The sequence below is a fragment of the Artemia franciscana genome, chromosome 5, assembly GCF_032884065.1.
Source record: "Artemia franciscana chromosome 5, ASM3288406v1, whole genome shotgun sequence".
Lineage (NCBI taxonomy): Eukaryota > Metazoa > Arthropoda > Branchiopoda > Anostraca > Artemiidae > Artemia > Artemia franciscana.
The window spans coordinates 50,326,358-50,470,536 of NC_088867.1; the positions used below are offsets into that span (position 1 = coordinate 50,326,358).

General features: G+C 35.0%; 4 protein-coding genes across 8 annotated transcripts in view; 1 reads left to right on the plus strand and 3 right to left on the minus strand.

Moving 5' to 3' along the window:
• Window positions 1-615: 615 nt before the first annotated feature.
• On the minus strand, window positions 616-57,765 carry LOC136027551 (acyl-coenzyme A thioesterase 9, mitochondrial-like). 4 transcript variants are annotated; one of them, XM_065704915.1, is made up of 12 exons: window positions 57,666-57,745; window positions 42,738-42,782; window positions 32,600-32,709; window positions 29,743-29,867; window positions 27,933-28,053; window positions 24,226-24,338; window positions 19,484-19,709; window positions 13,677-13,879; window positions 11,033-11,118; window positions 9,478-9,565; window positions 6,944-7,094; window positions 616-2,746 (listed from the first exon to the last, which is right to left on the minus strand). In XM_065704915.1, the coding sequence occupies exons 2-12, from the start codon at window positions 42,767-42,769 to the stop codon at window positions 2,670-2,672; spliced, it is 1,332 nt and encodes a 443-aa protein (XP_065560987.1). In that variant the 5' UTR covers window positions 42,770-42,782; window positions 57,666-57,745; the 3' UTR covers window positions 616-2,669. The 4 variants fall into 4 exon arrangements, with proteins under 4 accessions (XP_065560987.1, XP_065560986.1, XP_065560985.1 ...); XM_065704914.1 differs by lacking the exon at window positions 57,666-57,745 and adding an exon at window positions 54,971-54,998 and having other exon boundaries at window positions 2,615-2,746; XM_065704913.1 differs by lacking the exon at window positions 57,666-57,745 and adding an exon at window positions 54,947-54,983 and having other exon boundaries at window positions 2,615-2,746.
• An 8,439-nt stretch (window positions 57,766-66,204) lies between these two features.
• LOC136027552 (eIF-2-alpha kinase GCN2-like) lies at window positions 66,205-105,730 on the minus strand. Of its 2 annotated transcripts, none has more exons than XM_065704918.1 (4): window positions 105,615-105,730; window positions 91,504-91,770; window positions 78,761-83,055; window positions 66,205-66,470 (listed from the first exon to the last, which is right to left on the minus strand). In XM_065704918.1, the coding sequence occupies exons 2-3, from the start codon at window positions 91,759-91,761 to the stop codon at window positions 78,805-78,807; spliced, it is 4,509 nt and encodes a 1,502-aa protein (XP_065560990.1). In that variant the 5' UTR covers window positions 91,762-91,770; window positions 105,615-105,730; the 3' UTR covers window positions 66,205-66,470; window positions 78,761-78,804. The 2 variants fall into 2 exon arrangements, with proteins under 2 accessions (XP_065560990.1, XP_065560989.1); XM_065704917.1 differs by having other exon boundaries at window positions 105,558-105,692.
• A 16,408-nt stretch (window positions 105,731-122,138) lies between these two features.
• Window positions 122,139-144,179, minus strand: part of LOC136027554 (5'-3' exoribonuclease 1-like) — a 153,157-nt gene continuing 131,116 nt past the window's right edge. Inside the window, exons 19-24 of the mRNA XM_065704922.1 lie at window positions 140,918-140,995; window positions 135,111-135,456; window positions 132,825-132,937; window positions 127,803-127,977; window positions 125,551-125,618; window positions 122,139-122,420 (exon numbers count right to left, since the gene is read on the minus strand). Coding sequence (XP_065560994.1) covers window positions 122,247-122,420; window positions 125,551-125,618; window positions 127,803-127,977; window positions 132,825-132,937; window positions 135,111-135,456; window positions 140,918-140,995 — 954 coding nt within the window. The 3' untranslated portion in view covers window positions 122,139-122,246. The remainder of the gene's footprint in view (window positions 122,421-125,550; window positions 125,619-127,802; window positions 127,978-132,824; window positions 132,938-135,110; window positions 135,457-140,917; window positions 140,996-144,179) is intronic.
• LOC136027553 (membrane-bound alkaline phosphatase-like) overlaps window positions 141,708-144,179 on the plus strand; it is a 23,488-nt gene continuing 21,016 nt past the window's right edge. Inside the window, exon 1 of the mRNA XM_065704920.1 lies at window positions 141,708-142,486. The gene's annotated coding sequence lies outside the window, so the exon portion shown is untranslated. The remainder of the gene's footprint in view (window positions 142,487-144,179) is intronic.

A 144,179-nucleotide genomic window follows, 5' to 3' on the forward strand; every position in this document is an offset into this window, starting at 1 on the left:
TGACTACATTCAACAAAAATTTACTACAACTCCGACTCCACAACCCTGTTTTGAGACTTCATTTAACTAGATTTCATTAGTTATAACCAACTCCGATTCCAGACATTTTCAATACACCGACTCCATTCAGCAAAAATTTACTAAGATTCCAACTCCACAACCCTGTTTTAAAGCTTCGTTTAACTAGATTTTATTACTTATAACCAACTCCGATTTCAGACATTTTCAATACACCGACTGTGTAGCCATTCATGTGAACACATTCTGCCGAGAGTTATCTCGAGGTTCTATATGTAGTATTTTCACTATTTGGAGTCCAGTAATATAAGGTCTTTGATCCTGGGTGATTTTTTGTTTAATTTATTTTGTTACTCTAAATTTATTTTTGAATTATGAATCTAGATACTCTTGCAGAGAGCTGCACAATCAAGCATAAAGTAATATTTTTACTGTGCTTTTTAATTTTGACCACAGCAGTCTTGTTGCATACAATCCTTGGGTTGGGGTTCAAACAAAGCATGAGTAATTGCAAATTGCCTCTTTGATCTAAGTGTTTTATCATCGAATTTCTTCTTTTGATTGGCAGCCTTTCCAACGAAAAAAGTAGACACGAGCTTTAGTAAATTATGCATTTATTCAAAACACTTCTTAGACATTACAGCGCACATCTTCACCAGTAAAATATACAAATACTTCGCAAAATGTTACAAATACAATAGTTGTTACAAGAGCAATAAATTGACAAGTAAAATATTAACGTAACAAATTAACAAAAGAAACTGTTCAATCTAGCATAAATGCTATCAAAGTAGCTTGTTCTAGTAGCTGGTTTAGTAAATTGACGCCAAGACTAGTTTTAGTTGTTAATCACAAAAAAACACCGGTAAGATTTATACAACTCGAAGCCCGATTTAAAACATTGCAGGAAAATACGGTTCTTGAGCCAAAGTTGGATCCACTCCATAAAAAAAAAAAAAAAACAAAGAAAAAAAAACAACGTTTCGTTGACAGCTTTGAAATTGTGTACCTCTACACATCCGTTTTACCTCTTCATATACGTGCGCATGCTTATTCGTACCTACACACGAAAGAAGATAAAATTGCCCTTATTACTGAAATAATGGGATTCCCATTTCTCCTTCCCCACCAGTTGAAAAATAGCATGTTCAATGCACACCCGTCTTTTTGTCTCACACTTTCTCCAGTCCGACACAAAACAATCTAATTTTTACCTAATTTCCCATCTGAATTCTATATAAGTTTCAGTTCAGCGATAACATTTAGATGCTTGATGGAATTAGTTAAACGAGTCGCCCCTTTTAACCAACGGTGTCATTTGAGGGGGGGAAGGCTTGGCTGACCCCCTTCAAAATTTGTTGCCCCTTCCCTTTAGATTTTCAAAAATTCCCCTTCTTTTAGTATTTTCGCTGCAAAATACCCTTTTTGTACTTTTACTGGAAAAACACCAAAATTGTCCGCCCCCCTAGCCTGGCTGACCTCCCCCAAAATTTTTTGCTCCTTCCCCTTTATATTAAACAAGCAGCAAAGCTTGCCAAACGACAGACATAAATAAACATACCATTATTTCTTGTTAGCTTTGGAGGAATACATCTTTCCCTCAGCACAAAATCCAAAGTACCGTTGCCTCTTCCCCTCAAAAAATTCCTGAAAGTTCCAATTCGATTCCCTAACCCTGTGACAAAACATGGTAGACTGACCAAGACTAAGCATGCAAATCGTCACCATCTTGATAAAGCCTACTGACTGCATGATGAGAAGTACTTGCTTGGCTTCAGGCTTTAGGTTCCCGTTGTATGGCATTACAAGACTTTTTCTAGGTATTTACTCTAACGAATGGTTAAGATTTACAGACATGGACAATCAGCTAGATCGATTATAGAGCTAAGGAGAATCACTCTCTCTCCCACCACAAAATCAAAAGAAAATGACCTGATCACAGTCTTGTGCGATAAAAGGCAACGGTGAAAAAGCTTATCTAGTCTTCCAGCAACTATGAAGGCACCTAAATAGGCACATAGCAAAACCCAATCAATAGATCTGAATATTATTTTACAGACGGCTTGGAACACCTAACATACACACATACATTGCAACCAGAAAAACTAACAGTATACAGAAAACTCTTTTTAAATTCTCCTTTATTTTTGTCCCTTTTCTAGAAGAAACCTTAAATCCAAATAATTTAGGCGTAAGTAATAGAGGGAAGATACAACCGTGCCAAAACAAGTTTCTATGTGAGCTGAGTAATGTTGTTTTTTCGTTTATTACCAAATTATAACTAAATACAGTCGTTTGAATACCTTACTTTTTTAGAGAACATATATAAAAAAACTTGATTCCCAAAAAATGAAGCCTTGAAATCCAAAAAGCCATTTTCTATTCCTTCTCTTGATTCCTTGAAATCCAAAAAGCCATTTTCTATATACAAAGCGCAAAATCACCCCATTCATGGTATAAGAGGGCCAATGCTACCAAAGTTACCAATGCTATTACATCCGAGTTACACTGTTTTTAGATCAGTTTTGGTCAGAATCTCATTAAGTCATGCAGTCCATTTGCCTATGTCCCCATGTCGGAGAGAAGGGACGACATGCCCAATGATTAAAGAGATATATTAACCCAAGCCTATAAGAGCTGCAATTCAACAATTACAATTTTGAAGTGATTTCGGCTGTTCCTTCTGGTTCTGCCAAATGCCTCCTTCCATCCAAGAAAATCATAGCTTCTGGAATTAAAAAAGAAATTCATTAGCCAAATTAGATATTTTCGTTCCGACCAAAAACATATCAGAAACTAAAAGAAAAAAAGGAAAAAAATCATGTAGGAATTGCCTGGTCGTGGTTGGGGAGTCATATAGAAGTAGCCAAATAAATGCTATAAGAAGTAAATAGAGAAACATAATACCAAATCTAGTTCATTATCTGACGTAACGAGTCGCACGCGCAAGGCTAGATGTGTCCAGTTAAATGCTAGGAACAAAAAATTCACAAATCACTCACTGTAGAAAATACAGTGACTCATTTGTAGGGAAAAATTATCGCATAGATGAGTCATTTTATGTGGCATAAGATAACACACCATGGATCGTACTGTAAACTAGAGACAACTCAAAATATTTCACACAATAAGCACAGAAAAGAACCTCACCGGAACGATGGCAGAATTGATGGAAAAGCAGTTTTCATCTGAAATATACTGGCTTGGATAATTTCTACTTAGTACTATAAAAGGAAAAATACAAAATAAAATACGTACAGAAGATAAAGTTGATAGAAGGAAATACATAACCATGGAAGACTCTGCAGACAAATATTAATAAAAAAACTTAAAGATTAAATTCTATTTTTGTTTTTCATTTGCGGTCATCTAATAAGTTTGCTTATAAAAAATACAACTTTCCTTACTTTTGAATGGTAGACATATTTCATTTTGCAATCTGATCTAAGAAAGGAGAGGTCCTTCGGAATAGTAATAAAGAAGAACACGCGCGTAGTCCTTTTTTTGTGTGCGCAGCTATAATTTTTGCCTAAACTAATCTGTTTAAAAAATAAACATTGCGTTGTTTCATTGGTAGTTCAAGTCAAATAAACTTACGAGTATCGGAAAAATACGAGCTGATTTGATTTTTCCTATCAGGTAAGTCTATATATATATATATATATATATATATATATATATATATATATATATATATATATATATATATATATATATATATATATAGTATATATATATATATATATATATATATATATATATATATATATATATATATATATATATATATATATATATATATATATATATATATATATATATATATATATATATATATATATATATATATATATATATATATATATATATATATATATATATATATATATATATATATATATATATATATATATATATATATATATATATATATATATATATATATATATATATATATATATATATATATATATATATATATATATATATATATATATATATATATTTTTAAGTTTGTGGGGTTTTTTGTACCTAGGGTATCTTGGACTGGGATTTACTACTACTAGCAAATCCAACTGCAGCACCAAACCACCTGAGACCAACACAGCTACGCAAGCTCTTCCTCCATTCCAATCTATCCAAAACCTCCCTCTCCTAAGAAATTTTCATTTCCCCAAAATCTTTCCTTACAAAAACTTCCTACCCCATTCGGGGACGACATGCATTACTTTTGGCCCAATATGGTTTTCCGACAAGAAGAATCTTAAGGCAATGTGTCATCCTTCAACCGCACAACGTGTCTAAGCCATTTCAGCCTCTCTCTCTCACTACAGCCGAAGAAAACGGGATTGAACCACACTTTTTTGTCCAGCTTACTGTTAGAGATACGGTCAGTCAGACGGGTATCCAAAACAGTCCGTAGGCTATTTCTCTAGAAAACATCTAGCAAAACCATTCTTGACCACCGTCAGTAGGCCTACTGTGACTTCTGATATTATAATCTTGATTAGCAGACTTATTTTCCCATCATTCCAATTTTTTTTTTATATTCTGGAATCTCAAAACCTCCAAAATTCCATTCATTAAACTAACTTTTTCCCTCAGAATTCTTGAATCATCAGCATAATCTAGGTCTAGGAGAGTTTTCGTCTCCAATTGATTTTGTGTTCTACCATTGCCTTTGATGTATTCATTACGACAAAATTCACCGAAATTATTGATATATATTGGGATAGAACGCAACCCTGCTTAGCTCCTGATTTAATATGAAGCCAGCTACTACCCCGTGTTCCTACCTTAACTGTAACCATGTTATTCTCGTATATAACACCAATCACTTTAATATATTTGTCTGGTATACCATACAAGGATAGGACCGTCGCTAAAGCTCTTCTATCAGCTGAATTTACTTATAACCTATAAAAGTGAGGACTGAGGTACTTCTCAATTATTAATCTAATAGTGGAAATTTGGTCAACAAAGCCTCTCTTCTTTCTAAAACCATACTATTCTTCTCTAAAAACTTTATTTACAGCATCTCTAAGTCTATAAAGTATTTTCAAACTAAGAAATTTGCTTCCTCAGCTTCCTTATAGATTGGTTTAATTGAAGTTTTCCTCAGATCGCTAGGTACTACTCCCATTTCAAAAATCGTATCTACAATATTCAGTAATTTATCTCTCACTTCACAACCACCACATTTAAAAAACTCATTTCTGAAGTTATCGGCACCCGTGGCTTTATTATTTTTTAATCTGTCACTAATTCTTCCTCATAAACCAAATTTTCCTTCACATCCAAAATGTTTAACTATTTTCTATGTCCTTTCTTGTAACCGTATCACTGTTCAGCCTATCCTGAAAATGTTCGGCCATCTTTCTATAACTCTTACCTTGAAAAAAATTAGCTAATCTTTTGACAAACTTTTCCACTGCAAGTTTTTAATGCTAAATAAATAATTATAAAATACGCCTGATTTTAAATTAGAAATGATCCTGAATTGTTATGTTTTGTGGCTTGACCACAATCACGTCCAATTTCAAAAACCTTTATCAAGGGACAACCGAATTTGCTATCAAGCTGGAAAGTTAAATTTTTTTCAAGAGGGAAGGGTGGTTTCGTATTTCATAAATGGTGTACTCCGACTATCTACTTGAGCAGGTAATTACTCTAGAATTTCAGGAATGGGAATTCGAAAAAAAAAACAGTCAAATTGTATAAAAAAATAAAGGATATTATGCTCTATAGTACTTGATTACACATTACTTTATTTGACGAAAAATAGAATATTCATAAATGCAAGAAATACCAGAATCTTGAGGCTTTTTAGTCTCAAACTATTGACGACGTGAAGAAAAATCGCAATTTACTCCTTCTTATATAATTATATTTACATCATAAAACATTTTTTTTGCGTCAGGTGTCAATGTTCCTAGTTTTAAATATGTGTTTCAGCTGTTTTGTTTGACAGGTAAGTTTGCAGGAATGTATCTTCAAGGGCTCACATTTGGAAAGGCTGTGGGTGTAACGAAAAAAATAACAGCAGACTAATTACATAAAAAATAATACATATCGTTGGAAATCTTAGCATTATTATAGAAGTAGGGAGAAGCTAATGGCCCCCTTTCGTACATGCTTGATCTGGTATGAGCATAAGAAGGTTTTTGAGGGGAGAGACAACATTTTAGGAGAACACGACTTCGATTGAAAATACACAACAGCCTAGACAAATTATACGAAAAACATAAGAATATAACATAAAATCTCTTGATTTTGGGGGATGGGGCGTTCAAGGGGGGAGATCCAAAGGCATTTTCCAACTTGCATGCCTGGGCCAAACCGTTTCCGCATGGACTCTTCATATCTTACTTCTCATATTAAAGTACTTTTTAGAGAAAAACCGAAAATAATCGTATCATTTTTTTCAACACAGGGAGGCAATTCCCTATCTGGATCTGGGTGAAGTTTTCATTCACATTTTCACAATCATATTATGCACAAAAAAATATCACGTACGTGCGAAGCTAAAGAAAAATAACGACAACCCCCTCCCCACCCCCAAACAACTCCGAGGGGCTCTCGACAAAATCCAACGATTAAAAGTGGGATAGAGCGGGGGAGTATGAACATGGAAATTGTGTCAAAAAGCACAATTTTTATTTTTCAACACCGGGTCTTGGGTTCAGTCTGGTTCTCTCATACCCCCCCCCACTTCCCTGTTGAGTACAGGCATATTTATTTTGTTGGAAGAGTTCTAGGTGTCAAGTCTCCTATATGTAGGAATAAGATTGATTGACTCTCTGATGTTTTAACGCAGAAATTTATAATAATATTAATAGAAACCGTTCTTTTTTCTTTAATAGGATTAAATACTGGAGACGTTGTGGAATATTTGCAAGATCAAATATTGTAAAATAACAGATACCTTCGTACGATTTCGGCATTACTTTTGGTACCTCTCGATCAACCTCCAAAATGAAATAAAAATTATTTGTCAGGTCATGCTTTCCGCTTTCTGCATTAACAACTTCGGCACTAACTCGAACAACCATTCGATTCCCATATACATAAGCAACCTATAAAATAAATTAAATTATGGAAGATTAAGTAGAAAATGTAAAAATTAGAAAAATAAAACGGAAAAGAGATGGAAAGACGGAAAAATTCTGTGAACAACCTTATTGGATTATAAAAAGGCTCTCGACGCGGCTGATTTTGATACATTGATGTTTAGGACCTTGTGATTGTGTATCAAGGATAGTATCCGATTTACATAGAAGACCAACGGGTTTTGATTAAATGATATTCAAAGTGGTACATCCTAAGTAAACAATGGAGTCCCACAAGGATCTGTCTCGGGAGTCCTTTTTTTAGTGCAAGTTGGTACGTGAGAATTTTATCTTCCTGGTGCAAGTCTTACAACATTTGCAGACGACTCAGCAATGACAATGGCAGAAGAGTCTTTAAGATTTCATAGCTCGCGTGAATGATGTCTTGCAGAATCTAAATACAATACAACTAATGTTAGTAAAACTAATTATATGATTTTTAGGCGAACTGATTTTTGATAAACTATTGGAATAATATTTGTTTTGGTGGTACCGTCATTTAATACAGTTTTTAAAACAAAGCACTCATTGTTGATTTTAAATTAAACTGGAAGAAGCACAGTTAAATTATAGCCTAAAGCTGCAACAGGACTAGGTTTACTTCGACGTCTTCGTAATTTTTCCCGGTATTTTATTAAAAACTATTTATGGTACGATTACCTAATTATATACTGTACATGAAACTGTCCTTTAAGCCAGTAAATTTTAGGCTAATGACGGAAAAATCTAGAAAGTTCAGAATGAAGCAGTTCATTTCTTGGGGAACTGTGGCACTTTGGTGAACTGGTGACATTTACTTGTTGTTGCCATTTTAAGATTTTGCATGTTGGACAGCCACGGCATTTCCATTGGTATACCATGTTACCATGTTTATATGATGCAGTGCCAGCCTATTTCGTTGATAGATTTTCTATTAGTTCTGATTATCATACTAGGAATACGGGCAAGCTAGTATATGCGAAGAGGAATACAGAGAGATCAGTCCATGAGTTTCGTCTTGTCAGTGTAACTCCTGGAATGACCTCCCAGACAGCATATCCTTCCCAAGATAAAAGCGCGAATATACACGAAAGGTCACTTTCCAAGTTATATATACAATGAATTCAGCTCAAATAGGTGAATCGAAGGGTATATACTAGAGTCCAGCAAAACAATCCCCAGCAAAGTTGTCTCAGGCAAAAATACATATCCTTCGCATTTTGTCCCGTCTGCCAAAAATAACACGCATCTGCCATAAGAGCTTTTTCCTTTTTTTTTCCTTTTTTTTTTCAAATCACATATCAAGAAGTCTTTTTCTGATTACTATGCGGGTCGAGAGCAGCTTCCTTGGGACATTACATGGGACATACTTTAGACATTTTTTTTCTTCTTCTTTTTTAGTGTCTTTATTTTAACAAAATAAAGCTACTGGCTATTTTAAGCTAATAAAGCTATTTTAATAAAACAAATAATAATATTTTAATACTACTGGTGACCCCAGTAGCAACTCCATAGCAAAATTATGTATTTTTATTTATATAAATATGTATATATATATTTTTTTTGTATTATCAATGTTTCTGATATATTTAGTTTGTGATATATATATATATATATATATATATATATATATATTTAAAAACCATTGATGTCTTTGATGTGGTTGAATTAACTATAATTAACGCAAATAACTACGCACAGGGCGTTTGACCTTCTAGAAGTGGCTATGTTAATTCAATTGATTTACATATTTTTGTGAACTGATGAAAATAAAGCAATCCATATAAAACAGTTAGTCCAGATACTTAACCATTAGTCCAAGTATTAGTGTATTTAAAGTAGTCTTTTTCTTTAGTTGGAGTTACGTGAATTCCCCACTTTGTGATGTTGTGATGTATATAATGACGTGCGTAACATTTTAACGTAAAAAATTTGAGAGCCTGCATATTTGAAGAATTCTTGTATTAAGTATTTTTAAATCTTTTTTTTTAAGGTGTATTTTAGGTTTTGTAGATGATCCACGAAACAGTCGGTCCAGCTAATGGGAAATTTTATTAAGATGACAAATTTGAATGATGTAATTTAACCTTTGCTGTATTGTACTAAAATCATTTTTATGTGTTTTATATTTGATGTGAATTGAATTTCAGTTACTCTGTTGCTCAATTGTCAAGTCAATGTCAATGTCAATTGTCATGTCAATCAATTGTCAATGCTCAATTAGTCAAGTCCTTTTGTTCTCGTAAATTACAAAGGTTACAACCTTATAATTCGTTCTATGTTATAAGGAAAGGGTTTTTGCTATTAAAACGTTTTGTCTCTACCCGGCAATTATGCCCGAATAATTAATCACAATTGATTAAATATTTACCTGTGAAGCCAAATATAGTAAAGATCCAACTTCAACCGGTTTTCTGAATAATATATCATCAATATGAAGCATCCTTGGCATGCATTTTCTGGAAATAAAAATATAGCTCACAAAAAAGCGAAAGCAAGAGAAGCACTTCAAATTTGACTAACGTTGTCACGACTTTCTTTTCAAGGTGAGAGAGCTATTTACGTGGCAATCTGTTAGCCTCTTTCAATTACTTTACTTTCTCTGCTATGTAATTGTGGAATTGTTTTGATGGTAAAACGAAAGGACGAATATATACCTCAATTTCGAGAAAACTGAAGTTTAAACTCACAGATGTTACCCTTCAGATTTGGCTCTCAGATTATTTTAATATTATAGAACAAAAGAAATATATACCGTAAATTCATATATACCTTAGGAAGAATATATACCTTAATTTTGAGAAAACTGAAGCTTAAACTCACAGATGCTACCTTTCAGATTTGGCTCTCAGATTATTTTAATATCAGAGAACAAAAGCTGAAATCTCAGACAATCCAGGACTATTTTTTCCCATTACGGAATCTATTAGCACCTTCGTGACTCTATGATCTGAATTTTGAATGAGTTTTTAAACAGCCTTCTATATTGTTCCAGTGCCCTGCTAGTAAGGGAGAAAAAGGAAAATAGAGGACACATTCATGCTAAACATGGAAAAGTGATTTTCCTTGCTGCTCAAGCCAGGGGTTGTAACTCCCCTATATGAGGTTTATTGTAATAGCGATTTCAATTTCGGATTTTTGTGACAACATTTTGAGGGCTTTCAGGCTATGTTCTAAAATTTCTACAGGTTTGTTTCGCAATATACTTTAACCATTAATATTAATCGAAATCATAGTTACCATTCCTCAGCTTTAGACGGTAATTTTTTTAACTGTACACTTTTTAATGTGTTTTTTATTTATACTTACTATTACCATATGGTTACCATTAAATCATAGTTACCATTCCTCAGCTTTAGATGGTAATTTTTTCTCAGTCGACATTTTTTAATGTGTTTTTTATTTATGGTTACTATTGGCCGTGGTTCATTCTTTACTACGTTACTCCTACTTGAGCAACCATTATAGATTCCTTAAAACTGACAAAACAAAACCATTGCAATATGCAATGTTTATATATAAATATATATATATATATATATATATATATATATATATATATATATATATATATATATATATATATATATATATATATATATATATATATATATATATACATATATATACCTTTGAAGCTTCTGGAAAACTGCTATAGAACATAATCAAATGACACACAAAAAAATGGAATAAAAGGGTAATCAAATTTAAGATTATAAGCGTTATGACTGAAATAGTAAAAAAGTTCATATAATTTAATTTTCACTGATCAGAAAAGCAAAATATTAGGAAAATAGTATGATAACTAACATTGGTTTTTCTCTATGTAACGCATAATCCCACTTTCATTACCTTGACTTCAAGAGGGTTTATCAGGATTTTCAATTAAAATCAGATCGAAAAAAAATAATTGAAACAAATCTTACGAAAAGACATAGGCATTGGCCCAGGCCAACTCACAAGCAACTCTCATTAGAAATCCACCAAAGATCTTGTTGTACATATTGCGGTTCTAAAATGAAAACAAAATCTATTTATGAACTTTCCGAGAAATGAGTAGCCTTACTACTCACTATTTAAATTTAAAAAATATCACCATATCAAAAACGAAAGACAATTTCACAAATTCTGAAAAATGAGTGAGAAGGAGAGAAATGTATCCCTATTTGGTCTTTCTCTATATTGCCCTATTTTCTCTATAGGACGTGGGGAGGATCAGTCGTAATTGAAATACAATGGTTTAAACCTATAGTTAACATTACTTAAGATTACATCTACTTAACATTATTAATGTCTACTTGACATTATTCTAAAAAATAGGCATCAAAACCTTTTTAATGACGTCTTCGCAAGCAACAGAAATTGTTTACCACAAGCCCTCTTTAATATCTCTATTAATAACTCTTTATTAAGACAAATTGTTATAACCATATTTCGTCAAACTAAATTCTATTAAGTAATTTTCTACAATTATGTTATAATTCTTCCATTACACATTATACATGAGAACTACATTAGTTACTAACCTCCTTTGCTTAAGTTCAAGATGAGTAATAAAAATTCCAAACCATGAACATCGCCATGATATTTAAAAGAAAGAAGAAGAATACTTGCATTGTACTTGCAATAGGAAAATAAACTTCAATTCAAGTATGGCAATGCTGCTCCTTAGAATATGCTGTTTGGCTCACTGCACGATTAGCCCCTTTTAGAAGCTCCTCACTTAATTTTTTTTTTATGAAACACATGTCTGCACGAGACAAACAAGGCCCAATCACCAGAAACGGACCTTATCCAATGCCAGCTAAAATTCTTATGAACACTGTATAACCAATATGAAAATGATGTCGCATGGATTGCTGACAAAGAATATAGATTATCAAAGTAGGATTATGCCAGTGGAGGATACAGGGGGCGCGGGGGAGCATGATCTCTTGGTTTGCTGAAAGAAAGAACTAGAGCTCAACATTTCTGTTCATACTAATCCCCTCTTTGTGTTTTACCAACAAAAGTTTGATACCAACTTTCCTGGAAGAGAACAAAACACATAAAATGCATGACCGACCTTCTACAGAAGAATACGGATGTTCTTATTTTTGTGTATAGAGGTGAAACTTGCCTTCTGGGGTTCTCTGACATGTTGAAGTAGATAATATAATTACCATCAAGATTTTTTTGGAGATCTGAGAAAGTCCAATTTTTTTTATCAAATATTTAAATACGAAAAAAGGTGATTGTCAGTTACATCTTATGGCGAATTGAGCAAATTTTTTCGGTCAAGGATGAATAACAGAGCCGTGGAGAGAAATTACGGGACTAGGGGGTATTTAATCAACCGATGATTTTAACGGAGAGCATCCATAAAAATCTGGATACTAAAGTCTCTAGTAACCGAAAGACAAACAAACAAAGAAATTTGTTCCAGCAAGACTAGGAACTAAATATTACTAATAACTTAGGCCAAGAATTTTTTCTTGGTTGGACAAACGAACAAAACATAGCTATAAATTATAGAAAATTAGAAAAAAAGTTAATTTTTCTAATTTAGTATGATGAGCCCCTAGTCCTGTGATTCCCAGGGTGGGCGCAGGCCCTACCGGTCCATTTTTCATGTCAGTGACGTCGCATTCAAATCCATTTAAAGAGCAAAAAAGATATATAATAGTATCACGATGACATTGTACATTGTATAAAAGTATTATTCAAACAATATTTTTCATTAGAATAAAATATGTTTAGAGGATGAAAAAAAAAAAACAAAAAAAAACAAAAAACAAGACAATAGCCTTTTAAGTTTCCTTCGGGTGAGTTCACGTACAATTTTGAATAACAAAATTTTAATATTAAGAGGGAGGCATCAAGATTTTAGAATGAATTGGTGGGACGTGGACCAAGATTGGTTGGGACCACTGTTGCAGCCCGCTCTTATCACCTCCTGCTCTCCGTGTATGTAGCTTAGTTTCATAGACATTTATATAATACAAGAACAAAGGGAAAGAAGAAAGCTACCAAAACTGAGCTCCGTAAATAAGGAAATTCCATGGTCGTTTTCAATAAAACAGAATAGTTAAGTTGATCAAACCTAGCTACATAACAATCGAGATATAGAACAGAATGCCAAAATTTAAGTGGCTATAAATGAATTCTTTGCTTTCAGCTATAATTTTGAAAGACTGGTAAACAGCTATAAGAGAAATTGCCCATATATTTTCTGTAAAAGGGGAGAAAAAAAAAGACGAAAAAACGAAAAATGATGGATTGGGTTCGCTGTTACTACCAAAACTTTATTTTGTTTGTTTATACATGTGCAAATATAAATGCTAGTGTTAGTACTTTAAAAAAGTCAAATAAAAGCCTTAGTCCTGTTCTGTGGAATCCTCCCAATAACGAGTGTTTTCCCACATCGGGTGTCATCCCCATGTGCGCCTCATAGTTCTGCCCCGCGTGGTAAAGTTCCGCCACGCTTGACACGTGCCACCTGCCGTCCATGATTGATGAAATTCGGTGACACCTTGCCAAAAAATAAATCTAATTGCAAACTAACCTCAAAAAAAGAAGAAGCTTAAATACCTGGGGGTGACAGATAAACATATTTTTCAATTTAGCGTTTTCCATCCAGACTGTGTTCGGTGGCAGTAGCCTTGATTTAAACGACACTGCAGCTGGATCAATAGTTTTCAAAAATACTTTATGGATTAGTTGCCTTTCGTCTTCACTTGGTGGTAGTTTAATCAGGGATTCTCTCTCCATCAAAAGACGTCGTTTCTTATTTTCTATATAACAAGAATAAACCGTTAAAACAGTCATAAAGTGAACATTTATGGATTTTCTTATTTTAATTCAATTAAAAAGTATTTGTAAAAAATGTCCATGAAACAGGTCTGTAAATAGACCAGTGACTCCAATTTACTAATCAAAATTCCCAAAATTGAGTGGCTAAATATAATCAATTATATTCAGTTATAACTCAGTTTTGCACTATTTTACACAGTTTAACTATTTTTACACTATTTTGTAGTGAGATGTGCGACAATTTTCTGATTTGAACTAAGAACAATAAATAAAAATAAAAAACTAATAAATTAATTAGTAATAAAATACAATAAATAATAACTAGTAAATTAATAATAAAACTAATAAATAAATAAAAAATAAAAAACTAATAAAAACTAAAAAATAAAATAAATAAAAATGACAATAAATAAAAAAAACCCTAACTGTGTATTGCGTTCATTATTGCCCTGAAATGGAAAGACAATTCTAGGATAGACAACCTGAAAAATGCATTAATTAACTATAACTTAGTAATTATTATTGCACATGTTTGTGCATCAGTTATTTAAAATGAACTGACGGGGAAGTTAGGCAGTTTAAGAAACTTTTTCAGTAAAGATATATTTTAATTTTCTTGGAATAATGAAACTGACGTCCACGTTTTTCAGGAACTAAGCAGAACATCATATTTATGTGATGAAAGTCACTTGACTTTTGCCAACGACAACCGTCTTTTTGCTGAAAATTAAATAAAAAAAAACAAGTTTTTTTAACTGAAAGTAAGGAGCGACATTAAAACTTAAAACGAACAGAAATTACTTCGTATATGAAAGAGGCTGCTTCCTCATCAACGCCCCGCTCTTTACGCTAAAGTTTGACTCTTTCTCTCAATTCTTCTTTTTAAAACAGTAAAAAAATTTAGCGTAAAGAGCGGGGCGTTGATGAGGAAGCAGCTTCTTTCATATACGAAGTAATTTCTGTTCGTTTTAAGTTTTAATATCGCTCCGTACTTTCAGTTAAAAAAACTTGTTTTTTTTAAATTTAATTTCTGAACATTTTTGAATCAATGCATGTTTTGATTTTGGCTCTCCGCAGAGGAATAATTAAAACGAAAATTGCATTTTTTATTTTTTTTGCTAAATGGCTTTCTCATAATTTTGATCGAATGATTTTGAGAAAAAAAGAGCGGGGGAGGAAGCCTAGTTGCCCTCCGATTTTTTGGTTAATTAAAAAGGCAACTAGAACTTTTAATTTTTTACGAATCTTTTTATTAGTAACAGATTTACGTAACTTATAAATTAGCTTACGTAAAGAACTTTTGTATTCTCATATTTTTATTACATATATGAGGGGGTTCGCCCCCTCGTCAGTACCTCGCTCTTTACACTAAAGCTTAAATTTTATCCCAATTCATTAAGAATGACCCCTGAATCACAAAAGCCGTAGAATAAATAGTTGAAATTACTAAAAATACTGAGCCCCTCATATGGGTAATAATTTCTGTTTGTTTTAAGTTTTAATGCTGTTCCTTACTTCCAGCTGAAAGAACTTTTTCATATTTATTTTTTCATTGTTTTTTTTTTAAATAATGCTAGTAAATCCTGCGCTCCCTTCATGGAGATTTTCTTCCCCCATGACAATTTATCGATGGAAAGTTCTCCCAGCATATCCCCCTATTCTCAACCCCTCCCCCCAAACAAAAAAATCCTCCTGAAAACGCCTGTACACTTCCCAATAACCATTACTATATGTAAGCACTGGTCAAAGTTTGTAACTTTTTGCCTCTCCCACGGGGACTGTGGGGGAGTAAGTCGTCCCCAAAGACATAGTTATAAGGTTGTTCGACTACGTTGAATAAAATGGCTATCTCAGAATTTTGATCCGTTGACTTTGGTAAAATAATTAGCGTGGGAGGGGGCCTAGGTGCCCTCCAATTTATTTGGTCACTTAAAAAGGGCACTAGAACTTTTCATTTCCGTTAAAATGAGCCCTCTTGCAACATTCTAGGACAACTGGGTCGATACGATCACCCCTGGGGAAAAAAAACAAATAACGCATCCGTGATCTGCTTTCTGGCAAAAAATACAAAATTCCACATTTTTGTAGATAGGAGCTTGAAACTTCTACAGTAGGGTTCTCTGATACGTTGAATCTGATGGTGTGATTTTCGCTAAGATTCTATGACTTCTAGGGGGCGTTTCCCCCTATTTTCTAAAATAACGCAAATTTTCTCAGGCTCGTAACTTTTGATGAGTAAGACTATGAGTAGGACCCACCGCCGAGAGAACAGACACTATCCTCCTTTAGAGCCTCCACACGGGAGCATCTTCAAGTCTTATTCCTGTCCTGCTGAAGAACTGATATACACTATAGGAGCATTTCATTCTTTGACGAAAAGGGAGACGTTTCCACCCAGTAGCCTTGAGGGGGGGGGGAAGTGGAAACCACAAGCGATGCAACATAGGATGTATTTTGGCACTCAGAGAAGACGGAAGAGCAATCTCAGCGTAGATATCAGACACAAGAGAGCTTATACTTCATTCTCTGAAAGGAAAATTTATACAGGCTTCTCGCAAGAGTAAAGAGCCATTTTGATAATAAAATGCTTAGTCCACTACACAGTATAAGATTATAAAGTATGGAAGATTTGGTTCAGAGACGAAAGTTTGGTAATATCGTATTTTCTACCTCTCCCCAAAAAATATTTGCTGATAGACAAAATGAAATTGTTAATCTTATGCTGTTTTGTCTTCTTCAATGTGATTGATATTTTGATGAATTGATTCGACGACTGATTTAAATGCTAATTCGTTCAAAGTAATTTTTTTTTCCTTTTCTCTATATCCTTGTTTTGTATTTCATTTGCTACACTCCTCCAGTATGTTTTTGTGTGCATAGTCACAAATATATTATTATTATTATTATTAATTATTTGATTTCACAAAAAGGTAAGTTTCTCAATGCTAGACCACTTGGCTTATGCCAAGAAATTATCACGCACTTAGGTCTGTTTCTGTCTGACTTAAAAATTTGTTCTTCTCTTTTTTAGTTCTTTCTCTTTATTTAGCTCTTTTTAAAACTAAATTTTTTTGTACTGCAAGATTGGTTCAGATTTAAACCAACATCAGTTCCAACTATTATAAAGGAACGCAAGACAGACTAACTTGAACTAAGATGTACAATAGGAATATTTAATTAAGCAACTTCGAATGCATAGTGAAAAAAATTAGAAGAAAATTTGATAAAAACTGGCATTTATTGAAAATGCCGATAAAAAAAAAGATCTCAGCCGATGGAAAACTCGATACCGTTGCAAGATTCAACGGTAACGTTGCAACGTCGCAGGAATCAAAACTCAATATCGTTGTAGGACTAAGCCTATTCAAAGACAAAAACTGGCACAGCAAGAGGTCACTTAATTTCAAGTTTAGCAACACCAACAGTAAGGCTTAACACTATTATCCACTTATTCTAATATACTAAACTACCTTTGTATATAACATGGAATGCCTGCAGAAGACGGAAGACACTATATTACAGCAAACAATACAACACCACCTATTTCAAAGACTAAATAAAATCATTTGTGAAGGTGAAAATAAATCTAAGAAAGAAACAGACATTTCGAAACGCTATTAGAAATACGTATATTCAGCTCACTAGGAATTTTCCAATCACATTTTAGTATTTTTTTCAATAGCTTCAAAATGATGTAACTAGACCTGCATTATACATAATTACCAACGCTGGCACTAATAGGTAAAAAAACTGTTTATGGGTTACAGTTTTTGGTGCATGTTAATACAAAACAGAGGAAAACCAAACATCAAGGGAGGGCTTAAGCTATTTCGGATATTAAACTAAAACCATTTGTGGTGATGAAAATGAGTCAGTCCATCAATTCATAGCTTGACGGCCCTACCACAAAATACCACAAAACTAAAAGATATAAGAAATACACAGACATTTCTAAGCGTTATTAGAAATAAAATATCTAGGTTCACTAAAAGAATTTGCCAGTCACTTATTAATTTTTTTTTTAACATTATGTCGTATATTGGATATATGACAGTGGTACCGTCGAGTACCCCCCAGATAGAACCATCTGGTTTCATCTAGCCAAAACGCAGGAAACCAGTATGAAGAAAGAGCCAAAAAATGGAGAAGCATAAATACAAATTTGCCATAAAAACGGTTTAAATAGATATATTGCAAAGATCAATTTCAGTTCTAAATGCCTATGAATGTAATATGAATTACTTGAAGAAGACTGGAAATTGAAACCTATTATAGCAAACAATACAACGCCACCTATTTCCATCATTAAATTAAGATGATTTTGGAATGAAATTAATCAGTACAGAGCTTAGTGACAGAAGCTAAAAATTCTAGAAGATAAAGAAATACAACGATACTTCAAAAATAAGTTTTTTGTCAATATTTCCAACAACAAGTAAAACCAAATGGTAAGATATTTAGATGACTGATGATAGAGAGGAATTTGGGAGGATTAATATCCAGCCACTGTGTAAGTGGTACTGGTCTAGGTTAGGCTAGGCTAGGTCTAGGCTAGGGATAACGATAATTAAATCTAAAACGACCAAACGATAGAACGAACAAAATTTGATCAGTAAACGTCCATTCAAAAAGTACAGCATTGCTCTTGAATTTGTTTCTTCTTACATTTTCCAAAACTTGTTTTTGACTTGCGAGAATATGAAGATAACAATCTTGTTTTACGACATTTTTTGAATTCCAACCCAAACATTGATTCAAAATAATATAAAGACACTGTTCCGTACAATTGCAAAATAAACTTTAATTCTATGGCTATAAGCGATTTTACCCAAAAAATATATATATTTTTTGACACATCTTACCCAAATGACTATTTTTGTGTAATTCTTGTGCAAATAACCTTCCTTCCTAATCCTCAACTTTACCTACAGGTAATAAAAAATTCCAGAACATTTAATTCGCAAAAAGCTAACAATTCATTTTTTTCTGGTCTCATAGCTTCTATAAAAAAAAAAAAAAAAAAAAAAAAAAAAAAAAAAAAAAAAAAAAAAAAAAAAAAAAATCATCGGAGCTCATGCAAAGGAAAAATTTACAGGAAGAGGTAATACCCAACAGTCAGTTTTCAGGCCTGAATATCCTAAATCCTCCAAGCAGGATTAGCGTCTTTCGAGACAATCTTAAGGGCCCCCTCTAACTCCCTGCTTTCCTGACAGTGTATAGTATTGGTATTGTTAGTGACCTTCTCCTGTCCACACACTCATAACGTAAAGCGCACTTTTATAAGACACAACTCTCTTGACCAGAATTATAATCCTCCTTAGATTTTTGTAAGGGTTCCAACAAGGATATAAGAGTCATCTTCCTAAGATTGGCTTTTTGAACAATTCTCCAGAAAGATCTGGCTATATTTAAAATCGTTCTGAAGCATCAGGACCTATTACTTTCTCATTAGTAAACATAATGACTCTCCCCCCACTTCTTACAAAATTTTGGCTCAGTTTACGCTTGATAAAAAACATTAAGAAAAAAGTCACCATGGTAATACGATAAAAGTAAAAACACAGCTGAAGTTCAGGGGCACATACCTTCTCCACGCAAATAACATTCTTTTTCCTTCTCTGTCTCGATTATTAGAGGGTTAATAATAGCAGAGCCTTTATTAAGCGGGTCACGTGCAACCAAGACGAAAGTTCCATTAGTGACAGTATGCCATTCTCCAGATTCTAGTTGCTGATCAACCTCGAGGCTGGCTTCAAGTGATGACGTCCCAACCCAAGTTACATGTCCACGGAGACGAATATCAAAATCTGGCTGAAAATGTGATAATTTTAAAATAAGGTGTAGGTTTACAACAATATTAAACGGCTACCATTTTCAAAATCCAACGGAAACGTCTCTATTCTAATATTTTGTAATTAATGAGTAATGAACTTATGTATGACTTTAAATAAGTTTTTTTAATACACAACATAACGGAAATATTCTTAATGTAGTAGGCCAGTACTAGCCTTGCGTTTAATAAAGTTATTGCAATTAATATTTTAATTACGACAATTAATTGCAATAACTACATTTGAACTGCTTCGGATTTTGCTGCTTCGGAAGGCTATTTGGAGATTTGTCATCTACTACTTTCAAAAGGTGCCACTGTAGATGCAAAGGCAATGTGGAGATATGTCGACTACTAGTTTCAAAAGGTGCCACTGTAGATGCCTTAGCTTCTAATATTTGTTATTCTCGGTCTATTCTAATCTTTTGTAACTGATGAGTAATGAACTTATGTATGACTTTAAATAAGTTTTTTTTAATACAAAACATAACGGAAATATTCTTATTTCTAGCCTTGCGTTTAATAAAGTTATTGCAATTAATTTTTTATTTTTGGCGTTCAATGGGCAATTATAATTATTGATTTGCGATCAAAAGTATTATTGAAACCTACTGCAATTATTTATCTTGACATATCTATCAGCTCAGTTAGCAATATTGCTAGCAATATCAGTTCAGCTAGCAATATTCAGCTAGCTGATATATCTATCAGCTAGCAATATTGTTGGCTAGCTTCAAATGTTCTATGATTTTTTATTTATTACAATAATGCAATGACTTACACTAAGTTATTGCAATTAATTGCAATAAGCTCTGTTGAACGCGGGGCCGGTTGTGTTCCAGGACAAATCTTTAATTTATGATTTCACAGCCACTTATTTATGCGCTTTTTGATTAGGATGCTGTAATCCACTTTTCTATTCACAGATTTTCAACAAAATGCACACGTTTTGATTTTATTCGGGGGGTGGGCTACTTAGCTCCTCTACTACTAGTAAAGAGGGATATAAAAATACTAACGTATTTACATACACCAGCATTCTAGATGTAATTTTGAATGAATGGTACGAATTTTTTCCTGTTTAAGATTCCTTTTGACATCGTTAATCATAGCAGAAACTCTTATAATCTGCATAACTTTGGTTTTTGCCCAATGCTTCTAGAAAGAATTCCAATTTTTCACTTTTGGATGTTCCTGGACTACTGACTACATTGTTTGAAAATTTCAGCTTGATCAGAGAAAAAGTAATATATTCTCCAAAGAGTAGACCTGAAAATTTTCAAATCCAAAATTTTTTTTTCTCTGATTAGGTTGAAATTTCAATGGAATGTAGCCTGTAAATAAGGGTATATTGAACACGTGCATAAAAATAGACGTTCCTCCGCTTTTTCTCTGATGGGTAAGATCTCCATGTTCAATAGTGGTGAACGCTAGCCCAATCACGATATTATTGACAGTCTTACTCACTGTCTTTGACTGCGTCTGAAATATTCCTATTTCCTCTAAGAGACACGCAATTTCTTTCCTGTGTTTTATATGTATGTTCATTCACAATGACAGCATAGGATCTACGAATTCTTCCAGCTTTTCTAAAAGTGTTTTCTTAAGCGGCGTTCACATGATTGTATAGCTAGAATCCCATGTTTCTGGTCAGAAATCAATGTCTAGAAATCTACCATTCACAAGTAAAATTTGGTGCTTGGCTAGACAAGTTAAAGCTAAGCATCCAGTTTTAGACTCTAGAACTCAAAGTCTGGGATTTTTGACGGCAGCCATCAGAATGTGTCAATTTCCACTATTTTCATCATCTATGTTTACATTTTTAAGTTGAAATTTAATTGTTTTCTCATTGTTTTTTTTTATTTTAGGCAAATATGCAACACCAGACATAATAGAGAAGCACACTAAGGCAATAGTCTGGCTTGTCTCATCTATTATCTTGTGATAATCAAAACAGGGATTACAATTTTAAAAGTTTTACCCACGAAAGCTCTTTTGATTGGCTACAAATGACAACTGTAATCCATTTGAAACTAAATTTGTAGTTTCAGCTAAGTACTGAAATCTTCTTGGGAACGGTAGTTTCTTAGACATTGATTTCTGGCCAGATACGTGTCTAGACATGAGATTCTACCTAGATACGCATGTTTGCAACTTTTCAAATCCCAGCAGCCCGTTTTCTTACTTTCTATTACTTTTAAGAAGATCGGTTAATACCGTAACATTTGATGCATTACCTTGTTCATTATTAATTTTGTTGGACAGATACCACTATAAGCAGATACCAATTCATATGCTCGAATCTAACTATGGATTTGTAAAACAATGTGGCATAGTCCGTTTTTTGGCAAAGCACAGCACTCAGTACCACTCCCCGCCCTTATTTCCTTAGCTGATCCACTCCTTTTCCTCGAAGTCAGGAATTGACAGGAGTCAAATTTTGCTTAACTGATTTCCTTATCTGATCCGCTCCTTTTCCTCAAAGTCAGGTATTGACAGGAGTCAGATTTTGCTTAACTAATCCACTCCTTTTCCTCGAAGTCAGGCACTGACAGGAATCGGATTTTGCTTAACTGATTTCCTTAACTGATCCACTCCTTTTCCTCGAAGTCAGGTATTGACAGGAGTGGAATTTTGCTTAACTGATTTCCTTAACTGATCCACTCCTTTCCCTCGAAGTCAGGTATTGACAGGAGTCAGATTTTGCTTAACTGATTTTCTTAACTGATCCACTCCTTTTCCTCGAAGTCAGGTATTGACAATAGTCGAATTTTGTTTTAACAGCCGAAGTTCATGTTCGCCGATGGAAAAGAAAAACAAAATCTTCATATGGGGAATAATTAGTCCACTTTTGCTCAGCACAAAGATGAAATTTCGTTTATCAGTTGTCACAGTATTCTTTGAAACAAATAAAAGTTATGTTTTAAAATACGTAATACTGGTACAATTCTAAATAGCTATTCAAAGGAATCTTATTTTTTAGATTTAAAAAAAGTTACCATCTCCTGTTAAAGGTTACCTCTAGTGTTTATTCGTCACATATGGTGCATTCCTTAAATATTGATTGTTATTTAGCCAAACGCAGCGTATTCAGAACTCTTTCTATTAGTAGAGGGATCCTTTTCAGAGGTAGCTGAATCAACATAGGTAAATGTACTCTAGACAGTCACAGTAGATTTACAAAATATGTTTGAATGATGTAAAAAAGAAATCATTGTAAAAAAGGTGTGAAAAGCTTTTTCACACTTTTTTGGTGCAAGTTAAATATTTTCGACTATTAAAACTTGGGACAAATGGGAAATAAATGATATAAAAAAACGGAGCTCATGTATTTGAACTTCAACATAAAATAGGTCTTTATTAACCTGAATTTGGGCCAATTCGGAAGAAAATGTTGTTTTTATTTAAACTGAGCAAAAGTTTTTGTTATACTATTGGACTAGTGTCACTCTTTACTCGTAATAGAGGAGCTAAGTTGCCCACCCCCCGAAAAAGTCAAATGTGCATGTCTTAAATCATATAATGACTAAAAAAAACAATTTTTTTTCTCATAGTGGAGCCTCCAAAATAAATAGACCAATCCTAAAATAGAATCCTGCTCTTCCCTATGTATCAGCACATTAGTTTATCTATAGAAAAGTATTTCCAGGATGTAAAGAGGTAAGACGTGAGTTTCTACATCCAACTTTCTCATTTTCAGAAAAGGGAAAATGCAAGGGAAAACAGTTGCTCAAACAGAAATTTTTCCTCTTAAACAGGTGTTTTCAGTACTTCTGAAAAACAAAGGAAAATTAGATGATGTCTTCTGTTTTTACCTGCTTCTTTTTTCACACAAAAAAAAAATTCAAAATTCCATGCCAAATATGCATAAAAGCTGCATCCCACTTAGAGATGATCTAATAATCACTTACTAACGTTTACTGAAGAATTTGAAATTATGTTAACGTGTATGACATACCTTAACTCTATGTTGATTCGCAGTATACTTATTAGCAAAATTATTTAGTTACTTCAATTAGGCTTCGGAGGCAATTCTTTTGTTTTTAATTGACATCACCCAATTTTTGATCAAGTGAAAGCCTTATAAATCCTATATGCTTTTCAACAATCACTACCCCAAAACCTAATATTCGGGGGGGGGGGTATTTCAATGGAAGGGGTGACCATTTTCATCATACTTATTAATCGAACTGACTTACCCTCAACTCTACACCAAGGCAAGAACTCATCAAGTTTTCATCTACCCCCAATACCGGCTTTACGTTGTACCACAAACAGCATTTGCGCTACCTATTTACTAGGAAATAAACAAGAATATGCCATATTTTAAAGGATGTTTAATTTTAGAAAATACTTTTAAAACACTGAAAAGTAGAAAGCAATAAATGGTAAATAATATATAATAATATATATATATATAACAAAATTAAGTTATAATAATAAAATCATTAATAATAAATTTAATAACGAAAAGTAAAAAAAAAAAACAGTACGTACCTTAAGATCTTTTCCAAAATTTATCTGATCTACTAATGCGGTGACGATACTGTATGGACTTGGGTCTTCAGGTCGCTGTTTTGGGTTTTTAACATGTTTGTAGCAAAGCCAAACTACGCAAAAGAATCAAGACTAATTTTAGAAAATGTAACTGACTTTGATAAAATTGTAGGGCAGAAAATATCAACGGTAAATGGCACACTAGAAACTTATTATAGACTCATACTATCACAAACTCAACACAACGTTAAGTCACTTCAAACCAACAGACTGGGAGAATTCCTCCTCGACCAACTCGCGCTGAAAGCTCTACTTTCTATCGTTCCCTGAAGATTTGGGGCATTTTTCATTATTCTAACTCATCCCTCCTTAATCCAGGGCATTTAGCGGTTTTTTATTTTTAATTAAACGTTTTTTTCATCAAAGGCTTTTTTACTGCTTGTAATGGCTATCTATGCTTTGTATAAAATATACATTGGATTGAATAAACTGAGCTGAACAAATTTAACTGAATTTAAAAAAAAATGGTTGTTACTTTTATGTCAATTCAAAAAACTTTTTCCATAAAGTAAGATTTTAAAAGGAACATAAAAATCTTCATTAAAACAAAATTGAGCAAAATAAAGTCCAATAATCTGCCAAGCCTAAAAATACAATAGATTCCCATCAATAAATAAATGAAACTCAAAACGAGCAGGAATTCACATGAGTAAAGATTATAGCCCTTATGCCTTTTCAAGACAAGAACATAATTTGTGGTTTACTAAAAAAAAGAAAAAAAAAGAAAAATGTTTGTTTTCAGTAACTACAATAGTCAAACTCAAAACGAGCAGAAATTCACGTGAGTAGAGATTATCTCTACTTATGCCTATACCCTTATGCCTCTCCAAGACCAGAACATAATTTGCGGTTTACTAAAAAAAAAAAAAAAAAAAAAAAAAAAAAAAAAAAAAAAAAAAAAAAAAAAAAAAAAAAAAAAAAAAAAAAAGGTGGATTGATATTTATCCCTTGAAGTCTGAATAATTTTTGATGTATTAAAGATAAAAATGTGAAAACACGAAATATATTTTGTTTCCAGTAAAATCCAAATTAAGTTCTGATCTTGAGAAGGCATGGGAATTGTCAGCCCTACTCGTGTAAATTTCTGCTCGTTTTCGGTTTCATTTATTTATTAATGGTGATTTGAATGCTATAATTGTTATATATTATACTAAATGTTATACTATTTTGAACACAATGGCTATCTCAAACTTTCAATAGAATTTCCTATTTCCAATCGAATGAGCCCCTTCCAAAGTTTATATGACCACCCCTTCCATTAAAATGTTATAGTTTCAGAATGGGAAACTAGTGTAACTTACAACCCTTGCCCTGAGGGCTGCGGGGCAGGAGGTTGTTATCCCCAAAGACATAATTACTCGACGTTTAAATTCTGCTGAACAAAATGGCTACCTCAAAATTCTGATTGAATGTGTTTGGGAAAATGAAAGGCGTGTGGGGGGCTGGTTGCCCTCCAATCACTTAGAATTTTCACAATCACTTGGAACTCCAAGGGCATTAGATCTTTCAATTTCGAACCGAATTAGCTCTGTTCGAAGTTTCTACGACGAAGCCTTCTATACGAAGCGCCTTAGTCAGAGCCCCCCCCCAAAAAAAAAAATAACAACAAACATTGTGCCCACATCGCTCTTTACTAAGGCAGCACCTGCCTATGATAATAATGCATAAACTTGTTCAAGAAGAAAATGTTCTAAGAGTTTCCTATGATTTTTGTTTCTTTCCTACGTCGACTGATATTTTTAAAATGCTCTCAGCTGTTCAGAAAAATCATGAGAAAATTTCTCATGAGTTCAGAAAAAAATGAGAGTTACCTACTCAAAAAATTGAAATGTCCAGGAAATTTGTTCAAAATCAGATAACTATAATTGCGAAAGTGTAGTCACAACATACAGATGCATTATACTACTGTATTAAAACTGTTCTACAGATTAAAAGTTTTGAAAATGAGGGAACTTTCAACATTTTAATCAAAGCTATAAAAAAAATCAAAGAAAATCATAAAAAAAAACGATGAACTACGCTTAAAACACTCACAGCTGAAAAGGGGCATCTCAGGGGTTACTACCATGCGGTTTAAAATTATTCAGCCACTCAAGGACTGAACTGAATATAATTTCATGTAACATCACAAGTCTTCTCAATATCAAATAGTTCTGCTAAAGTTTCAAACACTTCGTAAAGTGGCTAAAGTTCCGTAAAAAAACAAAAAAAAAACAAAAAAAAAAAAAAAACACGATGAAATAGAAATCGCATAAGTAGAACAAAAATAGCTACAGTGCAGGTTAGACTTTGAATTTATTATACATACGTTCAAGTATCTTCTACTACAGACAGATTTATAAATTGTAGATTTAGCTTTAGCTTTGGGGTCTTTTAGAGGCTTGCCTTTAATAACTATTTTTTGTGTGTGTGTGTGTATTTTTTCCCTCTTAAGTAAGAAACCGAACGTTTTTTCGGGACAAGTTCCTTTTTTACGGTCATTTTTAAATCGAGAAGGGAAGTTTAATCCAGAGGTCTATTACATTTTTCTAGTTCCACTTCCTTTCAATTTCACAATCTGATTTCCGCCCTCTCCCTTCTTTTTAGAAGAGCCTATGAATCATGATAAACAATTCCATAGATATTCTATCGAAAATCAACACAAAAATCCTCTTTCACGTCTCTGGGGGTGATTGCATCCCTAGTTGCATTCCCTGGTGAAAAAAGTGCAGCTGCCCGATACAATATTCATTATATTTTCTAGAAATTAAATTCTTTAATAAAATTTATCACCCAAGTAACACAAGTATATCAATAGGTAAAAGGTAAAGGATACAGCATTAGACTTTACAGTCCGTACCGGCGGTGCTGATCTCCGTTTCTTGGCCCTTCAGCCAGGAAGTGCAATTTCCTTTTTTTTTTCAAAGATCGGAGTAATCATTTACGAAGAATAGATTTTCGAAAAATTGTCTATAAAAGAAGGCAAATAATGATTGTTTATTTTTTAAATAAAATAAACAAATTAAATTGTTCAAACTGTATAAACAATAAATTGTTTATTTTATTTTTTGATATCAATGCATACATTCGAGAAATTTACAATGAGAGATCTAGCAAATTTTACAGTAAAGAGACTGTGACACTATCCCTCCACGGAGAGGACACTATGAAGAGGGCTAACATGCTCAAATATCACAATTTTATGGTATATACAGCACTTTTAAACCTTTTTCAGAGGGAAAGGGTAGGAATTCACTTTTTTCATATTATTTACTTTAGTCGCTTTTAGCTCGTAGGTCCATTTTATAATATTTGGGACAATATCTACCTAGTGCATTACATTTTAACCTAAGGTTATCGTGACTTGCCGCTGTTTGAGTTTGCTTTTTATTTTTCGGTATTGGACCCTGTGGTAGCATAGCGGTCTGATGCTCTGCTTGGCAATACGAGACCCAGGGATCGATCCCCACTGCAGCAAGCTAGAGCGACAGGCTCACTGCTTGTCTTATTAAAAACACCCAACAACTGGAACGTCAATTCGACGACTTATGCATCAGTAATAACTATGGCGGATCTTTATCCTTCCATCCTAATGGTAAAACATTTATTTACTTGTTTACATTCTCATTCTTTCAGAAGCTAACTACAATTATAAATCCCAAAGATACCTGCAAATACGTCAAGATCTTCTAAAAGACGGCCAACTCGGACAGTATTATGATATGTCCGATAGCGTTCACGTAGATAAATATCCGACGCAAGTGGTACAATGGCAGAGTCATAACTATCCTGTAAAATAATTACTTAAGGCCGTGATTAAGTGAACTGATGGAACTCGAAAATTCCGTGTTGAAATCGAAAATTTATATTTAAAAAGTACTCAAGTATTCATTGGCGGAAGATACCGCTTTTAATATCAGGCCGTAGCTTCTTGAAGATGCTACAAAATGTTTGCGATGATTTTGCTCTATTTCCGGTAATTGCTCAGAAATCTTAGAAAATGTCTCGCTCTTTTCACAAGTGTACTTACTCTATGAAGGATATTGCTTTTAGAACAAAATCGGTAATATCATGAGCAGAAGACAGTAATCTGTAAGATGATTGCAACCACTTTTCGATGTATTTTCTTGTTTTCAAAGAGTCCCATAGAATATTTTCAGCTACCTGAAATTTTTAAAAGTTTTTTGCCAGAAAGAATCGCTTCAGATCGCAGATAACACCCCTAGAGACCAGATTGAAAAGCTGGTATAATTAACCTGCTATTCCCACCAATGAATAAGTGCTATTTGAAGGGTTTTTGACAATCGACGGTCTCTAGAGAATTGAGAGACAGAAGGCTACCCTAACTTTGATTTTGAACCTCGATGTTTTCAAGATCACTTAATCACGGCCTTAGAAAATTGATTTTAAACCTATACTCTCATAACTAGACAAATGCACTTTAAATCTACACCAAACCGTATTTTAGATAATTATAATAGCAGTGATAGACATTAATATATTCTAAGATCACACTGGCTATAGATGGAGTATGAAAAACAAGAAAAAAATAATAAATGAATAGTGGACAGAAAAAAAAATCAAAAATGACAAAAGTAGATATTTTGGCAAGGACCTCTGCCAAAATGTCTTCAGTGCTCAAAAAAAAAGGAAGAAAAACTAACCTTTTGAAGTAAACTATAATAGAGCAGAAGAAACACTCCCAAAGTTCACACACTACAGTAAGCAACAATGTGGCGATATTTTATAGACTTTCAAAATCATTATCGTGCTCTTCTAAGTAACGTGTCTTAACTGAGTGTGATTCAAGGAGAAAAACTTGGCTTGAAGAAAATTTCTTCTTTTTCTAATTTTATGACAATTAGGAACGGCATTCTCGATAGGATTTACGAGAAACCAGACGAAGAGACTGTCATAGAAGAAGTAAAAAGCATAAAAAAATGTAGCATGCACACTTTTGTGAGCTATATAGCCTTATCCGCCCTCCACAAAAAAAATATGAAAGTCACAATCCGATCACATGGTGATTGGCTGGAAGTTACCGACACTAGTCATTACATCAAGTAAAAATGTGGCGTAAAAATGGACTGCAGACTTACAAAGATTTGCTATGTGGAAATACAATATAAGATAGAAAAATCATTGCGAAACACAAGCACGTAAACACCCACCATGCACTGACAAGAATGGTAGGATTCTCCAGGAAAACGTGACATAATAAGGAAGCCCTGGAGAGAAACCCGGAATACACTTTAGAAAACCTTAGCCAACAGCATGAGAGAAAATGTGCATGGAGAATCCCACCCAGAATGGTGGGATTCTCCAGAAGAACGTGACACAATAAGGAAGCCCTGGAGAGTAGCCCAGAACACACCTTAGAAAACCTTAGCAAATAGCATGAGAGAAAAAGTGCACAGAGTTCATGAAAACCTATGCTGTCTATCGTCAATATAAAGTAACATGTCTATGTAGAATTACCAGCATTCTCCTAGACGGCAGTTCTGACTGTTTCTTTGGCAGTATCTGTAGAAGATGTTCTCGCTCATTCTTTTCTGGCTCATATGCAACTTGCTTCTTTACAAGCTTAGAAAACTTCAAAATCACTAGAAGAAATAAAGAAAATAATGAAAAAAGACATATTATCTGCTAACTATCTATTAAAGAAAAGACTAAAATGTAAATCCATAAAATAGCTGTCTGTGCCAATGCTCCCGATGTCCCAGTAACCTCAGCTGTCAGAAGTTTTGTTTGTAAAAATGAAGACGCCCCCTGACTACTGAAAAGTTCTTTTAGAAAAGAAAAAACTAGTTTTCCTATTTAAAGGGCGATTAAAAAAGGAAATCAAATTTAGGAGTGTTTCATTATGTTTCCCTGAGAATACATGGCAAAAAGGACACATAACACGACTGATCGAATATCTACAATGTGACAAAGGGGGATTCTAGCAACAAAAATATGGAATTTCTTGACTAGGACTATCTTAATATGTATGACACTTTTCAAGCAAGAAGGAGTAGCTACCAGCCTAGGATAACAGCCTAGGATAATTACCACATTTTTCATGAGACCTAAGGCTTGTGGCCCGTTTAATAATACATGTCAGTAATAGTGTTCGTGGCTAGTTTCTAAGCCATTTGTTGGCTTGTTGTGCCTATGTGAATTATTAACAAAAAAAACAACTGGTTTTTACACAGTTAAATGTGGTCTAGCCAACTAAACGAAACTAGGAATTTGCTGGACCAGTTTTATGCAGCATTGCTCAGCACCAGTGTGAAGCAATGGCTGAAAAGATAACAGAACATGCTAAAGTTACCAAACCCATATGCGGAAGACATACAGAAAAAAAGTATTCGAAAGATAAACACCCTATTAAAATGTACTGTAACAGATAGATAATAATTGTAGGACAGCAAGCATCCTTTCATGAGGAAACCTACCTAAAAGCATTTTGTCCATTTTTGGTCAAAATCGGAAATGCCCTTGTATCCAGGAGTTTCGAGAACTTAGCCAGATAAATGAAAATATTACAAATCTTTACTAAAAATACCCTTTTTGGATCACTTCAATTAGGAACAAGTCGGAATGAAAACACGTAAGGGGGAGCATGACTGAAGGTTTGAGTAAAATTTGATGGATGAGGAGCGTCCACGCCAATATTGGCCTCAAGCACCTTAGTAGCGGGATGAGTTATTCGTAATATTGCCACTAATAATCTGCTATGTTAATTCACCCAATTAAGAACGCCCGTTTTTACTGTCCTATGACTTATTTGTTTTTTGTGATTCCACAACATGAAATATAGAACATAGCATTATCTGTAACGAGAAGTTCCAAAACTGGTGAGTATAAAATTAACGTGACTTAAGTTGAGAAACAAAGCAGCTTTTAAGACATTGGCTTCCAAAGTAAACTAACCAAGATAAAATTCGTTACCTTCGTTTATAATTGGATAAGACTTAGAGATACTTATAGGACTAAGTGGAATATTTTCCACTAGAAGTGATGAACAATAAACATAATAAAATTTGGCAACATCGGTTCAGAAAACATATGAAAGGAATATATTAGATACAGCAGGAGCCCTTCCCTAACTGCAGCAATATCTTGGCCGAAGTTTTCATCAACCTTAAGTATGCTTACTCGTAATTAAGTAAAACACCAGAAAGCGCCCATCTCTTGGTTCTGAAGGAAAATCGATAAAATAACTTAAGCTCCGTTTTCAGGCAACTCACATGCAACACGAGGTTCAACACGGGTTGTGCAGATTATCGTTTTGAGTGCTGTGTTCAACCCAGATTTAGGTCTTCTCAAAACCCGTGTTCCCGCCATGCTATTTTGGCGCATTACCATAAGAACCTACGTCTAGCATGCTTGGAACTAGTGAGATGAAAACGCTTTAAAGTGTGACTAGTTGAACACGGAGAAACTGAAAACGATTTTTATCGAACCCTCTCAAAACACGCTTCAAAACCCAGTCCCTGAAAACATAACTTTATTAGTTTTCCATTGTTTTTTGTTTACTAAATTGATTATTAAGAGATTCCACCAAAAACTTTTGATAAAATAAACCTCTTTTTTTCAAAAATATACACTTGTCAAACATAAATAAACTTAAAACTCGTCGCCAAAGTAAGCAATATTAAGTTCTTTGGTAGCGACCAAATGAATCTAAATCTAGTTCAGATATTTTTTCTTAATTGAGCACACCACATACTGATTAATAGAGAATATTTTTGCTCACTGAAATGGCAACCTGTCCCTACTTTTGCCTGATGTGTGTTTGAGAACTCTTTCATGTTGTATACAAGGGTGTAGAGCTGTTCAATTTGGGGAATTCATGTTTTGGAAGAGTGAGAGTGAGTGTTTCTTAGTTAAAGGGGTGTCTGAAAGGAATGCGCCACTAAACAGTTGTGTAAGTTTGTTTGTATATGGGCTAAACAAAGGAAATTATGTGATAGGGGACAGATTTTTAAAATGTGTAGGCATCAATATGGTTTTCGTTGTTTGTTCAAAATATTCACCTTGTTGTGTCAATTTGTTGTTTTTCTGTGCGTTTTTTTGTGTTGTGTTTTTTTTTGTATTATTTTAAGTTGTATTTTGTTGGTCTTTTGTGTATCACTTTAGCCCATAGGCTTTTGCATAAAATCTTAACTATAGTTCATTAGCAACAATTACTTAAGGTATACTATACATGTACAAAACAGACAAAGAACTTCAGCTCTGTTTGGGTAGTAATTCCTGTAAAATCTAAAAAAAGGACTTTACTCCATTGCAGATCTGCCCGTATATCATAGAACAAGGAATACAAAAAATTTGGAATGTCCAATTATCTTACCATCATTAATTGTCTGTGTTTCCCCATTATTTTCGGCAGGAATAAGTAAAGTTCTAGCTTGGAACCAATGGCGTTGGGTCATCTGATTAGCCAACTGACATAAAAGTCCCCTGAAAGAAAGAAAATTTTTAATATTTAATTTCTGACCACTAAACAGGGCAATGCATGGTACAATCCAGATATGAAATATTATTCCTCGTTCCTGACCAAGGGTTTCTACTTTCAAAGGGTTGCTGTTTATATGCCAAACATTCCTGCAACGGACAGAACAGCTTTACTGTTAGTTTTTTTTATATTATTGTCACTATATGGCCAAAACACCATTGATCAAACTAAATGGAACAGAAATTTTGTCCTATCATCTATTGCAAACAGCAGAAAACAAGTACCGTTAACAGGGGAAATTTTTCTTTTCTTTTTTTATCTTATGTATTTTACTGTTAAATAGAGTAAGCTAGTTAGTGTTTGAATAAAATTTGCATTTCTTTTTTTTTCCTTGTGCATTTTGAGTTTTTGCTGATTTACTTATGCAAAAGTGAACAATGACCTTGATTTTCTTTTTTGATTATTTTTACACAACGTTTTCATCCTTAAAATATTTTCACATCTTGAACTTTTGAAAAGAAATACATTAAAATCTCAAAAACAGAAAACAAACCTAGATTTATAAGAAAAATGTATTCCAGATTGTGACAATGAGTTTAATTTAGTTAAATCATCTTCCAAATATAAGGACCACGTTACTCCAAGTTATTTTACATTAGAAATATCCAAATGAATGGTAGTCTTAGTACTGAAAATTGAAAAAAAAAATCTTTTTAGATCACCCGTTCCATGTTTATTTAAACTTGAGCTTTAAAGCATAGTCCCTGAAAAACCTTCTATTCCTGCTTCATAATATATAACTAAAGAATTTTCAAATCACAACAATATATACAGGATATCTTAGCAAGCTTCCATGCATATGAAAGTATTTGCAAGCAAGCAGGGAGGGGGAGGGGATTTCTCTTTCAGACTAGCCTAAAAAATGCCCCTACAATCTAAACAGTGGCCAAAAAATGCAGCCTTTTGTGTTTCTGAGCTCTAACTACTAGGTCAAATAATCATTGCAAGGATTTAATTTCTGCCTTTTCAAACCTAAATTCGATTACGCTTTACTCGCCTGGTAAATATTTAATCATGATTCCTCTGTGAGCTTAAATTCACACATATATATATATATATATATATATATATATATATATATATATATATATATATATATATATATATATATATATATATATATATATATATATATATATATATATATATATTATATATATATATATATATATATATATATATATATATATATATATATATATATATATATATATATATATATATATATTATATATATATATACATATATATATATATATATATATATATATATATATATATATATATATATATATATATAAATATATATATATAAATATAAGTCCAGAAATTATGTCTTTGAGGATGACAGCCTACCCACAGCCCTCAGGGCAAGGGTTGTAAGTTATACCTTGGGGGCGTTTAAGGTTTTCACAGAAAGGCTGGTCGCAGAAACTTCGGAAGAAGCTCATTGGATGAGTAATCAGGAGTTCTAGTGCCCTTTTTAAGAGTCAAAGTGATTGGAGGGCATAATTCCCCCCACGCGTCTTATTTTCCTGAAATACATCTGAGATTAATTTTGAGATAGCAATTTGTCCAAAAAATAGTTCAAAGATTACATAACAAGATCTTTGGGGTTGACAAAACCCCCCAGAATCCGGGGGCGAGGGGTTGCTAGTTATACACCCAGGGAAAATTGGTCGTGTGAACTTCAGACGAGGCTCATTCGATTTGAAATGTAGTTCTAGACCCCTGTAGAGGGTCAAAAGTGATGAAAGGAAACTAGCCCCCCCCTTCCCTCCCTGACATCCTCTTTTCCCCAAATGCATCCAACCGAAATTGTGAGATAGCCATTTTGTTCACTATAGTCCAAATAAAATATAACAATGTCTTCAGGGTGGACACGACTCCTCAGAGCCCAGGGTTTTAAGTTATACCCTGGGCATATAATGGATGGAGCTTATTTGATTAAAAGTTGGAAGTTCTAGTGAACTTAAGACTCAAAAGTGAATGAAGGGCAAGAAATACTTTGTCACAGTAAAGTTTTTGGCCAGTTTAAAGTCAGAAAACAATTCTTACTTCATAATATGCTGAATAATTGTACCTAAAACATTTTGCATGCAGACCCGCTAAACACTAAACACCCACCCCCCCCCCCCAAATATGCAAATATATAGTCCAAATTTGTTTCTAAAGTAACGAAGAAACCGGTTTGCTCTCGAGTTTTACACATCGCAAACTTGAGCAAGTGGCATTACACAAGTAATTACTTGCGTATTAGATAGTACTAGTGGAAGAAAAATTACTTGTGTGTTATATGCCACTCGCTGAAGTTTGCGATGCGTAAAACTTTTCGTTACTTTAGAAAAAATTTGGGCTATATATTTGCATATTAGGGGGGGGTTAAAGTAAACGGGTCTGCATGCAAAATGTGTTAGATACAATTACTCTGCATATTCTGAACTAAGAATTGTTTCAGACTTGAGGCTGTCCAAATTCCCTCCCCCTTATGTGCAAACACATAACCCAAATTATACATTGCCCATCTATTCTGTCACTTGTCTTTGTCTTGTCTCAGACTAACCTGAAAGAAACTAATGAAAAAAATCGTTTGCTTTCGAGTTTTAAACAGTGTCAACTTGAGTGAGTGGTGTAAAATACACAATTACCAACATTCCTTCCCTCTGTGGAAAATCTAAAGACTAAACTCAAATAAAATTCTGAAATTTGGAAAGCCTCATTTTCCACGGGGAGGGTATATACCGGGGTTATTTTCCATGTAGGGAGAGGGTATTTTCCAAATGGGGGGGTATTTCTACAGAGGGAGGGATTTTTTCGGGGAGTATTTTCCTCAGGGGGGGGGGCATTTCAGGGGGTTAATGTTGGCTACCTGTTGAAAGATCCAGTATTTATGCCTTTGAAGATGTCAACCCCCCAAACGGCCCTCAGGGCAATTTGTTCGTTTCCAAAAACACAGAGGGCATTCAGGTGAGCCTTTCAGAGAATGTTGAGTATGGTGTTGAACTATATCAAAGCATATTATATACACACGGACTATTAAAAGAGCATGACTCAGGAATGGCTGAATATATTAATTTGGAACTTCCAAGAAATGATAAAGGAGATGACGAAAAAGACAATATTTGCATGATACTGCTACTACTACAACTACCACCACCACTACTGTTACCACTACTACTACCACACTATTCAATTTAAAATATCGAGGGAAATCTAGAATAAATCAGATGATGCTATGTGCTTGTACATTGTCAAAAGAGTGTATCTAAAGAATTGATTTGGGTATTAAGTAGGAGCTTTAAGAGAATGCTTAAAGGGGAAAATCATCTGACCAAAAGGCAATGTGCACATGCTATACTAATACTACAATCACTGCTACATTTACTACTACTACTACCACTACTACTTCCATCACGACTACTTGTAAGGCTATGAGCGTTGAGATGAAAATTTCAAGATATGTGAACATACAGATTATCAAAGGGACATACCATCAATGTCATAGCAATGACTAAGTCTATTAAGCAAAAACTTTCAGGACTTGATGAAAGCAATGTTCAACAGACCAAAAGGCAATGCGTTAATACTGCTGCTGCTACTATGGCTAGAGCTATTACTATTAATACTACTAGTAATACCAATACTACCACTGTGACTACTATTACTTCTATAGATAATGGTAGGAAGGTGAAATTTTCAAGGAATGTTGAGGGGGAAGGGGAACTGAATCCCAATACTCCATCTGTATGCAGGTTGTCAAAAGGATGTAATAGCAATATCTTAGAATCAGTTTGGTGTGTGAAGTTGAAACTAACAGTGTTTGTTGTGAGGATGTGGAACTAACCAAAAGGAAATATTTGCATCCTACTGCTACTGCTTCTACTCACACAAATACTACTGCTACTATTAATACTACTTCTACTGCTACTACTATTACCACTGCAGCTAAGGCTGCTATTATTAATTCTACTGCCAATACTACTATTGTTGCTGTTAAAACTAAGGGCATTAAGGCGAAAAATTTTGTTATGCATTGAAACTGTATTAAACTAAATTGAAACACTCTATACCCACAGAGGCTGTCAAGAGGACATACCAGAAATGCTTTAGGAGTGGTTGATGGTATTAAGCTGAAAATTTCAGCATGTGTTGAAGGGGATGTTGAAGAGACCAAAGGTGCTATGTACATACTGTTACTATTGCTACTATGCAAGCTAAGAGCATTAAGGTGAAGCTTTTAAGGAATATTTAAGCAGATGTTGAAGTAAATTAAGACAAACTTAAGTATGTAGATTTTCAAAAAGGTGACAAAGCCCTATCTCAAGAATAGCTTATATTATTAAGTTACAACTTTAAGGGCAAGCTGTGGCAAATCTTGAATTAGCCAGAAGGCACTATGTGTATACTATTAATACTACCACTACAGTTATTGTAACTTATGACACTAAGGGTATTAAGGTTAAATTTTTAGGGAATGTTAAGGGAGAGTTTCAATTAAAAAAAAAACTATATGAGTGCAGGCCTGGATTTACCAATGAGCCTTGGCCTAGGGGCGCACAGTGCCAGGGGACAGCAAATTATCACAGTGATGTTTTTTTCTTAACAAAAACTGGACCAGTGATCAAACCAAAGGAGCTATGTGCATACTGTTACTATTGTTGCTACAGCTATTGCTACTATGCAAGCTAAGAGGATTAGGGTGAAGCTTTTAAGGAATATTTAGGCAGATGTTGAGCTAAATTTAAACAAACTATAGGCATGTGTATTTTCAAAAAGGTGACAAAGCAATATTTCAAGAATAGCTTATATTATTAAGTTACACCTTTAAGGGCAAGTTGTGGCGGATTTTGAGGTAGCCAGAAGGCACTATGTGTATTCTAATAATACTACCACTACAGTTACTGTAACTTATGACACTAAGGGTATTAAGGTGAAACTTTTAGGGAATGTTAAGGGAGAGTTTCAATTTAAAAAAAAACTATATGACTGTAGCTCTGAATTTACCAATAAGCCCTGGCCTAGGGATACACAATGCCAGGGGCTACAATAAAATATCACAGTGATTTTATTCGTATCAAAACTGGACTATTGTTATTTATTGTCAAACTGCCATTTGCATTCAACTGCCATACAACCCATTAACAGAAAAGTAACTTTAAAACAACACAAGAATTCTGTGGCATATGGAATACCAGAATCTTGTGAAGAAGCGGCTGGTATTCAAATGTTTGTTAAGGACCGTCTTTCCCAATCATATAATCTGCTACCTGTCAATGTTCTGGAGCCACAGCAACTTGGAAACTATTCTCCAAAACCAGGTGACCGCCCTAGGCCTGCTCTTTTCCTCACAGACAGTTACAAGGTTAAAAAGGAGATTGTGGCTAGATCAAGAGAACTGAAGGGGAATGTACAGTTTCACTTTGATCAAACAAAGGCAGAAAGAGAAAAGCAAAAACAGAATCAGACGTCAAAAAAAGGGGCTACAATGGAGCACTGGCTCCACTGCCCACTGAAACAAGCCCAACTATAAATAGTTCGTTTTCTAGTAGTTTTAGTGTTGATGCTGATAATAGTGATGCTTTCCATTCGTGCTCGAGCTCTAACTCGACGAACAAAAGTTGCATAAGCTTACCAAAAGTTATGAATAATAACTACCCAGTCAGCAGAAAGAAAGTGTTGGAACTTTTTTACATGAACATTGATACAGTGACAAACAAGCTTCCAGAACTGAAACTGGAGGCCACCACTGAAGATTTTGATATACTATGCACCTGTGAGTTGACCCTTAAGAACCCCAGTAGCCCACTGGCAGAAAACCAGATCAGGATAACTGGATATCACCTGTTCTCAAATCTGTCTATTAACCCCGAGAGAGGCACCGCCATCTACACAAAGGAGGGAATAAATGTTAGAGATTTATCTTTTAATCACAATTATTCCCTATGGATTGAAAGTGTTTTTGTCTGGATTATTAATGAGGGTATAAACCATTGCTGATAGGTTTTCATATATAGAAGCCCCAGTTGCCCTGATGCCCTTGCGTCTAACCAAGCTCTAATTCAGTTGACTGAAGAAGCATCCAATCATAATAATCAGGACTTAATTCTTCTTGGAGATTTGAATCTACCAGATGTCAAATGGGTTGAGGGCTTGGGTTATCAATAAAGATCAATTGTCAGTAACCCATTTGCTGAGTATTTGGGTAGCAATAGCTTAAATCAAATAATAGACCAACCGATCTGGTATAAAAATAACCAGACGCCATCCCTACTAGATTTGACAATCACTAACAACCCAGAATTGTTAGTGAACACCGAGTACCTCCCTCCCATTGGTGCCAGCGACCACGTCTACATCTGCCATGACTTGCTGCTTAGTCAACAAACAAACAACTGTACTAAATGAATTTACACCAACAACAGAAAAGTTAAGGAGATAATTGAAGTAGAATGGGACCAAGTGATTGTCAAAGGAGACATAGAGCTAGCCTGACAAAATCTTAAGAACAGCTTGCTCCAAGCTGAGAGGACATGTACTTCAAGTTCATTCATGAAGGCAGCAAAAACACTGCCACACCTGAACTGACCTATTAAAAGGGCTATAAAGCATAAAAAGAAGGCCTTTTTCAAAATATATCAAACTAGGCACTTCATAGCTGATTATGAAGGTAACTTAGCGTCAAATATCCAAGACAACCCAAAAAGGTTCTGGAGATACATATCTACTAAAGATAAGAGTAGACAAACTATTCCATTCCTGCTCAACCCTGAAGGAAAAAAGCTGGAAGATCCAGAGCCAATAGCAAATTTACTTAACAACACATTTGCATCCAACTTCTTAGTGGACCCCTCAATGCCGAAAATTTACATCACAATGGACGAGATTAAGAAAAGACTGAGTAAACTAGACCCCAACAAAGCTAAAGGCTCAGACGATATACATCCCTGGCTCCTTAAAGAACTTGCAGATATAGTAGCTGAGCCGCTTTGTTTGCTCTTCAAGCTGTCTTTTCAGACTAGTAGCCTACCTGCAGATTGGCGGACAGCCATAATTAATCGTTATTCAAGAAAGGATCTAGAACCCAGCATGAGAACTATCAACCCGTTAGCCTGACCTCGGTTGTGGCCAAACTTATCAAAGGGCTGGTTAATGACGCAATCATAGCACATATAACCAAAAATGGCCTTCTTTTTGGTGGTCAGCATGGCTTTGGGAAAGGCATGTCTATTGAAACAAATATAATACTAGCTTATGAATCTATAACTGATATGCTGGAGCAGGATGTTCCAGTTGATGTGTTCCTACTGGATCAAGCTAAGGCCTTTTATAAAATGTCTTACTGCTACCTTATGATCAAGCTGTCAGTATATCAGATAGAAAATGATGTTGCCCAGTGAATCCACAGCTTCCTATCTGACAGAACTCACATTGTCACTGTATATGATGAAAGAGGTGACCACATCTACCCCACACCAGTTCACATTAAGAGTGGTATCCCCTAAGGAACCAAGCTAGGTCCAATTCTGTTTAACCTCTATGTAAATGATGCTCCTGAGGTGGTTAAGAATGGCTTTGAACTAAATGCAGATAATTCCAAACTCTTTGGTCCAGCAGCCTCAACAGAAAATTGCTCTTCTGTACAAGAAGATCTCAACAACCTTTGTCTGTTGGCAACAACCTGGATGCTGAAGCTCAACACATGCAAAGTCCTTCATCTTGGTCCAAACAACCCCTACCATAGTTATTACATGGTTCACTCTGCAGTGCTGATATACCCATTCAGAGTACTGCAGAAGAGCATGATCTTGGGGTAATCATTGACAATAAACTTAAATTTCATAGTCATGCTGAAACCAAGCAGCTAAGGCAAACAAGGTCCTTGGTTTGGTCAAGCCTTCAGTGACAAGTCGCAAACCAAGAGTAATCAAGAAGCAATACACAGCCCTTGTTCGTCCCCATCTTGATTTTGGCATGTCGGTTGCCAACCCGCACTTTAAGTATGACATGGGGGTACTTGAGAAGGTGCAGCACAGGGCAACAAAACTCCCTTTTTCCGAAAAGCAAATCTCATACAAGCACCAACTAAAAAAGCTTGACCTTCTTACCTTAATGTACCATAGAATAGAGGAGATGTTATCCAAGCATTTAAGATGATGACCAGTTATTCTATTAAGCCCATTTTCAATCACAGTGAATGCACCAAAACACGAGGGAACCCAAAAAACTGCATCAAAAAGCTTCAAGATTCCAAGCTTCAAGATTCGTGTTGACCAAGATTGGACCAGGAAGTCATGGAAGACGCAGTGGGATGAACCAGTATCATCCAGCAGGATATAATAGCCCTTAAATGCATCAGGTGAGGAATACATCCAGTAATACCCAACAATTAAACCAAATTGCCCTGTATATATGCAAATAGATATGATTATGAACTGTTACATGAATATTGATTCTATGTTACCTGGCGACATCTACGGTTCTTCAACCTTTGACACTAGAAGATGCAATTTAAGGTAATCAACTAAAAATTCCAATGTCCCTTTTAAGAGTAAAAAGAGACAGAAGGACATGCAGTCTTTCTCCCTAGTCTATTCATTTTCCAAACGCATCCAGTCAAAATGTTGAGACAGCCATTTTGTTAGCATAGTAGAATGTCTCTTGGGATATTGGGTATGCTCCCCACAATCCCCAGAATTATGCAACTTACCCATTATCCTTTAAAACTAGATGTTGCATTAAAACTAAATCATATGGCACTGTGTATATGGTTGCCAATAAGAAACCTCAGCAATATCTCTAGAAAAACTGGGAGTGTTAAGTGGAAACTTTTGGGGCTACTACTATTACTACTTCTGCTCTTGAAATTTAAATAAATCAAAAGAGTGTAAGTGTATCCTTGTTGTCAAAGATCATAGATAGAATGTTTGGGGAATGGTATTAATTTTTAATTTTTATGGTCAACTTGAGGAGGTATAAAATTAAATTGAACAATACTTTGTGTTCAGACTAAAAATTGTCAAAAAATCTATAGATCAAAATTATGGATTCTTATAGAAAAAAAATCGAAAAGATATAAAACCTTATTTTCAATACAAAATGGACCGAAAGTAATTTTAAAATATTTTCCACGAAACAAATTTTCCAAAGAAAAATAAAAAGCTCTAGTAAGCCAAAAACAAGCAGAAATAAATTCAAATAGATTTTCCAAGCTGAAAATTACCGCAAATTACCACCAATAAATAAATGAAACCCTAAATAGACAGAAATTACAACAAATAGCCATGTCAAACTCAAAATGAGCAGAAAACATGGGTAGTACTGACAATCCCCAAGCCTTCTCAAGACCAGAAAATAATTTGCACTTTATTGAAGACAAAATATATTTAAATGTTTTCACTTTTTGGCTTTAATAAATGATAAATCATCAACTTATAGATTTTTTCTAGTTGTTTTTTTATCAGCAAAGAGCAAACTATGTTCTGGTCTTGAGAAGGCAAAGGGGTTGTCAACCCTACTCATGTTGGTTTTTACTCATTTTGGGTTTGACTTGGTTATCAATGTAATATCTGTTTGTTTTGGGTTTCATTCATTTGTTGATGGTGATTTGTGGTAGGTTTACTCTTGGAAGATTGTTTGAATTTATTTCTACTCATTATCGGTCTAATGGAGCTCTTTACTTTTTACAAAAAAACTTGTTTCGTAGAAAAACCTTATTGAATTAATATACAAAAGAGCTGATTTATGACAGATAAAATTTCAAAAAAAAACACGGGAAACATGCAAATTACAAAAAAAATATAGGAAATTACTTAAAATATAATTTTAAATATGATATTTAGGGAGGGGCCTTGGCCTCGACCTTGCTCTCCTCCCCCAGCTCAATTTCAGGCTGTGCAAAAACAGAGGTGCTATAATGGGTTATAAGAAATTAGTAGGAGAATTTAAGCATAAAATTCAGCACAATGCTACTCACTTGGACAGTAAATTGATCCTTAGATGAACCATTGAGAAAAATGACCTTAAAAGAAGATTTCAACAGTTATTATCCTACAGGGCAAGACTCGAATGATGCAATCTAGCCCTAGTTCTTATTGCTAAGATACTTTAACTTTTAGCATCAAAGATAGAAAGAGCAACATTTTTTTCTTTAACCTTTGCTATTAGCATAGGCCTAGGACAAACAATTTAAAAATTGACACAAACATAGACTTAGTTTTCTTTCACCAGTAAACATTTGCTTATTAACAAAGTTGGATTTTCATCCATTAGTTTCAACTACATCAAATGTTGAGGAGCTTGTCAGTCATACCAAAATTATTACTAGTTAGGCATTTTTAAGGTATTTTACACATACAATCAGATCAGACGATTTTTGAGGTTATATTTCTTTCAGAAAGGAGCTTCATGATATTCCCCTTACCTCATAAGGTACAGGACACTGTACCAGGACTTACCCCCAAGGGGTAAGTACAGGACTTACCCCTTACCTGGTACAGGACACTGTACCAGTTCTTGCATGAAACAAATCTATTTTTATTCTATATTTTCAGGCAAAAATCTTTGCGTGCAGAAGAGAGAAGGGGGGTTATAGGTGTATTCATAATAAGGTTAATTTTAAGACAACTAGTCCCTAAAATACAGAATTAGTGTAGACAAAGAAATGACATTAATAAGCAATAAAATTACCAAGATGGATCCCTTCACCTACCGTGGATAGCAATTCAAGAAAATGTGAGGGGAAGGTATTTTTCAAAACTAAACATATGTTGTTGTTTTCTACAAATCTACAGGGAGGCTATGAGAACTAAGGGACAACTGTACCTTCACCTGCCTATTCCCAACTTAAACAGGCTAGCATTTTTAGCAAGGATGGTGGATGCAATGATGATATAAAGTATGGAACAATCATTGTTCATGGAGCTTTATCATGGTTGAAAGAAAAAGATTTTGAAAGAACTAGAAGATGTATTTTGAAACTAAGATTCTAAGATCTAGAAGCTGTAGAAATGAGATTTGTTAATTATACCTCTTAAACATGAGTGCTTCAAAAAGTTCAAGAAGCTATGACAGATGTTTTCCAAGGTTTAAGAATAGCATTCGGTATGGATTTTAGTCACTACATTAGAGTTCACATCAAAAGGTCTTTTTAGCACTGAGAACAGCTGAGCAGAGGTCCTTACTGAAACATCTGCTTTTGTCTTTTTGCCCCATTTTATTGTTGTTTTTTTTATATTTCCTTGTTTTTATGGCATTTGGTATTTACCAGGTGACATATTGTGATTGCAATTTCTGTTGGTCTGTCTGTCCGGTTTTGCTAGTTTGAGCACTTGGAGATAAGCTTGGACAATGAACTTTCGTAGGCGTATCAGGGACCAGGCCAGATTAAATTAGAAATAGTCGTTTTCCTAATTTGACCAACTGGGGGGGGGGTGTGGGTATGGTTAATTTGGAAAAATTAGAAAAAAATGAGGTATTTTTATCTTACGAATGGGTGATTGGATCCTAATGAAATTTGATGTTTGGAAGGATATTGTGTCTCAGAGCTTTTATTTTGAACCACGACCAGATCTGATGACATTGGGGGGGAGTTGGAGGGGGTAACCTGAAATCTTGGAAAACGCTTAGAGTGGAGAGATTGGGATGCTGAAACTTGGTGGGAAAAATAAGCACAAGTCCTAAATACATTATTGATATAAACAGAACAGATCCACTCTCTTTTGGGGAGAATCAAAAAATAAGGTACTTTTAACTTACAAATGAGTGATTGGATCTGAATGATATTTGATATTTAGAAGGACCTCATAACTCAGACCTTTTACTTTAAATCCCGACCAGATCCAGTGTCATTGGGGAGAGTTGGGAGGAGGGGCGGAACCTGAAATCTTGGAAAACACTTAGAGTGAAGAGATCAGGATGAAACTTGGTGGGAAGAATAAGCACAAGAACTAGATACAGGATTGACATAACCGGACTGGATCTACTCTCTTTGGGAGAGTTGGGGGGGGGGCTAATTTGGAAAAATTAGAAAAAAATGAGGTATTTTTAACTTACGAACGGATGATTGGATCTTAATGAAATTAAATTAAAAAAAACTAACTGAAAGTAAGGAGCGACATTAAAACTTAAAACGAACAGAAATTATTCTGTATATAAGAGGGGTTGTCCCCTCTGCAATACCTCGCTCTTTACGCTAAAGTATGACTCTTTTTCACAACTCTACTTTTTAAAATAATAAAAAAATTTAGCGTAAAGAACGAGGCGTTGCGGAGGGGAAGACCCCTCTAATATACAGAATAATTTCTGTTTGTTTTAAGCTTTAATGTCGCTCCTTACTTGCAGTTAAAAAAACTTGTTTTTTTATTTAATTTCTGAACGTTTTTGAATTAATGCATGTTATGATTTTGGCTCACTGCACATGAATAATTAAAAAAAAATTTGTATATTATTTTTTTTCTAAATGGCTTTCTCATAGTTTTGATCGGATGATTTTGATAAAAAAAAGGGTGGAGGAGGAGGCCTAGTTGCCCTCCAATTTTTGGTTACTTAAAAATGCAACTAGATTTTTTTTTATTTTCTGTACAAACGTTTTTGTTTGTAATAAACATACATACCTTACAAATTAACTTATGTAATGAACTTCTATATTTGTTTATTTTTATTATGTATATGAGGGGGTTTGCCCCCCAATACCTCGCTCTTTACACTAAAGCTGAATTTTATCCTAAATCTTTAACAATGACCCCTGAATCACAAAGGCCATAGAATAAATAGTTGAAATTACTAAAAATACTTTAGCGTAAAGAGCAAGGTATTGTGGAGGAGAAAACCTTCTTTTATATCTAATATTTTATGTTCGTTTTAAGTTTAAATGCTACTCATTACTTCCAGGTGGAATTTTTTTTTATTTACTTTCTCATTGTTTCTTTTTAAATAATGCTAGAAAATACTGCACTCCCTTCATGGAAATTTTCTTCCCTCATGATAAATTCCTCCATGGAAAGATTACTACACGTAACCCCATCCCCCAACCCACTCCCACCCCAACGCGAACAAGTCCCTCTGAAAACGTCTGTACACTTCATAATAACCATTACTATATGGAAGCAATGGTCAAAGTTTGTAACTTGGAGCCCCTCCCCCAGGGACTTTGGGGGATTGAGGCGTCCCCAAAGATATAGTTATTAGGTTTCCGACTTAAATGAACGGAATGGCTATCTCAAAATTTTCATCCGGTTACTTTGGGGAAAATATGTGCGTGGGAGGGGGCCTAGGTGCCCTCCATTTTTTTGGTCACTTCAAAAAAGCACTAGAACTTTTAATTTCTTGAGAATGAGCCCTCTCGCAACATTTTAGGACCACTGGGTCAATACGATCATCCTGGGAAAAAAAATAAACACACATCTGTGATCTGTCTTCTGGCAAAAGGTGCAAAATTCCACATTTTGTATATAGTAGCTTGAAACTTCTACAGTAGGGTTCTTGGATACGCTGAATCTGATGGTGTTATTTTCGTTAAGATTCTATGACTTTTAGGGGGTGTTTCCCCCTATTTTCTAAAATAAGGCAAATTTTCTCAGGCTCGTAACTTTTGATGGGTAAAACTAAACTTGATGATTTTTATATATTTAAAATCAGCATTGAAAAGCAATTCTTTTGATGTAACGATCGGTATCAAAATTTCGTTTTTTAGAGTTTTGGTTACTATTGAGCCAGGTTGCTTCTTACTACAGTTTGTTATCATGAACTGTTTGATATGATATTTGGAAAGACTTCGTGTTTCAGGGCTCCTATTTTAAGTCCTGACCGGATCCTGTGACACTGGGGGGAGTTGGAGGAGGAAACTGGAAATCTTTGAAAATGCTTAGAGTAGAGAGATGGTGATGATACTTGGTAGGAAGAATAAACACAAGTCCTAGATACATGATTGACATAACCAGACTGGATTGGCGCTCTTTGGGGGAGTTGGGAGAGGGGGGGGGGTAATTCTGAAAATTAGAAAAATGATGTATTTTTAACTTACAAACAGGTGTTCAGATCTTGGAGAAATTTGATATTTAGAAGGACCTCGTGTTTCAAAACTCTTATTTTAAACCCCGACCGGATCCGTTGAAGTTGGGGGGAGTTGGAGGGAGAACCCAGAAATCTTGGAAAACGCTTAGACTGTAGAGATCAGGATGAAACTTGGTGAGAAGAATAAGCACATGTCCTAGATACGTTATTGACATAACCAGACTGGATCTGCTCTCTTTGGGGGAGTTGGGGGGATTTACTACTTTAGGCACTTCCAGATAGGCTAGGACAATGGAAGTTGGCAGGCATGTCAGGGACTAGACTAGATTAAATCAGAAATAGTCTTTTCCCTGATTTGACCATCTGGGGGAGCAAGCAAACAAGATAGTTGAGAAGAATTTTATTTGACAATAAAACAAATGGTTGTTCTTCTTAAGTATGGCTTGTGGTATAGGGGTAGGATTATCGTTTATGGTGCAAGAGGTCTTAAGTTCAAATCCTGGACCACCTTAATGTTTACATGAAAAAGATCTGAAACTAGATACGTGATCAATCCAGGAATCACTGAAAGTTGACAGGCATATCAGAGACCCAGCCAGATTACATTAGAAATGATCGTTTCCCCAATTTGACCATCTGGGGGAGAGAGGAAGGGTGGCAAATTCAGAAAAATTAGAAAAATGATGTATTTTTAACTTGCATACAGGTTATTGGATCTTAATAAAATTTGATATTAGAAGAACTTCCTGTCTCAGAGCTCTTATTTTAAATACCAACTGGATCTGGTGACATTGGGGGGAGCTGGAGAGGGAAAACAGAAATCTTGGACAATACTTAGAGCAGAGATATCAGGATGAAATTTGGTGGGAACAATAAGCACAAGTACTAGATACATGATTGACATAACCAGACCGAATCTACTCTCTGTGGGGGAGTTGGGGGGGCCTAATTTCGTAATTTGGAAAAATTAAAAAAAATGACATATTTTTAACTTGTGAATGGGTGATTGGATCTTAATGAAATTTGATATTTAAAAGGATCTCGTGTGTCACGGTTCTCATTTTAAATCCTGACCAGATCTGATGACATTGGGGGAAGTTGGAGAAGGACTCTGGAAATCTTGGAAAACTCTTAGAGTGGAGAGATCATGATGATGCTTGGTGGGAAGAATAAGCACAAGTCCTGGATACATGATTGACATAACCAGACTGGATCCGGTGACTTTGGGGGGAGTTGGAGGGGGAAACTGGAAATCTTGGAAAATGCTTAGAGTGTAGAGATTAGGATGAAACTTGGTGGAAAGAATAAGCACATGACCTAGATATATTATTGACATAACCAGACTGGATCTGCTCTCTTTGAGGAGTTGGGGGGATTTGCTAGTTTAGGCACTTCCAGATAGGCTAGGACAATGAAAGATGGCAGGCATATCAGGGACCAGACTAGATTAAACTAGAAATAGTCTCTTCCCTGATTCAACCATCTGGGGGGGGGGGAGTGAGCAAACAAGATAGTTGAGAAGAATTTTATTTGCCAGTAAAAAAAATGATTGTTCTTCTTAAGTATGGCATATGATTCTACCTTAGGGTGTGAGAAGTGTCAAGTTCAAATCCTGGACCACCCTAATTTTTACACGAGGAAGATCTGAAACTAGATACATGACCAAATTAGCAATCACTGAAAGTTGGCAGGCATATCAGGGACCCAACCAGATTACATTAGAAATAGTCACTTTTAGTTAGATTAGTTAGAAATAGTCAAATGGGTTATTGGATCATAATGAAATTTGACATTAGAAGGACCTTGTGTGTCAGAGCTCTTAACTTAAATCCAATCCAGATCTGGTGACATTGGGGGCAGTTGAGGGGGGAAACCTGAAATCCTGGAAAACGCTTAGAGTGGAGAGATCATAACAAAACTTGGTGGGAAGAAGCGCCTGGCTCTTCCAACCTTGTCACAAGTACCAAATGAGCTCTTGACTCTTGATTTTTTTAAGTCAAAGGTCATAGGGGTCAATTCTTATTGTTGAAGGATAATAGGTTAACCAAATCTATACTTTTTGGCAATCCTGTTTAGGCCAAGCAAAATGGAGACAATCCTCAAATTAGGTTGGAAAAGATCATAAGAAAATATCTAAAAGGTCATAAGGCAGGACTCAGGCAGCTATCTGCTGTAGCAAGTTGTTGGCAGTAATAGCTTCCACAAAACTACTATTTCATTTCAAATACAAAAAAGAGATAATGTAACTATAATAATTAAATAATACCCTAGCCTATACTTTAAATCCATCTTCAATTCATATTCTTAACAGTGCAACAAAAGACCATCAGCATACAGGCACTTTCATGCCCTTTCATTTCCTTTTCAATCAGAAACCAAACAGTTTGTGGTAACAAACTCTATAAAAATAGATCCAACAAAAGAATTGCCTTTTTATACAGATTCCAAATATATAAAATTCATAATATGCAGTTTTCAACATAATTTAGCTAGGATGAAAGTCAATAAATCCCTTGGGTCTTGTTTGTGCTGTTTATAATTCAATAATTTCTTGAGGGGGAAAGCACATTTTGAGCCCTTAAAGGGCAAAAAGGGCACAAAACAGCCCATTGTAAATAAGCATTTAAGGATGTTTTTCTAAAAAAAAAGCTGACCACTAAGAAAAACTCACCCTTTGTAACTGATTCAATAGCAGTCCTTAGTCTTAATAGTGAAATGTTAGTAGGAAAACAAATTTGCAGGATTTTTCTTTTAAAGAGCCAGAAACCCATCAAAAATAATGCCAATTTTGCTTTGATGTAATTTCCAAGGGGTTATAGGCTCTTCTTAAAAATTCTTACAAATATATTTTCAAAATAACCTTTAACTATTAAGACTAGCCTGAGGAAAATAAAAATTACCATTACTGAATCATCAATAAATGGCATTTTTTTTCTCACTAGACAGTTATTTTTAGAAACACATTTTCCAACATTTGATTACTATGGACTGTTTAAACTGTTTAGGGTCTCATTAATGGCTCAGAATGTAATTTCTTCTAGATGCAATTATTGATTTATGAAAGAGTATAAAAAAGTATCAAGCATGAAAGCATTCACTTCAACTATGCTGAAAACAGCAAATTTACCAAAGAATAATTTCTTCGGGGGGGGGGGGGGGGAATTACATTCTGAGCCCTTAAAGGACTTAAAATCAGCCCATAGCAACCAAACATTCAGAAAAGCCTTTCTTAAAAAAAAACTGACTAGTGAGAAAAATTCCCCTTTTGTAACTGATTCAATAATAGTAATTATTATTTCTTTAGTAATTACTATTTTCCTTAGTCTTAATAATGACATTTTATTATGAAAACAAATTTGCATAATTTTTTTTCAACAAGCCAGAAATCCCTAAAAAATAATTTCAGTTTTGCTTTAATTTCATTTCTAAACGGGTTTATTCTCTTATTAAAAATGTTTACAAAAGATTATTTACAATTCTTCAAAATAACCTTTATCTAGGCTATTAAGACTACCCTAAGAAAATAATAATTATCATTACTGAATCATCAACAAGTAGTATTGTTTTCTCACAAGACAGTTTTTTTTAAAGCATATTTCTAAACATTTGGTTACTATGGACTGTTCATACCTTTTGGGAGCCCATTAAGGGTTCAAAATATGGTAAAATTCTAGTTAATTGACTTCTTGCTATCTCAGGAAAGGTTTAGGTTAGGAAAATGAAACTTTCAGGGATGAATCTACAGACTAAAGTATATCCTGGGAAGGTATTTTGAAGCAACTACCTCCACTCCTTCTCCCTCTAGAGGGCCCTGACCTTTGATGACCTTTAAAAATATGTGCATTATAAAAGTGAAACCTTGCAAAATAGATCTTCTGCTTGATTGAAGTACAACAAAATTGTTTTCAGCTTAATAACTTTGCTCAATTCCATTTTATAAAGTTTTAAAGATATACAAATACATTTCCTAAATTTTGAAAAAAGGGCATTAATATGGCTCAAAATTCTACTCAAATAACAGGAATAGCATTTTCATAACTAAAGGCAGAGAAAAAGCAACTAGTAACTGAAAATTAAGGTAAAATGTTGTTTTGTCAAAATTTCAATAGGTTCATGTAGGCAAATTTCAGGGCCCTTTAGAGGGAGAAGGAGTGGAGGTGGGTACTTTAAAATACCTTCCCGGGACATACTTTAGCCTGTAGACCAGTGGTTCTCAACCGTGGTCCACAGGGACCCCTAGGGATCCATGTAATATTTCTGGGGGTCCACAGGCAAAACACAACAAATTGGGGGTCCACAATGATATTTTGGGGGTCCATGAAAACCAACTCAGAACGCTGTTTATTTAAAAAATTCAATTTCTACTGTAATTTACATTATTTTGAAAAATGTATATTAATAATTATTTCATTATTTTTTTATATTTTCTTTTTACTTATATATTCACCCATCAGTCAGTGGCAAGAACAAACGAAGGTGAAAATCTTTTAACTTTTCTCATGAAATAGGTGGTGAGCTTTGATCTTTATTTTTAAGCAGATATCTCCTTCCCAATGCCCGGTACCTAACCATAGATCTGCAATGACTTATCTATTACCCATTGGTCAGTGGCAAGGGCAAAGATCATAATCTTTCAACATATCTTAGGAGCCATGCGGTTTCTGATAGAATTATTAACTTCTGGTGTTTACAGGATGTTGATGTGACCCAAGCAATTCACTTCAGTTTTGTGTTCAACTTCATCCTGACAAGGTAAGGAATATCAAATATTTCTAATACATACATTCTTTTGTATTTTTTGTTTTTATTGTATTTAAGTAATAAAAAACTTATTTTCCAGCATAAAAGACTGAAGAGAAAAATGGCTAATTTTTCCCGTTTTGATATAAATTTAAAATATTAATTTATATCTTGGCAGTATCTGATATAATTATCAGCTGACAAAGTTAAAATGTCACTGGTGACCTTAATGATAATAATGAATGATTTTTGTAGTTTTTTTTTGTTCTTATCATTCATGTTATATTAACTAAAAAATTCTATTTACCTCAAACATTTACCATACGCTGTGTTTCTAAATGTTTTTTTTTCCAAAAAAACTCTAAGAATGAATAGCAATTTATATAGTTAGATATTATGGACTGCAATAATTATATTACCAACTATATATATATATATATATATATATATACATTTTTTTTTACAGATATCCCATGGCTGACCCAAGTAAGAAGAAGTGCCAACAGTACTCCACTGAATATTTGTCTTACAGATTTATTCCAGCACCACAAAATGAAACAAAACCAATGTGCCTCATATGTATGGATGTACTGTCAAATAGCATGAAGCATGATATAGCAATATAGCATAATAGCAATAGCATGATAGCATAAAACCAAGTAAACTAAAAATCCATCTAGAAAAGAAGAACATAGGAAAGAAAGATAAACCAGTAGAATACTTTAAAAAACTTTGTGATGATTTCCAAAAAAGAAGAACAGTGTCTCAAGCATTTGATAACAAAGTGAGTAAAATGAGTGATGGTTTCCTGGCATCATATGAAATAAGCAAAATAATTGCAAAGGCCAGCAAACCCCATAATATTGGTGAAACAGTAATTCTACCCACAGTTTTGCTATAATTTTGTCAGTTATGAAACAAATGCAATTGAAATTACTAATTCCATCCCTTTAAGCAACTCTTCTGTGTCATGATGCATTGATGAAATGGCAGAGGATGTAGAAAGACAATTGATAGCTCCTTTGCAAGTGAAACAGTTTGCCCTTCAACTTGATGAATCAACTTTAAGAGATAATGAGGCCATTTTATTAGCATATGTTAATGAAGGACTCAAAGACGAAGTGCTTTTTGCTAGAAGTCTTATATCAGACACAAAAAGTGAAACAATTTTTAATGAAGTTGCTACTTATTTCCAGGAAAACAATATCCCACTCAAAAATATAATTGCTTGTGCTACTGATGGTGCACCATTTATGACAGGCATATACCAAGGTTTTATTACACATTTAAAAAAAAGCAGTCCCAGAAGTATATTGTATTCACTGTGTGATACACCATCAACACTTTGTTGCAAAGAAAATGAGTGCATGTCTGCATGATGCCCTTTCTGTTGTAATAAAAGTAGTAAACCATATTAAATCAAATTCTCTCTGAGACCAGCTTTTTTTAATTCTGTAAGCAAAATGGAGAAGAGTTTGAGCAGCTTGAATTACATACAGAGGTGAGATGGCTATCAAAGGGGAATTGTCTTAAGTGTTTCATTGCACTTTGGGATTCTATTGTTTCCTTTCTTGCTGACACACAACTTGGAGCAAAACTGCTTGCAAATAAATGTGATGTGTTTTACTTATCAGATATATTTGAAAAACTTAATTCACTTAATGAACAGCTCCAAGGAAATGATTCTGATCTGATATCTAGTAAAAGTGCTATTGCTGCTTTTCTAAGAAAACTATAGCTGTATAAGAATAATATCAGGCATTGTGCATTTGAACAGTTTCCTTGTTTGGCCTGTGTTAGCAGTGATTTGCAAGATGAAGATCTTGCATTATATGGTGAATATTTGGAAAATATACATGAAGATATGCAAACTCAGTTTAGCAACCTACTCAGGATGGATATACTGATTTGGGTTCCAATTCCTTTCTGAAGTTAATGTTGCCAAAATAGAATTATCTTTGCAAGAGCCCCTCATCACATTACAAAGTGATGAATAATAATCCTTATGGATTATCCTTATATCACTCCAAGCTGCAATTTAAGGTAATGAAATAATGTATGCAAAATTAAAAGATGGAAAGTACAATATATGGAAAACAAACAATGTTGCAGCAAAGTACCCTTTGCTCTGGGATAAAGTGCAGTTCTATGTTATTGCTTTTCCTACATCTTATCTTGCTGAAGCAGGATTTAGTTGTGTTTCTCAAATATTATCAGAAGCTTGCAATAGACTTGACATTGTGAAAAGGGGTGATCTTTGATTATCATGAACATCAATAGAACCAAATATAAAGAAACTTGTTTAGAAGCATCAACCACAGGGGTCTCATTGAATAAACATACCTTTTCCTTTTTTTAATCACACACTTAATTTCAACTCCTTTTTTTTATCCAGTTTACATAAATAATGTTGGAGTGAATAAAACTACCTGAGGAGGTCTGCTCTCCATGAGCTTGAGTTGCTTGCCCATGGAAGAAACAATGTAATATTGTAGTTATTATCATAATAATAGTAATAATAACAATAATTATTATTATTATAGCAGAATATTTTATTTGTGTTAAACTAGTTTTCATTTAAAATAAAGCTGAATTGTATACTATTTCTTTGATACTTAAAACCTTAAAATTTATATTAGTGAAGAATAGAAAAGTGTTCTTATGTCCAATAGCTATGAAGGGGTCCACCAAGATAAAAAGAAGGGAAAAGGGGTCCATGGGTAAAAAAAAAGGTTGAGAACCACAGCTGTAGACCTATCCCTGAAAGTTTCATTGTCCTAACCTATACCCTTTCTGAGATAGCAAGAAGTCAATTAACTAGAATTTTATGCAAAATATATTTTTTTCCAGAAGCAATTGCTGAATCATGAAAAGGAATAAAAAGAAAATTCAAGTAATGTATTCACTTATAGGCTAACAAGACTATGCTGAAAAGTGCAAAATTACCTAATTTTACCTATTGAAAAGCTACAAGCTTGAAAAAATTTCCCTGATTTTTGAAAAGAAAGGGAGACATACCCAAAAAGTCAAGGAATATAGTATTAGGCCTAGACTAATACATAAGTGGGGTACTTGATAATTTATTGCTAATCAATTAGTAACCAAATGCAAATTTGTAAAGAAAACCAAAAATAAACAGCTTTGCTTTTTGTAGGCCTATAGCCTAACAAGAATATGCTTTAACTAGGCCTATGGCCCTATTGGCTGGGATGTAATTGTCACAGCCATACTATCGTAGTTAGAAGCAATAATGAATTGGAGATCGAATAGTATTTCCCTTTTGGTAGACTAGTAGCCTTTAGCCTAATATTTAGTTCAGAGGGGGGTGCACACAAGAGTGTTGCCACCCATTATGCAGACAAAAACTGTAGCCCACAGCCAAATGAAGATTCTACTTAGACCTAGACTTAACCTGCATAGCCTATAATTTACGAGCAAACGAAATGACGAATTAACATTTATATTGGGTGTGTTCCAGCTGACGGTTTTTCAGTAACTGCAGTTACTGCACAGTAACTGCCCATTTCTAACTGCAGTAGAGCCAGTGGGAACGGCACAGTAAGCTGACTAGCAGTAGCGTCATTTTCGAATTAAATGCACGTGTTTAAATTTAAGGGACAGTTTAATGCTGATTAATATAATTTTTTTATTCCTTCTGTTTCAGAGCCTTTAGAGAGGTTCTAAGACAACCATGGGCATTTGGCTGTCACAAATGAGCTGGTGAAAAATAAATAGATCATATACTTTTTCTCTTTTTTTTATTATTTGAAGACTAGAATATCACATAACTAAGCATTCAAATAGCTTGATTGTATCTTAAGCATATACAATCCCTGATGGAGTTTTGTTGATACCTGTCTTAAATTGATTTGTCCAAATAAAATGGGCCTATAGCATTTACAGGATAGTAGTGGGACAACTATAGCAAGTTTTTTTTTCAATATTCTACTTTTTTTTAAATAATTATTGTTCTCTGGTCAAATTTGTGTTCCTTGCTAAGTGGTAGGCACTCTGGACTGGAATGCTTTGTCCAAGGGGTACAGGTTTAATTCCTGGCATTGTCAGTTTATTTTGTTTTGGATAGGGGTTGGTGATATGACTAACCTCAGCTAGAATTGGCCTAACTTTAAATGAGTACAGATGGAAATCTAGGGACAGTAAGAAGGAAGGGCATGCAAGAGCATAGGCTGACTGGTCCCTAGCTTCCTATTGCACTACCTGGCTAAAGGACCACCTACTGACTTAGCCATAGAAACTTTCTTTCAAACCCATTAAATATAAGTAAAAATGAAGAATACCAGTATGATGGTCCTTCTATTTCCCTGAAATGTGGATGTATGGACAAGAGTGTGGGTCATGAGAGATAGCTAGTGAATGTCATTGGGGTGTATGTTCTGCAAGATTTAAAAAATTTATGACTGTTGCTCAGGATGGCAACTGAACACAGAAGTATAATTTTGTTATTTGTTTTTCTTTGTGACTATCATGCTTATTTAATGTCCAGTATTTTAAAGTTAATCTTCTTTAATTTGTCTTTAATTGCCATGGCCCTAGGGCTTAAATACAATAAAACCTACTTATATCCATTGATTTTCTTTAAATAGATAGTAGCTCTATGTTTCCTAGCTTCAGTAAATTTAAATGTAATTGTGAGACCAGGGATTACAAAGTAGGTGAAAACTTGCAAATGAGCCTCTGGTATCAATAAAAATTTGTAAGAAATGGATATCAATTTAAAGATTAAAAAAATTGTTAGAAAACAAAGAAGACAAATGAATAAACAAAAGTAACCCCTTTACAACCATTTAATGAATTGTCACAAATATAGGTCACCCTTAAGATTGAAATGAACAAAGCTTCAATTATGAATCCATTTTCCTTTAAACAGACTGAAGGGGCAAACCTCCAAGCTTTGACAAATTCAATCTCACTTTTGGGCATTCTCACCTTTCCTTTTCAAAGGAAACTTTCTTTGGATGTTTCCCACCCAACTAAAAACAACACGGACAGAATCAGGTACAAGTGACCTTCTACTTAGCCTACATACACAAGGGAAAAGCAGGCATCTCTATACTATAATTTACCTCCAACCTGCCTAATGTGCAAATATATAGCCAAAATTATGTAGTTCCAATGTATTCTGTCACCTGTTACCTTTTCCCCCATTCTTGCTTTGTTTACAGTTGCTTCAATTAACAGGGAGTTAAAGGTTGAGTGATAGATTGGCAGAATCAATGGGAAACATGTAACTTCAGCTATAAATATTTTTGGTTCATCAAAGGTCAATACCCTCTAGAGCAAGAATGAGTAGAGATGTGTACTTTGAAATACCTTCCCAGGACATACTTTAGCCTGTAGACCCATCCCTGAAAGTTTCATTTTCCTAACCTAACCCATTTCAGTGATAGCAAGAAGTCAATCAACTAGAATTTTACTGGATAAAATTACCATCCTTTGGAATGGACTCTGAATAGTCTACCCTAGCCTACTTCTTCAATAGGATTAAAGACAGTCTCAGAATAATGATTTGGCAGCCCATAAATCCTGAACTTTTCTGTAATACTTCACCTAGGCCTGTTTACAGAGCCTAAAAGGATTTAATGCTTAAAATGCTACCATGTGGCAATTTAATGGAGCCTCAATGTTACCTGGAAGAAGTCAATCCTTAGAATGATTCCAAATGGCAATTTAAGGTAATAATTATGCCTGGATATGCCAGAAAACATGGAAATCTTTAAATTAAATAATAAGTTTTCATTGATTTAACCTACTTGCTAATAGATAGCCTACTACTCAGGGTGTCCTTTAATGTTGATCCCAAAATATGGTGATTTACTAAGCTGGCTCAGATCCCTCTTTCTTTTGCAAAATCACTGTCCCACCTTCTTCCAAGCAAATAACTTCATATTCCATTACTTCATTCTTGTCCATATTTATTTTTTGTTGAATGAGATTTTTATTGAAGAAGGTGAATTATGTACTTACTGCGCTAACCATTCTTTTGAGCACGGTAAGAAAATCACTTACTGCGGTTACTGCCGGCAGTAACTATTCTCGTTCCCAGTGGGTTGGGCAGTAACCATTTTCCCGCTAGGAACGCAAATAGTAACCATTCGGTTACTACAGTAAGTCCCTGGAACCCACCCATTACCTTTAAAGTTTAACCAAAAAACATTCCTCTAAGTTCCTCTTTTTCTTCTAGGAAATTAAATAAAAAAAACTAGCTTTTTTAACTGAAAGTAAGGAGCGACATTAAAACTTAAAACGAACAGAAATTACTCCGTATATGAAATGGGTTGTCCCCTCTGCAATCCCTCGCTCTTTACGCTAAAGTTTTTAATTGTTTTAAAAAGTAGAATTGTGGCAAAGAGTCAAAATTTAGCGTAAAGAGCGAGGGATTGCGGAGGGGAAAACCCATTTCATATACGGAGTAATTTCTGTTCGTTTTAAGTTTTAATGTCGCTCCTTACTTTCAGTTAAAAAAAAGCAGTTTTTTTTACTTAATTTCTGAACGATTTTGAATTAATGCATGTTTGATTTTGGGTCTCCGTACATAAATTATTAAAATGAAATTTGCATAATAATTCTTTTTTTGGCTAAATGGCTTTCTCTTAGTTTTGATCAGACGATTTTGAAAAAAAAGAGGCGGGGAAGGAGGCCTAGTTGCCTTCCAATTTTTCGGTTACTTGAAGAGGCAACTAGAAATTTTAATTTTTAACAAAAGTTTTTATTAGTAAAAAATATACGTAACTTAAGAATTAACTTATGTAACAAACTTTTATATTCTTATATTTTGATTATATATATATATGAGGGGGTTTGTCCCCTCGTTAATACCTCGCTCTTCACACTAAATCTTATGTTTTGTCCCAATTCTTTAAGAATGACCCCTGAATCAGAAAGGCCGTAGAATAAATAGTTGAAATTACTAAAAATACTTTAGCATAAAGAGCGAGGCATATATCTCCTCCTAAATACCTCGCTGTTTATGCTAAATTATTTTTAGAACCCCTCATATGCGCAATAATTTCTCTTTGTATTAATTTTCAGTGCTACTCCTTACTTTCAATTGAAAAAACTTTTTCATGATTATATTTTCATTTTTTTTATAGTAATTTTAGAAAATCCTGCGCCCTTTTCATTGAATTTTTCCTCCCCCATGAAATATTCCTCCAAGGAAAGATCCTCCCACATAGCCCCCTCCCCTCAACCCCACACCCAAACCAAAAACATCCCCCTGAAAACGTCGGCACACTTCCCAATAACCATTACTGTATGTAAACATTGGTCAGAGTTTGTAACTTGCAGCCCCTCCCCCAGGGACTGTGGGGGAGTAAGTTATCCCCAAAGACATAGTTATAATGGTTTTCGACTATGTGGAATAAAATGGCTGTCTCAAAATTTTGATCTATTGACTTTGTGAAAAAATGAGCGTGGGAGGGGGCCTAGGTGCCCTCCAATTTTTGGTCACTTAAAAAGGGCACTAGAACTTTTCATTTCCGTTAGAATGAGCCTTCTTGCAAGACTTTAGGACCACTTGGTCGATACGATGACCCCTAGAAAAAAAACACAAACAAACAAATAAACACGCACCCGTGATCTGTCTTCTGGCAAAAAATACGAAATTCCACATTTTTGTAGATTGGACCTTGCAATTTTTCCTATAGGGTTCTGTTATACGCTGAATGCAATGGTGTGATTTTCGTTAAGATCCTATGACATTTAGGGGGTGTTTCCCCTATTTTCCAAACTAAGGCAAATTTTCTCAGGCTCGTAACTTTTGATGACAAAGACTAAATTTGATGAAACTTATATATTTAAAATCAGCATAAAAATCCAACTCTTTTGATATATCTTTTAGCATAGAAGTTCCGTTTTTTAGAGTTTCGTTTACTATTGAGCCGGGTCGCTCCTTACTACAGTTCGTTACCGCGAACTGTTTGAATAGAGGCCGTCGGGGACTAGCCCATTCAGACCTATTGATTTTCTGACTTCCACTTGATTCAAGTTGACAACAATTGTCATCCATTTGTCAACAAACGACGACTTCGCAGAGGATCAAATGGCTTAAACTTATCTAGCCGTCTGTAAGATAGTAGAAACTGAAGAAGGCTAAGTATATCTCTCTCTGGGCTTGCTGGTCCAACTTAAGTTGCAGGAGGGATTTTAGTGCTGGTGGATTCCTAGACCCCTAAATGCTCCTGTTTTATTGGATTTTATCTCTGGAGCACTGCAATTTGTCAGTAAGTGGCCTGAAGTGTCATCCTCTTTTTTGGAAAAATATATAGAGCAGGGTTTTGGCGGCAATTGCAGATATTGTGGGGATCTTGCAGATTAAAATATTACGGTTAAGGTCTATTGTACCATGTATTGTGTTTAGAGAATAGCATGTTTGGCTATTGCCTTCTACGTAACCATGAAAATATGCTCAGAAAAAATTCTAGTTTCTATTAGAAAACAGCAGAGTGCGAAATGAGATACTATAAGTAAGGAGCGACTCGCACTAAAGGTAACAAAACTCTTAAGAAAGGAGTTTTATTTGGTATGTATACATAAAAGGATTTTTGTGGTGATTCTATACATGTAAAATCACTAAGTTAAAAGTTAGTCAAAAAAGTTACAATTGTGAGAATTTTGAAAAGGAACAAAACATCCATAAAAGTGAGTGATTTGGATTAAATATTTCTACGAAGAGTAAATTTTTGAAGAGCTCTGAGTCACGAGGTCCTTCTAAACATCAAAATTTATTTAGATCCGATTACCCACTCGTAAGTTAATGATACTTCAATTTTTTAAGGTTTCCTCTTTCTTCAACCCCCCAGATGGTCGAATCGGGGAATACCACATAAACAAGTCAACTTGTGTAGCTCCCTGACACAACTACCAATTTTCATCGTCCTAGCACGTCCAGAAGCACCAAACTCGCCAAAGCACTGAACACCACCCTTAACTCCCCCAAAGATAGCAAATCCGGTCCGGTTACGTCAATCACATATCTACAACATTTTCTTATTCTACCCACCAAGTTTCATCCCGATCTCTCCACTCTAAGCGTTTTCCAAGATTTCAGTTTCCCCCTCCAACTCCCCACAATGTCAACAGATCTTTTCGGGATTTGAAAAAAAGCTCTGAGACATGAGGTCCATCCGAATATCAAATTCCATTAAGATCTGGTCACCCGTTCTGAAATTAAAAACACCTCAATTTTTCTAATTTTTCCAAATTAACAACCCCCAGCTCCCCTAAAGAGAACTAATCCGTTCGAATTATGTCAATCACGTATCTATAACTTGTGCTTATTATTCCATAAAGTTTCATCCCGATCTCTCCACTCTAAGCGTTTTCCAAGATTTCTGTTTCCCCCCTCCAGCCCTCTATATCCCCGGATCTGAGTCGAATTGAAAATGGAGCATCTAAGACATAAGATTCTTCTGTATACCAAGTTTCATTAAGATTCAATCACCCATTCGTAAGATACCTCGATTTTCAAGTTTTTCAAGAATTCTGGTTTCCCCCTCTAACTCCCCCGATGTCACCAGACCTAGTCGGGACTTAACATAAGAGTTCTAACGCACAAGATTCTTCTAAATATCCAATTTCATAAAGATCTGATCACCCGTCCGTAAGTACCAAACACCTCATTTTTTCCAATTTTTCCGAATTACTCCCCCCCCCAACTCCACCAAAGAGAGTGGTTCGGTTATGTCAGTCATGTATCTTGGACTTGTGCTTATTCTTCCCACGAAGTTTCATTTCGATCCCTCCTCTCTTAGCGTTTTCCAAGATTTTAGATCCCCCCCCAAACTCCCCCAATGTCACCGGATCTGGTCGGGATTTAAAATAAGAGCTCTGAGACATGATATCCTTCCAAAAATCAAATTTCATTAAGATCCCATCACTCCTTCGTAAGTTAAAAATACCTCATTTTTACAATTTTTCAGAATTACCCCCCCCCCATCTCCCCCAAAGAGAGCGGATCTGTTCCGGTTGTGTCAATCATGCATCTAGGACTTGTAATTATTTTCCCTGCCAATTTTCATCCCGATCCCACCTCTCTTAGCGTTTTCCAAGATTTTAGATTCCCCCCCCCCCCCCAATATCACCGGATCTGGTCTTGATTTAAAATAAGAGCTCTGAGACACGATATCCTTCCAAAGATCAAATTTTATTAAGATCTGATCATCCATTCTTAAGTTAAATATGCCTCATTTTTTCTAGTTTTTCCGATTCACCGTCCTCCCACACCCCCCAGATGATCAAATCGGGGAAGACAATTTCTAATTTAATCTGGTCTGTTTTCTGATTTACTTGCCAAATTTCATCGTCCTATCTTACCTGGAAGTGCCTAAACTAGCAAAACCGGGACAGACAGACAGACCGACAGGATTTGCGATCGCTGTATGTCACTTGATAGACACCAAGTGCCATAAAAAGGTATTTCGGACATTCACCGGTGAATGTTGACATCTATGAATTTCAAACATTCACAGTAACAAAGATACGTGTTCAAGAAGTTAAACATAAGTGTTTCTATGCATGCATGTACATATATGTGTTATTTATATTCAATAAAGCATATGTTTGTTTGAAATTCTGCCTTGTTCCTTCTTGATTATTTGAAGTCTCGTTATTTTGAACATTCTGGTAGTTTTAACTTTTTCTCTGGTTCTTCGAGTTTCAAATAATCGAGAGGCGAATGTATATTGGTTTTGAAGTTGGTCATCAGAAGTTATTAGCACATCTATTAAATAAAATCTAACGGTGATCGACAATCGCATATTATCTATTAGGGAGATAGCCAATGGATTTCTTTAGTGAAAGGACTACCTAAGCCCTAATAAAAGCTTCTGCATCCGTGTTTTCCAACTTTCTGACTTTCAAACTCAAGATACTTCAGATGAATGAAACAAATAGTTAGGTGATACGGATGTAACCTCTGACGTCCCTTCATTAGGAAGAACATATAAAGAAGTACAAACTTGAAGAAGTGTGCAGTGGCGCGTGGTGAGGGATGAAATCTCCCTCTTATTGCAGAGACGATAGTTAATTTTGGACAATTATAATTTGTATCGAAAAGCAAATGCACTAAATGAGCTTTTTTTCTCAAAGTATTGTTCTACAAAAGTTTAGCTTTGATTTAAAATCAGGTCCAAGGGAGTGATAGCCCTACTTCTATTTAGGGTACGACTTGGTTTGGCATTGAGAACAAATAGATAAAAAACAGGAAAAAAAAGTTTCATTTTCAAATGAAAGCAAGGAGCAACATTGAAATTGAACACGGACTGATATTATTCCACATTTGAGATGGAGGGGGGTTTCCCCTCCTCTATTCCCTCTTATTATTCTAAAATTTGATTTTGTGTCCCAAACGCTTTAGGAATGACTTCACGAGCAAAAAGGCAACCGTATGGGATAACAAATGTTTTTCACAGTGCTTCAAGAATGAAAGAGCTTATTAAAGTCCATTTACTCTAAATCATAAAAGTTTTTTTCAAATGTTTAAAAGGCAATCGGTGAATAAAACACTTAAAATTAGCCATTAACTACATTTGTGACACCCATAAATGCTTTGAGCATAACACTATGAAACTTTAGCATAAATAGCAAGGAGCTAAGGAGGAGGCAGCCCCATCATACACAGAAACAATTACTGCTCTCTCTAAGTTTTAATGCAACATCAGAAAAATTGTTTTTCTTCATTAGACTGAGAAAGGAGCAATTCTTAACGGCAAAATGTAAGAAAAGGTAACACGTACAGATGAAACAAAGGGAAATCCCAGCTGGATCAATAAACACAAGGTCAGGGTCAGGTCAATAAACACCTATCAATATCAGTCTTTAAAAGATAAAAGGTGTACATTTTTGTGGCATTTGGAAAAAAATGATTGTTACACTTTCACAGCAACATCATTTCCTTCTGAATAGTGGAAGTTCCCTAATGTCAAATACCTTTTGTACGCTTGTTCACTGAGAAAACTGTATGCCGACAATCAAGCTACTCAAAACTAAAAATTGCTTTGACTATCAATTGCAAAGTATAGCATTGAAATAGTTCAAAACAGGGATCCCAATGAGGAGGGGGTCATGCTTGCCCCGAGGCTTAAAAACTGCTATTTTTAGGCAAAAAGAGGCCAAAAATTAGATTTACCTTTTTATTAGCTCCTGCCTCATCATCATCAAAGACAGTTTGTAACTCTTTATTCCAGTGTCCTAATAATGAAAATGTTATCCCCTATTTCGATACTTCCTTTGATAGTTTTACTTCAATTCACATTTACGCAAGTATTTTTGTTTATTAACGTTTATAAGATGAGTGCTTTTGCATTCCCTGTCAATACTACATCATTATTTTTCCTTTATCAAGTGTCAATTGCTTTGGTTGAAACAAAAATGTCAAGTGTAGTTTACCCGACGCAGCCTTGTGTAACCCAGGTAAAAAAATAATTCTTCTTTTCTTTCAATAAATTTATTTGTTAGATGAGCGTACGAAACAAGAAAACCAGACACTTCTTTTTTTATAGAACTGGAACTGCTTTTGATACAAATAAAAATCATCGACTAGAAAAATGAAAAACTTGTATGAGAAAAAAACAACAAATAATTTCTAGAAGGTAAGCTTTATACTGCAAATAGCTTTATAGCTATTAAAGCTTTATAGATGTTAAAATATTTTGTAAGAGAAAAAACAGAAGAAATGGAAGGTCTGTTTTTATACGTTACGCATACCAGAATGTAGTAAAGTGTTCTTAAGCAGCGTTCAGATACAAAACTTTTTTCTTAACTGAATACAAACTCGGGCGGCAGTTCTAGGTTGTATTTTAAAACTGATACAACTTTCTTGAGCCCCCGGTTTCAGACTCAATGCAAGGTAGATTCCAGTGTCTAAACGCCAGTTTGGAAATATCTAGAGAACTGTTTTTTTAACAATCAAACAGTTCGTGGTAACGAACTGTAGTAAGGAACGACCCGGCTCAATAGTAACCGAAACTCTTAAAAACGGAATTTTGATACCAATAGTTACATCAAAAGAATCGAATTTTAATGCTGATTTTAAATACATAAGTTTCATCAAGATTAGTCATACCCATCACAAGTTACGAGCCTGAGAAAATTTGCCTCATTTTTGAAAATAGGGCGAAACACCCCCTAAAAGTCATACGATCTTAACGAAAATCACACCATCAGATTTAGCGTATCAGAGAACCTTATTGTAGAAGTTTCAAGTCCCTATCTACAAATATGTGGAATTTCGCATTTTTTGCCAGAAGACAAATCACGAATGCGTGTTTATTTGTTTTTTTTTTTCCCAGGGGGGATCGTATCGACTCAGTGGTCCTAGAATGTCGCGGAAGGGCTCATTCTAACGGAAATTCAAAGTTCTAGTGCCCTTTTTAAGTGACCGAAAAATTGGAGGGGACCCAGGCCTCCTCCCACGCTCATTTTTCCCCCAAAGTCACCGGATCAAAATTCTGAGATAACCATTTTATTCGCCATAGTCGAAAAACCTAATAACTATGTCTTTGGGGACGACTTACTCCCCCGCAGTTCCCGTGGGACGAGCCGCAAGTTACGAAATTTGACCTGTGTTTACATAGAGTAATGGTTACTGGGAAGTGTACAGACGTTTTCAGGGGGATTTTTTTGGTTGGGGAGAGTTGAGGGGGGGTTACGTGGGAGGATCATTTCATGGAGGAACTTTTCATGGGGGAAGAGACTTTCAATGGAGGGGACGCAGGATTTTCTAGCATTATTTTAGAAAACAATGAAAAAATAAATATGAAAAGTTTTTTCTACTGAAAATGAGGAGCAGCATTAAAACTGAAAACGAGCAAAAATTATTAAGCATATGAGGGGTTTACCTCCTCGTAATACCTCGCTCTTCACGCTAAAGTATTTTTAGTAATTTCAACTATTTATTCTACGGCCTTTGTGATTCAGGGGTCATTCTTAAGGAATTGGGACAAAATTTAAACTTTAGTGTAAAGAGGGAGGTATCGAAGAGGGGTGAGCCCCCTCATATACGCAAATAAAACATACGAATATAGAAGTTCGCTACGTAAGTTAATTCGTAAGTTACGTATATTTTTTACTTATGAAAACGTTCTAAAAAATTAAAAGTTATATTTGCCTTTTTAAGTAATCAAAAAATTGGAGGACAACTAGGCCTCCTCCCTCACTCCTTTTTTCTCAAAATCTTCCGATTAAAACTATGAAAAAGCCATTTAGCCAAAAAAAAAAATGAATATGCAAATTTCGTTTTAATTATTTATGTGCGGAGAGCCAAGATCAAAACAAGCATTAATTCAAAAACGTCCAGAAATTAAACAAAAAAAAATAAGTTTTTTAAATGAAAGTAAGGAGCGACATTAAAACTTAAAACGAACAAAAATTACTCCGTATATGAAAGGGGCTTTTCCTCCTCAACGCCCCGCTCTTTACGCTAAAGTTTTTACCTGTTTTAAAATGTAGAGTTAAGAGAAAGAGTTAAACTTTAGCGTAAAGAGCGGGGCGTTGAGGAGGAAAAGCCCCTTTTATATACGGAGTAATTTTTGTTCGTTTTAAGTTTTAATATCGCTCGTTACTTTCATTTAAAAAACTTGTTTTTTTTTATTTAATTCAAAAATAGGCCTAGGCTGCTCGTCTTTACCCGGAGAGAAAATTTTGCTAGATTTTTAAGACAACACAGTAAATTGTCCATAAAAACAATCAAATTTATTTGTTAGATGAGCGTACGAAACAAGAAAATCAGACACTTCTTTTTTATAGAACTGGAACTGCTTTTGGTACAAATAAGAATCATCGACTAGAAAAATGAAAAACTTGTAAGAGAAAAAAACAAATAATTTCTAGAAAGTAAAGCTTTATACTGCAAATCGTCTCCCAAGTTATCAAACATATTGGAAGAGATAACTGTCTTCAAGATTAGCATATTACCAGGGCTCCAATTTCGTATTACCTGAAAAAAAGACCAATGAATAATACAAAAGCATATAAGTACTTAATCAGTAATTTTAGTAGTAGTAAGGTTATGTTAAGGCAGATCCAGAACTAAATTAAAGCACCTGATACATTGACAATTCACTCGATGCCCCTGCTTAAATTTTAGGGGTGGGGGGATAGTCCCCAAAAAAGCTAGTGGGATGCATGCAGAGACCCTAGAAGAAAACACGAAGGTATCCTTCAGAATCCACAAATATTTACTTCCCAGTCCGCTTCAAAAGCAGGACCCTTAATCAAGATTATATCCAAAGGGTATTAACAAGTCCCGCCCCCTTTGAATTTCATGGTTTTCATGATATTTTCATAATTTATAGCAAGTTTTTTCACTTTAGAAATTTTGAAGTATGTACTGACTCCAGCACACTCCACAAAAAAGACAATTTAGAACTCGTTTTGCCGTGAATCAAACATAACCCTTCACCATGTGTGCTTACCCCTTATGCTATGGTTGGACAGAACAGTCCATTATTTAACTGCTTTCTAGTATGGCGTTTAACATTGATAAAACAACTTATTTTGAAACTTTGAGTTGACTTTGTACACTGAGATTTCCAGACCCCAAATCATGAGTGAGCCAAAAACTAAACCTACGTCTTTCAATTTCATAATGCTACAATTTACAGAAACTTCAGAATTTCTGAAATGAATTTGGATAGGAAGTGATTGTTTGATTCAGACAGAAGATATAATTTTGTGCCAAATAGTATGTTTATTTTTTAGGTATGAATACAAATTAACTCTCCTCTCTTTATAAAAGCAATTTAGAGATTTCTATCCTCAGTATTAAAAAACAGCTACAGTTATAGTGAAAGTTGCAAGCTCCAGCTTTGTCAAAACCAGGACAGGACTGCAGAAAATGATCACAAACGAAGGAGGATATCAATACATTCCAGACATATCTTGACTCCTTACTCTTAATAACCGCTAATATATTGTACCTTCAGTTATTGAAACATAATCCGGTTCATGACCAAAATTCTCACTGAAGAGCTATTGAATGATGATAAGATCAATAGCTGCTGAACGTGATTTGGTATTTTGACAAAAGAGTTAGGGCGGTAAGGGGATCGTGATTTCGAGCTTTTGTGCGCATAGAGATTACAACTTCGTTTTGTGCCGTGAATAGTTTCGGATTCAAACAGTGTATGAATTGCTTTAAAAAAAAAAATACTTTCTTCCCGAAAAAGCCGGTCACGTCATGAAAAAAGCTAGATCAAAATAAAAAGACCTAAGTTTTCACACGAGTCGGCAATGGCAAGACAGCACCGAGGATACTTTTTATGTCTTAGCTAATTTTTCTGACAGAATAACTACTCAAGTGTCAAAATCTCCGGACACATGCCCATCGATAAGTAAATGATCATGCAATAGCTTCAATGCATAATCTACTCGGATGCTTGGCAAGACAATTTTAGATGCTCTAGGATATCCCTTTCCATTGCAAATGCCTCCTACTTAATCAAACAGTTCGCTTAACGAACTGTAAGTAAGGAGCGACGCGGCTCAATAGTAACCGAAACTCTAAAAACCGGAATTTTGATAGCATTAGATATATCAAAAGAATCGAAACTTTATGCTGATTTCAAATATATAGGTTTCGTTACGTTTAGTATTGCCCATCAAAGGTTACAAGCTTCAGAAAATTTGCCTCATTAAAAAAAAAAGAGAAACACCCCCTAAACGTCATAGAATCTCAATGAAAATCACACGATCAGATTCAGCGTATCAAGAACCCTCCTGTAGAGGTTTCAAGTGCCTATCTAAAAAATGTGGAATTTTGTATTTTTTGCCAGAAAAAAAATTCACGGATGCGTGTTTATTTGTTTTTTTAATTTGTTTTTCCCGGGGGTGATCGTATCAACCCAGTGGTCCTAAAGTATCATGAGATGGCTCATTCAAACGGAAATTAGAGTTCTAGTGCCCTTTTTAAATGACCAAAAATCGAAGAGCAACCAGGCCCCCTCCCACACCCCTTTTTTCTCAATACCGTTCTATCAAAATCTTGAGATAGCCATTTTGTTCAGCTTAGTTGAAAGGCTGAATAACTATGCATTTGGAGATATCATTACCCCCTCCCCCCAAAGTCCCTGGGAAAAGGTCTTTAAGTGACAAAATTTGCCCATTGTTTACGTATAGTATTTTTTTTATTAGGAAGTATGCATACATTTGTATTGGGGGGATTTTATGTTGGTGGGATTTTCCACAGGGATAATTTTCCATGGGAAGGGAATTGCCAGGTGGTGAATTTTTCAGGAGAAATTTTACACTGGGGTATTTGTTAGAATTACTATACAGAATTCTTCTTATGTCTTGGTTTCTCATTGCCGACTCAATTTTATGCATGGAGAGGTTAAGGGTAATTATACTGTGTAAATTTTCACCAGGATTGAATTGTATAGAGAAAAAATCATTGAGGAAGAGGGATTTTTCCTTAGAGGAGAAGCCAGATTTCCTGGTATTATTTAAAAAACGATTAGAAATTAGATTTAAAAAAACACGTTTTTTCAACTGAAAGTAGGGAGCAACTTTGAAACTTGAAGCGAAGAGAAATTATGACGTACATAAAGGGAATCACTCCTCCACAACACCTCGCTCTTTACGCTAAAGTTTAAATTCTGTCCCAATCCCTTAAGAATGACTCCTGAAAATGGCTTTGAATTAAAATGGAATAGTTGTGTTGAGGTTCCTTCAGATTCAGCACGCTCGGTTCTTGCATGGTAATGGAAAACTTCCATTATAATGGAAAATTTCCCAATATATTTGATAGTTGGGAAATATATTGAATAGAAAGTCGGGAAAGTGGTAAATATATTGGAAAGTTGGACTTAGTCTGAAAAATGGATTTAAATGTGTTTTATGCTTGTACATATGTCGGTACCCCATCTAGATGCTTGTTTAATTAGAACAAAAAGACGTTTTTTTAAAGTACTAAAAACTCTAGCGTATAAGAGCGAGTTGTTGTGAAGGAGTAACTCCCTACATATAAATAATAATTTCTGTTCGTTTTAAGTTTTAAAGTTACTCCTTACTTTCATTTGAAAAAAACTTCTTTTAATTATTTAATAGCAATAAAGAACGCCATCATTTATATGTAAACTGTCAAAAATTCGAGTGAACCGCAAAGGTATGTCTCTCTATCTCTCTCTATGTTTAGACACGTCAGTTCATCTCTCCTTACACATTTATTGAGCTTCCAACCTCGAGACAACTTCCAGAACATATGCTGGGCACCCTCGGGTCCCCTAAATGAATAATACTGTTGACTTTCTTCAGACAATGATACATGGGAAAAGCATGCAACAAATCCAAATATGAAGACTAAATGACTTTGGCTTTGATGGTGGGTTATTCTTTTCAATATTTACTTGAATTTAGCATTACTCCTAGGTTCATGTTCAAAACTATCACTTCCTTTTCTACCACAACTTCCACTCTTTTCATTCACAGTTTCTACCTTGCAAGCAGAAATCTCATAAGACATTCAAAAAAGTTCCAAGTACCTCACGTCAATGTCATTTAGAGGGTTGCTCTTTATTATTAAAAATTAAAACAAGACCTTATCTGTGATTGTTATAGTAGTACAATGAAAAAATTCAGCAAATCACTCAACGAGCTCTGTAATAACAATTATCCCATCAGGTAAAGGCAAGCCCTCACTTCAACTAGAAATGACTCTCAACACTTCTACTCAGAAGGGGTCTATGACTACTTTCCTTAGTATCACTACATTTACTAAGAAACGAAGGCTTATAGACCTATAACTCCCACTTCTTGTGAATGTCAATCTACCAGTTGTAAAATCAAGTTATAGAACTCATTTCGTTCAACATATCCTAACTAAGAACAGCATCGAACCCTAAGCTGGGGACTACCAGAATTTACTAGAATATAGTGCGTAAGATAGCCTCTTCGAAAATTGTCAAATCCAAGAGAACCTTCAGTGAAGCAGGGATAGCCTTTGAATCTCAACCTATTGGCTTTATCCTAGCCAAAGATTCCTTGACCATGATTTTCGTCCCATCAACCTTCTGATATGCAGACTCGTAAATTAAACATTTATGACAAACAGGATCCAAGAGAGTCTTAAGTGAAGCAGAGATAGCCTTTGAATCTCAGCCTATTGGCTTTATTCTAGCCAAAGATTGCTCGACCCTGATTTTCGTCACATCAACCTTCTGATATGCAGACTCGTAAAGTAAACATTCGTGACAAACAGGATCCAAGAGAACCTTAAGTGACCTTAAACCTTTTCATTCAAAATAAACCAAACCCACCTTATTTATAATAGAACAATCACCATCACTTAATAATATGTAATAAAAATATTCACAACGAGGGGAATATTCAAATACATCAGATATCAACCCCTCTTTTACTATGTGGCTTTCTAATTTCCCTGATTCTTACCTGTAAACCATGATTTCTGAGTCCTGTCCCGATCCCTGTATCGGCTAGACAATCATATGCTTTACGGTCCTTATTCCCACATACAAAACAGTAGGCTCTATCTCTATTTCGCACTTCCCTCGACTGCTCTGAGCAAAAATTAGCCACATGTCCTCTTTTCTTATAACTGTAGCATACAATATTTGGCTACTCTGGCTTTAGATGATATATACTATGCCATATGTAACAACCTCTGGTAGCGAAGATACTGCTAGCATTCTTCTGGGACAATTAACCAAATAATTCAATTTCACTATCTACACTATAACTTCTATTTTGACTAACTTCTCTAGATCTGCATTCCGTACCAGCTGACAAAGTACCTCCAATGCCGTCATCTCGTTTTACGTCGTGCCAAGCTCAACGGAGTTTTTCATCTTGCCCTATCGATCTCATCGATCTCAAACCTGCATCAGTCGATAAAAATTCATGTTTCACCACGTTTTGCAACCTTATATCCTTTCAAATTATTATACTCATCCTCGCGTTCCAATATACATGTCTATTTATATTCAATCTTGATCCCTCAACAAAACAATTGTAAAGCTATCCCTTTAAAACTGGAATACTGTTCCATTAGCTGACTGCTTAAGCTCAGCTAATTCCTTAAATTGTTTTCCAGCAGTTTTCCCGGGGAATACGCCTCGGTCTACTCTCTTTCCATCAAACAGTTCGTGGTAACGAACTGTAGTAAGGAGCGATCCGGCTCAATAGTAACCAAAACTCTAAAAAATTGAATTTTGATATCAATAGCTACATCAAAAGAATCGCATTTTAATGCTGATTTTAAATATGTAAGTTTCATCAAGTTTAGTCTTAGCCATCAAAAGTTACGAGCCTGAGAAAATTTGCCTTATTTAGGAAAATAGGGGGAAACACCCCCTAAAAGTCGTAGGATCTTAACGAAAATGACACCATCAGATTCAGCGTATCAGAGAACCCTACTGTAGAAGTTTCAAGCTCCTATCTACAAAAATGTGGAATTTTGCATTTTTTGCCAGAAGACAAATCACGGGTGCGTGTTTATTTGTTTGTTTGTTTGTTTTTTTTTTTTCCCAGGGGTCATCGTATCGACCAAGTGGTCCTAGAATGTCCCAAGAGGGTAATTCTAACGGAAATGAAAAGTTCTAATGCCCTTTTTAAGTGACCAAAAAAATTGGAGGGCATCTAGGCCCCCTCCCACGCTCATTTTTTCCTAAAGTCAACGGATCAAAATTTTGAGATAGCCATTTTGTTTAGCATAGTCGAAAATCATAATAACTATGTTTTTGGGGATGACTTACTCCCCCACAGTCCCTGGGGGAGGGGTTGCAAGTTACAAACTTCAACCAGTGTTTACATATAATAATGGTTATTGGGAAGAGTACAGACGTTTTCAGGGGGATTTTTTTGGTTTTGGGGGTAGGGTTGAGGGAAAGGGCTATGTGGGAGGATTTTTCCTTGGAGAAATAAGCCATGGGGGAAAAAATTCAATGAAAAGGGCGCAGGACGAATCTGGTCACGTTAGAAAAAAACGTCAAATTAAGAGCTTAATATACAATGCTGGGTGTTCGGAGCCTCTCTATTATGGAGTATAATTTGAAAATAACACAACTATACGAGCGATAAAACATATATACCACAACCATAACTCAACTAACGAAAGAACTGCCAAGAGATAACACAACTGTAAAGCGAAAACAGGTGAAAACTAACGGGAAAATAAACGAACTAAGAGGTGGAAGGGGCCCAGAGAAAAAATATAATCCTTTTTCAATTTTGAGCCTAACTTCCGCAAAGGAGTAATAATGTCAGAAGCCCCGAAATACCGAATTATTTTCTTTTCAAACAGTTCGTGGTAAGGAACTGTAGTAAGGGGCGACCCGGCTCAATAGTAAACGAAACTCTAAAAAACGGAATTTTGATGCTAAAAGATTCATCAAAAGAATCGAATTTTTACGCTGATACTAAATATATAAGTTTCAATTAATTTAGTCTTTGTCATCAAAAGTTACGAGCCTGAGAAAATTTGCCCTATTTTGGAAAAAAGGGGGAAACATCCCCTAAAAGTCATAGAATCTTAACGAAAATCACACTATCTCATTCGGTATATCAGAGAACTCTATAGCAAAAATTTCAAGCTCCTATCTAAAAAATGTGGAATTTTGTATTTTTTGCCAGAAGACAAATCACGGGTGCGTGTTTATTTGTTTGTTTTTTTTTCCCAGGGGTCATCTTATCGACCAAGTGGTCCTAGAATGTCGCGAGAGGGCTCATTCTAACAGAATTGAAAAGTTCTAGTGCCTTTTATAAGTGACCAAAAAAATTGGAGGGCAAATAGGCCCCCTCCCATGCTCATTTTTTTCCAAAAGTCAACAGATTAAAATTTTAAGATAGCCATTTTGTTCAGCATAGTCGAAAACCATAATAACTATGTCTTTGGGAATGACTTACTCCCCCACAATCCCTGAGGGAGGGGCTGCAAGTTACAAACTTTGACCAGTGTTTACATATAGTAATGGTTATTGGGAAGTGTACAAACGTTTTCATGGGGATTTTTTGGTTTGGGGGGTGGGGTTGATGGGAGAGGGCTTTGTGGGAGGATCTTTCCTTTGAGGAATATGTCATGGGGGAAGAAAAATTCAATGAAATGGGCGCAGGATTTTCTAGCATTACTATAAAAAAAACAATGAAAAAATAAACATGAAAACGTTTTTTCAAATGAAAGTAAGGAATAGCATTGAAATTTAAAACGAACAGAGACTATTACGCATATGAGGGGTTCTAAAAATACTTTAGCATAAAGAGCGAGGTATTTAGGAGGAGATAAATACCTCGCTCTTTATGCTAAAATATTTTTAGTGATTTCAACTATTTATTCTGCGGCCTTTTTGATTCATGGGTCATTCTTAAAGAATTGGGACAAAACTTACGATTTAGTGTAAAGAGCGAGGTATTAACGAGGGTACAAACCCCCTCGTACACATAATAAAAATATAAGAATATAAAAGTTTGTTACGTAAGTTAATTCTTAAGTTACGCATATTTTTTACTAATAAAAACGTTCGTTGAATATTAAAAGTTCTAGTAGCCTTTTTAAGTAACCGAAAAATTGGAGGGCAGCTAGGCCTCCTTCCCCACCCCTTATTTCTCAAAATCGTCTGATCAAAACTAAGAGAAAGCCATTTAGCCAAAAAAAAAAATTAATATACTAATTTCATTTCAATAATTTATGTGCGGAGAGCCAAAATCAAACATGCATTAATTCAAAAACGTTCAGAAATTAAATAAAAAAAAACTAGTTTTTTTAGCTGAAAGTAAGGAGCAACATTAAAACTTAAAACGAACAGAAATTACTCCGTATATGTAATGGGTTGTCCCCTCCGCAGTCCCACGCTCTTTACACTAAAGTTTTTAATTGTTTTAAAAAGTAGAATTGTGGCAAAGAGTCAAACTTTAGCGTAAAGAGCGAGGGACTGCGGAGGGGACAACCCATTACATATACGGAGTAATTTCTGTTCGTTTTAAGTTTTAATGTCGCTCCTTACTTTCAGCTAAAAAAAACTAGTTTTTTTTATTTAATATCGTCTAAATTCGCAATTAATCCCTGGTTCTAAAAAAAATTCAACAGCAGTCCTCTTACCCTCAACGAAACCGCTATGATCATTCAACTATCATACCAATTAATCAGCATTTTCACCCTTTTCAATTGGCTAAAAATGGCTTAATAGACTTTGGATTATCTAAAATCGAAATGTTAGTTAAGGTCAACAATAGATCCAATTACACTACGACGTTCACTACAAAACTGACCTAGTCTCACAATAATCCATTTACTTAACCCTGACCAAATTCCTCATTCTCGTTACCGGAATATGGTTTGGCCAAAAGGTTTCCAACTACCATTAAAATCTTACGACTACACCAGGCTAATAATTTTCACTTTAAGAATCAAAATATTGCGGGATACTAATGCCTATACTTTTAACTTCCCTCAAAAATGAGAAAGCAATTGTTTTACCATACCCACAATTAGAAGGGTTCACAATGAGTATTTGGCTCATTAAAAAAAAAAAAAAAAAAAAAAAAAAAAAAAAAAAAAAAAAAAAAAAAAAAAAAAAAAAGCAGAAGACGATGAAAATTTGAGAGTAAGCACTCCTAGTAAGGGATTCATTTTTCTTCCAGTCTTTATTGATGTCACACTATTACTGATATAGACACTTACTTTAAAGTAACGGTAGGCAACAGAACGTAGAACGGCCACAAATGACAACAACGACAAACTGCAAATGCGACAATAGCAAGTCCTTGTTGCAAATTGGAGAATAAGCTCCTCGTGCCAGAAACAGTCAATTAAGCCAGATATCTTTTGGCGGAAATTGACATTGCTGACGGAGGAAATGTCTCTTAGCCACTGATTTAACAAAAGAAAGGATGCTTAGCTTTCACGCAGTGAAGATGCAAAATAAGCGCGAAGTTGTGGCAGTAGTAACAGTAGGAGCTACTTGAATCCGGCAGACATAATTTGCAACAAAGTTGAAATAAGTTTACAGACGGTGTAAATGACACAGGTACAAAGATAAGGTGCACAACTCACAAAATTTCAAGACCAAATTGAAGCTTCTGAACATACAACCCACGTAGAGTCCATAAGTTACTAGTCGAACCTTTACAGCTAGCAGTGTGGACGAATCCCCCCTCCCACGGAAATTCGTTGCCACCTCTTTGTAAACCTTTTGCTTTGTACTGGTATGGGGTTTGTAGGAGTATCGGTAAGGGTAGTCATATCACTAAGAGTTATGGGTTCTCGAGAAGGAGGCAGAACAGTCTCTTTCACAATAAACTATGTATTTTATTACATCAAGTTTAAGTACAATAGTTTAAAATAAATACAGGGTAACGAGTACAAGAGAAGGACTTGACTAAGATACAGCAAGAGAAGAACCAAGACACATATTGAAAACTCACTAAGAAGATTCCTTCACATTCTCTCTACAAAATCGCTTTCTCACGCTCTACTGTAAAACTAAACCAGTTAGATACATCATAAGCGAACCACATAAATTTGCTGCTCACGAGAGTACATCCCATTTGGACAACTCCCAAAAGTATCCCACTTAAAAGCCCCAAAACTGTTAAAAACTATCAAGAATCTACTGAACAAAGCCATCATAGAACAGATTTCCATTCCCAACTGTTAACAGACAATTATTCAACTACTCAAAATTATGCCTCAGCTCAGATTTTGTCACAAAATAACTAAAGGTATTTAGCCATTTCTTGTTAGGTAGCCAAAATAGACTTCAAACAGAGTGGGACGGAGAAGAGCTGTTGAGCAACACGTCATCTCAGGCAAGCTTGGCGTTGCAAGAGGCTTTTAAGCGTAGTTGTTTTCATGATCTTATGACATCTGGTTGAGAACAAAACTGTAAACAGGAAGGACTTACAAAAAAATTAACCTTCCAACTCCTGTCTTTGAAACTTCAAACCAATCGTGAAGTTATGCCCTTTCCGAGAATGACAAGCAAAAAACCCGAAGGAATGGTTACTGGGCTTTTCGAATATGCTGAACAAAATGGCTACCTCAGAATTTTGATCAGACGACTTGGAGGGAAAACTGGGGCAGGAGGGGGGTAGTTTCCCTCTAATTTTTTAGATCTAATTTTTTATTATGAAAATAATAAGCAGTTACTTAAAAATGAGGAATGAAATGGATGACTAACGAGTTACAACATCTTAGGGTTTTCGTCAAGTAAATTTGTTTTATTTGATGACTAAATTGTCATCCACAAGTTTAGCTTGCATAAAGCGTAAACTTTTATTTTCCTTAAAAATACTCAGTGGGAAATAAGCATTATAAAACAATTGACGTTTTAGCAATAACACTTTTAGTCATATATTTTTTCAGATATTATTCGCTTAATGTTTTCTCCGTCATTTCAATCTTCTCTGTATAATTTACCCATTAATTGCAATTTTTTAAATCTTTCTCTCTTCCAGCTCCCAAATTAGATCCATGGGTGCGTGCAGGGTAAATCTGGATCTATTGTGATGTAGCGATGATTGCTTTCTTGTAACAAAAAGAAATGTTTTGGAAAATATAAAGCCAGTGACCAGTTAGATTTTTGGGGGGGAAGGGACGGGCTTCCAACAATTTTTGCAGAGGTGAAAGCCCAGAAAACAAAGTAAAGCGTAAAATTGCTCTGAATATTGCAACTTCTTGGGGACTGAAGTCCCTTTCTTCCACCTTTAGTTTATACTATAGAGTGAAGCACCTCTCTCTGAATAGCAATACTCCATTTGGCTTGTTCAAGAATTTTTGTAATTGATCGAAACATACTTTGGAATCGTTACAAAAAAACCTTAATATAGATTTAATACGTTTTTTCTGATAATTTCATGACATCTTTCTATTTAATTCCATAAAGGACAAATCGGATTGAGATTTTACGGCGTGACGGTAGAGAACGGGTGGCACAAAAATCAATCCCCGTTTGGCTGGTCAATCACGATGTCCGAAGGCCCGAATGAAGCGAGTGTCAACGAAAAGCTCGTAAAGCGAGCTTTCTGTAATTTCTTATAAATCCAATGTCTTCAACATTTTGTGAATGCTGAAGACATAAGACTTTGAGCGACAGATAGCTTTTCTACGCAAGATATCCCCCCCCTGCACCCTCAGAAAAGATCAGCTGATTCTGAAAGTTTTGCTGTAACATAGGATCCCCTCTTATTCTTTGTCAATAACCTTTATTCAATGAATTTATTATAATTATATGTTTTGTTTTCATTGTAAATGTTCTTCTTGCTGCTACAGATATTTAAATTAGATTCCGAAAAAAAAACACCTTCCGAGGTTTAAAAACGTAGACGAAAGTTAAAGTTCTAACCCTAAAATTATGGGCCAGTTAAAACAAATACAATCAAACAAGTTTTCCCATCCAAGTAGAGAACAACATAAATAAGACAATATATATTTTTCATGATAAAACGACCTGCCAGAGACAAATGAGAAATACTATGTCTACCAAAAAAAAAAAAAAAATGTATTCCATTTTGAAATGACGATGTATTCCATTTGAAATGATGATGAATACCATATTTACCACCCTGAAGTTCGAATTTACAATTGTCAAACCTATATTAAACGAGTAAAAAAATATTTTAACTAAACTCTATGCGGCATCAGCGTCTTAATATAGAAAAGAGAGGTAGCGTTGAGCACAGAACGTCAGAGCATATCTGACCTTCATTTTCTAAATGATTCTTTTCCTCTTATTTGAACTATTATAATGAGGCTTTTGTATAATCTGATCAGCGGAATCAGATTTCGGCCTATCTGCAGCAGATTGCTCCATGTCCAGCTGGTTGCTGCAGCTAAGATCGAACTCAGAGTGCCCTATTACCAAACAGAGGTCAATCCTACTGTGCCATGACAGGACTTTTTAAAATGATTTATTTTACTATTAAAATCTTATAGCAAGCCTGTATCAACCAGTCGCATTTGCTTAATAAGAGGTAGAGATGATAAACCATGACTGGAATAAAAAAAATTAAGAGCCTCAGGCAGAACAGAGAACCAATTGTAGGCTACAACAGTGTAGAATGAATCAAGATTATTTAAATACACGCTTTAATTACGTTTATATAACGTTTTAAAAAACACTGACACATACTTAATATAAATTTAAGTCGTTTTAATATTATTGTGTATGAAAACGGCAACACAAATGGACATTGCACAAAGGCTCTTCAATTTTATAAATACTAGAAAGCAAGGAACAAATAAAAATGAGGCGAACTGAAAGAAAGGGAAAGACTTACCAAGTTTATGGAATAAACAACGGTAGGCTACATTGATTCAGGATTCATATCAGGACTTTACATTTTCCATCTTCAATGCTAAATAGCACAAACAAGGATTTCTTCATAGACTTATTGGAAAGTTGGATATGATCGTCGATACTGTAAATTTGGGATCGGAAGCGAGGGTGACTTACCACCAGCTTCTCCACTGAGCTCAAGTCAAGAGGGTAAACCCCTGATATCAACTGAATTAAGGAATAAGGCACATCAACACACAACACAACAACTTGAACTTTGGTATTTAATAAATCTGTGTAGGAGTCAACAGCCGTCATTGCCTGAGATTCGCATCTTCGACGAATATTACTTGGAATTTTTTCAGTCACAATAAAAACAATGTCTACACCAATATTACCAACATCATTAGTTTTTTCAGACTTTGTGGGGAACGCTTGAAGTGGACTCTCCATTGCAACATTTCTTGTAATATATTCAAGAGCTTCAGAGCGTCCCATTTTCTTTTCATAGAACTTATCACCATCCCAGCTTCTAACAAGATAAAGACCCGCTTCTGATTCTTTGGTGGCTAGAATATGAGGAATGTTCAGATCTTTGCACCAAACTTGTGCTTCTTCCAACGCATGGAAGGGAGGCGGTGTTGCTGCACGTATACCAGAATTCCAAAGCTCTCTTAAGACTAATAAATTTTCTTTCGACAGGAGCCCATCGCTTAGGTTTAAAACAACGACATCAAGATGTCTTTTGAGAGGCAGTTGAATCGTAAGTTCATCAACCATAGGAGATCCAAGATAATCAAGAAAAATGGATATTCCGCATGCTTCTACCTTATTCAAAACAGGTGACAGTAAGAAATGCGAACTATAGTTATTGAATAAGTCACTATATTGACCTCCTTCAGCAAGAACCTCTGTTTTTTTAGACCTACGCTTCCTTGGAGCAATAGACCACTGAAAAGCGATACCAGAATATATGTTCCAAGGCACCTGCAAAGAGCCACATACTACGACAGATCCTGGGTTTACATTTAAAACTTCAAGAAGTTTCAAAAGGGAAGAAAGGTCTTGGAAAGCAGCCTTAGCTTTAACAGATACAGCATTTTTAGATTTTAAGAGCGAACGCCACATTCCTTGGACTTTTTCAAAGGGGCCTTCACTCTCCATAAGATTTATCAAAGTATTAGCAGTAATTTCAGTAATTCCCATTAAGTTGAACTTCTTTTCTATCACACTTCGATCATTGGTCTGGCCTTTCAAGTCATGGTAAACTGACAAAATTTTGTCAGTTTGACTCAAATCAATATTAGTATAATCGAGCAGGGATTCAATCAGTTTAGCGTGACTCAGTTTCAAACAGAGCATCTGGCTGTTTACAGCCTTAATATGGGTCAGGAAATCGTAACCAATATGTACAACTTCAGCAAGAAAAGAATTATTACCAACCGAAGAAGTTATATCAAAACAAGCTTCATGAGATTCCCTCGGATGAACACCAAGGACGCGTCTTTCTCTATAAGATTTTGCAACAACAAAACTACGAAAGTCATTGAGACTGTGACGTGCAAGATATCTAGCGACAGATGATCTTAAATTGGCTGGGAGTGTTACTATCGTACCAGTTCTATTCATGAGTTGTACATGGTTCTGTTCATCAACTGAAAGAGATGTACCTTTGGGAGTCAACAATGGGAGTTGAATTTCAACGGCCCCATGTTTTCGGAAAACATTAGTGGCAAGAGTAGACAGCAGTTCCTTTTCCCTGAGTTTTGGAAGTTCAGTCAACCCTTCAGGATCAAAAACAATGTTATCATAAGGTGGCACTTGTTGGGCTAAACAGGATTTGACTAAATATTTATAGGCTTTACTTTGAGGATTAGCAAGAGTATGGCGGATTGTCTCTTGCAGAGTAGCATCTTCAAGTTCAGGAGGTGGAACTAGGGAACTTTGGAGAAGTGCATCAGCCGAGGGTCTTCTGGCTGCATCATGTTCTAACAATAATCTAATAAGCTCCATTTTGTGGTCATTTAAAATTTCAGCAGCTTCAGCTGGAAACTCAATCGATTTTTTTCGCAAGTCACTAATAATTTTTACACGTTCCATACCAGTTGACAGATGTGGCCACGACATTTCAAAAAATATCACACCTAGGCTATACATATCAACCTTTTTATCGTAAGCAGCTTTGTCGTTCTTATTGGCAATTTCGGGTGCTACATACAAATAGGTTCCGACAATTCCAGTATTAGAAGTGGAATTATCAGGACTGTAAGCTTCATCCAATTGACGAGAAAAGAAACCCGTCGTAGCTAGGCCAAAGTCTCCAATTTTCACATGATCACCTTTCACCAGAAAAACATTTGCTGGCTTTAAATCTCGGTGGATCATCCCTTGTTGGTGAATATGTGCCAACCCTTCTAAAATTTCTCGGAACATTCTCCAGGCTTTTCTTTCATCTTTATACAAATTATTATCAATAGCGGACCTTAAAGTACTTCTCTCGCAATATTCCATCTGGATACACATGAAACGAACAATTTTTTCTTTAATTCGAGTTTTACCAGGTACGTTGTTCTGTGTTTTTGAGGCAGAATCATATATTTGGTCACCTGAATTTTTTTCAAAAACAATAGAATAAGATTCGCTGCCATTGTTTCCATGGTCACTTTCACTCTCGTCTTCACTGTCTTCACTAAGTGACCATGATGTTCTATTACGAGTGTTTCCAAGCAACAAACTTCGCGAAAGGGGATTGCTGCTCTTAGAACCACTAAAACCTTCTTGACAGTCAGATTCTTTACAGTTTCCATTTAAGCTGTATTCTTCAATCCAAGAATTATAGTAACGAACTACATTTTCATGATTTAGCCTTGACAAAACTTGAACTTCGCGAGTAATTTTGTTTGATACTGAAGCACTATACGTATTCAAAAATATCTTTTTTATTGCATAAATGCCACCGTCTAGTTTATTTTTTACTTTCAGCACTTCTCCAAATCCCCCAGACCCAAGAAATTTTATAACTTCGAAGTCAGTATTGAGACGAGATCCAGCTAGACCAGATGGTGGATATAATTGAGTTTCAACTATATTTTCTGATTCTGAATCACTGTCACTAACAGGCTCCTCAAAACTGGAATAGGAAACAGGCTCTTGAACAGGCTTTCTCACTGTGAAGGCATGGGAAAGCAGTTGTTGAACAGAATATCTTTCCTTCTCATCCCTGTGTAAGCAACATGATAAAAAATCTAAAAAGTCCTTCGAAACTGAGCTAGGAATCTTGGGTGCAAAGTCTTGTACAATTCTTCCTTCATATAAGCTTAAAATCAAAATTCCAAACCGGTGAATGTCTGCCTTTTTTCCACTCCTACCAAGCGCAATTGGGTAGCTGTCTAGAGTTGCAAAAGACGATTCACACAGGTCTCTTATTTTTTTATCAACACTAAAATCACATAACTGAACCTTCATGTCTCTGGTCACAAATATACTACTTAATCTCATGTTTCTATGAATAATATCATTATCATGAAGATATTTCATACAGTTCAGTAGTAGAATTGACAAATGTCTACACCAGATCTCATTGAATTTCAACTCTGCAGAAATCAAATCTTGCAGATTGATACCCTCGCTATAACTTTGCGCAATCAGAATAATTAAGTCAGACCTGCCCTGAATGATTAGGACGGAAAGATACTTTATAAGACTGTCATCAAATAATCTTCCTAGCTGACTAATTTCTTGCTCAATCGGTTGAATTTTCTTTATAGATGAGCTGTCTTTAGGTAGAGTCCACTGAGTCACAACCACTTTTTCATTGCTTTCCATATTTCTCCCAAGGTAAACAGTTCTGTTCAAAGAGCAAACACCCAAACAATGTATATATTGAATTTTCAACTTGTTTGGAAATTCTGTCACTTTATCCGAAGAATGAAGACATTTTTGTTTGCGCAACGATGGTTTCCCCAATTTTTCAAGCTGGATTCCGGAATCATCATTTTTACTCGTAGTGCCAACTTCAATCCTGTCAGAACTATCTTCCGGATTAGTCTTGCGCTCTTGAAGTTTCGCTTGGACTTTTTCAATTTCTTTTTCTTTAAGTCTTTGACGAAACAAATCTTCTCTTTTTCTAACTTCCGCATCTCGATACTCCTTTCTCTTTTGTCTGGACAGCATTTCGGCATAAAATGACTCATAGAGAGATACACTGTGTACAGCCAAAAATTTTTGAGCCAGCTGAGCGATTTCGAACATAGTTTCTTCTCCAATTCTGCTTTTGGTCAATTTTTGAATTTCCTCCTAAAAAAAAAAAAAAATCAAAATCATACCAAAACAAAAGAAAGGAGCTCTTATTTTTGTAATTACTCGATAGTATATACAAATTTGAGCAGATATAAAAATAAAAAAAAAAGGTAAAGAATGAAGCACTAGACTTTACAGTCCCTACCAGCGGCGATGATCTCCGTTTCTTGACCCTTTAACCAGGAAGTGCAATGGGAGGCTATGAGCCAGCCACCTTGTGCTCTCGCGCACCCTTCCTGTTTACCTTCCCCATACTTCTCCAGGCGCCCATTTAGAGCTGGGTCACGTCTGGCTAAGCTTACAGAGTCACATCGTAGATCCTCCGTCATAAACTAAAGACTCATAAACTAAATAATCAATGTTTATAAACCCTTCAGGGTCAAATATCCTGTTAAAATTTCAAATACTGAATAGAAAATTAAAGTGTGATTTTCTCGATTTAATGCTCTCGTGATTCATTTATTTATTTCTGTTAGAAATAGCGTTAAGTAATAAGACTATCAAACTTAGATGTACATAGCTCCCCCCCCCCTCTCTCTGTCTCTCTCTCTCTCTGTGCACTTGTTTTACTAGATTCATCTTGGTCACAAAATTACTTTTTAAAAATGCGAAAAGGTAGTAATTTTTTCCAATGTAAAAAAAGAAAAAAAAATGAATTTTCAGGCCAAATATCCTCACATTTTACATGGGGGATTCCCTTCACGTCATTCTTGGGGGAATATCTCCCCTCTCTGTACGCAGATTTACATAAATAGATAAAAATCAGTTTTGCTTTAAATTGGCCACCACTAGCTATACTAAAGATAAATCTGTGATTCCACGACAGTAAAACAATAAAAATTTTAGCTATCAATTAATGAAACAGAATCAAAAAATATAAAATAGAATCATAATGAATATAAATTACTTATTAGTGAAGTAAAACTTTAAGAAAAATGCAACATTTTAACTTATATAATAATTAGAAAAATCCGGAAACATGGGTAAAAAGAGGAGAGGCATTAACAATGTAGGGAGAGAATGAAAAAACAAAAATATTGTAACTCGAAGGTCAGGCAAAACGGAATGAACCTCCTCCTGTACATGAGTGAGACTATAAACTTAAAATATACTGGGACTTGTCAAGTAGAGGGTAAACAAGGACGGAAGATGACAGGGGTGTCAAATTCAGGTGAAGGGCCAGGAAGAAGCTTTAGTCATGGCGGATTGGCAATATTTATGCAAATGATGTCCCTCCAAACTTCTACACTTGGGATCGCAAGCAGTTTCAGGAGGAAATGGTACGAAACTCTATCCCCACTATATAGAATACTTCAGGAACGCTATTGGGTAAGTTTAATCTCAATTTAAAGTCTGAGATACCCAACAGGACACGGAAACTCTGACAACAGACAGACGAAAGAGGGAAATGAGTTATAGGGCACCTAACTTATTTTGAAGTTTTACAAGTTTAGAATAGTTCCGATTATATTTTCCTTGCAGCACATAATTTTACGATTAATATTTCTTTTTATTAAATCTTTCTGTTTTAACTCAGTTGTGTAGTAGTCTGGAGTCAAAGTTATAAATCTGATAAAATAGCAGTCCGAGGGGAACAAGTGATCTGAGTGAAGTTTAGGACTAAAACGACCATGTTGATTAAGAATATCTCTGGAATATAAATGTCAAAGGCACGCTAGGGGATACAGCGTAACTAAGTTCGTTATTTTTTTTTTTTTTACTCAGATAAAGTCTAGTTTTCTACTTTAAGATAGTAGTTGTTTCCTTTATACCTTGCCAAAACACTAGACAATCGTTAATTTACCATCATTTTATCAAAATTCTGACACCACCTTCATCGATGATCGTTAAAATCAGCATTGATAAATCAAGCAGTTAATGCTAACGAACAGTACGTAAGGAGCGATCGGGCCAGTAGTAACCAAAATAAAAAAAAAACAGAATTTAGATAACAATAGATAGATAGATAGATAAGTGTATTTTAAAGCCAAATATACGGCCATGAACACAGTAAAGTAAAATAAACGAAAGGCACAAATTACATAAACTTTGATCAGCAATCGTCATAAAATCCTTAAATGAAACGCTACATTAACCTAATAATAGTACTTAGTATTTGAAAACACGGTCAATGGAAAGAACACTTAACTCTTGCAAAAATACATAAATAATACATTACATTTACTTTATACAGAGTTCTTTATATGATTTTTTTTATTTAAAAAAAAATCCCGATAATTTGCTATTCGACAAATAAACTGAGGCAATGTACTGTTTAAGATAACTGGAAGTATCAACACATTTTTTTCCAAATATCCCTTCCCTTGTCGTGGAGAGCTCCTGACACCGGCTCAAGCAATACACTAAATAATCCTCTTTAGATCTAAAAAGCGGGCAAGTATATCTGTCTTCATTGGAGCATCTTTCTTTACAATATTTTATTAATCTTGCACTAATTGGCAGGCAGTTAGCCCTGAGCTGTATCCACAACATAAAATATCTAGCTGGTAAATACAGCTTGAGGTGGAACTCATGCACAAAAACCACCTTAGCATCCTTATAGAACTTTAATGTTTCTGATTTTTTGTTATCTCCTCACTTAATATTTGGATCATTTGATTCTCTAGTACTATCTTAATCTCATTTTCCCAATTTGCATCTATATCCATTGCTGCTCTAACTTCATTCCAAACGAAAGAAAACCTGTTTTGTCTAATATATCTTTTATTTTTAGAAATCATAATCTTTTTTCCCCTGCGAGAGTAAATCTTCATAAGCTGCCTTAAGCAACCTGCCACTCGGTAACTGGACAGCTTCCATCCAAAATTTAATCATTGAGATTAATCTGTAATTTTTTAGTGGCCATATACCTAGATCGCCATTTAAAAACTCGGAATGAGTTACTCTATGCAGCCCAACAATCTCTTAAAGTACACTAATTGAATGCTCTCTAGCTGAGCCTCTTTCTCATGCCCCCCAAATCTCTGCTCTGTGGTATAGAATGGGCATCATTCTCGATAAAAAGACTCTTTTATGCAACGACAAATTTTTCATTTCCATTTTATTCCAAAAATTGTAAGCATTGCTGCTCTTCCCCGGTTTCTTTATATGTGAATTCAATCTTCCATTACTTTGAAAAATATATCCAAGATACTTAATTTTATCCAAAACTTGTATCTCCTCCCCCTTAAACCAAAATTTACTTTTACATTTATCATTCCTCTTGTTAAATGTAATCACTTTTGACTTCTGAACATTTACCTGCAGGCACTTCATCTTTAGATAATCATCTGTTAAATCCAGTAGCTTTTGTAAATCATTTGTTGAATTCACCACTAGAGCAGTGTCATGCGCAAAACAACAGCACTGAGAGGTTTTTATAACCTAATTTTACTGTGGGAGCCCTTTTTTTGCTAAAAATTTTACAATTTTATTAATAAAAAAAATCAAACAGTCGAGATGACAAGGCACTTCCCTGCTTTACTCCATTCGTAACTTTAGAAGGCCTCGAAAAACTCAACCGACGTAATCTTACTATTGCACTAGTTTCAAAATACATATTTACAACCAAAAGAATGAAACAAGAAGGCAGCCCCATATCATATTATACTTTTTAAGCAGAACTCTATTAGCATTATCAAACGCTTTTTTTTAAGTCCAATAATGCAACATATAACTTATTTTTCCTGATCGATACTTTTCAATTAATCCACTTAAAATAAACACTCTATCCGTAAAAGCTTAAAGTTTGTTCCAATTCTTTAAAAATGACCCCTGAACACAAAGGCCGTAAAATAAATAGTTGAAATTACTAAAAATACTTTAGCTTAAAGAGCGAGGTATTCAGGAGGAGACGAACCCCTCATATGTGAAAAAATTTCTGTTCGTTTTAAGTTTTAATGCTGCTCCTCAATTTCAGTAGAAAAATTTTCTCATATTTATTTCTTCATTGTTTTCTTTTTTTAATAATGCTACAAAATACTGCACCTCCTTCATAAAACTTCTCTTCCCCAGGACAAATTCCTCCATGGAAAGATCCTCCCATATAGCCCCCTCCCCTCAACCCCCCAACCAAAAAATCCTCTTGAGACGTCTGTACACTTCCCAATAGCCATTACTGTATGTGAACACTAGTCAAAGTTTTTAACTTGCAGCCCCTCCCCCGAGGACTGTGGGGGAGTATGTCATCCCCAAAGACATAGTTATTATGTGTTTCGACTAGGCTGAACAAAACGGCTATCTCAAAATTTTTATCCGTTGAATTTAGGAAAAAATGAGCGTGGAAGTGCCCTCCAATTTTTTGGTCACTTAAAAAAGGCACAGGAACTTTTAATTTCCGTTAGGATGAGCTGCCTCGCGACATTCTAGGACTACTGGGTCGATACGATAACCCCTGGAAAAAAAGAAAAAGAAAAAACAAATAAACAGGCACCCGTGATCGGTCTTCTGGCGAAAAATACGAAGTTCCACATTTTCGTAGATAGGAGATTGAAACTTCAATAATAGGGTTCTCTGATACGCTGAATGTGATGGTGTGATTTTCGTTAAGATTCTACGACTTTAAGGGGGCGTTCCCCTATTTTCCAAAACAAGGCAAATTTTCTCATCTCGTAACTTTCGATAGGTAAAACTAAATTTGATGAAACTTAAATATTTAAAATCAGCATAAAAATTCAATTCTTTCGATGTATCTAATAGTATCAAAATTCCGTCTTTTAGAGTTTCGTTAACTATTGAGCTGGGTCGCTCCTTACTACAGTTCGTTACCACGAACTGTTTGATTATCATTTGACTTCATTTTTGACCAGAAATCTTTTGTCCCCTCCGAAATCCCTCGCTCTTTACGCTAAAGTTCGACTCTTTCTCTCAATTCTGCTATAAAACAGTAAATAACCTTGGCGTAAAGAGCGGGACGTTGAGCAGGGAACAGCCCCTTCCAAACACGGAGTAATTTCTGTTCGTTTTAAGTTTTAATGTCGCTCCTTACTTTCAGTTAAAAACTTGTTTTTTTTTTAATTTAATTTCTGAACGTTTTTGAATTAATGCATGTTTGATTTTGGCTCTCCGCAAATGAATAATTAAAATGAAATTTGCGTGTTAATTTTTTTTTGCTAAATGGCTCTTAGTTCTCTTAGTTTTGATCAGACGATTTGAGAAAAACGGCGGGGGAGGAGGCCTAGTTGCCCTCCAATTTTTCGGTTATTTAAAAAGGCAACTAGAATTTTTAATTTTTAACGAACGTTTTTATTAGTAAAAAATATACGTAACTTACAAATTAATTTACATAGCGAACTTCTATATTCGTATATTTTTATTATTTATATGAGGGGGTTTGCCCCCTCGTTAATACCTCGCTCTTTACACTAAAGCTTTAATTTTGTCCCAATTCTTTAAGACCACAAAGGCTGTAGAGTAAATAGTTGAAATTACTAAAAATACTTCAGCGTAAAGAGCGAGGTATTTAGGAAGAGATGAACCCCCCATATGCGTAAAAATCTCTGTTCGTTTTAAGTTTTAATGCTGGTGCTTAATTTCAGTGGAAAAAACTTTGTCATATTTATCTTTTCATTGTTATTTTTTCTTAAATAGTGCTAGAAAATCCTGCACCCCCTTCATGGAATTTCTCTTCTCCCAGGCCAAATTCCTCCAAGGGAAGATCCTCCACCGTAGCCCCCTATTTAGAAAAAAGAGTAAGATGTTTTAACCATCTCCCCACTCCCCAAAGCCAAATATGAGATTTGATTTAAAAGACTTGACTCTTTCTCTCAACTCTACTTTTTAAAACAGTAAAAAACTTTAGCGTAAAGAGCGGGGCCTTGAGGAGGGAACGGCCCCTTTCATATACGAATTAATTTCTGTTCGTTTTAAGTTTTAATGTCGCTCCTTACTTTCAGTTAGAATACTTGTTTTTTTTTAATTTCTGAACGTTTTTGAATTAATGCATGTTTTGATTTTAGCTCTACGCAGATGAATAATTAAAAAGAAATTTGTATATTTATTTTTTTGGCTAAATGGTTTTCTCATAGTTTTGATCGAATGATTTTGAGAAAAAAAAGGAGCGGGCGAGGAGGCCTAGTTGCCCAATTTTTTGGTTACTTAAAAAGGCAACTAGAACTTTTAATTTTTTACGAATGTTTTTATTAGTAAAAGATATACGTAACTTACGAATTAGCTTACGTAACGAACTTCCATATTCGTATGTTTTTATTACGTATATGAGGGGGTTCGCCCCCTTGTCAGTACCTCGCTCTTTACACTAAAGCTTAAATTTTGTCCCAATTCCTTAAGAAAGACCCTTGAATCACAAAGGCCATAGAATAAATAGTTGAAATACTAAAAATACTTTAGCGTAAAGAGCGAGGCATTAGGAGGATGTGAACCCCTCATATGCTTAATAATTTCTGTTCTTTTTAATTTTTAATACTGCTCCTTATTTTCAGTTGAAAAAAGTTTTTCATATTTATTTTTTCATTGTTTTTTTTTAAATAATGCTCGAAAATCCTGTGCTCCCTTCATGGAAATTTTCTTTCCCCGTGAGAAATTCCTCCATGGAAATTTCCCCCCAACAAAACCCCCTCTTCTTAACTCCTCCCTTCAACCAAAAAAATCCCCCCAAAAACGTCTGTACACTTCCCAATAACCATTAGTATATGTAAGCACTGGTCAAAGTTTGTAACTTGTAGCCCCTCCCACGAGGACTGTGGGGGAGTAAGTCGTCCCCAAAGACAGAGTTATAAGGTTTTTCGACTATGCTGAATAAAATGGCTATCTTAGAATTTTGATTAGGTTACTTTGGGAAAATAATTAGCGTGGGGAGGGGGCCTAGGTGCCCTCCAATTTTTTCGGTCATTTAAAAAGGACACTAGAACTTTTCATTTCCGTTAGAATGAGCCCTCTCGCAACATTCTAGGACCAATGGGTCGATACGATCACCCCTGGGAAAAAAACACAAAAAAAAACAAACAAATAAACACGCATCCGTGATCTGTTTTCTGGCAGAAAATACTAAGTTCCACATTTTTGTAGATAGGAGTTTGAAACTTCTACAATAGGGTTATCTGATACGCTGAATCTGACGGTGTGATTCTATGACTCATAGGGGGTGTTTTCTCCTATTTTCTTAAATAAGGCAAATTTTCTCAGGCTCAAAATTTTTGATGGGTAAGATTAAACTTGATGAAACTTATATACTTAAAATCAGCATTAAAACTCTATTCTTTTGATGTAACTATTGGTATCAAAATTCCGTTTTTTAGAGCTTTGGTTACTATTGAGCCGGGTCGCTCTTTACTACAGTTCGTTACCATGAACTGTTTGATCCGAAATATATAAAAAAAATTCATTAAGTTTAATGTTACCCATCAAAAGCTACGAGCCTGAGAAAATCTGCATGATTTTCGAAAGATGGGCGAAACACACCGAAAATGTCAAGGCATCTTAATGAAAATTGCACCATCAGGTGCAATTTTCACCTGAAAACTGAGATTACCCATCAAAAGCTACGAGCCTGAGAAAATCTGCATGATTTTCGAAAGATGGGCGAAACACACCGAAAATGTCAAGGCATCTTAATGAAAATTGCACCATCAGGTTTAGCTTATAGTTTAAAAATATAAAACAGAAGAAATCAAGTGTTAAAGAATTTAGAAAAGAGTAAGATATTTTAACCATCTCCCCACTCCCCCAAAACGAATATGAGATTAGATTTAATAGACCTATAATGGCCATTAAATGGTAGTATCACTAGTCGACATATTTTGGAAGGGAAATGTTAATGATTTTCGTTTTTTTACAGACTGGTTTACCAGCCGAGATGAAAATTTCAATAAAATTAGTGAAACTGTAGTAATATCAGTAAAAATTTTCATCAAATTTGGGCCCATATGTTATATTTTTGCTTAAAAACAAATGTTTGTTCATTTGTTCAAATGTTTGGTCATTCAGTTTTCATACAGTTAAAAAAATATTATTAGAATTGCATATTAAAATGCAGACATTTAACCATCAACATTAAATGCCTACCCCATAAGAACACACCGAAGTAGACCCCCCTCCCCCCAAAAAATTGTTGACATACGTAGCTGGGCAATTACCATCACAACATGCTTATATCCAAAATAGTACGAGTAGGCTGGAACATGATATAGTTGACTTACAAGAGAAAGATAAAGACAGAAGTGCCACCATTAATACATGCCAAATGGAAAAGCAACTTATGTGTAGAATTTTTATTTGGAGAGTAGGGGGAGGGGGTGCAACTATTGAGACTGACAGTCTCCAGGTGTTTTAGCCATTATTAGAAAGGCAGTGTTAATGTGTGTTATTTTTCTTTTCATTGGGAGGGGGGATGCTACACTCTCTCCACTGACTGGGTTCGCGAGATCTTGTTTTTGTGGGAACAGAAATAAAGCGTATAATAAAAAAATACTAAATTAAGCTTCTTACCTTCAAAATATTACTCTTTTCATCGGACAATCCAGATTTCTTAAATATTCGAACAAGCGGTAAGACATCTGGGTATAATGGAGGTAGCGTAATTTGAAGTTCGAGGTACACGTTTCCAATAACGCTTCCATTTGTGCCACGTTCTGGTATAAGGTGAAGCAAATACTCGTTTGTACCAATTATTTGAAAGTCATCTAAATATATGGCCTTCAGGGCTTCGACTTCATACTGTTGCCTTTCAAGATGAGACGAAGACATTTTTAGTTCCTATAAACATCAATAAATGCTTATCTTTACTCTTTATACAAAACCCAGAAAGTGGAGTAGGATAGGCAAGTCAGGGAGAAATATATAGTGGACAAAAAATATATAGTGTGGTTTGATAAATAATAATACAAAACCACACCTTAAAGCCAGAATGATAAACCAGAGGAAGAAGAATAACATTCTTTAATAAGGCACAGCAATGGAAAAGTCGGTTTCTTTAATTAATACGTTTTGGTTTATCATATATTAAGCCTTTTTAACTGAAGGTAGGGAGCAACATTAAAACTTAAAACGAACAAAATTACTCTATGTGCGATGGGGGCTGACGCCACCACAACCCTCACTCTTTACGAAAATGTCTTAAAGTTCTTTGAAGATACTTCTAATTAAGATTCAACAGCTTTTGTGTTTCACCAATCTTTCTTAAAGAATTGGAAAAAAAACAAAAAATTAACGTAAAAGAGTGAGGTTGGGACGATGGCGGCCCGCCTCATATACAGAACTATTTCCTTTTCATTTTAAGTTTTAATGTTGCTCCTAACTTTCAGGTGAAAAAACTTGATTTTCTATTTAATTTCTGAGCATTTTTCAAATCATACCAAGAAATCCCCTTCCCCCTCCCCCGATGTAAAATTTCACTTGGAAAATTTCTCTCGGGAACTCTTCTTCAAATAGAAAATTCTCCCAATGTAAAGTCCCAACCGCAGAAAATTCCCTCGAAAAAATCCTGCATATTTCCCAATAGCAAATACTTTATGTGAACAGTTTGTAAATTACGTAATATATAGACTTTTCACAAGGGATTACGGGGTTATTCCATCTCCAGAGTCATATTTATCGGACCTTTCAACTATGCTGAATAAAATGGCTAACTCAAAATTTTGATACTGTATCTTTGGGGGGAAGGGGGGGGGGGTATAAAAGGGGCTAATTACCCTCCAATCGTTTTGGTCAGAGGCAACGCTATGCTACAGCGTTGCCTAAAGTAAAGGCCATACGGCTCCAACGTTTAATTGTTTATTCATTTTATTTTTTCAGAGGTACTTCGTATGGGAGGGGTCGTCACATGAACTTCAAAGGCGGCTCATTAAACTGGAAATCGAGAGTTCTAGTGCCCTTTTTAAGAGTCAAAAGTGATCAGTGGCCAACTAGCCCTCCCATGCCCTTTTTTCCCCAAACGCATCCGATAAAACTTTTGAGGTAGCCATTTAGTTAAAAATAGTTCAAAGATAACATAACAAAACTCCAGAGTCGACACATCCCCCAGGACCTGGGGGCAGGCGTTGTAAGTTATGCCTTAGGGGCAAATATGGTTCTTATAAAAGGGATGCTCGCATTAACTTCAGAGAGAACTCATTTGATTGGAAATCAAAAGTTCTTGTTCACTTTGTCAGAGTCAAAAGTGGTCGGAGGGTAATTAATCCGCCCCCCCTCTATGTCCTTTTTCCCAAATAAATCCGATGAAAATTTTCAGACAGCCATTTTGTTAAAAATAATTCAAAGATCATATAACAAAAACTCGTAGACACAATCCCCCAGGGTCTGGAGGCAGGCGTTGTAAGTTATGCCCTTGGGGCAAATATAGCTCTTATGGAAGGGATGCTCTTATAATATTTAGAGGGCTCATTTGATTGGAAACTGAAAGTTATAGTTCACTTTTTAAAAGTCAAAAGTGATTGGAGGGCAGCTAGCCTACCTCCCATGACCTTTTTTCCCAAAATACATCCAACAACAATTTTGAGGTAGCCATATTGTTAAAAATAGTTCAAAAATTATAGAAAGGATGCTCGCATAAACTTCATAGAGGGCTCATTTAATTGAAAATTAAAAGTTCTAGTTCCCTTTTTCAGAGTAAAAAAAGATCGGGGGCAACTAGCCCCCCCCCCCAAGCCCCTTTTTACCCAAATGCATTATATAAACATTTTGAGATAGATATTTTGTTAAAAATAGTTCAAAAGTCAGATAGCAAAACTCTGGAGTCGAAAAAGCCCCCCAGAGCCCGGGAGCAGGCGTTGTAAGTTACACCCTGGGGGCATATATGGCTCTTATGGAAGGTATGATCGTATAAACTTCAGAAAGTGTTCATTTGATTGGAAATTGGAAGTTATAGTTCACTTTTTAAAAGTCAAAGTGATCGGAGGGCAGCTAGCCCCCCTCCCACGACTGAAGTTTATAGGACCACCCTTTCTATAAAAACTTTTTGTGCGTCAAGGGCATAACTTATAAACCTTGCCCTGAGGGCTGTGGGGGGGTGTCATCCTCAAAGACATAATTTCCGGGACTTTTAACTATGTTGCACAAAATGGCTAGCTCAAAATTTTGATAGGATGTGTTTGAGGAAATGATGGGCGAATTTTGTAAATGTGCCAGAAGAAAGATCAAAGATGCGTATTTATCTTATTTTATCCCAGGGCTGATCATGTAAAACCACTGGTCCAAGAAGATTGGGAAACGGCTCATTTGAACGGAAACCAAAGGTGCAAGTCTCTTTTTAAGTGACCAAAAAGATGGAGGGCAACTAACATCCTCTCATAACCCTTTTTCCCTCAAGGTCATCAGATCAAAACTTTGTTATAGCCATTTTGTTCAGCACAGTTTGAAAGATGCAATAACATGACACCCCACTGATGACAACATGACACCCCACAGTCTCTGGGAAAGGGCTTTAAGTTATGAAATTTGTCCATTATTTACATACAGTATTTGCGATTGGAATGCATACGGACATTTTTTGGGAGGGGGGATTTTCTGCATAGAGGATTTTCCATGGAAAGAATTTGCCACAGGGAGGGAAGTTTCCGAGAGTAGGTTTTTCAGGAGAGATTTTACACAAGGGGAATTTGTCAGAATTCTTATTTGAAATTTGTTAATTTGACTTACTTTCTCTTCTTAATCTTTTACCTTCTCTACTTTCTTTTCCCCTAATACACACAAATTTTTCTGTGTATTAGGGGGACAGACCTCTCCTCAAATCCTCGCTCTTTAAGCTTAAGTTTGATTTTAAAAACAACTATTGAAACACAAGAGTCATTTAATAAGAAGCTTTTTTAAAGTAATAAAAACTTTAGCGGAAAGAGCAAGGGATTGAGGAGGGGCAGCCTCTCTCATATACGGAATAATTTCACTTCATTTTGTTTTAACGTTGCTCCTTACTTGCGGTTGAAATAAACTTGTTTTATTTTTTATTTTAATAGACAAGAGTAGAAAAGACTTTGCAATTGGGATACCCATTCTCCAAAGCACTGCTGCCAAAGTAGTTGAAGAGTTGAAGCCAAAAGACAAAATCAGTTTCTAATAAATTTTCACCCCCCCCCCCCTGCTTAGTGCAAGTATATATCTGACTACACACATAATAAGAGCCACGATTTTCAAAATATAGCTAAGTTTAGCACACTTTGCTAAGTGGTATGGTGACATAATCACACCGTCTTCTGTAATTAAGGAATCATAGACCAATTTGATATTCCTACACTAGTGGATTTTGTTTGACAAAAGCTCGTGCAGAAATGGAAAGCAGTGGACAGCAGGAGCTACATTGGTACCAGCAAAACATTTTTCCGTTAAATTTGTCAACCTGTTTTCTAGTCTGAGAGATGCCTAGTCATAAGAACTATGAAAATGTTTGTACTTCATGCAAGAAGGGAGTTGACAAAAAAGTAAGCATTAGTGATGGGCTTTTGGATTATATTTTAGCATTCAGCTGTGATTTTTTTTAAACTTATGGCTATGTATCACTTGTATTGATATGACATAGACCTAATACAAAAAAAAAAATACAAAATGGAAATTTTTCAAAGTTCCAGTGAGAATCGTTACTAATTACAAGAGAATTGCCAAAATATAAATGCTACTTCAGGTCCCATTAATGAGAACATTTGCAAACTTTTGTCTTGCTATGTGGCACCATCAGACTCAAAGGTCATCTTTGTCAGAATTTGTTTAATCTTTGAAACTAACTGGCAGCTATCCAATGACAACCTAGGTCAGCATTCATTTGGGTATCATTTTTAATTCATTTGAGCATTACATTCAGGAGCTAAACAACTCATTTTTATACCAACATGTAAACATCCAACATGCAACTAGCATACCAGCTCATTTTTGTACCATCAATGTTGCATTCAATAATACCAGAAATAAATTATGTTGAAGAAATTTAGTTCCGCCCACCACTCCACAAAAGTAAACACAAAATGTTTTTTTTATTTCAAATATAAGACTTAAAATTCTGATAATCATTTATTATTTTTTATTTTTTTAGTCACGATATTCTTTTTCCATTCCCAGCTCAGATAGCAACTCCTGATAGATTCCACTGAAAAGTTTTAATCTTAAGCCAAACTTTAAAAATTCGAGAGTTTTAATTTTAATTTATAAAGTGTCTGAAACAAATGAGGCACCCTCTTTCAAAAATGGTTTTAAGTGCAAGTAGCTAAAACACACAACCATGACCAGTGCCGTATTCATAATTTCTGTTCAGGGGGGAGAGGGCCACCAGCTAAAAGCTCCTCAAAATCCTGAGACTTACCAGTAAATAAGTATTTTACTGTCATAGCCCTGCTTTTGTCATAGTTCAACTAAAGTTCTAATCTTGCGAATCCTTGAATCAAAAGGAAAACGACATAATCAACATAAATTCTTCACTGCTTCCACTGTAAATAATTCACTGCAAATGTGTTCAACATACTAATTTTTATTTCTGTTAATTTATATATTTTAATTTGAATTGCTTTTCTCCCAAACTCACTTAAAAAAATCCCCAATATCTACCTTCATATCTTGATTGACAGAAATATCTGTGCAAGACCATTCAACCTGCCTTCTCCTGTCTGATTTCGATGGTATGTTTTAAGCCACTTAAGGGTGCTAAATGAACGCTCTGCAGAAGCCATGGCTGCAAGGAGAGCGGAGAATACAATCAACAGTGACTGCACAGTTGGAAAAAAGTGGTTCCTGCAAACACCAAGAGTTGCATAAACTTTAGCAGGATGGTGAGACTCGCCTATAGACCTCCATATGGTTGGCCAGAGAGTCAGATCAGCAAGGAGACTAGTTTCAGAGACTGCTTTTGATTTTGCAGCTTTGTCACAACCTTGGCTAATACAACATAAACAATTTAACGAGGGAGCAAAAATAATGTAGCTTTGTGGTTAAGAAATCTCATATCGAAATCTTAAAGAAGCTGCTTGAGGTATGGGGTAGGGACAAAGTCCTTGTAAAAGTTGAAGTGTCTGAGAAGAGGAATGACCAACTATGGAATTTTGGCATTGATATGGGTATCCCTACACTTTCTGCTGTCTGGAATGCTTTTTCCATAAATAGAAGGAAAATACACTTCTGCTTGCTCTTTCAATGCAGCCTTGCAAGGATCAATACATCAACAGCAGGCAAGTAGATCTTAATTTTCCATCTGCAGAGAAATGAAAGCTGAAAACAGAATCAGACTTGCTTTTCAACAAGAATCAGAGAGAAAACAAAGCTAAACTCTGTTATGACTGCTACTAAGGAGTTGGCAATTGCCATTAGACTGGAATCAGACTGGTTGTCAACAAAGCTCTCCAGTACTCTAATAACAGCAGAAAAAAACCTCCAGAAAAATGATAACACTATTATGCCTTCCATCCCACCATGTCTCCCAAAAGTGAAGGAAATTCGCTTTTTGTATGCGGTAAAACAGATGGCAGAGCGAAAACTAATGACTGAAGTCGTTTGGAGGAAGTGAAAAAAAAAACAACAACTTCTTGCAAGTATCCAAATAACATTGGAATTCAGTCCAATCTAGGGGCCTTTACTAGGGCAAAGTTCAACAATGTGAAGCATAATGCATGTAAATGGCAAGTGGATACTGCTTTTGTATTTCTACTTGAGCGCCACCTACACCAGTCAAGTCATTTGTACTGGTGAAGCACAAAACCATTCTTCTATTTAATGATCGTCATAGAAACTGATGACTCAAACAAGTTGTTCTTTTAGACTGATATCACTCATCTCATCCGCCAAAATCGAAAAACACTTCACATGTTTTACTCTATTGAAAATAGTGTCTCAAATGACATTACTTATGATATCAATCTGTAGTAGAAGAAACCCATATTTCGCGTCTTTAGAGAATGATTCGAAATGCTACCGCAATTCTGTGCTTCCGCAATAAAACATAAATCACAACAACTCTCTGAACATCTGTTCATTTTCATCACTTTATGCAAGGAGATCACTTTTTTCATGACGACCTCAAAGGGCTAGTTCATAAAACCACAAAATAGAATTACCGGACTAATTTATATTTTTGCAATTTATTGAAATTTAAATGTATTTAATGTCCTTATTCTAGAATGGGTTTTCAGTTCTTGTAACCTTCACAACTGCATAATTGTTAGCCAAGTTTCATATTTTATTTGATTCTTATGCTAATTCTAAGGGGAAATAGGACAACTGACCTTAGAGTTACTATTATCTTTTCTTTACAGGTCTTAGGAGAAAAGGCTTGGTTCTAAAAACGGGAAAATAAACCAAGGCCTCAGAATACAAAAGAGAAAAACACACCTATTGTCCAACAATTGGTTCTTGAGTGACTTGGCTCAACAGCAAACAAAGATTTTATTGCAAAAACTGTTGTAAAATCCAGCAGCAATTGTGCAAGCTGTTCTTTTTTTATTCAGTTTGAGTAATGACATTAGAAAGTTGGTAGTCATAAAGCACTCATAGCAACTCTAGTTCTTCTAATTGTCAGCATTTCAACCTGTTTTTCCCATAAAATTGAACAACCCTCCCCTTTCTATGTATTTTCAGTTTGTGTAAAAACCAGTTGGACAATGTTAATCAAAACTCTGTCAAAGAAACCACTCTGTTGGACAGCATAGCTTTTCTAATAGTTAGGGATTTATGATGGCTGCTTTATGAGTACAGAAAGTTTTAAAAATTTTGGAACTACTCTAAGGTCTTAAAGAAAATCATTGTATTAGTAAGGTTAGGATTCACAAGTAAACTATCCAATTGGGAATTGAAATGACATAAGGAATTAGACCCTTGTTGAAAACTAATCTACACAAATAATATCAACGCAATGCTATTATTAGGGTAATATTTTTCCTTCTTAATGTTCAAACCTTCTCAAGGATTCAAATAGGAAAATAATAAAAATGGCATATAAAGCTGCAATAAAACCAATCATCCATTAATAATCCCTTTCAGTGGAATGGTTTCACAAGGAATGTGATAAGACAAGTACCTTCTACCCATGGTTCATCAATTGGAACAACAGGAGTCAAAGAACCATTAACTACATATACTTTTTCAGAAAAAAAAAACAATAACGAGATAGTTAACAGTTTCGTTTCAACATTATATCTGTCAATATATATTTTTTTTCTTAATTATCACTGAGTCACTATTTCTTTCATTTTCTTTTTAAATATCAATGGGTAAATATCACAAGACAAGAACTTGATAGAGCCAAGGCAAGAGAAGAACTGGCAAAAGCACATTCTAAAATTCACTTAGTAGAACAGAACATGCTGTAAAACTGGGCTATTTATATTCCAGTTTTACAACAATTAATATACACTAGAATTTTCCATGTTCCACTTCCAAGACAAAATACTGCAAACTCATAAATTCTAATTGAGGCACAACCTGATCCATATTAGATTAATCTTTAAACCTTTTTTTAAAAAAAAAACTTTTTCGAAGTAAAATAAAGGTTTTCATTAAATCAGTAAAAGCAGAAATAAAGTCAAGTAATCTTTCAAGCATAGAACTAACACAAATAACCATAAATAAATAAATGAAACCCAAAACAAACTGATATTAGAAATAAATAACCAAGTCAGACTTAAAACAGGCAAAAATTAGTATGATTAAAGTTTACAAGCCCCATGCCTTCTCAAGACCAGAACATGATTTGCAATTTCCTGAAAATAAAATACATAAAAAAGGTTTCTCTTTTTTGACTTTAAACTGTCAATCCAAATTCATTTGTTTCTATTTTTCAATAAAGTGCAAATTATGTTTTGTTCTAGTACAAGTATCCTTTTTAATAGTCAAAAGAGATTGGAGGGAAACCAGGCCTTACCCCCCAAATCTCAAAATTTTAAGATATCCATTTAGTTCAGCATAGTTGAAAAGTCTAGTAATAGTATCTTTGAAGATGACAACCTTCACAGCCCTCAAGAGAATGGTTGTAAATTATGCCCTGGGGCATATAAGACTTTTATTGAAAGAGTGGTCATATAAACTTTATGGGGGGCTAATTAGATTAGAAATCAGAAGTTGTAATGTCCTTTTTAAGAGTCAAAGTCATCTGAAGGCAAATAGTCCCACCTCCCTCACAGACTAATTTCCCCAAATGTATCAAATAGAAATTTTAGATTACTATTTGTTCAAAAAAAAAGTCCAAAGATCACAAAACTATGTTGAAACAACACCTAAGAGTCAGGAGACAATGGTTGTCAGTTATGCCCTGGGGAAATGTATGGTTTTTATGGAAGGGGTGGTTGTGTGAACCTTAGAGGAGGCTCATTTGACTGGAATTCGAAAAGTTCCAGTTTCCTTCTAAAGGTCAAAAGTGATAGAGAGCAACTAGCCCCTCCTCATCCCTGACATCCCCTTTTCCCTTTTTGGAAGTTGGAAGTCCTAGTGCCCTTTTTAAGAGGTAAAAGTAAAAGAAGGGCCCTTCTCCAGCCTATCATTCCCCAAAATACACCTGATCATTTAAGAAAACTGTTTTTTTTAGCATTGTTGAGAGGTCTGATAATTATGTCTTTGGGGATATCAACCTCCCCACAGTCTTCAGGGCAAGGGTTGCAAGTTAGACAATTTGTTCATTGTTTACATATAGTATACTTCATTGAAAAAGGTATGATTTTTGAACTTTACTTTCCAAAAAGACAAAAAGGCCTTCAGGTGAGACTTTCAGAGAATGTTGAACTAAATCAAAACATGTTATGTGTATGCAGATTGTCAAAAGGGTGTAACTCAGGAATGATTGAGCATATTCTTTGGAACTTTCAGGAAATGATAAGGGAGATGATCAAAAATGCAATATTCCACACTACTCCATTTACAATATTGAGGGAAATTTGAACTAAATCAAAAGACATTAAATTCATGTACATATCAAAAGAGCAAATCTCAAGAATTGATGTGGGTATTAAGCCAGAACTTTTGAACTTTACTTTCCAAAAAGACAAAAGACCTTCAGGTAAGACTTTCAGAGAATGTTGAACTAAATCCAAAACATGTTAAGTGTATGCAGATTGTCAAGCGGGTGTTTCATTTTGAACTTTCAGAAAATGATAAGGGAGATGATCAAAAAGGCAATATTTGCGATTTACCACTACTGCTTCCATACTACTCCATTTACAATATTGAGCAAAAATTTGAACTAAAGCAAAAATATTGTGTTCATGTACATAATGATCCCAAGAATTGATCTAGGTATTCAGTTGGAACTTTCAGAAAATGTTTAAAGGGGAAGACTGTCTGACCAAAAGGCAATATGTGGATGCTACTACTAATAATATTACCCCTGCTACATTTACTACTGCTACTGCTACTACTTCTATTGCTACTATTTATCTAAGAGCATTGAGATGAAAATTTCAAGAAGCATATTAACAAACAGGTTATCAAAGAGTCTTATCAGCAGTGTCATAGAAACGGCTAATTGTATTAAGTTGAAACATCCAGGACCAAAAGTGTTCAACTGACTAAAATACAATGTTAATTCTACTGCTGCTACTAGGATTACTGCTATTACAATTAAAACAACAACTAGTATTATACTTGTATAATAGTATACTAGTATAATTGTTTACATATAGTATATGTTATTGAAAAAGGTATGTATTTTGACCTTTTCCAAAAAGATAAAAGGCATTCAGGTGAGGATTTCAGAGAATGTCAAGGGGAGAACTGAGCTAAATCAAAATATGTTATGTGTATAGACATTGTCAAAAGAGTTTAACTCAGGAATGACTGAGTATATTAATTTGGAACTTTCAGAAAATAATAAGGGAGATGATCAAAGAGGCATGCTACTATTAGCATGCTACCACTACTACCAAAACTGTCACCACAACTACTAAAGTTACAGCTACTTCTACTGCCATGCTACTCTTCAGTTAATACTTAAAAGGGAAGATCATCTGACCAAAAAACAATACATGCATGCTTCTACTAATACTGCCATCACTGCTACATTTACTATTACTGTTACTATTACTACTACTTCTATTACAACTACTTGTAAGCCAAAGGAAACTGAGACGAATTTCAAGAAGTACATGAACACACAGGTTATCAAAAGGACATATCAGCAATGGCATGGAAATGGCTAATTGTGTTGACTTGAACAGAGATACCCTTTTTTCAAGCTTGTCTATCCTCTCTCCTATCAACATTTTTTTTTTACAAAGTACTTTCTGAAAAGCTGTGGCTGTAGTTTTGTGTCTTTGGGCACTAGTATAATGCTATTTCTAATGTCAGTAAATTTTCTGATTAACTCACTAACAAAATAGCTATGAAATAGACTAACCTTGGAAAAAGATTTTCATCATAAATATAAAAATTCAGCATTCATTTAGGTCAGAAATAAGCCTTACCAGCAGCCCAGCCCCTTAATGTGCAAATTTATGTCCAGAGTTATATATATGCACTGAACACTCTGTAATTCACTCTTTTCAGTAAATTTGCAGTTTACAACATAATGTAGCTAGGATAAAAGCAAAGAAATGAATATAAAGATGACAAATGGGTCTATGGCCAGTAAATGAAAACAAAGAGAACAAAAAAATCCAATAATATTTTGCCCATATACAAAAAGGTATCATCAGTATAGAAAAAGAATTTATCTAAGAAATATATATGAAAATAAAATTTATAATATACAATTACTTGCATATGCAATTGGCAGTTACCTTCATGAAACCACAAAAGTAACTAAGTAACAAAAGTGACCACAGTTACTTTTGCATTTGATGCCTTTTTTAAGCTCTTTTATTGTCCAATAATTGTTTCAGGGGGAACTTCCTCTTTGAGACCTTAATGGGCCTAGTGAAAGAGTCCATGGTTACCATAATTAGAAAAAACTATGCAGTGAAAAAAAAACATTTGGAGTTGATCCAGGAATTGTAATTATTGTTTCCCTTAGTCTTTACAGTTTAATGTTTTTTCCAAAAACAAATTTGCCAGAATTTAAAAAAAAACCTGAAACCCTTAGAAAATAACATTACAGCAAAACTGAACATTGTTTTTTGTGTGTTTCTAGCTCTTTTCATAAAATCTCTACAAATTTATTGTCAAAATAACATTTCGCTATCAAAACTAAGGAGATGTATTTATTGAATTATGAAAGACAATAAAAGGAGGCATCAAGTGAAATATTCACTTTAATCCTTAAAAAAAAAATATGTTAGAAACTTTAAATTTACCCTCTTCTCTTCAAACTGATTTAATATTTTGTCAAAATAATAGAAAATTTGGCAAAGGGGTGATTTTACCTTACTTTGTCAAATCATTTAAATTTATATGTTACTACAATTGTAGTATTTTCACTTTAGCTTAGCAACTATTCAAAATCTTGGAAAGGGGTTAGGTTAGGGAAATGAAACTATTGGGGATGGGTCTATACTACTACTACTACTACTACTACTAATAACTCACTGCAGCACCAAGCCGCCTAAGGCCAACACAGCTACGCATGCTCCTCCTCCAACCTAATTTATTTAAAGCCTCCCTCTTTACACCCTCCCAGGAAGTTCCCATTTCCTTTAAATCTTTATTTATGACATCCTCCCAGCCCAGACAAGGATGACCTCCTTTCCATGTAGCCCCAGACAGTTGGCCAAAAAGGACAATCTTCAGTAATCTGTCATCCTTCATCCATAGAATGTGGCCTAGCCATCTCAACCTTTCTTTAATTATAGCCCTAGAAAGCAGGATTGAACCACATTTTTTTGTACAGCCTACTGTTTGAAATACGGTCAGTTAGCCAGGTACCCAGAACAATCTGTAGGGAATTTCTCTGGAAAACATCTAGTAAATTTTCATCTACTTTTTGGAGTGCCCATGCTTCAGAACCATATTTGACCACTGTCATCACTGTAGCTTCCGATATTCTAATCTTGGTTTTATCTTTCTATTCTTCCAAACTTTTTTTTTTACTGTAAAAAAACACCCTGAGTCTTAGCTATTCTACTTTTAACATTTTCACTGCTCCCACCATCTTTACTAATAATACAACCAAGGTAACTGAATCTCCCAACCTGATCAATCTTTTTGTTACCTAATGTCACCTGTTCATCTTCACTTATTCCTAGCCTTAGTGACTTAGTCTTCTTAATATTAATTTTCAAGCCTATTTTAGCACCCTGAACTCACAAAACCTCTAAAACTTCATTCATTTTGCTCACACTTTCATCTACTATGCTTAAATCATCAGCATCATCTAAGTCCAGGAGAGTTTTCCCTCCCCATTTGATTCTGTGGTCTCCAATTGCCTCTCCTGTGCTCCTTAAGACAAAGTCCATCAAAATGATCCATATAAAGGGGGATAGAACACAACCCTGATTAACTCCTGATTTAATACAAAACTAGTTGCTAACCTCATTTCCTACCTTAACCACAGCAGTATTATTCTTGTACATAGCACAAATCACTTTAATGTATTTTTCTGGTATACCATATAATGATAAGACCTTTGTTAATGCTCTTCTATCAACAGAATCAAAAGCTTGCTCATAATCAATAAAACTGAGGACCAAAGGTATTTGACAACTCAGACACTTCTCAATTATTGACCTAAGAGTGAAAACTTGGTTGACACATCCTCTACGTTTTCTAAAACTTCATTGTTCTTCCCTTAAAACTTTGTCTACAGCATCTCTCAGTCTAAAATGTATCATATTACTCAGTAATTTGCTACCTACAGAGACCAGACTGATGCCTTGATGATTATGACACTCACTCTTGTCACCTTTCTTATACAGTGGTTTAATTAAGGTTTTCCTAAAATCATTGGGTACTTACTCTATAGATGGGTCTATAGAGTAAAGTATGTCCTGTAAAGGTATTTTGAAGTACTCATCTCTACTTCTTCCCTCTCTAGATGGCAGTGACCTTAAAAATCTTTGTGTTACAAAAGTGAAACCATGCAAAACAGATCTTCTGCTTTAATACAGTAAGGAAAACTGTTTTCAGCTTCACAACTTTGCTAGATCTTAATCTTGAGGTTTTAGAGATCTACAAATGTATTTTCTAAATTTAGAAAGAACTCATTGATAGGCTGTGGCTTAAAATTCCACTCAAATAACAGGAATTGTATTTTCAGAATTAAAACCAGACAAAACAAAACTAGTAAATGTAGGCTACAATGCAATGAAATATAGGCTATCTGTACATATGAGGAGGGGAAGGAGATGAAGCTTACTTTCTGGTGTAACAGAGAGTTAGGCTATCTTTGGATTCAGGATGAAATTCTGATTCTAAAGATAGGCACATGTGTATTTACACATGTGCCTAATGATTACCTATCACATTGTGCCTAGTGATCTAATTCAAAAAATGACCTCACTTTTTTCCAAGCCAAATTGTATGAAAAACCTAAATTTACTAGGTTTGATATTTCGAATTGATCTTTGAAAAATTCCTCACCAAGGCTAAGCAGCTTTTTTATCAGCATTAGCCTTGGCATAATCTAATCCTTCAATATTTAAGTCTTAAATCTTCTTTAAGCCTTTAGTCTTAAATCCTAGTAATAAAAAAAAAGGAAAGGGAAACAAATTACAAACCCATTAATTCTAAAGCATCCTATAATGGCATGATTTTTAACCTCAAACAGTTCTTACGATTTTGACTGATGTTGCGACTCTGACCGGTGCTGCCAATACTTGAAATATATTGTTCCAGTTACTTTGCCAAAAAGTTCTTTTTAGGGCATATGTAGTATTCTATGTCAGTTTTCTTCTCAAAGACAAGCGGACTAAAGAACTGACCCCTACTGCTTTTATACAGAAAAAATTTGCTGAGCTTAAAAAAATTACGTACAAAAACATTTCGTAATTTTTGTTGATGGGTCCGAAATGAACGAAAAAGTGGCAAGTGGAGCGTTTATCCCAACCCACGATATTGTTTTGGGTAAGAGATTGCATGACAACGCGTCTGTAATGTCTACTGAGCTAAATACCAATATCATGGTATTAGAGTACCTCTTGAATAATGAACTTATGACTGTTATTTTACAAGATATTATAGTTTATTCTGACGCTTTATTAAGCCTAGAGCTGCTTTCTTTAGCTTCTCAGTATAAAATGGACATAGACACATTTCATAGTTTTAGGATTATTGATAATCTTGCTTCAAGAGGAATAAGAACTTATTTCCAGTTCATCCCAAGCCCCTTTAGTATAAGTGGTAACCATAAGGAAGACGAAATTGCGAAATATGCTTTAAATATTGACCAGCCAAGTGGGAGATCAATCCCCATCAGCGATATCTACCGCTGGAGATTATTAGAGATACTGTTAAATAAGAATAATCCAATCCTATCACCTTTCCCAAAAAAGTACCTTTCTGAGATATATCATAGAATTGGTTCTGGTTCAAATGGGCTAAATTTTCAGGCGTTTTCATATCAGTTCCATAATTCAAGTGGTCAAGTTTCTTTTTCCCCCCTTTGCAGGTCTTGTAATGTTAAAAATAAATAAAAAAATTGACCATTGCCTATTTGAATGTAATATGCTGACGTCTGCACAGTTTACCTTGCAATGTAAACTCTTAGAATGCTTTAAACATCACAAAATCTCACTATCAGCCAAAAGTCTAGCTGACCATATCTGCACACAAAGCTCAAAAATCACTATTTATCTTCTTATGTTTCAACTCCTAGAATCAAAAGACCTCCTGAAAGAAATCTGAGCAGATCAAGATAAATAAGAAATAACTTATTCAATAGCTCTGATCATCTCACAGAGTGAGTCAAAAGGAATAAGGCTGAAAAGTCTCGACTGAAAAGCCTGCGTTTGCTGAAATAGATGAAGACAAGTGTATTAGAATAAAATGAGACTTGAAAAATTTTTGGTTATTAATATCTTAATGATCTCACTGAATACTATTTCTATTATAATACTATTTCTCATGTGATAATTATATTGAAATTTGTGTATGTTTCATTTTCTATCGCGTCAAACAAAAATTATTTTCTTTTGCTAATTTCCCTAAGAAGTGACATCAGGAGTTTCAAAAATTTTGAAAAATTAAAAATTAAACCTTAGTCCAAATGTACTTATACTGACAAAATGGTGTCCCCAGAAAGATCATCTGAGATCAGAATGTAAAATTCACGATTGGAATCAAATAGCCAAAAACCCGACATAGGATAATTCCGAATACTGACTAATAAGCAAAAACGCTTAATTGCATGGGAAGTAGTGACATGTATCCTTTTATTATTTAAGAGGTCCTTAGATATTGTGAATTCGGTTCAAACAAGCCCTCTCCCAAAATTTTACTATCACTGGTTTTACACGAGTGCCTATGGAAAAAAAAGGAAAAAAGGAAAGTGGCAATGCTGCAAACGGCACATGCGTGATTTTCTTAACTGTTCTAGTTGGAGCCTCTGGTTGGAGGTCTACGAATTTCTAGTATAAAAATTCCAATGGTTTAATTTCCACTCGCCATGGTTTCTGTGGGTTTCGAGATCTTTTTTAAACATGCGAAAAAATGTTTTCCAATAAACTTTTACTATAAGTTAAACCTATTTAAGAGTTATGAATTCTGAATCAGCTTTAAATGAGAAATTTTTAGACCATATAGTTTTTACAAAACTTGTTTTTAACTTTCGGCTATCTCGGGCTGTGGTTCGATTTTAATGTGCTTGTAATCACCATAATAACAACCATAATAAATACATTTCGTAATGCACGCATATTGCTTTCAAAACTCGTTTTTGAAGAGTTCTGGACGCTTTTAGAATAAGTCACTCCTTGCTTACAATCCGTTACCACTTACAGTAAAAAAAAGACAAAAGAACTTATGAAACCCGATGTTTCCATTTAAACGTCTATAAAAACAAAACTTCTGATAACACTCACTTCCCCTTCCAGTTGCTTTTTCTTATGAATTGTCCTACTCTTCCACCCCTCCATCTTTTGTGCCAGTAAAAATATGAGTGAAATCTTATATATATTACAAAAGAAAAGGTTTTGTGCAATAAGAAGAAAGCTATTACACTACATCATCCTTATTATAGATTAATTCCCGTCTTCAATCTCCCCCCTCTCAGCTCCCTTTTTTAAGCTCATTGGAAGGCTCATGGAAAGATAGACAATTTGAGCAATAAAATGCACTCTTTGAGGTATCTGGGACCCAAAGAGAGGTGTCTTCCCCTTTTTTGAAATCAGGCAAATTTCCTCATGCTCTTAGCTCAAGTCACTTTAAACATTGTATATTTGAAATCACTTTAAAAATTCTTTTTCTTATAAATCAATTTATATCATGACGCTATTTTTTAGATTTTCAGTTATTATTAGCCCGAGTCAGTCTTTGCTTATAGTTCGCTACCAAGAACTGTTATATGAATCTTATGAACATTTCGTTGGACGACTGCCACCCGAAACGAATTTAAAGAATTTGATTTTGGGCCTCTTTTTTGTCTTCGATCTAACGATATCTTACTCCTCTGATGTCAACAGTGGAATTTGAGTTAATAACATATATTGCTGAGCAACTATTTCGAATATCTAAAAGAGAAAACATAAACTGTCATTTTAACTCTGATCTAAAATGCGAGCGAGCCGATTATTTGCCCTATTCAACATTTTCTAATACCACCTCTCCACTCGGTAAGACAATTATCTTTTTTGCCTACTTATTTTTACTTTAACGTCACTCACACTCATTTTAAATCTTCAAGTATTTTTTTCAAATTTGGACAGCCAAAATTAATTGATCAAACAGTTCGTGGTAACGAACTGTAGTAAGGAGCAACCTGGCTCAATAGTAACCAAAACTCTAAAAAATGGAATTTTTATAACAATAGTTACATCAAAAGAATCGAATTTTCATGCTGATTTTAAATATATAAGTTTCATTAAGTTTAGACTTACCCATCAAAAGTTACTAGGCTGCGAAAATTTGCCTTATTTTAGAAAATAGGGGAAAACACCCCCTAAAAGTCATAGAATCTTAACGAAAATCACACCATCGGATCCAGCGTATCAGAAAACCCTATTGTATAAAAACTGATTTAGTATAAAAACTGAATATAAAAACTTAATATTAAAACCTATTGTATAAAAACTGACTCTGATTTATTGTATAAACCCTATTTGAAGTTTCAAGCTCCTATCAATAAAAATGTGGAATTTTGTATTTTTTCCCAGAAGGCAGATCACGGATGCGTGTTTATTTGTTGTTTTTTTTCCCCAGGGATGATCGTATCGACCCAATGGTCCTAGAATCTTGCGAGAGGACTCATTCTAACGGAAATGAAAAGTTCTAGTGCCGTTTTTCAGTGACCAAAAAAATTGGAGGGCACCTAGGCCCCCTCCCACGCTAATTATTTTCCCAAAGTCACCGAATCAAAATTCTGAGATATCCATTCTATTCAACGTAGTCGAAAAATCTTATAACTATGTCTTTGGGGACGACTTACTCCCCCACAGTCCAAACTGTGCCGTGTAGCCGTGGGAGGGGCTACAAGTTACAAACTTTGACCAGTGCTTAGATATAGTAATGGTTATTTGTAAGTGTGCAGACGTTTTCAGGGGGATTTTTTGGTTTTGGGGGGGAGTTGAAAAGAGGGGGATATGTTAGGGGAACTTTCCTTAGAGGAATTTATCATGGGGGAAGAAAATTTCCATGAAGGGAGCGCAGGATTTTCTAGGATTATTAAAAAAAAAACAATGAAAAAATAAATATGACAAGTTTTTTTCTACTGAAAGTGAGGAGCAGCATTAAAATTTAAAACGAGCAGAAATTATTGCGCATATGAGGGGTTTACCTCCTCGTAATCCCTCGCTCTTTACGCTAAAGTACTTTTAGTAATTTCAATCATTTATTCTACGGCCTTTCTATTCAAGGGCCATTCTTAAGGAATTGGGACAGAATTTAAGCTTTAATGTAAAAAGCGAGGTATTGACGAGGGGTGAACTCCCTCATATACGCAATAAAACATACGAATATAGAAGTTTGTTACGTAAGTTAATTCGTAAATTACGTATATTTTTTACTAATGAAAATGTTCGTAAAAAAATTAAAAGTTCTAGTTGTCTTTTAAAGTAATCAAAAAATTGGAGGGCAACTAGGCTTCCTCCCTCTCTCCTTTTTTCTTAAAATCCTCCGATTAAAACTATGAGAAAGCCATTTAGCCAAAAAAAAAATTAATATGCAAATTCGTTTTAATTATTTATGTGTGGAGAGCCAAGATCAAAACATGCATTAATTAAAAAACGTCCAGAAATTAAATTAAAAAAACAAATTTTTTTAAATGAAAGTAAGAAGCGACATCAAAACTTAAAACGAACAGAAATTAATCCGTATATGAAAGGGGCTTTTCCTCCTCAACGGCCCCGCTCTTTACGCTAAAGTTTTTTACCGTTTTAAGAAGTAGAGTTAAGAGAAAGAGTCAAACTTTAGCGTAAAGAGCGGGCCGTTGAGGAGAAAAAGCCCCTTTCATATACGGATTAATTAACATAAGAACTGATATTCTTATTTTGAGAAAGCTGATATTCTTAAAATATGAAAGGTTTAGTTATAAAGATATGTAAATTCAAAGGGCTAGAAGGAAGAAAATTGAGGAAGATTTTCTAACAAAAAAAATGTTAGAAAAACTATATTGGAAAGTGTTTTTGGTGAGAATCGTAATAAGAACATTAATATATGACACTTTGATACCAATTACTGAAAATCCAAAGGGTTAGAACTTTGAAATTCTTAAGAAATCTGAGATTTTTTGAAATGAAAGGGGTCTGACTTTTTAAGTTTAAAAACAAGAAATGTAGTTTTTTAATTGTGAATTTTTGTAAAAACTTTAAAGACCATGTAGAGCGAAAGACATGCTTAAATCTATGATTAATGGCAAACTTGAGCGAATACCAAGAAAAGCCTCTTTAATTGACTCATAAAAGTATGAAATAAGTGATAAAGATTAAAATTAATCTCAAAATTGTCCTATTAGACCAAATTCCACCTCACAAAATATAAAGCATATTTTATTAGGCCCCATAGTTCTGACAATAGTCGTATTATCAAAATAATGTTTAGAGTAAACTGGAAATGATCAGATATTTCTAGTGTCAGTAGCAGTAGTCTTCTTCTTTAACATATGGAAGAGTTTGGCATATAGTAAGAAGACAAAACTTAAGTCAAACAAAGAGACTTATGCTTGATTCTGTAAAAAAAATATTATTTTTTTATATAGGAGAGGGGTTTAAAACTTCATTTCAAATTAAAATTAATATCAATGTTCTATGATGAGTAATTGTCAAGCGATAGTTCATAGAAAAAATATTCTTAATTTAGATATTGTTTAGGCTAAGGTACCTTGTGTATAAACTTTCCTCTTCTGGCAGGTATAGAAAGGTAAGGTATTTTGACAAAAAATCTCCTTTGGGGTGCAGTTTTTAGGATAAGAACTTGAAAAAGCTTAGTTCTTGAGATTTTGCTCGGCTTGTGATGCCAATCATTGTATGGTGCTAAAAGAATGCTTTGAAGTCACGAGAGTAAAATTTGAAAAAACAACCTATTCTTGAAAAAAATCTCTAATAAAAAAGTGCCGATTAAATTAAAGCAGAGGCGTGTTCAGATCTTTACGCTTGTTGCTAGGATTCTCTTTCATTAGTATTTAGTTAAAAAACGAACTCAAAACAAAGGTAAGGGAGGCTAATCTCGAAAGTGAATATATAATAAATTAAAGATAACTAGGCTGTAGCATAGGTTTGCGCAGATCTTTCTGCGTTTTGCTAGGAGTCTTTTTTTTAGAATTGAAATAGAAAATCTAACTTAAAAAAAGATAAAATCAGTCTAAAAATAAAATATAAGCAATTAAGTGGTTATTCAATTGTAGTGGGATGTTTAGTGATCTTTTACGCATGTTGGTAGTTTAGCATTCATTAGTATTTAAAACAGATTAGATTTGAAAGAGCGATAAAAATTATCCTTCAAGGAACATATTATATAACATTAAGCGAACAAAAAAAGATATGAAAGGATGGGATAGGGGTGGAGTTCAGAAGTAAAATCAATTGTAAAATATTTATTTTATAGTATTGAAACAAAAAATAGTTTTTTTCTTATTGACGAGTATACCATTGGAACCTTTTGTTCGCCCTCGTACGAGTTCTGCATGTTGTAAATAAAACTTTATTTTCAAACAGTTCGTGGTAACGAACTGTAGTAAGGAGCGACCCGGCTCAATAGTAACCGAAACTCTAAAAAATGGAATTTTTGATACCAATAGTTACATCAAAAGATTGTATTTAATGCTGATTTTAAATATATAACTTTCACCAAGATTAGTCTTACCTATCAAAAGCTACGAGCCTGAGAAAATTTGCCTCATTTTAAAAAATCGGGAAAACACCCCCTAAAAGTTAGACAATCTTAGCGAAAACCACACCATCAGATTCAGCGTATCAGAGAACCTTCTTGTAGAAGTTTCAAGCTCCTATCTACAAAAATGTGGAATTTTGCATTTTTTGCCAGAAGACGAATTACGGATGTGTGTTTATTTGTTTTGTTTTTTTGTTGTTTTTTTTCCCAGGGGTGATCTTATTGACCCAGTGGTCCTAGAATGTCGCAAGAGGGCTCACTCTAACGGAAATTGAAAGTTCTAGTGCCCTCTTTAAGTGACTAAAAAAATTGGAGGGCACCTAGGCCCCCTCCCACGCTCATTTTTTCCCCAAAGTCACTGGATCAAAATTCCGATGTAGCCATTTTATTCACCATAGTCAAAAAACCTAATAACTATGTCTTTAAGGACGACTTACTCCCCCGCAGTCCCCCTCGGAGGGGTTGCAAGTTACAAATTTTGACCTGTGTTTACATTTATTACTGGGAAGTGTACGGACGTTTTCAGGGGGATTTCTTTGGTCTGGGAGGGAGAGTTGAGGTGGGGGGGGGGGGTCATGTGGGGGGATCTTTCCATGGAAAAACTTCTAATGGGGAAAGAGACTTTCAATGAAGGGGGCGCAAGATTTTTTAGCATGATTTAAAAAAAAAACAATGAAAAAATAAATATGAAGTTTTTCTACTGAAAGTGAGGAGCAGCATTAAAACTTAAAATGAGCAGAAAGTATTGCGCATAAGCGGGGTTTACCTCCTCGTAATACCTTGCTCTTTACGCTAAAGTATTTTTAGTAATTTTGACTATTTATTCTACGGCCTTTGTGATTCAAGGGTCATTCTTAAGGAATTGGGACAGAATTTAAGCTTTAGTGTAAAGAGCGAGGTATCGACGAGGGGTGAACTCCCTCAGATACACAATAAAAACATACGGATATAGAAGTTCGTTACGTAAGTTAATTCGTAAATTACGCCTATTTTTTACTAATGAAAATGTCCGTAAAAAAATTAAAAGTTCTAGTTGCCTTTTTAAGTAATCAAAAAATTGGAGGGCAACTTGGCTTCCTCACTCTCTCCTTTTTTCTCAAAATCTTCCGATTAAAACTATGAGAAAGCCATTTAGCCAAAAAAAATAATTAAAAAAATTTCGTTTTAATTATTTATGCGCGGAGAGCCAAGATCAAAACATGCATTAATTAAAAAACGTCCAGAAATTAAATAAAAAAAAACAAGTTTTTTTAAATGAAAGTAAGGAGCGACATTAAAACTTAAAACGAACAGAAATTACTCCTTATATGAAAGGGGCTTTTCGTCCTCAACGCAAAGTTTTTTACTGTTTTAAGAAGTAGAGTTAAGAGAAAGAGTCAAACTTTGGCGTAAAGAGCGCAGCGTTGAGGACGAAATGCCCCTTTCATATAGGGAGTAATTTCTGTTCTTTTTAAGTTTTAATGTCGCTCCTTACTTTCATTTAAAAAAACTTGTTTTTTTATTTAATTATAACAAGGCATACTGCTACTAATTACCAAAACACAAAACTAACCTTAACAGTTTTGCAGGGTACCATTCCGTCGTTGGGCACTGTGGAAATACCTTATTAATAGATGCGTAACATTTATAATTTTTCATTCAACATCAACATTTCCAGTCATTGGCATGATATTTGATGTTTCCTTTTCTATTCATGCACAAAAACTAAGAGAATTGTCAAAGTCTTCTTTTATATGAGAAGGTGTAAGTGAACAAAAAAAAAGTTATATTGTTTGTCCCACTTCTTCTAGCTGTTGTTATTCCTGAATCAAATATGGGACATAAGATTCTTTTGAAGTTACAATTCTCTCTGAATTCTCTCTGAAGTTACTCTTTTGAGTTACAGTTTGTTACTAAGAGCTATTAGACCTAGGATTCTCTTAAACACTCCCCCCCCCCTCAGCAGAGGCTTTTTAAATTCAAGCATCGTGCACTCCTGAATCATAATAACCTCAAAAGTGCACCCCCGTAACAAAACTATCGGTTTTTTTTTATCACAGTGATGAAATAGGTGATTTGATGGACGTAAACACAAATCACATGGTTGATAATGTAAACACAAATCAGAGTTGATTAATGTAAACTTAGTTGATGACGGAAACACAATTCACACAGGTAATTTGATGATCCAAAAACGTATAAAATATACTTTAGGAGCTTGGTAATTTGATGTGGTCTTTCAAAGCAATGCAAAACAAACGCTTTTGTTGGTAAGTTTTCAACGTCATGTAATGTATTGTTTTTCTTACGAATATATTATGTGACTCAGGATAGTATTTCTGATATTTATCAGGCCTTTTTTTCCTCGAAGCAGAGCTAGGAAATTTGATGACCCAAAAATGGAGCTCTACTTTCGGGGCTTCATAGCATGACACGTGCTTTCAAAATAATGCAAAACAAAATTGTTTGTTGGTAAGTTTTCGACGTTATGAAATATAACGTCGAATATAAAGAAAATACGAAATACGAGTCCGTATTTTCTTCGTAATGAAGTATTTTCAGGCTATGAAATCCCAAAGGAGAGGAATTATCATCTTTGAAATTATATGAGAACCTCGAAGAATTCATTCAATTGAAATAGCATGATGACCTCGAAGGATTGGGGAGTATTGAATTGTATCTCAGTGAAGAAAGTTGTTTGATGACCAGGACCGGATCAGGGTGGAAAGCTATATTGTTACATGTCATTTATATTTGATTTATTATTTTCGTAATCATCTAATTATTATAAATTATCAATATTATAAATCAACAACCTAATAATAAATTAGTGATTTTTCCTTGAATCTAATTGAGAAAATAATGAATATGGAGGGCTAGGTAACGGTTTGACCGTCCCTAATCTGATCGGGCCAGGAGCCGTCTTAATATGGTAGCCTTCAGAATTAGGGTAAGTGAGTAAGGATTACGGGGTTGCGATGCAGCAATCTCGAATCGCATACTTTTTATCAAGGCTTGTGAATTTCAGGTAAAAACATGGTTAGAGAAATAAAGGCCATTAAATTGGTGTCAGAAGTGGGATTGCCGCCTCTCACAGCCCCGTATTTTTATATTTTATCCCTCCACGAAACTTTTTTTCGGCCATTTCCTAAGATTTAATAATTTTTGCTATAGTAAGAGATAATTTAGATCAGTAAATTCAAGCTACCTGGTAGGATTTTTTTTTGTGGGAAAAGTAATAGAAGCTCTCAAGCTTTTGGAAGATTAATGAATACAGTGTTTACGAGTTTGTGGTAGTATTAAATTTTTGCGGCTTTTAGCGGTAGATTTTTCAAAATTTATTGTGAAAATTATGCATAATCTTTTTCTTGTGGAAACATTTTAAACATATTAAGTTCAATCACAATTTAACCCCCCTTCAAGGTATTAGTGAAAATTTTCATTTCATTTTGTTGGCACAAATTAGCATACTTAATCACGCCATTTAGGATAATTTTTTATTCTTTACATATGTGTTAAGGTAACCAAAATCAGTCATTGTAGTTCATTCCATTTTGTTGCCAGGGGTACGTGCATTTAATCATTGCTGTCAGTTATTCATTTATTTTTTATTTATTTACAAACTATCGAGTTAGAGTGTGAATGAAGAAAGATTTAGATAAATTTTCAATTGAATAACTTTTTTTAAAAGAAAAAAAATTCAACAGGTTCTCCTGATTAAAATTATTTATATGGCCATATTTATTGAGGCATGAGGCATATTGAGGCAGAATTCTCTCCACTTTGGAGCTTCTTCAATGGATTGGTGTTCCTTTTCTTTTTTTTTTAAGTTTAAAAGTTTTCAAAATAGTAGATATGGTCAAATTTTGATTTTTCTTTTTCTCTCTTTTTTTTTCCGTGGATGGATCGGCTGTTCAAATAGTATTATTAGGCGTTCGGTGTTGTGTTAAGCAACCGAATTTTGTTTTTTTGCCATGAATGGTCCGGCTGTTCACATATTTTACTAGGTGTTCGGTGTTGTGTTATACAACCGAATTTTGTTTTTTTGCCATGAATAGTCCGGCTGTTCACATATTTTATTAGGTATTCGGTGCTGTTTTATGCAATCGGATTTTGTTTTTTTGTGCCATGAATGGTCTGGCGGTTCACATATTTTATTAGGTGTTCGGTGTTGTGTTATGCAACCGAATTTTGATTTTTGCCATGAATGGTCCGGCTGTTCACATATTTTACTAGGTGTTCGGTGTTGTGTTATACAACCGAATTGTGTTTATTTTCCACAAATAGTCCGGCTCTTCACATATTTTATCAGGTGTTCGGTGCTGTGTTATGCAATCGGATTTTGTTTTTTGTGCCATGAATGGTCCGGCGGTTCACATATTTTATTAGGTATTCGGTGTTGTGTTATGCAACCGGATTTTGATTTTTTGCCATGGATGGTCCTTCTGTTCAAATATTTTATCAGGTGCTCGGTGGTGTGTTAGGCATCCGGATTACCCCCTCCACCTGTTCTCTTTTGAGTTTTTTTGGGACAACTGGTGTTGTGTGAAGCAGCTGGTTAGCCCTAAGTTATCGGTATTTCTTGAAGTAGGTGATATCTCTATCACGTGGAATATAAGCCCCACCCCTAACTAACTAGTGTTGTGTGAAGCAGCTGGTTGGGCCTATGTTATCAGCGTTGTTTGAAGCAGCTAGCATCTCTGTATCGTGGAGTATAGCCCCTTACCAACTGATCAGCGTTGTTTGAAGCAGCTAGCATCTCTGTCTCGTGGAGTATAGCCCCTTACCAACTGATCAGCGTTGTTTGAAGCAGCTAGCATCTCTGTCTCGTGGAGTATAGCCCCTTACCAACTGATCAGCGTTGTTTGAAGCAGCTAGCATCTCTGTCTCGTGGAGTATAGCCCCTTACCAACTGATCAGCGTTGTTTGAAGCAGCTAGCATCTCTGTCTCGTGGAGTATAGCCCCTTACCAACTGATCAGCGTTGTGTTAAGTAGCTGATTAGTGTTCTAGTAATCAGCAGTGTTGTATATAAGGCCACTCTGTTATTCCTCGGTAGTTAGGTGGAAATCTTGGAGTTTGTTGACGGTTATAATTTTTTTTGCATTGTTTATTGAGATCAGAGAAGTTTTTGAAGTTGAATTCATCCAAATTTTGCTGATGTGGTTTATCTAAGGCACATGCCTCCATTCTTCTCCTTTTTTTGGTATAGGCTTAGATGTTGCGAAGGTTGAATGGTTTCAGTCAGTTTTTCATTTGAAGGAATTACTGATACCAATCCAGAATTTTTTGTAGGTTAAATTATAATTCTGAAAAAACCAAGTTCCATTATTTGATTAAATACATTTTCCAATGTTATCCGTGTGCTTCTTACGCCAGTTTAGCAAAATTTGACTAAATAATGAGATATTTGGAAAATCAGTCATTTTATCAAAAATAAAAATTAGCAATTACGTACAGTTCTCTTAATTGTAGAGAATTTGCGGAAGCAAAATTTGTAACCTAATATTATTCAGCTGTTTGATTTATAGATTTTTTTTTGAAATAATATAATGTCAATTAGATTTAAAATGGTATGATGTGTCTTTGGTGATTTAAGGATTATGGTATTACGATCTTTATATTTGAATGTACCCTTGGTAAAGGACATAGCCATAGGTTATGACCGTCAGTTGTTTTTGAAGGTTGACATATATCGTGGTTTTCTGATTTTAAGACTAGGAATAGACCTTTTGCTGAATTAGTGAGATTGACATAAGTTCACCTTGATTGGTTAATTAGTTTGTTGTTTTGTTGCTGTTGTATTTCCTTCTTTTGTGTGAGTTCTAGTTGATTTCTTTTTAAAATGATGTCAAGGAATCCTTTTCGTAAAACAAATCCGTTTTTGGATTGATTTGTGATGCAGGAAGAAGACTTAGGTCTAGCTGTCCCACTAGTTAATGTTCATTTCGACGGAATTGATTCAGGAGACGAGGATAGGAATTCTGGGAATGATCCCACGAGGTTATTTAAGTAAAGTTGTAGGGCAACTGGTGGCAGAAGCTTTAATGGATTTGAAGAAACAGCTCCATTTTCGCAGTCGAGTTGCCAAGAAATGGGGTTTTCAGATTACGAAGACAGTCTGGAGGATTTGGACCCGCTTCCGAATTTAAATCATGGTTATCTTACGTCCAGATCAGACAAAATTCTTGATGCTACCCCATCCTCCGAGACCATCGGCCGTGCCCGAATAAAGTGCACCCATGGTTATTCACCAAAAGGTTAGCTTGAACTAAGTTAGACTTAAACTTGAGGTTTCAAAAGGTATCCCGAAATTCAATGGGGAGTCAGACCCTTTGGCATGGTTGGATCAGGATAGGTCTATGCTGGTATTCGCCGAAATCGGGTCTTTCCCTGAGCAGTTGCTTATTTTGGAGAGTAGGTTGCGATCGCCCTTGAACATCTGGTTTAGGCAATTGCCGGACCCAGAAAAGGAATCATGGGATGCTTTTAAGCAGCGCTAGCTTCACGGTGTGCTGACAGAGAGACTGATTTGAGGCTCGCAGCGGAATGAATCGTCTACGACAAGGATCAAATGAAACAAGAGGAGTATGCACCTCTGGTTCAAAAGTCTGTTTACATTCGCTATGGTTTCACAGGCCCCGACCGGCCAAGACCACAGGTCATCAGTGTATACGTCAAAGAATTTATGCGAAGACTTCCGCTTTCACATTTTGAAGAATTTGATAAGGCTAATCCGGTAACGAATAGGGGTTATGTCGAGCTTCTGAGGGAGGTTAGAACACGTCAGGTTCGTCGGGAGTTCCACTTTGAGTCACTGCCAGGTCATGAAGTAAATAGCATCGAGGCTCCATGGTCTTTAAACCATAATTAGTCAACGTCCCGGGGAGGTTATTGGGGTGGAGTCAGGACCCCAATTCAATGTGAGCGTCACCCAGTATCGGAAGTTGCCTGTTATTATTGTCAGGAGATGGGTCATGTGTTGCGTTTTAGACCACTGAGGTTGAATGGATTTCCGGCTAACCCTACTGATCAAGTAAAAGAGTTGGGTCACCGTCAGATAGAGGCAGAACGTGTGACCAGAAACCCGTCAAACTCACCTCCGAAAGTTCAGAACCCAGGACATTGCCAGTAAGTGGGGAATCTCGTCTGTGCATGGTTTGTTCAATAACTCACAGTCCGTCGTTGTCTTTTGTAAGTGTTAATATTTGTGGAGTGAAGGTGCCGACTCACTACAATACAGGAGCAAAGTGTAATCTCATCAGTGAAGTCACCTTAATAAGTCTGCTTTCGGAGTGTGTTATATCTAGAAAGTTACAAAGTATAGGAGCTTGCACGTTATCGGGCCCTCTGCGTATCAAAGGAGAAGCGGTGCTGCAACTTTCCATTTTCGCCAGGAGTTTTACTGACTCATTTTTGTGGTGCCAAGTTTGAGTTATCCACTTTTGATTGGACGTCCCCCCATTAAGGAGGCCGTTTTGCTTTTTGATCCAACTACAAGTGAATTTCGGCTGAAGAGTGCCTGCTCACATGCTCAAAGGACGTTAAAGCTGGCCGTGTTTTGGAGCCAAAATTTTGCCACAAGATTAAGCTGGTGAATTTTCAGTCAGTGGAGTGTTTAGTTTGAGGTACTGAGTGCAAAAAGGGCCAAAGGCTGTTACTCGAGCAGGGTCTAGCGTTCCCAACGTGAAAGTCACGGTCCAGTCCCAAATAGTTGAAGTTAGGGAACAAAAGGGTAGGCTTTGGCTGGCTAACTGCTCGGATTTTCCGGTTCGTGATAGAAATTCAAGATTGCATCTACTGTCATGGAAATTGGATCCCAATCCAGGGTATGTCCATGACGTGGTAAAATAGTTGGTTTGTTTTTCGGAAGGCCTCTTCCACCAGATATGTTCCGTAAGGATAGGATGGAATAAAATATCGAGGGATACGATTTCGGGTTTTTCAAAACGAACCATCTGGAGCTTCCTATCCGTTCTACTTTGGAAGATCTTCTCTGGGAATTCCGTGACATGCGTAGCAAAGACAAATAAAGTTTACTATCGAGGCATTAAATACCGAATCAACACTGGCAATCATCCCTCCGTACGCCAGCAACCCTACCGGATCCCTCCTCATATGGTTCCAAAATTCAGGGAAAGGGGCTTTATACGCACATAGGGACTTTCTGTAGGGGATCTTACAGGGGAACTTTGCTTGGAAGATTGCGACAATATAGTCTGAAGAGTTAGCAGAAATGGAACTTTGTACCGTCTGAAGTGCCCATGTTAAATCAGCTTTATAAGCGGCAACACACTCACAAAACATGTTTGTAGCAACTAATGGTTTATCAAAAGAACAGAGTTTGCAAAAGAACGAGTACTGATCATTCCCAGTCATACACCATTCGCCACTATTTCTACCGCTGCAATCCATCTTAGCAAGCCATGAACAATTAAACTTGGTAGGCCCCATACTTAATTACCAAGCACCACCTGCGAAATAGCATCCTAAGATTAAAAGACCATAAAAAGAAAAAATAAGGATATGTCCGAAACTGGGCCGTATTCACATCAGCCTTTTAAATAGCGTTCAGACGGGAAACGCATAAGTCGCAAAAATTTAGTCTCATTAAGCAGCGACTGCTAGCCTATATACTGATCTCCGCTCATTTCGGACAGGCCCAACATGACAAAAAAAAAACATAGGCTACTAAATCAACACAACAGCATAACCCAGGCAGAAGCAGCTTACTAAGCCCAACACAAAGCATTAGTTAAGTTCAAACAACTCAACAGTTGTAATTAATTATCGACCTACACCGAAAGACAGCACAGTCTACAAGCAGAGTCAAAAATAAAAAAAGAAAAGCACATCTTGGCTTGCTTAACGAGCTGTGAAAATTGCAAATCATGAGCGATGTTCTTAGTGCCCTTCAGCCGAAAATATAGGAATAATAGGATTTTTGCCAAAATATAGACATTTTATAGGAGTACATGAAAATATAGGAATTTATGGGAATTTATAGGCAAGTCCAAACGCTGCATTCTTGATAAGCTGAAGGGGTTCAAAATTTTCTCAAAGATAAATTTGGTTCATGGTTTCCTGCAAATCAAGATGGAGCCAGAAGATCTAGAAAATACCGCTATCACAACCCCATTTAGACTATATGAGTACAATAGGATGGGATTCGGACTGTCAAATGCACCCGCATCATGCGAAAGGATGATTGAATCTGTCCTTCGAGATATCTTACGAAAGCACGTTTTGTCCTCCTAGATAATTGTGGAACTGCAACCGTCGACTACGATTCCCAGTTTGAGATCCTTCGCGAATTTTTTATGAGGTTCGGAGAAAACACTCTAAAGCTTAAGCCGAAGAAGTGTGAATTTTGTGTGTTGCCACTTACCTTTTAGGTCATAATGTGTCCTCAGATGGATTGCGTCCCAATCCTGATAAGGTCCAAGTAGTTCGAGAGCTATGTTATCCACGGAATGCTTCGGAGTTGAAGTCTAGTGTAACTTTATTCAGCAATTATAACAGGACTGGATCCAGACGGTAAAATGTATCGTTCCATATCAGTTATATTTGATTTATTATTTTCACTAGTTATCTTATTACTATCAATTCTATGAATCAATATCCTAATGATAAATTAGTGATTTTTCCTTTAAGCTTGTTGAATAAATAATGAATATGGAGAGCTAGGTAACCCTGGTCTGTTTGGACCAGGAGCCACTTTAGTATGGTAGCCTTCAGAATCAGGGTAAGTGGGTAAAAATTACGCGATTGTGATGCAGCAATCTCGTATCGCATGCTTTTTATCAAGACTTGTGAGTTTAAGGTAAAAAATGGTTAAAGAACTAAAGGTCATTATATCTTTACTAAATCCCTTTACATACATAGTACAGTGGAAACAAGAAAAAAGTCACAACAAAAAAAGCTACAAAAGTAAAACAACATATTTCAAATTTAAACGTTGGAGAATCGGGGAGCCAAATTTACTTTTCGTTGTTTTTTAGGTTCTTGATTACTATTTCGTGAAGGGCGTGGTGCAGGAAGAGTTTCTGTTCTAGGTTTTAACAACACAACAGTGTCAGCTTCTCTTTCTACCGACGACTGAGCACGTGGACGCGGACGTTCAACCTAAAAGTTTCAAGATAAAGTAACAAAAGAAAAAAAAAGTACTGGTTTACTTGAAAGAAGTAAATATACTACTCAGAGGCCGGTTTCACCGACTCCAGAAAACACACAAAGTACGACACAAAAAGGTGACACTCGAGAGAGCTTAACTGAAAAATTATTCAGTGGAAATAACGTTTATAATTTTTAATTTTCACCGACTTGTTTAATTTAGCCTAAAAAAATTATTGTTTGGTGCCAAAAACCTTTTAGCCTTTTTTTTAGTGCGCGCAGCTGTGTTGCCCTCAGGCGGCTTGACACTGCGGTGAGTTGTTAGTAGTAGTAGTATTCCTTATTTTAGGGAGTTTTCCTGAAGAGTGTATATAGCCATGTCAGTATAATATTTTTATGGTCAAATCAACTAAAATTTCAAAATTGGTCAAGTTCTTCTGAACAATTCGGCACCAATGTATTGACCCGATGCTAAAATTTTGATTCGACCAATTAACCTTTTGTGGCTCTTATAGCACACTTCGCGGTGCTACAATAAAAATATTACGATTAATAATTAGAAATCCTCTTGTTATTTTTATCTCAAGCGACTAAAAACCTATTGTGATTCCAGAGACAGGTCCTGACTGGGCCTTTGAGGCGGAATTAGAATATTGCAATTTACTTGCCACTAGGTTTGACAGTGGCTTGACAACGCCTTCTTAAAGACGCCAATATAACAGAAATTTAGTGCCTCTCTTCTCAAAACATAAGATATTGTATGAGTTAATAATCACAAAGGCAAAACTATGACCCTTAATATCGTTTTCAATAAAATTCGCGTGAGATCCGCCAACCCCTTTTTTGATAGATTTAAAATGACAATACGAAGGGACAACCTCCCCCTCCCCCTGAAACTAAGTTTCCACAAAGTTTTTTTAGAATCCGATGACAAGTTCTGGTAGGTGTCTTCATTGTAAAAATGCAGCCCCTCTCCCCCGCCCGAAAGTGGTAAAATTCGGTTCGGACCCCAAAAAGGCACAAATTCGGCACTATACCCAATCCGTCCCAACCATCTTGTTGAAATCATATTTAATGGACTTGTGGACTAGTAGATACCTCCAAACGATAAAACTATGTTACATAATCTTTTTTTTCCGCCACGTTCGGAAGTCATCTGATTTATCCTTTACATAGGCACGCTGATGACAAGAATCGGAATACTTTTTTCAATTAGCCAAAATGGCCTGCTCCGTAAGCATTGTGTTTTTCATAGTTTCCATTTTGATTCAATTCCTAGAAGCTTGTGAAAATGTTGGCTCAAAAAGTGGGCTGTAGAGTCTACACTAAATAGGGCAACACTTTGTTTAAAGCACGCTGAAATTGTCCTGAAAAGACTAGGTGCTAGGTCCCTATCTATAGTTCGAGTGTTAAAAATTCGAAAATTAATGGAACTTTCCTTGCAGCAAAAGCCTCGAAGAAGGTCATCAGCGCTAAAAGTCTGGACTGTTGTCGCAACCATTCTTCCAAAGAATTTGTGTATTCACCGTTCAAGTTTCATTGGTATGTTCAGAAATTACGACAAACTGTTAATATCAGATATATCATATGAAATTATTAGTTGTAATGCTTAGGAACAATTACAAGATTAATCATATATTGCACAGCTTTGTGAATGAAATAGAATTGAACGGAATGGCATTTTCAGAACTACTTCACCTTTGATGAGGAGGTTTAAGTATAACAACCGTAGTCACTATAATTTTAATATATTATTTAAGAACTTTCAACGGGTTGTCAAACTTAGTAACACATTTTTCAGTAGTATTTCCGAGAAACAAACTATTTTTCAAAAGAATTGAAGCTTTGATGCTTCTAGGCCCAAGCGTTTTTGAGACTCCGTTTTGTGATAATTTTGGGGAAATCCCAAAAATATTGGGGATAGTGGAAGCAATGAAAAGAACGCAACTGATGAGCCAAAAGTAATGAAAGAGAGAGGTGATACCAAACTCTCAGATGCCATTCTTGGGAGACGCCTGATAATTTATAACTGGCCACGGAATTCCTGTGGCAGCTCAGTAGTGGCAGTAGTGTGGCAGCTCAGTAGGCAGCTCAGTAGTAGAGTACACCTGGGACATGGGCGAAAAATCACATCAGTCCAGTTTCTGTTAAGAAAAGAAGTTACTCAGTGATAATTTATTGTGCCCCTGACATTTTTTTCCCCTAAGCCAGGGCCTAGTGGGTCTATGTGTAAATCCTGGCCTGTTCGTTGGTGTGGTTACCACGTATTTTCGATTATGCTATGTTCCTAGACTTTTTTTAAACGTGCAATAGTTAGAACAGTTAAAACGTGTAAAAAAGTTTCGTGAAGAACGTGGATTTAGCAACCCATGCAATAGCATATTAATCATGATTGCAGCTATAGTTACAACCTAGTAAAGAACGAACCCTAGCCCATAGTAACCAAAAACTTAAAAACTAGTTTTAGAAAAAAACTGTCAAATAAGAAAGAATTACCACTTAAACCTAATTTGAGAATGATTTATTCGGAATTCGAGAATCATTAATTTTAATATATAAGTTAGCTGAGGAAATAAATCTATAGCAATTTAAAAAATAACCTGAAACCTCACGAATAGTTTCGAATCGAAACGAAAACTTCACCATTAGAATCACAATTGCCGACATATTTTACATTGGAAAATTAACAACCTCCGATCTTGAACAACAAGAAAAATTACTTTATTCAAAATTCCCGTAAGGTATGTAATGACTCAAATTATAAACTCCAGATATGATTATTTGAATTTTAAAAATTATTTAGTTTCAAAAGGAACATTTCTAGAGCTTTATATAGAAAAACCTCGCCCAAAAGGGACGCGGCTCGGTGTCTGCATCATTCCACCTCCTTCCTTTGACCTGTATATTTTAGTCAAAACCAATTTGAAATTTACAAAATATAATGCCTTTCACTTCATATATGATTCATCGATCCTAAAAGAAGAACATGAATTGCGTTAAAATTCAAATCTGTGTCCCTACAGGAAAATGACATTGAATTGGAAGACTTCAGGAATTCGAAAACTTTAGCGGTATTGTGTAAAAATTATAATTTAACGTTAGTTAAAAAAAAATATAATAAAAAGAATTAAGGAAAATTTACCTGTGATGGAACTAGGTTCTGCGGATGCTTTGGTGCCCCCATAAAAATTGGAGGTGGTGGATGTCTGACTGCAAAATGAAAAGAGAAAATAACTAAAAGAAGACACAAAGAGACAATATAAAAAGAAGAAGGTAAAAGAAGGTAACTAAATGATTGTAAAAAGGGCCTGCTAAAAATTGATAAATCCTTTCGGGGGGGAGGGGTTGGCTGGCTCAGTTTCTACAGGAATATAAGCAACGTATTTCAATGCCAAGGCTGTTTAGACTCAGCATTATCTTGAAAAAACACCTCTAAGTAGATATCTTTTTCCCGTTGACAGAATAAGTTGCATTTAAAAGGTTTGAAAACGTTCATTCTTATTGTAGGCATCTCATTAACATTCACTTGTGCATTTGTGGGTTGTTCGAAATCTACTGTTGTTTTCGCTTTGATATTCTTAGGCTTTGAAGGTAATAGTGTCTGCAAGTTTTGCCAAGCAAAAGATGCTTCGTTTGAGAAGATGAAACTACAGCCGAGAACTGTATGTTCGTAAAATATTGAAATTTTATATGGAAATTTAAATGTTGAGATTTTATAATTTCAATTTAATATGTAAAATATTGAAAGGGAGACTGTTTGCAAGTTTCAGAAGAAAAATGGTGATTTCTATTTGTTGTCAGTTTTAATGCCACTCTTTACTATCATTTGAAAAACAACTTATTTTTGTACGTAACATGTAAAGTGGCCGAAATGAGTCTTGCAAAATAAATGGAGGGGCATACTGACATAGTTTTCAGTGTCAAAGAACTATGAAAATAAATCAGGCACATAATTATTTTTTTTTGAGGGATGGGGGATAAATGAAAAACGATTTTATTTAATAACTTCAATAAAATTACAAACGTGAAGCATCTTATTAAGCCTAGTTAAGCATTGGGGACTTTTTCCAAGTTAATTTATTTACCTTTTATTTTACTATTATTTTAATTTTCCTTTTATCCAGTTTTTTTTTGCGTGAGAAAACAGAGCAACTCTATTTTTTTTATTACTACTCACTGGCATATTGTTATTCTATAAAATAAAAATTGATATTTTACACTATCACAATTAAAACATAAATGACTAATCTAGCATTCCATTTTTAGCCACGCATCGGAAATCAACTCCCAACATTCCAAATACGACAATGAGTGGAGGCTAAAGCGAAATGGGAAAGACAAACCTAACATTTTATAGCAGAGAGTAGACGGAGGATTGGGTACATACCCATACAAAAAATTAGTCAAAAGAGCCCCCCAGCCGCTCCACTGGAGGTCTAAATCTCGCTTTTTTCAATTTTGCCATTTATAAAGGCCACTGGACCCGTTTGAAATAAAAACAAACTCGATGAAAAATTTCGTAAGTTCTAAAAAGGAGACAGAAGAACGGAAGAATAATGATAAAACTGAACTTGCTGAAGAAGAATAGAACGCAAATAATGGGTGGTGTCAATTCACAAAAATGTAGAAGGGAGAAAACTTTTCCAAGTGAAACTACCAAAAAATGGCATTTTTTCAATCAAATAGTCCCCCTCCCCAAGAAAAAGGTGTTTTTCAGAATGCATACCTAAAAGTATAGGTGAGGGGATGCGGATATGCGCTGTAACTGTAAAAGTTCTAAGTAAAGAAGGGGCCAATCGACAAGAGAAGGGCGCAAGTTGTTTTCACATATCCTCCATTTTCCAAGGCCCCAAAACGTAAATAATCTGATACTTCTCCATGGTATTTCGTGTCACCAACAATTATAATCTGTTTCATTATTGTGCTACAAACGTCGAGGACATACCCGTTCTGGTCTGACAAGCATCCTATAAGCATTGATTTGATTAGCATCACCTATAGAAGGTGAATTCTGGCGAGCTTTTGCGAAACCAACCCTAATCCGTAAGAAACCCAAAATTTGGAGGTCTTCAAACATTTAGCGTAAATTTTCTCTTCTTTTTAAATTTTACTCTGTGCGACCTTTGTGGCTTAGCAAAAGAAAATTCAGTCTTATGCTAATCGACGCGTCAGTAATTTTCCTGAGAGTCCTACAAATGAAATCGTCCTGTCCCGCTTATTTGTTTTCACTATTATTAACGGCCTACGATTTTATTAAATAAGGCCTAAAATTTTAAATGGAACTATGAAGCATTCATCTTTAATTGTGTTTTATCCGAATAAGATTTTGAGCAGTAGGACAGTTACCCCCTATGAATTAAAATTGTCAAATGAAATTCATCGACAAGTACTTACCATGAGAAGGACGGAACGGCCCATAAGGACGGTAGAAAGGTACTGGTTGTCGGTATGGCATGGCTCCCCAGCCGTGTCTGGGAACATTAGCGATTTGCATATGAGGCATGTTTAAATGAGTGTGAGATGCAGGGAAGACTTTTTCGAGTGCAATCTCTGCAGCACTTCCGGCAGCCTATAATATATTATTTTATGAAGAAAAAACATTAATCAGAAACAGACATACAAGAATGACTAATAGATAACTACAAAGTAAGGCCGTATATAGGGGGGCTAGGGTGTTTGACCCCCCACCCCCCCAAAAAAAAACGTTAGTCTGGCTCATAAAAAAAGTAACAAAAATGAATATAAACAAATTTTTGATGCGTTTTTCAGGTATTTTGTCCCCCCCCGAAATTTTTTCCGTACCCCCCTCCCCCCAAAAAATCCTCGATACAACACTGCTCCAAAAACATCAGAGTATTCCTTTTTTTTTAATGCTACAAAATAAAAGGAGTATTAGTATACCAAATTAAAAATCAATAATAACACTTATCAACGATTGCTCCTGCACAGAATTAATCATAATTATCGATTAAAATCTAAACTACACTACATAAATTAAGAAACTATCATTGAAATCAAAATATAGTACGATCCTGATCTACACTTGAACAAAAATGGAGTCGGAACAAACAGTAAAGAATTGAAGCATACAATCTTAGCATATGCACAATCTGATACATACCCTGCCTTCTCTTTCAATTTCCAAGTCCTGAAAAGGGCAATTAGGAAAGCTGAGCCGCCCTGTTGCCTCCAACTCAATGTTATTCAATAATGTTTTATTAATATTTCTAGTTGTCTTTTCTCTTCTGACTTGATATAGTTATTTTTTTCTAGTATATACTGATTGTTTCATTTGCATTTCTAGTTTTGATGCGCTATAATAGTTGCTTTACATTGTCCCACTAGCGTTGCTTCGAAGTATTGCATTTCTTTCTCGCCAATTAGTTTTGGCGCCAATTAGTTTTGGCAAGAAAGTTTTACAATTTCGTTTTGGGGCTTCTCAGCCAGTAAGAAAATTACTAGCAATTTCACAGGATTTTCAGTCGTTGTGGCAAGGTTTAGCCGCAAAGAAATAAGAGTTTATTTTTATTTATTTTTTATGTCTAAATTGAAAATTGAGAGTTAAAGGCAACTAAGTGACTAAAACTTTACACACTGGTTCACCTTCTGGGTGAAACAGGTTTCCACACCAAGTTCAAACCAAAAAGGTATGGTTGAAGAATTCAAAAATATTTCTTAAAGCAACAGGTATTTAAACTTTAGGTAGAATTGAGGGAAGAATAAGCATACATTAAAGACATGCATGGTTGCTACGAAGACACTTTTATTTTCCAAATGATACTTGTAAACAAAAGCATATTCTTTTCTGACACTTTTTGATCAGAAAGTATGTAACAGAGCGACACTCATGAGTTCAGGTATATTCCAGAAGTTTATAAATGGTCATCCAACCTTTTTTATCCACTTGGGGCAATTAAACGATTTTTATTTAACTTACTTTTTTATCGCAAATGTCAGGCAACGCATTAAAACCAATGCATTAATGTGGCAACCCTGGTGCTGTCGTGCAATGTTTTTAGTTTGAGAATACAGATATCTCTTTCCTATTTTGTCAACATTATTATTTCAAGAAATAGACAGGTATTATGACCTCTTTGGAAGTTTTATATGCAATCAACAAATAGACAACCTGTTTAAGGAACAGGATGGGTTTCGGGTATTACAATATGAATGGGTTTCAGGGTAGGAACAGAGATGGGTTTCAGGGTATAAAGATTGAACTTTGATGATAAAAAGTTTGTGAATGATTGATTTTTCCATTTGATTCCAATTTTCAACTCCATCTTCGCTTGATAAGTAAATAATTTTGTTTCTCAGAAAGGTAATCACAAGCTCTGATAGAGCCGGAATTACTAATATTTCGCTTCATTTTAATTTATGCTGTAATGTTAATTGCTTCTCAAATTTTGCATTTGGACACTGAATATCTTGTAACACTGACCACCTGAGATGAGTCATCAATACTTTCACAGAAATCTGAAAGGCAATCAGTATTAAAAAAAAACTTAAAAGCAAAAATCTCTTATCAATAAGCAATTCTAGAAACACTTTAATTGCTTTTTCTGAAAACCTTATCTATTATTTGATTTTAATAACTGCAATCCTTGTGCAAACAATAGAAAACCAAAGATTAACAGTACATAGGTACAACGGGTTAACCTTTGGGTTTCTAGAATAGATAATACATTATCACACCAATAATTATATAAGAATGCCGATCTTGATTTATTGTGAACACATTTTGGAATGCTGACGGAAGGAGGTTATTGATATAGTTAAAGCAAAAAGTTGTGATCTGGAAATCTCGACTCTTCGACACATCAAATATCCTAGCACTTTTGAATTGAAGGTTGATATTATCTGTATGTTGAATCGGAGATACAATTTGAATTGCTTTATTTTGGATGATTTGAACTCTTTTATAACAAGGAATAAAATTACTTGCCCATATGAAACACCTATAAGACAAATGAGGATGAAAAATAGAATGATAGATCATTTTTAGTATTTTCTTAGGAAAACGGAATTTAAGGTGGCGGATGACTCCAAGGGAGCTTGAAACTTTGTTACTAGCTAACTTTGCATGTTCTTTCCATGAAGAATTCTCATCAACTATAAAACACAGATATCTACAAGTTTTGACTCTTTCTTTGGTATTATTACCTACTCCTAATTTCAGATCTGTTGATGTTATTCTAGAAAGTACAATATAATTTTTCTTACTGTAATTAAGTATTAATTCGAATCCGCCCATGACACAAATTCATTGAGAGTGGTATTCATTTTTTTAAACAAAGAAGGGTAGACTTTCAGATGCAACAATAAAAGTGTAACATCTGCAAATAGTATTATATTACTTTCATTTAAATAATATTTTATTTGGTCAACATAAATAAGAAAAATCAGGGCTCCCAATATTGGCCCTTGCGTGACTCCATACCCTATAAAATGGCTCTCGGATGTTACGTTTGAATTATGAAGGACTTGCGCCACATTGCATAAATACGAATCAAACCATTTTAAAGCTACTTTAGTCACCCCAATTGATTTACGAATATACAGCAACTTATCATGATCAATATTATCGAATGGCTTTTAAAATATAAAAATAATGCTGCAGGAATTAGGCCTTTATCAGGTGCATCATTTACCCAATCAACTAACATTAGGATGGCAAGATCCGTTGAAAGTCCTTTCCGAAAACCAAACTTCGTTTCGCAAAGTATGTACTGCTCTTGAAGATAATCATTCGTTCGTTTATGAACTATCTTCTCATAAATTTTGAAAAAAAGGAAGAATCGATATAGGTCGGTAATTAGTTGGGTAATTTCTTGACTTAGGGGTAATACACAAGCTACTTTTAGTCTTTCTGGGAAAGTCCCTGCTTCAAGTGACAAATTAACTAAAACTAAAATAGGAATGACGATTTATTTGGTTGCAAATTTTTCATTAAATTCTTCTCTGCAAATATCACAAGAAGATGACAGACGATCATCTCCTGTTGTAGACTGCAAGTATTCTTTCACTATTTATAGGCCAGAAAATAAACGCTCATTGCCTGCTATTGTCACAGGAAGTGCAGCAGCAATACGAAGTACTTTAAATGCTTCTGAGTAAGCCACTGGTAATGACTCAAGATGGTCAACAGCGTCCAGGAAGTTTTCAGGCTTTTCCCCTTCATTGAGCAAGAAACGCTTGGCAATACAAACTTGACATTCGAGAAGAATGAGGTCGATATCCAACTCGTCGTAGAGAGCAGAGAAACGCTTGAGCAACTCTGTGTCTATACACTTGGTCGAGCTTAGATCCAAGGCTTCGAGGGTGCTCAGCACTGGCAAGTTGTCTGTGAGCCCTCTGTCAAAATCGGCTAGTAGACGGTCGTAAGTCTCGAAGTGCTCTCACTTCATTTCATCCACCAAAGTCGCACTCCGATTGCCAGTTTCAACGAGGTTCCTGCCTAGGGTCAAAGTTGTCACAAATTATTTCAGATGCTTGATGATCTTTTGAATTCTCCGGGGTTGTCCTTTTTGACCACCAGAGACTACCAAGACTGACCAAGGAGGAGAATAGTATGACGTATCGATAATCTATATGACAGTCAAACCTAGAAATTTGTTGTGGACAGGGCGGAATTCCGATTGATTATGGAGCACTGTCAAAAATAATAAAAGATAGTTTACTGAGCTGAGCTAAAGTTCATTCGAAAATTGTCACTAAGTTCATCAGGTTAAGCAATGGTTAGGTAATAAGTTTAGTTGAGTAATGGCTAGGTTCGTCAGGTTAAGTAAAAAGGCACAAACCATTTCAGGTTATCGGGTTAGTTAGCCTTAAAGCTGATTTTCCGGGTACATTTTCTATTTTGTCTTTTGTTAGCATTACCAGCGATTCTAGGTGAAGCCAGCTTTTTTTTTACTTGATGGAATTCGTCTTGAGACGGCAGTTTTTATAGCAAAACACCCCTTTACTTTAAAAACGAAGGAACATATAGGCTACTCTCCTTCTCTCGCGAAATAATAAGTTACCACATTGTCAACATTTAATAAATACAAGCTAATAATACAAATGTATAATTTTGTAGACAATAATACTTACAAAAATTCACATTTCATATTTTAAGAGAAATGCAACATACTTGCTAACAACAATACACTTTCAAAATCAAGGCCATATCAAGAGAGCGGTTAGGAAATTTGACCCCCCCCCTCCGATAAATTTGTCTGATTCGCAAAAACGTAACAAAAATAAATATAAACAAAATTTTTATGCACTTTTTAAGTTCTTTTTTTTTTAAAAAAAGGAAGAAAATCCCTTTGTAACCTTTTGTATAACAAATACGAATAAATAATAAAAATAATACAAATAATAAATAAAAATTTCAGTTTCTTATAACCACAATTAAGTAATGACAAAACGTACAAACGGTTCATTTTCAGCAAATACTCCAAAGAATCTTTTTCCACCAATTGTGACAGATGCTTGGACTTGGCCGCTTTTATTACGAGAATAGCAATAGACCGGAAGCCCGAATCCTGAAAAAGAGTAAATATCAAGTATGTTAATGTACGTTATTCGCGGGATATATCACCGGCACAACCTTAGTGACGTTTTTTATCATCAATTATCGATGAACTTTCAGCAATTTTGGGGTTCAGTGGGGTCGCCAAAGGGACACTTCCTAGTGATTTTTGGATACTTTTTCGCCCAGGATGACACCGGGGTACTTCAAGCTTAATAAAAGCCACCCTGGCTTTACGAAACATGGGCACTTTGCATTTTTTGTCCGAACAAAATCCTTGTTAGTTTGGCTTTTGTTCGTTTCTTACGTCTAATCATGCTTTTGCTTTTCTGGTTTGGATTTTTTTTTCATTGTGATTCGTGCTATTTTTTGTTTGCTTTCCGTAATATAGAACCCTGTCCAGAAATTAAACTTGCTGAAACACTTCACTGGCAAACTATGAAGAATCTAATAACTATAAAAATGAACTAGTTATTTGTAATTGTTCCTTATTTTTAAATACACGAATAAACCATAATTGATTACCTAGAAAACGATATTATCTAATAGTTTAAAACTCTTCGAAAAATTATTCTGTTGGACAGATACCTTCTTTATCAAAGGAGATAAAGAGGGTCACCCCAAACTACTTTTCATTCGGCGGGGACCTCGTAAGTCTTAGTTTCTACCACATCTTAAGCATTTTTTACAAAAGCAAATGTTCCATTGATTAGACCAACGTCTACAGAAAGTTTTCTTCCCCTGGGACGTCACTAGGACTGGCTAATTACAGTTTTAAGGACGCTGAAATCTATGACAGTTTAGACAAGAGTACAAAGTTTTTAAGCAAATAAAGCAGTGTATTAAGAAACGTTCAAGTTTATGAGATGGAAGTAAAAAGCAAAAACTGTCATTATTAGCAGAAACTTTATGAAACAGACATCAGAAGCATTGAAAGAATATGCTTTTAACATTGATTTTAAACCCGCAAAATTTATTTAGTTACCTATCAGTAATTATTAGCCTAATAATATCTGCGTAATTTTAGAAAGAGGAGAAAACACCCGCACCCCTAAAAAAAAGGTAACAATCTCGATGGAAATCACACCATTGAGTTCAATATGCCATCAACACAATTTTCTGTATTCTTCCTCAAAATGACGATCACGATACGGATTTTTTTATTATTTTATTTCCCCAAGGGTAGTCGTATCCAGCCAGTGACCGTAGAATATTGGTAGAGGGTTCAACCAAAGACAAATCTAAACCCTTAGCACTTCTTTACGCAACAAAAAAATATAGCACTGCAAGATAGCCATTTTCAGCCATTTTGCATCACAAGACATTTCTCTAAATTGGGATGAAAATGCGACGAGCCCGAAGCTCTGTGACATCAACCGGTTTTAGAGCTGTTAAAATACAGCCTCCCAGTTACGTTCGTCCCTAAACACATACTCTGAATATACAAAATAGACGATTACTGTAGACCGTTTATACACCAAAACTAACGGTTATAAAACTAACGGTGCCAACAACTGTGCGTCAATGAAGTCAGTAGATTATTTTTCGAAAGAGGGTACCTAAAGCCCCTAAAAAACTTTCAAATTTTAATTAAACATTTTCGTAGATGGAGGAGGGAGTATGCGTTTGCTTATTTTGTATATGTGTATGTTGTACTTTATTTGTTTCAGTTATACTGGTACTTAATTCCACCCAAACACTTGCGCACTAAATTAAGTCATAAAATTTTATTGAAGATAAAAGCCTTTTATGCCATATAGATTCTTCCGAACAGTATAAACAGAAAGGACTAACTCCATCCTTTTATTGCGGAAACGATAGCCTTTAACAAAAACGAAAAAAAAACAAGGAAGAAACATCATGATAAAAACTGGATCTTCCGCGCAAAGAGCGGGGAGGAGGTTTAGGGGTGTGTCAGCCTCTCTGATACTAACAATAATCCTGTTTTAGTATATAAAGCAAACTCAGATAAAAGATAAACCTGAATATGACATCGAAGATGAACAGATAGAAAAAAAAACAAACAAGTTTGCAGAAATGAAAGCAATGAGCAACGCTAGTACTTCATTTACATTTTATACAAGTAACGTCACTCTCAACTTCTCGTTCTTCACACTGAAGTTTGACTATTTCATCAACTACACCGGAATCAATGTTCTAAGACAAGAGTACCTAAAAAAAAATACCTTTTCGACCACACAGGTCAATTAGCTTTAAGCAAGTGCTCTCAGGGTCACTTCGGGGCGCTTTTATTTTTGCCGGACTTTGATTGGTGGAATGTGAAGGATTCATGGTTCCAGCAGCTAAGGCTTCAAAAGTGATCGATTTTGGCTCTTGAACTGCGACAGGTTGATTTTCGACACCAATTTTCAGAGTATCGCGTAAAAGTTTCGTCATTTCTTCAGTTGTCACTGCTTTACTTGACATTTCCTGACTTTTAACAAATTTCATTGGACTTGAAAGGCTTTTAGCCGCTTCTGTTGATGATACAGTTGTCCTCTGTTGCACTGCTTCGTACCTTTGATTTGCTTTCTAAATGAAAGAAACATTTAAACTTAGGCAGGAATTTTTGTTAAAACAATTATGGTTTAGATCTAAAGACAGACTGAGGTTGAAAACATAAAAAAAGACATGACACATTTTGCATCATAGAAATGAATTACATTAGACAATTTCCATTTTGCTTTTATTAACTTCAAAGGAGCAAAACTACAATTTCTACGCGATAAAATTCACGTAAAACTTTGAGATTTAAATTGACTTGCCAACATGAAATACCACTGCAACATTCAGTTTGCTTCAGTAGTTAAAGTGTTGCTGAAGCCTTCATTATTTTTTAAAATGCTGTGTCCCAGGAAGAATTCTTCTTGGTGCCAAATATGACGAAAAGTTGCCGAAACATTGTATCAAAATATCCTATTTTGGCTTAAAATTCTCTTTCTCTAAAAAATTCTCTATTTCCCAGCACCCAATCATTCGCAGCTATTAAAATACGTCAAATTTGTAAGCTAATAGAATGTCACCTTACCCCAAAACATAACACCTAACCAATCAATGTTTCTATAAACGCAGCATTTACAAGCTAAGACTACATTAATTTGTGTCAAAACATTAAACCTGCTATTTGTTTAATGATCAAAACAGTTTTGAATTGTGTCTACTACCGATGTTGCCAAGGAAACACTTCATGAATAATAAAGAAACTGCTTAATTGCATAATATTATTATTTATAACCGTTGCATAACTACTTTCTGAAGACAAATTTCTTTCCCTTAAAAGTGTCAGAAACGAAAAGAAAGTTGACCAATTGGCACGTTTACGTAACCCCTTGCCTATATGCACCATTATTTTGATTATCTTGTCACTTACTGTAATAGAGTTGGGAACAAATTTCTCCTAGGCTCGAATGCATAATAATAATAATAATAACTTTAATGTTCTAAAATCCATAAGGTCATTGCAATACAAAATGAAAAAAAAAAATCAACTGTAATTGACACAAACAAAAATAGCATAGACACAAAATAAACATAAATACTACATAAGGGAAAGCATTACTCCTTTTAAAAAATCTCTTTCTATGCTCCAATGCTACTTTGAGAAGTTGTCCACATCTTTCTGCACTCACAAAACACTCGCCTCTCACTATACCTGCCAACCATCTTCCCCAAACGTACAATCTGGATAGACTTCCTTCTGCAGCTCACTCAATTCTTCATACGCACTTATCATACAGCCGACCGTTTCATCCATATCTCCAAACATAGAGTAAAAATAAGGACCGTCATCCCCTTGCCCCCTCCCTAAACATATTCTTCTTGCCTTAACGGCAAACATGCTACAAACAAAAAACAGGCACTCATTGATAGTATCTAGCTCCTGTCCCGTAGGATCAACGGGCTTTATGATTAATGACGGGGAAGTCACCTCCCGTAATAGAGAGACATTCCCAGAACTATGAAATTTTAAAGCCTAGTTGTTGACCCTGAAAAAGCCAACGGTCTGATATTTCTTTTACGAAGTTCGCCGGTCATAATTACCTGTCAAGAGAGTCCAGGCATTTTGGTGCGGAAGATAGTAAAGCTTGGAAGTTTTCTTTGACTCAAGACACTTGCCCCACGAGCTTCTAGTAGATTTTAGTATATTTGTCCAAAGGTCGAAGAAAAAGTAAATGGTCCCGAAAGTAATCATTCTGATATCCCTTTGTCCCAAGGTAATCGTCCCATAAGTTCAAATCTTTTACTCCGAAAGAAAACATGCCGACCTTACTGCTAAGAACTAGGTGGTGGGAATGCGGTGGTGTCGATTCCGGTCATGAAAGTCCTTCAATAATACGAACTGGAAATCCTTGCATATTTTCCGTTCAAGAAAGATGTAGCGCGCCTAACTTTCTACTAAAAAGTTATAAGTCAGGAGAAGGGGCTTTGTTAGAGGGATCGATAGCCCGTTTTGGTTCTTTAATCACAACAATTGAAAATCTTCACACGATTCTGGTTCACTAAGGTGCGATATTGCCCAACTTTATGAAAAACAGTCGATGGCGGGTGGAGCAAGGGGATGTGTGTGTCTTAGAGGGGTCTCTAAACCATATTAGTTCTATCGCCATATTGATTGAGAGCTCTTACGCGATTCCGGTTATGAAAGACGCAAGATAACAGCTTTCTACTATAAATAGCAAACTCAACTGAAATCACAGTCACGTTATAATACAAGATGCCAATATTTTTGGAACCATGGGGAAGTGCTCCTTTTTCAATCTCTAAATAAGCATTGAAAACAGAAATTGAAATATGGAAAAAAACAACAACAAAAAAGGGCATTAACAATGCATTTGAAATATTCCATGACCCTTTCAAGAGCCAAAACAACGAAATCTACTTTGTTTTAAGTCTTATGTTTTAAGTTATTATAAATCAGTTGATTTACTCTTAATTTTGAACATTCAAGATTACATTCCTTAAATATAAGAACTATCAGCAAAAAAAAAGCCCCAGAATAATACACGATTAGTTTAAAAGACTATTTGTCAATAATGTTCTGTATATGCTCAAACACAAAAACACCCAAATAAATGTAATCGGTACAACATAATCAAAATCAGCAGTCAATACTCGCTTCGTTTTTGGTTTTATGGATTTTAATGACTCGCGGGACCAGACAAAGGGTGAGTGGGCTCAATCCAACCCAGTATTTGAAAGGGTCCCGTGTTACCGTCAAAATATACAAAAAAAAATTGGAATTAGCAAATTGTTTTTGACGATAAGGGATAAATTATGAGTTATTCAAATAATTAAAAATATATTTATTTCAAGTTTACATTGCTGGATGAGATTTATTACTTTATATTATAGAAAACTGATACCTGTAGAAGTTTACGTTAGATTTATCGAATTTAACCAGGATAGTCCTATAGTAGAGGTTAAGACGTATAATGTATGCATTGATTGCCATTCGAATAACGACTTTATTCCAACATTTTAAAGACAGTCTGCTATTCAAGGCGGAAACCTTACACGTGTCCATTCATGACTGACATGCGTTGACAGTCATTAGAGATGTCTTTCGAAATGAGGGAGTTTTTATGCAGATACGAAGGTGCAAAATGCTTGAACAAAAATAGACTATAGAAAACATCTAAGCTTAGACTAACCAACTAGTATTATAACACTCTGCCTTTTTTTTTCATGAGCATGAGTTAAAGGTGGGTGCAGCATACCCATAATCAAAAACGGCATACTAGCAAATTTCTTTTCACAACTTATTAAGGCTTTGACAGCAGGCTGGGACAAGAAGATTCCAAACTTTCTTTTGTATTCGATCCAAACTATTTTCAAAACAAAATCATAAAGACCTTATAAAAAGCTACCTTAATTAAGAAGTAAAATATTAAAATATATAATTGTGTTCATATTAACTTAAATATGACTGAAGTAACCTTAACTTGCAAAAAAGGCTCTAAAAAATAAAGCAACTTGTTTTTCTTATGAGTTAAAGTGATAATAAGTTTAGAAAAAGAAAATTGACCGAGTACAGAGTACTCTGAACTTTTTATTCACATTTAAAAAAAGACAAACTTATTCTCTTCCATACTAATTGCAAAAGATGCTTTTCTCTTTTTGATCATTTCTAGGTGACGAGTCAATAAAAGTAATTCTGAATATCTGAAAATTGCAAGATATATATATATATATATATATATATATATATATATATATATATATATATATATATATATATATATATATATATATATATATATATATATATATATATATATATATATATATATATATATATTCATGGGAAATTACAGAATTCTCAGTATGTTAGCATACCTCAAGAACCTTATGTGAGTACACAGACAAGAGTAGATTTCACTCCAGCACTCCCACCCTAGTGACTACTTTGAGAAAATGGCTAATAGGACGAACATTATACTAAATTAATACTAACATTGATATTATGTTAGATGATAGAAGTTTGTCCGGATAATGATCTTGGAAAGGTTCGTTTGCTTGGGTTTGACGTCGACAGACCAGTTAAAATTTGATTTACTCAGCCAACAAAATTGTTTTTGAAATAAATAAAAGCTCCCGTTTTGAGACTGAAAAAAAAATGTATATTGTAGTTTTTTGGATAGGTAGTCGAAGCATTATGTTTTTCTAATCTTTATGAAGGACTTTACATTCCATCAGAAATATTGGCCAGAGTTCATAGTGCGAAGACGGTTGGTTGTTTTAGTTTAATGAAATTTACCATTATTTGTCAGAACTTGGCTAGTTTCGCCATTAAGCTAACTTAAGCTTTCTCAATATGCCAGCATGTTAATACCGTCAATCAACTTTTGTCACTTTTAATTTAAACAAACTTAAATTCTTCTGCTAGAACATAGCTTTACTTTTCTCAATAGCCTAACTTAACTTGCACTTTCACAATAAGCAATTATGTTAATTTCGTCAATTAGCTTTTGTCAATTTTAATTTAACCGAATTTATCTTCTTCTGTCAAAACATAGCTTAACTTTGTCAATAGCCAAACTTAATTTACGCTTTATAAATATGTTAGTAATGTCAATTTACTCATGTCAATTTTAAGACGACCAAATCACCATCTTCTATCAGAACATAGCAGGAACCTTTGCCAATAAGCCCATACTTGATGTTAAGTATTTTCTTTTTATTTCTATCATTGATTAGGTTTTTTCCCTTAATAACCCAACAATAAAAATCCTTGTTAGGGTATGTTATACCCTTGTTAAAGGGCATGGTTAATAAAAACATCATTTATAATTATAACAACAAGTTACTTGGGTATTCATTATTAACAAGACTGTCAAAGAGACAAGCATTTTTGATTTCAATACATATTCAAAACCAAAGAAACTGTGGGAAAATACTGAGTTTGTCTGAGAAGACACCATAATGTCTCCGAATCAATCTAAAGCCGGAAAAATTCCTAACATGAAAAATAAATGATACCCTTAAAACAAAGCGCTCTTACAAAGCTGTCCATACATTTACAATAATGAGCAAATTGAGCACCGGACGGATATTCACACCTTGAGAGTTAAAACACTTGCGATAGAGCTCGGATCTACCCAATAGAAAATATAAAACGGAACAGAACTTTCAGGGAGAAATTCAAGTAAATACACTTCAAATCACAAAAAAAAACCATTTAACTTAAATCAGTCAAAAATTTTTTTTCTCCAGACGGGGAGTTTAAATGACCAATTTGGCGTGTTTATAAAGTGATAGATTTAACAAGGGAAGGAAAAGTATTATCTGTGTTACAAAGGCGTTCAAACGAAACTAAGCCGAAGTGCAAAAAAAGGCCCGTAACTACGGTTGAATGGTTGCAGTTTCTTCATATTAAAAAGAGTCTGTGACATTTTGACAATTGAAGCAACATTTTTTCTTTCAAAGATAAAACTGCTGGGAAAAAAAGTTTTGGGACAGTTAAGGATTTTAACTTATAAAAAAAACTATGTACCTCGCGTAGTTCTGAGCCTCCAGACCTTGAGAAATTTCCATACTGCCCCTTTTGAATCCACATTTCTTTTCTTTTCTCCTAAAAAACAAAACAAAGAGATATTAGATTTCATTATTCATTGCAAATCGAAGAAAATCCTATAATTTAGTTTTGTTTACAGGAAAATACCGCTTTTGGTATAATAGAAAGTGTTACTGCGATGGAACAAGAAATTCAGTCTATCATGGAAAAACTTGCTCAAAAAATAGATCAGAGATTAGATGAACAATTGACAGCTGTTGGAGGCAAACATTCATTTTCTACAAACAACAAAGAGAGATAAAACTCCACAAAAAAACCTCAAACGAGACTGCAGCCAGTAGAGAGAAAAGAGATGAAAGACTAAAATAACGCGGATATTTCGCCCGTATCTAAACTAGGCGTCCTCAGCTAAAGACGCCTTTGCTGAGGATACCTAGCTTAGATACAGGCGAAATATCCGCGTTATTTTAGTCTTTCATCTCTTTTCTCTCTACCGACCGCAGTCTCGTTTAAGGTTTTTTTTTGAAGTTTTATCTCAATTTATTGTTTGTTGTCGTGTCTGCCCAGTTCGGCTTAAAAACTTTCATTAGTTATTTTCTAAGGACACATTTAGTGCAACCAAAGCGCAAAAACTCGTCGATTTCGAGAGAAATTTACAGAGCATTAGTTGTTGAATTCTAGCCAAAATCTGTTGTTTTATCAAATGATTTAAAGCATTTAAAGAAAAACCAGTGCTCATTTATTAAGGAATGGATAAAGTTGCTGAGCAGAAGCTTGATGAGTATGAACAAGAAACGAGACTAAATAGTCTCATGTCCAATGGAGTTAGACAACCTTTCAATAGTGACTTGAAGTCGGTAGTTCTTGATATAGTGGCACACAAAATGGAGCTTGAAATATCAAATCAAGATGTGATAGATGTTAAAAGATTAAATCTAAGCTAAGCTAATAGTAAACAAGATGCAATTGCTCCTGTAGTTGTAACATTCAAGTCTAAAGACCTTGCTTCTAAAGTTTTCAATGAAAAGTCAAAATTAGCTCACACTTGTATTTTTTTTTTTGTCGGAAAACCTGACAAAACGAAGACGTGATGTTCTGAACTTAGCAAGGGATAAATATTGGATTAAGCAAGTGTGGTCTGATTCAAGATCGGATTTATGTACGTCTCGCTCGTGATTCGTTTCCAAGTCGTTTATGGTCTATCGACGATATTGCTTAATAGTCTGTGCTAATAGTTAAAAGTTGTTGTACTTTCACCATTTTTTTTTTTTGAAGATGTATTGCGCCAAGTCTCAATTCTTAAAATTGAGGTGATAGACTAAAGACCTTAGAAAATAATCTATCTCGAGCTGGACATATTTTTAATGCTGATACTGCGCAGGAAAACTATTCTATAACATTTCGACAGAAAAGAGATAGCTGTTATGTAAATCTACTTTCTTCGGTATTTAGTGCTGATGAGAATTCGTTTTTTCTTCGTCATTGGAATTGTCACATTACGTCATCTTATCGTGAGATTCTGCGGATGCTTGATAGGATGAATTACAGGTTTGATATTATAGCCCTATGTGAGAATTTTTTTTTAGGTCAGAACATTCTTTGTCATTTTTAGTTTTCCAGGATACCAGCTTATTGTAAAAAATAGGTCGACGAAGGCACGTAGAGGTTTAGCATTTCTACTTAAGGAGCATCTTGTGGCTAATGTGAGGGAGGATTTTTCCATTTGAATAGAAGGTAAGGTTGCAACTTTTACTCTTGAACTGGAAATTGGCGGGAATAAGATTTTGATGAGCGAGGTATATAACCCATCGAGTACTCAATGGGAAGAGCTTGCGCTTGGTTTTGGTCGAGTTTTGGATGAGATCCAGTTAAGCAATTCCGAGTTTATTTGCATGTGTGACTTTAATTTTGATCTTTTGTGTCTGAATAATGGTAATTCAGAGTATTTACCCTTACGGTTAAATATGAGCTATATCCTCTAGTAGGAATTCCAACGCGCGTTATTGAACATTCAGCAAATCGATAACATATACGTTCGATCTCGCTTACTTGCTCCTTTTTATGATTAAATAAAAAAAACAAGTTTTTTTTAACTGAAAGTAAGGAGCAAAATTAAAACTTAAAACGAACAGAAATTACTTCGTATATGAAAGGGGCTGCTTCCTCACCAACATCCCGCTCTTGACGCTAAAGTTTGACTCTTTCTCTCAACTCTTCTTTTTAAAACAGTAAAAAACTTTAGCGTAAAGAGCGGGATGTTGGTGAGGAAGCAGCCCCTTTCATATACGAAGTAATTTCTGTTCGTTTTAAGTTTTAATTTTGCTCCTTACTTTCAGTTAAAAAAAACTTGTTTTTTTATGAAACTAATCGGTTAATAATTAGCGACTCTTCTAATCATTTTCCTGTAGTGGCAGTGACTTCATTCCTACCTACACAAAAGCCAAAAATAAAGAGGATAAAGAAAAAGCTACTGAAAGAAAAGAGAATATTCATAAATTTAGGTAAGAACTGAGTATTCTTTCATGGCAAGAGGTTAATGATCAATGTACATGTCCCTCCGCTGCATTTGATAAGTTTATAGGTATTGTTCAACCAATATATGATTCAATATGTCCAGTAAGAACTGTCAAGATGAAGAAATCTACTTCTAGAAAACCATGGGTAACCCAGGACCTTTTTCGACTAATCCAGAAAAGAAATGGTTTTTACGTACTTTATCTGAATTCTGAGTCACAGGAGGTGTTCAATGATTTTAAAAAACTTCGTAATGAAACTAATCGGCTTCGCAGATATTGTGCTCAAAAATGTTATGGGATGCAATTTGAAAATATAAAGGGAACACGAAAGGCAAGTGAAAAACTATTAATGAATTATTAAATAGTGGCGAGATAAATGAAAATCCAGCTAGCCTAAAAGTTGATGATAGAACAGTTGTTGAAAGGAAGGAAATTTCTGATGTTTTGGGTGAGTATTTTTCAAAAATAGGTAAATCAGTAAGTGAAATTTTATGTAATGATAGCAGTAAAACCACAGAATCTTTTAAAGATGGAAGAGGTTTGGGGGTAAACTAGAACGTTTCTGAAATTAATCTAAAGGAAATGAAGCAAATAATAGGATTGATGAAGGAAATTCATCTGGGAGTGATAGTCTCAATCTGAAAACATTTAAATTAGTAATGGTATATTTGCTGCCCTGCTTGTATACTTGATTAGCTTATAGCTGAAAAAAGGTGAGTTTCCTT

Excerpts from the sequence above, each read along its gene's own strand:
- LOC136027551 (XM_065704913.1), bottom strand. The coding sequence starts at position 54,972 with ATGTTAATTCGTCATTTCGTTTGCTC. Across the intron at positions 42,783-54,946 it reads ATTCGTCATTTCGTTTGCTC|GTCATTTTTCTCAATGGTTC; the intron begins GTAAATTATAGG and ends TCTTCTTTTAAG. Across the intron at positions 24,339-27,932 it reads AGATCTTGACGTATTTGCAG|TTTGGCTTTGCTACAAACAT; the intron begins GTATCTTTGGGA and ends TCTTTTGCGTAG.
- LOC136027552 (XM_065704918.1), bottom strand. The coding sequence starts at position 91,761 with ATGTCTTCGTCTCATCTTGAAAGGCAACAGTATGAAGTCGAAGCCCTG. Across the intron at positions 83,056-91,503 it reads AAAAGAGTAATATTTTGAAG|GAGGAAATTCAAAAATTGAC; the intron begins GTAAGAAGCTTA and ends TTTTTTTTTTAG.